Below are 141366 nucleotides of genomic sequence, written 5' to 3'. Positions count from 1 at the left end.
ATAGATAATGACAAACGCTGGTTGTGGGAAGAAAAGGAAAAGTGCCCTCTTCGTATGCTTAGGTGAGCGCATATTTTTGCACAACTTCATAAATACATTACAGTAAGAGATAAACTCAAGGCCTATATTAAAGCGACTCATCTTGAGAACTGCTCATTTGACATTCTTTAAAAAAGAGTCAGAAGAAGATAGCAGTGATGGCGTACACTCGTTATCTGCTGACAATAGTGCACAATTCATTCCGTTTCTCTTCATAAACGAATTTTGAAAAAATAAGTGTTGCTGACTTGTTACCACATCGAAACTGAACTCTTAGTACAGGCAATATTTGTCGATCACCAATGGCTGAAGGAATTTGTTTGGATCTCATCAAGAAGAAAGGTCTTGAAGATAAATGGATTGTGGATAGTGCTGCAGTTGCCAGTTTTCATATTGGTAAATCTCCGGATAAAAGAGCGATGGCAACATTAGCAAGACATGGGATTAAAGATTACGAACATAAAGTTCGCCAGGTTTGTTCTGGTTTATTTTATTTATTTCTCCTTTATTATTTTATTTTCAAGACATCTATAAGGGAGAAAAGGAAACTTGTACGCTAAATTTACGGTTCTTATGTAAAAATTATATTTTTTGATATAAGATGGTGTGTAGCTTAGGGTCGAATTGAATTTTCATATGCTTCCTTGTTTGTTATTGTAGTTGGTATAGACAAATACATTGAGTGAAAGATCTGTTATAACGATTTTACTCGCTAGTAGCTAACAACACGGTACACAAGTATTAATCTTTAGCAACAATAAACTGATAATTTCGTAGAATGTATACGAATGAGGTGAAGAAAATGAATAAATTGATGGTGAATTTGAAATTTTAAATAAACCGAACTGAATGAGTGTGAGAGAGCAGCAGCGGAACCATAATTTGCTGGTACGAAAAACTGAATGAAATAAAGGATTTAAGCTCTTATATAGTGGGCAAACTGATTTGCAACAAGCGCATGATTATTTGAGTAAAGAGCTATCAGATCATTCTTACTCTTTATTTAGTAAGAGATGGGTTTTAATATTGTCAGTTACTCCAAGAATGACTATTAAATTAGAAAACTTTTACAATATTTCGGCATTGCAAGCAAATTTTATTTGGAACAAAGCAATAGTTTTTAACATTAAAAAGTGCACATACCCTTTACTAAGAGTTGAAAATTTCTAGACAATCAAATAATCTCAGCAACAATGGGAAGGTGAATATTGGAATGATGATTGCTCAAATGAGATGCAATTTGAAATAGTTTTGATTTTTTCTTTTGTGTAGTAAATCTAGTGGGAATTCCTTTGAAGTTTTATATTTCTCTAAAGAATGTTCAATTAAGAAAATTTTAAGAAGATTATGGATTAATACAATTTTATTTGATATATTTGTAAGTTATTTGGATGTTCGCGGGATTTATTTCGAGTTTCATGACAGTGACTGACTCAGACTTTCAGGTGACTGACTCTGACTTTCGTGATTTTGACTATATATTTGGTATGGACGAAGAAAACATTGAGTAAGTTTAATACTTTTGCTGAGGAACAGTTGTATGCCGCAAAGCAGGTTGGAGGGAAAAGAGGTAGGAAAGCGATTCGAATCATAAGGAATAAAAATTATTTAGAGGAATACCCGTTCTTTGTGCTTTCTTTAAGAATCCCCACAACACCAACTTTATGCAAATAAATTTTTGAAGTTTTTCACGTGCTATATTTATATGATCTTTTTCGAACTTATCTCTTTGCGATAAACATGAATAGCAAGTAATATGAGTAACGCTTTAATTTTTGTTTTTCTTTAATTTGGACATTTCATTTGTGCATATTTATTATCCTTGTTACTTCCTCAGAGATCTGATGAATTTACGAAGAAATGTAAAAACCAAATCAGTTGTCGAATATCTAGGCAGGTATGATCCGGACGGTGTTTTAATCGTACCGGACCCGTTTTATAGTCATGGGATGCAAATGTTTGAGAAGGTAATTTACTAATTTTTCATTCATAGTTCTATTTGAGCGTTTATTATTGTATCATGGTATCCATGTGTCAGTTGTAATTTAGGTTTTTAAGCAAAGACAAGTTCTATAAAAAATGGCTAATTTGTTTCGGACTGCTGTTATTAATTATATTTTCAGGTTTACGAACAGTGTTTGAGGTGTTGCAGAGCATTTCTAGAAAAAACTCATAGTCCGTTGGCTTAACATTGTGAAAAAATGCCCATATCTTTTGTTTTCGTGCTTATTAATTTATCTGATTTTCATATGTTATTCGCATAATTGAATGAGTTGCAGCGTATTTGACCGCTGTTTTTTATTTATGTGCAATTCATTTGTGGAAATTTTTCTTTTTTTGATAAAAGAATGTGGATCCAATATAGATACTATTTTTATGGGCGTCATTCTTAAATTAATTTGGACAACTATTTTGAAAAAGTAAGCCTTTCGGTTTCAAAGTTGACGTTCTAAAAATTTTATCTGTCATATGTCACCATGTGATTTCTTATTATTACTTTACTTTCTGTTACTTTCCATTCAATCCAAATAAATTCTGTGCTAGATTTTTGATGTCTAGTACATTTCTTGTTTAGTTAATTTTTATACCGATTTTATTTTTTATTTATGGAATGTGCCGTTACCGTGGAAGGTGATCTCTTTCATCGTCGGTTGTTTTTTGCGCTTGTTAAAAACTCTTCAATGATGATTAGTTATAACTGTAGGTTGACAACTTGTGAAATCTTCAATTTTGAAAGTAGTGATGTCCTGAAATGATCTAGTACTAGCTTACGTGAGTCGTTTAATTGACACTACTTTCCACACAGTTATCTACAGAAAATGCCTGGTTTCGATTCAAGGATAATGTATCTGGTAATGAGGTCTGATCTTATCACCGATTTGAAATGGTCGATTGGTGCAGTTGTAGCGCAAGCTGCACATGCGGCAACTGCATGCGTATGGACATTTCGTGAAGATAATGAAGTAATGGAATACATGAAAGATATTTCTCACTTGAGAAAGGTTACACTAAAGGTAACATTTCATTTATGTCACAACAAAACGCTCTTGTCTCTTTGGCGAGTTGCATACAGTGTTCTCGTCTACATATTTATGGTTTTGATCGTTGGTTTGTACTGTCAATTGTGCTTTCAGTTTATTTTATCCTTCATTATGCGTAGAATAATAAACATTTCAAACACTAAATAATAAAATGAAATTATATAGGTATCGAACGAAAGTGAATTGCGAAATGTCGAGAAGAGGCTACAGGACAGTAACGTTGATTATTATTTATGGACGGAAGACAGTATGGCCGTGTGCATTGCCCTCAAACCGCAATTCAGAAGTTCTGTTGAACAACATGTTAAACATTTGAAACTCTTTTAAGTAACATACTTCAATCTTCAGTTGACCATATCATACTGTGTTATTTTTTTTCCGCTAAAGTTTCAACTGTTCTTTGTTAAATATGAAAGTGAAGAGCATCTACCGAAAATTCTCATTTTTAAAATTAAATAAGTGGATCAAATAACTCTATTAAAGGGAAAAAATTTCTAAATAAAAATCGTTTCGTTTTTTAACTTATGGACTGTATTCATTCTTCGGGAACAACCCTCTCACAGAATACTTTTGGTACTTTTCTTGAATAAGCTTAATTTAGCGGAAATCTACTTCGATATCTACTGAGAACGTAACATCAAATAAATGTAATAAATAATTTGAGCTTCTGTTTGATTTTTCTTGGAAGTTGTGTGAAGTGCTTTTAGTGCTCAAAATTTTATGAATTGAATCTTCGTCGTTTTAACAAAATCGCATCGTACTCAACAGGTATTTAACGTTTCGGTTTAAGCTGCCGAATTCATTGGTTTTTATTTATCATTAAGAGAATGTGCAAACTTCTTTAGTTCTTTTGCAGAGATTGTTGGCTTTTGTCTCCTATGACTGCTTAAAAATTTTTGTAAATAAAAATAATTCCTAATGTCATACCTTCTGCCGCACTCATCAGCGTCACCTTCCGTTATTTACCCTTGACATTTTTCCGGAAAGAACTATTGTGCATCGGTATTCAAGTAAGAATTTACGCTTTTTTCCAGTTTTTGCACACGATTTACTTGACAGAGTTTTTATAGTTCATTTTGAAAAGTATTACAGGAATCTACTAGAAAACATATTTCAAATTAAAATTCACTAACAGTACTCCTCTATTTTCTACTTTCTCACCTAACATCAACAAAATACAAGTTATGAATGAACAGAAGAAACTAGAAAAAATAAAGACGATTTTTGAAAGTATGAGCTAACTGTATTTGTCAGTCCATAAAAAGATCCGATACGAACATAATTTAGCCAACCAAAATTTGCTTAATTCTCGTAGCTCGCACCTGTTAGAAATACTGAAGTAGCACATGTTCGAAATATTACACATGATACAAATATCACAATTTAAATTGAGCATTTTAAATATTGTCGTTGTTTTAACGGACTTGTTATGGAAGAACAGAATAAATTATCAAACTCGCCGGATTCATGCAGTCTTACATTTCAAAACAGCAAGAGATATTAAGAATAAGTTTCTTCGCATCTGAACATATTTTTCTAATTATTAATCATTTTTAAATATCAATTTCAGGTGCACCGTTGTAAGAAGCTAATTCTTGACTGCTTATTTAAACTTTTGATTCTATAAAAATTTTGGAGGGATTGTTTTTACCATTAAAGATGGGATGCATGAAAAAAATTGAAATGACAAGTGTTAAAGCTTAAACATATCTGAATTTGCAAAGTTCAAAAAATTCCGAAGAGGCATATCCCAATTTTTCATGCCAATAAATTAACAAACAAATAGAAAAAGGCTAACAAAGGAGATGAGAGAAATTAACACAGGTGGCAGTAATAATTAAAGGCAACGACAACCACGGTGGCAGCTCCAACTGCTAGTGGTACACCAACCAGAAGTATTGTAAGGAAAGATGTACGAGTAGATAATGGAGCATCTGGTTGCGGATGTAATGGATTTGAATCTACGCTGAAATCTTCGCAAATATTACATTCCAAAACTGCATTGAAACTTCTAGATCAAAATATATTATTGGTTATAAAAAGAGACGGTGATTTTACGATTCTAAAAAAGTTATCAAGGTTATTTGTTATTTTCAAAAGTTCTCTTTTATATTCGAAGTTTAGTTGAATTTTTTTTCATCCTGATAGCTGGACTTTCATTACTTCCTTATTAGTTTCGTTAACATCGCTATTATTCTGTCATTTAATTTCTGGTATTTGCATAAACGGATAATTAGAGACTTCAAAAATTTCGTTGCTTACCTATGTATCCGACTAAAAATGAGAGAACCACTGGGCACTTCATCTTCATGTTTAGCACTACTCCTGAGATATGAAAATGTATTACACAGAGGTTTATCGCAAGCGCACAAATGAAGCCACCTGAAGACAGTAAGTTGGTAATTTAGGGTGCAAATTTTCTTTAGTTTGAGAAATAAAAACTGCAAATCTATAAGACTTTACTGTATTTCTTACAGTATGCAATTTCTTTTCTTGTAAAAATCATCTATCTAATTTTTGCTATCTATGGGATGATAATTTAATTACATTGTCATTGTCAAAGCACACGATTGCATTGTCAGAGCTACACGAATTAACAAAAACTGAAAGTGAACGAAATATTAGAATACTATAAATCTGGCTATTGAAACTATGAACACTCCAGGAAGATGTGGATTACAGCACATGATCAAACAGTTGTTACAGTTATTTTCCTTGATAGGATGAAAATCGTCGTATTACTACAGATCTACCGACAACAGGAATATAGTGTAGTAGATGTTGGCTCAAACCTGATATCATATTGGTATAAGGCACTAATACTTAGCAAATTTAAGTCCAGTGGAACAAGTGGTCAGATAAAAATATAGTCCAAATGCTGATGTGTGTTATTAAACGCAAGAAAGTTTCTGGAATACGAATTCATATAAAAACAATGTATCTATTGTGTATTTTGTTCTTTCATCTCATGTATAAATCTAACAAAATGCGTAGCACACTGAACATACAAATGCTAGATAGCTGAGGCCTTCCCATTCAGTACAATTTTAAAAAAAGTATGAAATGCTACTCATTTCAGTAGCGGAACGTATAATTCACAATACAATGTGTGCTAGCACTCTGTCAACATCAATAGCATGGGAATGTTGAAATCTACATTTCAAGTCCATTACTTATTTTCGATGATAAACAACATTACCTCTTTTATTGATCTTGAATGCTTCATAAATATTTTTGCACTTTCACTTTGTCTTTCGCATCTTTCGTTTAAGTGAAGAAAGAAAACAAACAAACCTCCCGACATTTCTTCGGCAGCCAATCATCTCGGTACCACATGTTCGAATAACCGAATTGGAACTTTTGACTATTCCAACCAAGCATATGGTACTTTCACATACACCATACGGCACACAATGATCGTCCGTACAGTAGCATTTCACTGCACAGACAATCGTTGTTGAAATTGGAAGCAAGTAAGCAAAAATCGATGGAAGGTGCATAACGCACCCGCGAATCACTGGACCGCTTCAGCGACAAAATGCTGTGTGCTTATGTCTCAACCTTATACCTTCTTCAGTAAAAGATATCGAGTACAGTACACTTTCGTAGTGATCTTCCAGTAATAATCACTTACTGGCCACTTTCATAGTTTATCATCCATGCTATTTAATTCTTTTTGGCAGCATTAATACACTAGTTCCTTTGGAATAACAACATGTATGGAACGAGGTACCTAAAATAACACATTTCTGAGTTTCAAACTGTTATGAGATAAAATATTATGAACGAAACTTTTTCTAAAGCATCTAATTGGTACCAAATCATCTTCGTCTTTAATACACTAGAAGATCAAATAATCATCATTATTACATAGTCTTAAGAAAATTTCCGAATACCTGAACTTTTATTTGCGCTTTTATTAAGCTTTTTTACATTTAAGCTTTTATGGCAGTCCGAAGTATCCAAAAATTAAAAATAGTAGCAACTGAAGAATCAAATTATCTATTTGCAAAATACTTTGACACCAAATTAACCTCAATGATTACGTCTTGTTTCCTATGAATTATAAGATGAGAGCGCTGCTTAACTAAGACCTCAATTTAAGAATTTAGCTTCAATGATCCATTATTTAGAAAAATCTGATAACCAGAACTTTCGCAGTACAGGGTCAATCACAAAAGTAAGATTTATTGTGATAAATGTCGAAAGCATGAAGTGATAGCGGAGAGCACTACAATATTCTAAGTAACTGGAATCAATAAATATGTGTCACTTCCCTATACTGCTAAATAGTTCAGTGGTGACTGCAATAAGCATCATGGATGACGGAAGCCTTTACAATATAACGAAAATAAAAGATTCAAGAAAAAAACCGGATTATTATAAAATAAATTTAAGATGCAATATAACAAGAGTATTAAGTAAATTTTGAGATTTAATAAGGAAAATACTAAAGCATGGAGAGAAATGAGAAAAAGGTTGTTGTAAAATCAAGGATTAATTAGCCGATCAAGGAGAAAAAACAAGAAACAGAAAATTGGAAATTGAATAAGGCTTCACTGTGGAACAATCAAAAGTCGTTCACCCCATTAAAGCGACAGCTTTGTTACTAAGCTAATTTACTTGAAGCGATTTTTTCTATTTTGGAGGAATTATCTATGATAATATTGTAAATCTTTCGCTAACTTCGGTCATATTTGTTTAATATCCTTAGATTTGTTGTTGATTCAACGCAAATTGTTATGAGTAAAAATACAAAATAAACAGAAGAATGAAAAAAAAAGTATTTTCGATATTTCGATAAAAGAATGGCAATGCATTTCTATTTGATATTAATCAGGATTGCTTGGATTTAAAACTAGGAATTAATTATTTTTTGACCGAGCTGTTATTATCTGCATAAATAGATATTACTAATTACTGGATATGTAGACTTATTCACACACACACCTGCTGAAAGAGCTATAAAATTATTTTTGCATTAATTTTGTTTTTTTTTTTTTTTCTTTTTTCTTTTTTTTATTGCGATATTAGCTAAATTAACACGGATCAATTTGAATTAAGGGAATTATAAGAAACAGTGAAAACGTGAACGTCTTTGAAGACATAACAGAAATATCCGAGCTTAAAGCCCCAAAAGAATTTTCGAACATAACCAAAACTATACCCTTGCAAATTCAATGATATTTTGGAAAATAAATTTACACATTCACTTTTCAAACAACTGCGAAAGTGCCTTTTTTCTCGTCTTCTTACCTTTTAGAAATAGTATAATGAGATGAATGATAAAAGCAGTCTAGTATGACAGTTCTTTTCAGAAAGCCTTTTTCCTTGCTAAATATCATCAGTCATTATCGAGTCAGACTGCAGATCTCGGCTAATAGCGTTTCCTTACGAGTATATCTCTTTTTAAATTACTTATATTATGAAGGAATTATTTCAAAGTTTGTAGAAGTTTGAAAAATAAATTTACTTAAGGCATTATGTGAGAAAATTTTATGATGTATCTACTGTATCAATTTATTAATGGCAATTAAATTTAATTTACATACTGATTTTATTAAGATTGCACTAGTGATAAACGGATCTGGTACAACTTCCATTTTTGACGTCATCATACTAAAAAAATTGAGACTTATTTAAATGTACATAAACTGATACATTTGTTAACAAAAATGGGAGTCCATTAAAACTATCAATAAAATATAAAACACTTCAAAACAACATTAATATAAAGAGCTATGCTATTCTTAGCATAGCTCTTTATATAGCAGAAATTTTGATGTTAGTAACACATGACGTGCGAAAATCGAGATAATTTTAAAAGTGGAAAATGTGTTTATGATCTAAAAATATACATTATAAGAGACTACATCTAGTACAATTTATGCTAATAATTCACACATACTACACATATGTGAATGGATCAATTTATCAGGTTTGGTTTTGATCTAGTCTTTAAAATAATTTATCGAATGGTAAGTGAAAGGAAGGAGAATGAAAGAGAGTTAGCAGCTTAATTGAATGAACTAGTGGTCATCTCCACCAGTGTTGTTTTTATGAAATGAAGTTTGTATAGTTTGTCAACGGACGACAACAAAAGGAAGTAGTAGGCAAGAAAAGCAGGCTTTGCAAAATATTGTTTGTTGGAGCACACGGTAATGCCTTAGAGTGGAGTCTTGGAGCGGAGAGAAAGCCTTAGCACTCACCCATACTACTCATTGATTTCCCATCGGTTATGTAAAATGATGTCTTTTTTAATCTGGAAAGCCAACAAAGCTTTTGAAGAAAGATCAAGAAGACAGCCGACATTGCTAACGGGTCTCTTACCAGTTTTAAGCTTTTATTACCCTCTATAAAGTACGTAGCTTCATTTCACTTTCATGTCATTAGATCTCTGTTGTACTTTCTATACAACCGTTCAAGCCTGGAAAGTTTGACACTTCAGGGATCATGATGACCTTTTGAGACTACATTCCGGTCCTTTCAAAGAGGGCATATCAAAATATACCAGACGTTTGTGTCACATAGAATATTCATGCCAGGAAGTTTCATGCAACCCGAATTTTCCTTATCGCCACTCTACCACTATCCATTAATAGTGGAGAAGGTGTCAACTATTGTGAGTTAAACTTGATGGTTATAAGCCTGCTGAAATTTGAAGTCTGATAACTTAAAACTGTAAAGGAAACTGAGCTGAACCAGTGTCTAGAATATTGTAAGATTAAAGTATGTTTTGTGAATGAACATTCTTTTACATACACCCAAACATAGTTGAACGCTAGTTTTAATCAAAAAACCACACCATTACAGCCTTTTAATGCAAAAAATCACCACTGTACTTTTGTATTTTTGTAACAAATAAAGTTTCTATAGTTGACTTTAGTCAAACGATTTCACACATACCATAATTAAAGTATGAACCATGACTTTTAATTCTCATAAAGAATTTTTTTTTTGAAGTTCGTTAATTTAAACATTAAATAGAATGCATAAAAAAGAAATTTGGAGTATTTTCCCTTGTAATATCAAAGCCGTCATTGGATCTGAGACCAAATATTTATGTATTAACAATAAATAGCTTAACGAATTCTAAAGGAAGAAAGCAAGACTGCTATAGACATATATACTTACTATTTTATAATTTATACAGCGAACTTACGTTCTCTGATATTCCTAATCATATTGAACTATATTCTTCGTTTGATTTCTGAAAACGGTCTTTTAATAAACTTTCGTTACTTACTATTCCTTGAGTTCAATGCGCTGCATTTTGGTCACATCTTAATATGGAAGTATTGTCAGGATATTTCCGTTACTTTATATATCCACTGTTCTTAGTGACATAACTCCGAATAGCACTACTTGTAGGTCATTCCAAAAGACTAGTGATACTAACTGTCAAAATGCTTATTAAATCCATTTCCTGACGAAATTGTTGCAACCAACAATTTGTTCAGGGAATTTTGACTTAGCATGAAACGTGAGCTTATTAATTTGACTCTACTGTTGATCATAAATGAAGCCATGCCCAACAAAGATAGAAAATTAAGGTCAAGACGCACTTCGATTATCATTATAAAGTAGTCCAATTAAGCGGATCAATTGTTGATAATATATGTTAAGCATTAATGAATCAGTGATTTATTTTGGAAGCAATAAATCAAAATTAACGCTCTAAATGGTTCAAGAATGTGAGAATAGGAATGGGATATCGATGGTGCACAAAATAAAGGAAGAAATTTAGTAAATAAAGGCTTGAATTTGAGCAAAAAAAATACAAGTCTAATATCTCACTTCAGGAAAAAAATATGCTTTTTTCCATAACAGTATTACGTCAAACGTTGTTTACCAAAATTATATATATATATTAAAATTCTGATCAACAAATTTTCAAGATTTCTTTTAGAAATTCTGAAACATGGAAATAAATAAGAGATGAATTAGTATTTTCTTTACAGTGAATTTTCATTTTCATCTATTCCTACAGTAATCCGGATTGTCCTATGAAATTTCAATCCAGCTAATTATTTCATTATGTACAGTGACCATCAGTACTTCGTTTAGTCCACACGAGAAATTTTTCAGAACAATAAATGCACAGACTATGTGATTAAGGATAGAATTCTTAAGAAACAGATGTTAGTACTTCACATAATTTATAAAATTCAAGAAATGACTGTGTTAAACGGGTGAATTGACAAGTACAAATATGAACGAACAAATAAATTTCAAAAAAGGAAAAGACGACCTATTTTAATAAATGTCACTTGTTTTTAAAATTCTGCATTTTCTAGCAATATCGAGTAAGAGAAGCAGAAATTACTGACAAATCTTTTTAACGTCCCAAACTTTTTTTGTATATTCTAAAAACTATGAGATCATATCAAATATGTTTTCATTGTTCCGATGACTAAAAAGTTTCGCTTTCTCTCTTAAAAAAAAAAAAGCGGTTATAATTTAGTCCTTGCTAAAATACAATTCAGCTGATGAAGTTAGTATTTCTCAGTGTCGAAAAGTTTTATGAAAGTTTGCCTAATATTACCAGAAAAATATAACATGATATCTTGATAAAGTAATACAATAATTTGCAAGAACTAGACTTATTTTAGATGTGAGTGAGAAAAAAAAAACGAACTTTAGTCTCATCAATTACAAAGACTATGCGGTAAGCATCAGAGTGCAAATAAAGACCTAATTAAATGGATAAACTTGAGCCTTAATCTGGCTACTACGGCTTTCAGTTAATAATCTGAGTTAACCTTACCCTAGTAGCTGCTCATTTAATCTTTTGAGTTGTATAGAGAGATCAAAACAGTTAGATGAATAAAGTCAACAAAATCAGAAAAAAAATTTCGTTCAATTTCTTAAGAAGCATAAAAAAAGTAGGGCAGCATTTATAAGAAAGGATATCCATAAGCATTAGAATCGATTCATAATTGAGTGATGTCTATTTTCATCATCTATTCTCAAACTTTACATACTCCATAGTCTGCACTTTTGCAGTTTTATTATCAAAGTCTTCTCTTGTATTCTTCTCGAGCTCCCAATTTACTGATTAATCGAAATTAATAATAAATAATAATAGTCGATAATAATAATTTCGATAAGCGATGGAAGAGTTTTGGAAGGAATTCTTCTTGAGCAACAAATAACAAAAGCGGAAATTGAGGTGGAATTCAATTATTTTTCTTTCCCTCAATGAATGTTTAATTTGTTTATGAATTGAAATTAATAACTCTCTTCGTTTCCTTTCATCTTTATTTCAATCAATTGATATGAAAGCAAATATAATGTTGGAAAGTTATGGAGGCTTATAATTTAAGCGCTGAGGGAAGTACTCGTCCACCTAGGTTTTGGTTTCTTAAGTTTGGGCTTTTAAAGAAATGCATATTTTCACCGGACATTGGCAGTGTCATTTGGTTGCTTACCTTTCACCATGGTGTTAACGTACTTCAAATATGTTATATATTTGTATTATAGTGTTGTTTTGTTTCTTTAAAATAGGAAAAATTAGAAGCAATGCATCTGTGGGTGAGTTTACTTACAATAGATCAATTACTTAGGTACAAAAACACATTCTTTGGACGTTAATTTATTTTACGAAATTAAAGCTATAGAAAAAAAATGTAATTTACTTCAGCTATTAAATATATGCTTTCATTCTCAGTGCATATTAGTAAAATATTTTTCAAATATTCTTTGACTGATTTGCTCCCACATTCCCAAATCTTTCCCATGCATATTTTTTACATTAGTAATTTAAAATATTCTTTGAATATTCTTTGTAAATTGAGAAAATTATTTATAATGTTGTGTTTAAAGTTACATTTGCACAGAAGAACAAAACATTGAGTTCTGTTTAACATCGAAGAATTGTTAACTTATAATAACGGTTCTTTGGTCCAATGAATTAAATTGTGAATTATTCTAGTTAAAAAAAGAAAGATATAAAACAGACTTGTGGCTGAAGTTTTTAAATTTTAGATGAGGCCAAAATTAAGTAAATGGACAATATCGAGCGACGATTGTTAGTTATATGGTCAAAATTCTTTTTGGAGCTGAGAATTTCACCACGACCAATTATTTCAGGCCCGAAACTGTATTTTGTTATGCAAATAATACACCATATAAAAATGCATTGTATAAATTATTTAATCATCACTACCTATTTGCCATTCATCACTTATCACGTTACTTACCACTCTTATCACCACCGATTCAGCACAAATATTACTGAATTTCAGTTTAGTTGGGTCGGGTTTGCTTTCAGGATATTTCAGTCACTGCATATTTACTCTTCTTACTGGCATAAAACGTTCGGCAGAAAGCCCACTAATTAATTACACTCTATCGCTTTGGGATTCGGTGGATTATCAAAATCTATCACGTGAGATAGAATAAAATTCTGCACCGTTTCCCTTTGTTAACTTTGATGCTACCTCAGTAAACGATTTTCGTCCTGTTTGTTATTACCTCAGCTATTTATTTATACAGAAAAACCGCATTAATTAAATTAAAATGGAATAATAAAGGTTGTTTTATATAACTATTTTTCAGAAGATAGACTATTACATCATAAAATTTAATTAATTTATTATAATATTCATATAATCTAATTAATTTATTATAATCTTCATATCAGTGAAATTGCCAATATAACTCCTGTAATTTTGCATTACAAAATTGCATATTATACGTACAGTTGACCTCTATTATTTCCTTCAATATAATTTGATAATTTTGGATAATCATAATCTTTTATCACAACTTTCAAACAAAAACTATAAGTTTTTATGAACGCTTTTTAAATGTGTTATGTCAACGTTAAAAGCTTTTTATGAGTTATCTGACGACATTAATTTCATGCTTGAACAGATGTCCTTAGATGCTTTTGTTTACAACTTTACTTCTCATGGAAGTAACTAATACTGTGATAAAAAAGAAATGGTATCAAAAAACGGCGAATAAAGTTAATAAAATATTAAGCATTTAGTTGGATTAATGAACACAGAAGCATTTAGCTGAAACTTATTATTGAGATTACATGATAAATCTAACCTACAGTTGAGATAAATATATGTAATAGTGATGGACAAACTAAGCTCAACAATCCTACCATTATCTGATTTATTAGTTAATTTAATTCAGAATCATACCTTCATTATTTAAATCATAGATTGTATTTGTCGTAAATAACTGGATAAATAAATATCGGATAAGTTAGGACTCGAAAAATATGCTTAAATAATCCAAAAACTCAAAGTCCACTATTTCAAATTTTTTCTTCCCCTTCCAATTTGTTTTCTGTAGTCCGAATATTATTGCTTCATCTGTTACAGCATGTTATAACTAGCGGCAATTATCATTAAAGAAGGGAGAAAAATAGTTATTGATAAAGCTTCCAGTATCGAGTCCCAAATCACTAGCGCTGGTTAATAACTAGTGCGCAAAGAGCTACATATTCAGTAAGAAATTTCATTACTAAAAAAATTTGCAACTTTTCTGCTTGAATATTTCAAAGAAGAAAAAATATAAATGAAAATTTGAAATATTTCAAATTTTTTCAAGATGCTTCAGCAATCACTGGTTATTTGAACTAACTCTGTGTTACTCTGAACACTACAATCTTCGGATGCCCTCTATAAAATGAAGTGAAATATGAAGGAAGAAAACGAAAAAAAGAGTGGCAAAATTGAATCTACTGGAAAAGCTTGCAAAAGTCGAGAAATTATGCTGTGTTATCTTTCCGAAATATATCATCTTTTTCAATTTTAAACATATAAGCTTGAAGAATTGGAAAGTTAAATCTGCGATTAGCAATCCGTAACAGATATTGGACCTTCAGCAAATGCACCATTAGGAAATGTCTTTAATAAATTACCCATTTCTATTTTGCATGTACTTATTCTTTAATTAAAAATATAAACGATTGTATCTTCATGATTGTCTCTTCTTCCATCTAGTTTGTAACAGATCATCAAAAAGCAAGCATTTAGGAATTTGAATTTGCTTCCTAATATAATTTCTTGCAAATCAACAGTGAGTATTTGCCTAAAAAGTCATTTTTTAACTAAAGCCTAAATTTTAGGAACATATTTAAAGGGAGATAGAATTTTTCCAACTAAAATCAAAACGCTATGTTTATGCTAAATCTGACAATCATTGCGTTAAATTTGATTTAAAATATTTGCAGCATTCAATCAGCAGTGACATGTGAAATGTGAACGGATGAACATTTATTACCCACTGTATAAAATTGCGGAAAGAAAAAACAAATTAAATACATTCCTTTCTAATCTTATGTGCATTCGTTTTTACGTCTCGTAAAAACTTTTAGTAATAAAATAATTTCGTAAGAACATGGAAAAGATTTTCATTTTGAAATGTGCAAAATTTTCTACAATACTCAAGAATTATTTTTAAAGTATAAAAAAGAAAACGAAAGCAAAATTAACGCGTTTCGAAGCTCGAAAACAGTTTTAAAACTGTTTTCGAGCTTCGCATAGATTGCAGAGTCGAACAGTTCATAAAAACTAAGTAAAATAGACCAAAAAGTATGAGAAAGTAGTGAATTGAAAAAGGACACGAATACCTGAGAGTAATAAGCGACTTAGAATGCCAACTAACTGGGATGAGTTTGGGGATTTGAAACTTGACTTTATATTTCAATATGCTACAATGGATGTATTACAGGTCAACAAAACAATCCAGAAATGAAAAAAGTGAGACCTACAAGGTTAGACTCTTCTATTTCTACATAAATTCAGTCAATAAAAAAAAATGTCATGTACCCTATTAAACTGTCAAAGGAAATATAGTTAAAAAAGGTCGATCAAACAGAAAGATATTTAAATGTTAACCTAAACGATAAATACGATTTTTGTCTCGGAAGACTGAAAGCATTAATTAGACGATTTCATGTGGACAAATGAACACTTAATCGGCACAATGAAATAATTCAAGGCCAAATGCAATGCAATATTATTTAAGAATTAGTCTTAGACTTCAATCAGGTTGTTATATACTTCTATATATATTTGTTAATTATGAAGCAAATCAATAACAGAATTAAGAATCGTTTACGATGCTTCTGCTCACCTTAAAGGGATGAAAAGTTTAAACGATGTTCTATATTGCGGTTCGTATTCATTCCATTCAAAATGGTGGAAAATGTAAGAATAGCCGATACTAAAAAGACATCTTTATAACTGAAATTATTTCCACCAGAACGAAACTGTATTGGATTCCTTTGATTGAAGGATATTTAAAGACAAGTTATCAAAGACAACACGGTATGCTGCTGCATCCAAAGAGTTCTATTTGAGGTGATATCATCTTCCCTTTTATTTTCTGCCACTCCCAACTATCACCTAAAAACTCATGGAAGCGAAATTGCATTGGAAATGTAGAAAAATCTCTACTACTTAACAATGTTATATCACCAGATAAAGCAACCCAAGAAGCATTCAAAAATTATGAAGATATGAAATCTTTCTTCAAAGAAGCGTTAATGGAATTTCTTTCAAATGACAATGAATTCAACAAATTTATTCTCAACAAAGATCGAGCAGAAGCAAACTGATTTGAAAAAATTCTTGATTCAATTTGAATCCCAAAATAGATGTTATCCAGGTCATCTTAAAACCTTTAGAATTAAAGGAATCTGTCTAAAGAAACAATTTTACAATTCATAGCATCTCAGTAAGACATACTTATTGGAGTACGAGCAGCTCATTTTGTAACAAATCAGTTAGAATTCCAAAATGTACCAGTAACTTTATGGTCAGATTTTAAATGTGCACCACAGAGCCATTCCCTACTACTACCAAAATTTGTACAAAATCGAGTTATGCTTGTACATTCTAGGGAAAAATAATCCAGAGGATAATGAAACAAATGGACTTTCTCCAACAGAACTTAAGGTCTACGAAATATAGTGGAAAAAAGACCATAATGGCTGGTAAAGAAGGAAACCAGCTGGCACAAAAGAATATAATTTCGATGGAGACTTTAAAAATGAAGAAAGTGAAATCCTCGTGAAAGTAACAAGAAAATTACAAAAACAAGTTTTAAACTTATAGATGCGAGTCGTTTCAGTAAGTGTCAAGATTAATAAGAATAACTGCATGAACTCTTAAATTCATAAAATTACAATAAGAAGACAAATACCATGGTTACAATCTTATTAACGATAAACGGTCAGCTTACAACAAATGATTGCAAATTAGCAATGAAGGTATTGATTAGGTAAGCACAATCAGAGAGAATAAATAAATAAATAATCCATAGTATAATAAAGAAAATTGCTAGTGGAAATTCAAAAATCGATTGGAAAATTCCGAATTGAATAAAGGCAGTCTACATCCAATTTAATTGTCGCGACATAATCCCATAACTGAACTTTTCATAGAACACATCATACTGGAATTGCTCATACACTTTCAAAATTGAGAACAGAATTCTGACTACAAAACCCAAAGGTAGAACCTAATTAGGATGGAAAGCAAAGCCATTCAAGTTTCCGTTATGCCTAGTCTTCTAGAAACCTGAGCCATGCGCTTCCAAATTCACACATCTTGGATTGGATTATACGGGTCCTCTTCCTAACGGAACTGAAACAGGCATAAAAGATGGGTAGCTTTCTTTATATGTTTCACAACAAGAGCAGAACTGGTAGAACCTTCTTAAACCCGACGAGGTTATTCTAAATTAGTCTTAAGTGATAATGATAGCCAGTTCCAATTAGTTTTTAGACCATTATGGACCGAAATATGCATTTTTCCTAGCAAATAAAGGAATAATCTGGAAGAGTATCATACAAAAAACCTATCAAGTAGTGGAATTTATGAGTGAACAATTGGAGTAAGCAAATAGGCCATGAGAAGAGCCATTGGTGGGAAGTTATTAAGGGGAAGAGAATAAAAAATGGTAGAAGTCGAAGGTATATTAAATACTCGGCCACTAACATAAACTTTGAAGATAACGTAATCATATGTCCGATTGATTTTATCTTGCCTATTGCTTCCTTCGTTATTTCAATTGTTAACGACAGCGATCAGGAAGAATTTTCCTCTCACAAATTAGGTACCAAGGAAATTGGATACATTTTGGGACAAACGCAGAAAAGAGTATTTGACCAGTCTTCGAGAACGAACTAAAAGAGAACACTCTTCCTAAAAAATGTAGTAACAAGAACACTTCATGAGAAAGAATATGTATTGGTTAACAAATGAAAAGTTCCTCACGGTGTATGGAAATTAGCCAGGATAAAAGAAACTAAAGAAAGAAGAAATAAAGAAGTAAAAAATTCCTCAATAGAATTAACACATGATAAACGACCAGTACACATATTTTACTCCTTGGAAGTCTATGATGAAGCAAATTCAACAATTTAACCATCGAAGTCCGGCAAACCAATTCGTAAAGTTAATGGACGTGAAAAACCTTTTGATCTACAGATTAGAAATGGTGCAAAACGACAAGTTCAAACCGATAAGACCATTCATCCTTCTGAAGGTTTCATCTTTCGACAGGAATGTCGGAAAAAACCGATTTATAATATGTAGAATTAAAATTATATTAAATCCATAGATTGTTTAATATTCCTTGGACAAAGTTGCAATGTCACGTAATAAATCATTCATTTAATAATCATCTTCCATGTATCTGAGCATATTTGCACTGCTACTTATTTATATTGTTAACACAGAATACGTTTTGGAATTTGTCCCCAATTATTTTTTTGTTGTTTGTCGTTCCTTACTAACTGTAAATTATATTAGAATTTAACAATGTTAACAGTTCTTCCTTTATTTAACCTCACCTCCGGCATCAAATCATTGTTGCCGTGGAATGTGGTCTGATTCGAGTAGATTGAAGAGCCAAATACTGTTGTTTTGCAGAGAAAACGACTGTAAAAGCGAATTTAGAATTTCTTTCTTACTGCCCTGTTTCCTTGTGAAACAAAGTAGGTTCCTTTCTTGATGGTTCAGATCGTTGACTTCTTTGTCCTCGATACTGGTAGAATCTCGAATTTGTACTGGTTCCGGTCTGTGTACATGTACTGTGGGAGTCTTCGTGAAATACTTTACTATTCAAGCCTCAAACTTGGGTAATTAAACCACAGGTTAACATTAAAAACTATACGACATTACAATAATGAATTGATACATAACACACAAATGTAACTTAATTATAAAACATTTAAAGATACAAGCAAACTAGACACCTCGCAACCGAGCCCTACCAAACAAGGAACTATAATGAATGGCTTTGCAAGGAAGAAAATTGGGAGGGATTTTATGGGTGTTAAGATTACAAAGTAGATTAAAATCACTTAAAACAATAGCCTTTGTTCACTACGTTATAGCTTCGCCACTGTGGCGACAACAACATTTGATTAATCTTTATTTTATTGAGATAAAGATTATCGTTGATCGTAGTTATTGAACAATATTAGTAAACTTGAGGATATAGTTGCAGGATGGCAGTGAATATCAGATTGTTATCTAGAAGGCTCCTTATATAGGAAGCATTAACTCATAACAAGACTCATGATTTACAATACTGCAGAGGAGAACAGCTAAACAAGGTAATATTAACCTCGGTAATAATTAGATCTGAGTGATGAGTTGACAAGCCGCGGTTTTAAAGCTGTTAAATAATACAAGGATTTTCATGTATGTCAGAAAACTGCAGTGCTTGTATGACTCCCATTTTTTGAAGAACTGATTTTTAAATCACTTCAGATCTAAATTGAATAAGTTAATCACGGCAGACAACTTAGAGTGAATATCAGATTAACGGAACTGTTCCGTTCTTTGTTTCAACTGTTTACCGGATGCAGTAACTTTCTCAAGCACGTTGAAACTACAGCAGTTTCCAGTGAAAGCTAGTTGATATCACTTATTAAACGCATGTCATAAGCAGACAAAAGTGTAGAATTCAGAATTCCCTTCATTGTTTCAAACATTATTAGTTTATTAAAGACGGATAGTAAATTTTTTGGTAATCTCATCCTTGTTTGATTTGTAGGGAAATACCAATCATAACGGTATTGAGGTTTCGGCTGTTTTATCATAAAACTGCATTTTAAATAATCTGGAAGAGCACAAAACAAGTGATAAAACTTGGAAAAAAAAAGAGCACGTGGAGGCAAAATGTTTTGTTAAAATGGACGTCAGATGATTTGCGATCCCCTAGATAGATTCAAATAACGCTCGCCTCTACATAACTCCATGAATAAAAATTAAGCTGCACTTTTTTACCATTTTCAAGAAACAAAAATCGTCCACTAGTGTGTAGATTCCATTCCACCAATAAGATTAAGCATTTTTCTTCATTTCCATCAAGCCGTGCCAGCTCTGAAAAATTCTGTTTTCAAAATATTGCGGATTTCCTGAAACTAATTGAAAATATGATACCAATCTCATAAGGACGGAACGAATGTGAAAACTTGCCTCTTCTGCAAAGCATAGTATAAACCATTCTGGAGTACCATGCTGAAGTGTGGTATCAACCTTCTAGTCTCGTCGAATCGTTTGCAAAAAAAAAAAAAAAATTGATCAGAACAGTTGAATTCAAAATCTAAATAAACCACACCCATTAATTTTAATAACTTCAAAGGTTTGCTAGGTCTTCAAGAACTAAAGTCATGAAGGTCGCAAAATTCATAGTGAATTGTGACTGTAGAAAAAAAAAATCGAATTTCCATGCGTATATCAGCCGTTTCTTTTTGGAACAAATATTTTGGTTTTTGACATTGCTATTCCTTTTTCATATATTTTATTGAACCGTTTTAATCATTAATCCATATTTCGAGAGAATTTTGTGAGTATATTACTATAATTTCATTTAGTAAGGAACGCGCATTACTCTTTGTTAATGATGCGAATAGTTATCATTCATACATCATGTTTTATGATCATCGTGGTTTTTATCAACAAATGTTTACGATCATAGTCAGTTAGTAATTTTCAGGCCCTTAAATAACTCTTCAAATTTTTTCAAATTTGACTCAGGTTTCTTCATATGTTACTTTCAAAACTGTCACTACCACTTTTTATTTCGACTGTTTTTCCATTCTACTAGTGCTGAAGTAACAAGGATTAAGTACGTAAGATGTGCCCAGCAGTATAACGAACTTTCTTCTTTAATTTGATTCAGTGAAGGACTACTCGAAATGTATCTGAAGGGGAAGACAAAGATTGCCAGAGGAAAAATCATTTATCATGGATATGTTTGAATTAGTAGTTAAAGACAGCAATTCAGGTGCTCTAGATTAACGAGTAATCTCTCTTTCCCCCTTTTATTCCTTGATAATTCTATTGAGTTGTTAACATCAGTTTATTTCTATCAGACAAATCTAATACATTCCTATATTTAATATTTCTACATTGAATCAGCTACTTCAAGCCTATCCTGAAAACAAAAATCATGGAGTAAGATTAAATCTAATAATGACAGGCATGAAAAATGGTAGTTCACTACCCTGAGATCACGTACAGTCTTTTCCAGTTGAAAACAAATTATGAACCCGTTAAAAATTTTTAACGTTTTGGACAAGATTACCGCTAAGGTGCTAGAACTACTTCACTCATAAATCAATATTGCGTATGTGAACCCAAGCGCCTTTCGAACTATTGCGCCAAAGCAATATAAAATGGATCAGCTCCTGCTACATTGACAGCAACTTTTACAGTGAATAAAGTAAGACTTCTAATGAAATTCATATTATAAAAACTTTACACTAGAATCAATGTTATCTGAATGCATTCCAGAAATTCATTAAGGTACAATTTCTTAGAATGGACTGTACAATTTAAAGTCTAAAAATTATTAAGTGCAAAATTTGTCAAAAACCATATCACAATGAAACGGCAAAACAGTAAATCATCATATTCAAGAAAACGTGATAAATATAACTACAAAGCTCGCACCGAGCACTTAACTGGGCAAAACAATAATGCATAATTTACAATCCTGGATAGAGATACATTTGCAATACAAACTTTCAATAGAACTTTTGAAATACAACATTTGCAATACAACCTTTGCGCCTAACTCTTCTGATGTTGTGCTCTCCTTACTCCTCAAACTAGAAAGCTACATCGAAATTCACCTACTCACATCCATGCCTCCACAAGTTTTTGCATAATACCAAAAAAAAAAAAAAAGAACTCTTAAGCCTTGCACAAAAATGCATTCATCATGAATAGCATGTCGAGGTAGTAGAAATCAGTTAAAAAATTATTGATCAAGTTTCAGAAAGTTCATGAGATGAACCAATTTCTTTACAGTGTTAATCGCATCAGCAAGCACCATGAACATGCAATTTGAATATAATTTCAATCTTAATTTTTATTACTACTCGATTCAAGATCTATTTTCTGAAACCATGATACTAACAAATTATAGCGATTAATATGTATTTTCTGGAGTCTCTCACAAGTTTTTATGGATAATGTGCTTAATTTCGAATTATTCCAAGCATTGAACATGCCCACGGAAATATACGGTTCTCACTAGATTGCCAATTGATCTACGACAGAGCACTAATTAACCCTAGCTCAACACTTTTCAAATTTCACAGGAGAAAGCCTGAACAGAAATTTCCTCTAACTTCCAATTTCATACTCACTGCAGAACTCGACATTATTTATAAGACATATTTTATAATCGTTATTTCTATCCAGACCCTTGTTTTTCGGACATATGTCGAATTTCAGATCCTTGACACAACCTATCTTATCTGAAAATTTCGTTTATTTACTACACAAAAGTTTAAGAAATTTTTCATAAATAATCCAAAAAAAAAAAAGGATGAAAAATGTTATAAAATAAATCAAGGGCAATCACCTAACTACAGATAAAATAGCTAACGGAAGGACTACGTACAAACAAGGAAGAAAGAGGAATTATTACTTCATTTGCTCTAACCACATCTAAAGGGACGAAAATTTCTTCACAAGATTGGGACATGCATCGCAACTAACTGCAATAAGGGACAAAACTTCGCATTTCAAACATATTATCGTATGTATTTGATACCACTGATAAATTACGCATGCACCATAATAAATAAAACTTACCTACAATGTGTACTGAAGTACAGAAACCACAGCACATTTACCTTGTCAAGTGGCAGTTTCAATAGTGACAAAAACCAAAGAAAAAAGCAGAGTTTGGGAAGCTGTGGCTTGAGGGTACAATAAAACCGAAATTAATGAAGACACGGTACAGTATGACACTAGTTAAATTGGTGTTATTTTCTGCTGAAAATTCTAATTAAATCCTAATGCTTACTCCATTTGTTTAAAGAATATTTTTTGCCGTAATACGCCTGGGCTACAGCATTCCTTCGTTGAAAAACACATCGACATTCCTCCCTTTCCTGTTCATTCATTGGTCGTCGTCTTGGAAATTCGGAATAATATTTGTCATATATTTCAAACATCTAGAAAATTCGTTACATATGTCAAGTACTTAGGACGCTTTGAAAAAATACTAAAAGATGAGAACTAAACAACAAAGAATAATTAAAGTAATTGATAATCAGATGCTACAGCAACCAAAACTATTTAAAAGACTAGATAAAATTAAAGCCTTTACAAGATGGAAAAGCTAACGTCCTGATCTGCTTTGTCAAGTGCTTGCTCTAACTTCATGCGCAAATACTCCGCGAGTAAACGATGCCAAATTTTAGCAACCACATTACGCCACGATATCTCTTTTTCAGTAAGCTCCGTTTGCAATTTCTTTAAGGCTGCAGATACTTCATCCTGTATTAGAAAATATGATGATCAAAATCCACAAAACAAAATCTAATAAATAAAATATCTTAACCAATCAAGTATCTCGTCATAAAATGAAGCTGCTAACCTCACTGTAATCTTTTTTGCCGGATGGAGATTTCCTAACTAACTCTTCCACACCTTCTGGTCCGATTTCTTGGATAACTTTGCTGCATTTGTTTACATCAGGCTCTTCATCTGAAAGTTTAAGAGCTTATTCATTAAATTTACTAAATTATATAAAAGAAATGCCCTATTTGAATCTCTAGAAAAACTGATAGACAGTTTATTACCAAATCTACGGAGGTAATCGGCTAAAGCACAATTTAGCATTTCTAATGTGTCTCCACAATTGGCTGCAACATTTCCTCCATAATTTAGGCCATTAAGATGAGCGACTGGAAATGCATCCTCCCTTTCAGCTCCTTCATTTTTGATTAACCAGTCGTTAGTTTCAAGCTGAACCAGTGAGAACGAATCTTTCTCTAAAATGTGAAACTCTTCTAAAAATAAATGGGAAGTACTTGAACAAATATGACTGATTAAAATCCAAATAAGATCTTCCTTGTACTACCATCTTTAATGCATTAATCTTACATTACAGTAGTTTTCCCAAAATATAAACATAGGTCTTACTAGGAGGGCAGCTTTTTTTATCCAATTTCGGAAGCACACCATTGTAATGATTACCTAAGTTACCAATTCTCTCACTGACATACGCGCTGATGAGATCATTGAGCAATGATGTAGTTTTCCTTGGTGATTGTGACGACGGTTTTTTTTCAAATCTAAAGGAATATTGTAATAATGAACAAACAAGACTGATCAAAATTTCCTCTTCCAAGAAATCTGTTTATATCAATTACCGTGCTATTTTATTCGGCGGTGGCGATGAGTCACTGTTAAACAGTTTTAACCTTGCGGGTGAGGCGATATTTTTACTCACTATGAAAGACCTGGAAGTAAGTATGAGTAGAAACATAAAACTACTTAAATCCATTGTAACTGCAACTCAAAAATGTATATATTTCTTCGAAATTCAAAACCAAATATGGTAATGAATTCAATGTCTCAGAATCTAAAAAGCTAAGCATCATTACTTATTCCAGTGAAGTGATGCGGGAGCACACCATTTCGAAAAAGAAGGTAGAGAGCTGGCTTTACCATCGTGCAGTACGGCGTCACAACAATTACTTTTCTTTGCTGTCACTGTAATAAAAAGTAAAGTTATATTTACTTTTAAAATTTCCGAAATACTTGACAATGACAGGCTGAACAATATTCATCTGATCCACAAACTTTCATCACTCGGCTTACCAGTGACTCATTTTTCCATTTCTGCAGCTATACATTCGCTCTTTCTAGCAAATATTGTAATAGCAAACAGTAAGCGAAAATTCTCAAGAATCTCAAGTGTAGAATTCCCTATTGTTTCAGATCCAAAAATATCTTTGCAACTACGCTTCCTTAATGCAACATTACCTTGGCACCTTTGATATCCAAAATTCCAATATATCTATGGAAGGACAACGTAGTTAAACACTGTTTTTATAGTCATCCTGAAATAAAGACACAAGCCCAATTACCTGGACATAAACCAGACTGCAACTTCGAGACACTATCATTCTTAAAAAGCTGAACAATACTTAACCACCACTGATGCAAGTATTCTTCATCTACGGGATCAAGATATTCGCGAGCGAAAACCCAGAATTTTTGGGACAAATTGACTGGTGGCCAAACATCAAAACCTTCATCCAGCCAATTTATTTCACCATCCATACACGAATCTTCCACTATTCTGAATAGAGAAAAAAATTGACATAGTCATGCAATAACAGATATCTTTGTTAAAAGTAATAAAAGGAAAAATTTTTTGAAAAATCTGAGTTACTGTTAAGCAAATCACCTCAAAAACTAACTCACGGTTCTCTCTCAATTTCTTTACTGCAGCTGGGTAGAGGTTCCGAAGTTTTAAGCTCATATACAGGCATGAGCCTGATGGAGATATCATCAGAAGGGTAATCGCCAGTAGTCAAGAAAGTAATCTCTCCATAAATTTTTTTTTGATGATCAGTCGTGTGCACCAGTATTTGCTCCAACTCTATTTGTAATTTGTCCTGAAATTAGCTGTAACCAGCGGTATGAAAAATTTAGGTACTTTTACCGTTGCATGGACCACGTCTGTGGTTATACACTAAAACAGAAGTTTTATGTTAAATTTATCCTAGTGGCAACAGCAGGACTAAATGACTTTATAAAGTTAAGAAAAGACCAAGTCAGAGAATGCAACTGCAACATTCTGGCAGTCTCCATCACTTGTTACGGCTAGCAGTTTGGGACATTCACGCACACAATCAAATTCGGCAAAATCTGGCGTTGGCGTCACCAAATCATTCAGAGGTCCACGTCTTGTATGTAAGGGAGATAATGCGCCTGTAAACAAAGAAAAAAAATGAACCATGTAGTCAGAATCTGGAAACTAAAACAATTCTCAAATGTGATCAATAAATAACGAGGTAGGCTAATACGACTGCCTGAAGTTCAGCACAGTTTATAATGATCCTGCCCACAACGGATTTATACGATCAATATATATCTTTACCAAAAAACTTCATACGTTAATGACGATCCTGACCTGCTTTAAAACGATGACTATGGTTGAGATAGAGAAGAAAACCTCGCACGACAAGACGGTCTTAAATTATGAAAAGTGAAGCGCCATATTATCAGTAGAATAACTCTAGTGGATGATGAAGCAGCAACAACAGTGAAAATGAAGGAAACGAAAGAGCTCACCGTTCATAAGTTGCTCGGATCTGTCATCCGGAATTCGAGAGAGCTTGTACGGCAGTGAAGAACTAGGCGATCTCGACAAATGCGAACTCTCTATTCTCCTATATTTCATGATCTTTCTAATCGTTCTAAAGTGCCCATTGGCTGTGTGTGTGACGCCTGAATACCAAATCTATACACCTGCAACGACAAGCAAGCCACATTAATACACACTGCTATCCACCCAACTAAAATCCAAGCTTTATTCGTACAAAAAATTTGGCCAATGGCCAATTCTCGTTAGGACCGTTGTACATATTGGAATGTAATACCACTTCAGAGGGAAAATTGTTCAGATTGACTCAGCAAAATAATACAACGTGTGGTTGGAAGAAGTAGCGTCAGGACGTACTGAAATGTAAGCAAGGTTTGGTGCTGTTTTAAATAGGCTATCGTTCATTTGAAAGTGGCAAATGTTGAGCCTTAATGGACGCTTGTATCATATATTCCCTTGATAAGTAGAAACATAACTTGCACTGCAAGAACTTAACAGACATTGCAGATTAATGTACCCCATCATTTCTGGAGCGGCCGTAATGTCTCAAATAGATTTCTAAGTTATTGTAGCTTATTAAAGAAATTATTGACGCAAAAACAGTTGTTACTGGAAGGAAACTTGATGGTGTCTGGTTATTTAGAGACATGAAGTTTCATACAAATTCCACTGGCATTCACCGAAGCATTTTTGAACGATGCAATATATGCACTTTACCACTGATGGTCAACCAGCAGTCATATTAAAATGAATTCTTAAAAGTTTGTAATCTTACGAAAGCTCATGATCGCTTTTGCTTGATAAGCAGTCTCCCACATGAAGGAAACATTGCGCTATCATCGTCTAAAAGTTTACATATAAATAAAGTTGTGCTTTTTCTAGATGATTTCTACGCTATCCACAACCGCCCAGTTGCTTAGCATGACCTTTTGTTGATTGTAATGCAACTCGTACTCCTGCTATCTTGTAACGTCTATTTGCTTAATATATCAGAACAGTTAAATCATCCCATATAGGCCATCTTATAGATTGATGTCATGCGAAACTTTTGTAAATAATATAAACGCAAAAGATATGAGACAACTGACGATTAAAAGATTGTGGATGTGGGAATGTTATGTGTTTCAATATGTTGAGCGATGACCATGATTGTTTTTACTTTTATTGAATCAACTGTGGTGGTATGCTTCTATACTTACATTAGTTTAAAATTCTGATTTCGAATAGAAAAAAATGTCTATTTACTGTCTCTCGAAATATTTAACATATAAGCATGAATCGAACAATACTGACTCATATTCCTAGCACATAAAGAATATCTGCTACAGTTGATTACTAGTCACGTTAATTGTAGTGAGCCTTGTCTAGTAGTAATTTTTTCGGAATGGAAAATTCTCATTTTTCGATTTGAAGTTCTATCTCACCCCTCCTGTCTCTTTCTTGCTCTTCCTATAACACATGCATAAGCTCACCGTACCCCATTTCTCTTATTACAACCTTTGTGTATCCGCTTATACATTGCTGTGTTGGACAACATATCGCATTATAATCGACTGCAGTTACCCCGCTGTATACCAGTATGTCATCCGCTTCCTCGTATCTATTCTTGCCTTAATATGAGATAGTTTCAAAGTATTTGGTGACTGTTGATTTTAAAGAATGCACAAGAAATTTTTGGCTCTCGGAATAGTAGAACATCGCGGCTGGCGAATTCCGCTTATTATCGAACGCGCTAACCACTGTAATAACTTTACATGCTGCTGGAAACCTTAGCTTAATTTGACAAAAGAAATGTCAAATTTTAGTATGAATTAAGAACTAATGATGTCATGTTTACCTGCAGTTCTTCCTTAACTTACAGCTTGTGACTGGGAGAACATATCGTATCGTCCTGAGAAAACTCCTTCAACTGTTTAATTTTTTGAGCGATCAGCGTATATTAATGTATTGTTATATATTAGGGCTATAGTGTCACATCTCCGGTTACAATATATCCTCATTGATTCTTTCTCTGTTGCGCGCCACAAAGCAATTTGAAAGTTTGAGCCCGTAGCGCGACTGCGATCTTGGCTTCTGGAGCTGCGCAAGATTTCAGGGTTCAATTCAGGTAGTAGGTAGTCTCTCATACAAGTCCGTTTTGGCGACCTTTTAAATGGAACATTAACTGCATCTTCGAAGTCTGAGTTCCGGACTTTTAAGTATTTTCGGAAATCAGATAATGCCTATTAAAGCACTGCTTCTGCTGTTATACGGACTCCCTTATCTTTGGCCATAATTTGGAGAGAGCACTATGCCACAATTGTGGAACACGACCAGTGACCATCAGCTGTGCTTCCTTTGCTATCCAGGACATTCATAACTATTTCAATACTGATAACTTGTTGCCGCGCGACGACGCGACGAAAGAAGTGGTGTGGCACGACCGACATCAATTGTTCAAGCGTTGTTTGTGTCTGTTTGGTCAGTCGGTAGATAGGTCGGTACCGATGTTTGTTATTTTATGTATGTTGCCGTATGCTTGGGGAAGTGGTGTATATAAATGTAAGAGTTGGGTATATTACGAAGTTAGGTCACGTAGCGTAAGGTGGACGACAGGTCACGTAAGTACACATTTCAATAGTTTGTTTTTCACTGAGCTTTTAGGGTGTAGTTACAATTCGTGATTTTATTGTTCGACTCTGTAAGTTTAGGGAAGCTCAAAAGTTCCCATTTCTAGCTACAGGTGAGGAAATATTTCATGAAAAAATAGCTTAGAACTGGTATAATTGAACGAGATCGGGAGGGATATCCATTGAAGGTTAAAGGGTCACGGCTTTGCTGCGGACAAAATTTAAAAGTTCTGAAGTGCATATATGGTTGTGTGTATGTGTATTTATGTGATAGGATACTAAATGAAATATAGGACTTTCCGTTACTTGTCTCTGGTTTCAAAGGTGTCACGTTAGTGTTTGAAATTTGAATATTACCAGTGAGCGCCAACAGAGCTTGTCGGGTGCACTATGTAGCACGAATAAATCCCTTTGGAATTTTTGCGTACTACCCCCATTTCCAGCGCTTAACTAGCGTAGGAGTGAGTGAAAAAGGCAGTTGAAACCTGCATATTAGTTGGAAATTTTTGGCCTATTTTATTCTGTTATGGAAAACACAGTATTAACTTTATTAGTTGAACAATCTGAATTGTAACCATTATTGGGATTTCTAAAAGAGCTGGAGGAGTTTAATGGAGATACCGGTCCTTCTCTTTTTTTCTTAGAATGTGAGAATATTGGTTGAAATAGTGAAGTAGGCTGATGTTCACTGAGTCCTGATGTCAGCTTTAATTCAAAAGTTTCCTACAGATGAAATACTGCGGATCTTAAAATTATGTTTCAGATGTTTAGATGTGATTTAGCCCTTATTAAAGTGTGTGCCAATAGATAAGTTGATAATGATTCCGCTGAAGCCTATGATGCAAAAGACTGCTGACAGCCCTGAAGAGTTGTAAACAATAATTTTCCAGTGTTCGTTTTCCCAAGCGACTCTGTTTTATTCTTCGAGAATATTGTGACAGAATTTCCAAATCATTGTACAAACAAAATTTATAGACATTTCCAAATTCAGATCTGGAAAGGTATCTGCTCTGTACAGGTCTTACCTCATCTGGAAAATATCTCCATCCGATTTGTTTTAAAGTCCATGAATTTGAGGCTGAAAGATGCCTCCTGCTGAGGAGGTTGGTGCATTGGGTGCAAACCTGATAATTTCGAAGACTGTTTCCTCCTTTTATCTTCAATAAGTATTTCGAATATATAAGTTTTTCGTGAAGGGATTGATTGCCTCTTCCTTCCCTACGCCGAGGATTTCCAGTTAATCACGGTTAGGTTCCTTCTCTTTAAATGCTGTCGAGTGGGTTTTGGTGTTGAGTTGACGTGGACCGCCACCGTCAATATATATTGTGGTGAAGGGGTACATGTTGCTCTGGGATCGATCGATATGTGAACGCTCTCGCATGCGGCAACTGCCTGAATTCGCACGCGGCAGCTGTAACCCACCGAAACTGAACGGATTGCGAACGCTGACCGGGACCCTTATTAACAATTTTCGTCTTTCGGTTCTGTTACTGTTAAACCACGTTTTGTATACTTCCACACTAGACTGTACTGACAGTATTTTGCTATGTTCATGGAATTCCGGTTCTGTTCCAGATAAGAGTATTAAATTCAGTTGACGCTGGGACATCCATTACATATCTGTCCCACTGCACAGCTATTATTTTAAAACCCTACTGAGGAAGTTCCCGTATCTTTTGGATTTTATTCACTTTTGACATGGACGTGAACTGGAAAGTAAAGTTGAGTTGTATATCACACTGTCATCTTATACAGAAATACAGGAATGGTATTGAGTGATCGTAGAGACATAAATATTTCGGATGGACCTTGATCTTCGTTTTCAGGTGTTTGGGATATTCTTCGTTCATCCAATCTCCGTAATGGGGTATCGCTTTTGCAGTACTTCTTTTCTGCGAGGCAAATACTGGACTTAAGGGGGTCGCTTTCTAGAAATGAATTGAATATTGATGATTTCAACTCAATCTTCAACTGTTGGATGCGGTACTGACTTTTGTTTCTGGTCATGACTTATAACTGATTTGTCTGTCATTCAGTTCAACAAAAATTCACTGCTTCATTTCTTGTCCTTCTGTTTTTCATTTTCCCAATGTGTTTCCTAGGACGTTATTCTTCGCGAGGTACTATTCCCTTTTCTAACTGACGTATTTTAAATATAGGATGTTTATTTTCAGTTGGTGCTTCTTCAACCGTTCTGTTTTCGCAGTGCATGGTGCAAAATGATTACTTTGGACGATGAGTCGATGGCTAACAATTGTAAAGTGACTGAGAACGAAGTGCATACGTCAGTTGGTGTTGATATGGATTCTACTTTACAAGTAGTTTTTAAATTTTCGAAACACGTCAACATTCCTGATCTATAAATGGAACGTCTTCTATGTCTTTCTTATCATCAATAAGTTGATTTAACTTGTAATAAGTTAATTTAAATTGACAGCTTAATTGGTAAGTCAGTTGGTTAATTAATAAGTCACTTAATTAAGTTGACTTGCAGTTGTGCGAGATGTTCTTTTGTGATCTTTTTTTGACCCGTCCATGATAACTTCATCCACTTCTGTCTTGCAGACATCGCTGAAGAAGGCTCAAAACAATTCGATCTCAGATAATATTTCAAGGAATTATGTGGATAAATCAATAGAAGCTATCAGAAATGGTGTCTGGGTTAATGAAAAGATTGTAAACGATGAAGAGCAGCATCGGGATGACAGGAATAATGGAGATTGCACGAGACCAACTTTCTCCGGTGAAAATGGTTGTATTGACAACGTTGATGAAAAGGGTATGTTTTAGGATCATTTTCAAATGTGAAATTTTGGTCGGTTTCTCGTAATTTATATTGATGAGCACTTATAGACTTTTTTTTCTTAGTTAATCATATACGCTTTAATGAGATAGTTTGATTTCATTCTGAGAAATTGGTAGGTACTTTACAGATTCTAATGGGTTAGATACGATGGAAAATGACATTGTAATTGAAAACGAGCCTTGTGGAAATAAAGGAAATGGTAAGACAGCAGTGTTCATAGAAAGTAGTAATAAATCGACACCTGTGGAATGCATAGGTAAGCAGTGTTAATTCTTGAAGTCTTAACTGATTAATATTTATAAAAGAAAGTGTTATCCTTATTGAAGTGTATGAAGTCTCGTATTTCAATTTCATACTTTTTTTGTCAGCCATATTTTCTGTCAGTGCTGACTCCTTTTTGTGTACCACTCTTTATTGCCCAAAATCTATGAATGCATTTCTATAGCTTTTTTAAGGCTTGCTGGGCTTTCTTTGGAAAAGATTAGATTATTGGACTACTTTGTTGCCACGATTAAATTAATTTTGCAGAGCTAGATGACGACCATGATGAACCTGATTCAAGTGGTGAGCCACCTGCAAAGAAGAAAAAAGCAAAATCACCAGTGCCAGATGATCCAGACACTCAGGTTCAGTTGCATTTTTCTCAGAGCTGCATATTATGTTATGAGTAAACAAAAAATAAATTTTGTTTTGCAAGATTTTAAATGATATACATTTTAGGCGGGAGAGAAGAAACCAGAATTGACCAGTGGTGAAGCTTTATTGAACAAGTTAGAGGCTTATGTCAAAGATGCAATCGAGAAGAATGCGAATATTGAAAGGTGAGCAAGTTCTGTGAGACGACGATAAGTGGTAAGGCATATTTCTTTCATCGTTGATCACGCGAAAATTTTGGTAGTTCTATGGTAAATGGGAGTGATTTATGGGCAAAAGATCCTTAATATAGTGGTGTATTTGGTTTAGGAATAGATCCAATGAAAGTCAGAGATCATGAGATGTTGTGTCTTTAGTATTCTTTCTGCATTTTCTATGCAGGAAAGTGTTGGATGCATTATTAGGAGCCATTAATATTCAAGTGCAACGTGAACCTCTGTCAGTTCGAAAACTTATACTGGATAAACAGCTGGTGTTGCCAAACACCATTAGTTTCCCGCCATCGCAGGTATCTTTCAACATTTCTGTGCAAAAAATTTAACAACATCTTTGTATTTTGAAAGTCATCCGCTTTTAAGTGAAATTGAAATGCTAAAATGAGTTCAAAATCATCCGGATATTTAACGCGTAGAGGCTAATAAATTGTTCTTAGGTTGTCGATTTGCTGATCGAACATGATCCTGATGCACCTTTATCAAAAGTAATCGGACGGATGTTCGGTGACGAAAGGCCAAAGCTTTCTGAAGCTGAAAAACGCGAACGACATTTGTTGAAATTGGGGCATCCCGCTCCTCATATGACGAAGTTGTTGATGGACATTGGACAAGATCTTGTCCAGGAATCTACATATTCTGACATCGTCCATGCAAAAAATTTGCCTGAAACTCCGAAAAATATGGAAACGTATAAGCAGGTTCTTATGTTTCCTATAATTTTCATTCCATAATTTTAATTATTGCTTGCTTTTTTCTTGCGTTGAAGTCCATGGTTTGGATTCAGTTTCTTCATCAGTTCCTTTGCAGCATGTAGAAGATTATTATCTTTAATTATATCCTTTATGTGTATATCTTTAAGTTTTTTATTTTGTTCTTTAATTTTTTATCTTTTTGTTCCTATTTTTTATTCCTTAGTTAAATTTATATCATCTATTTCTTTAATTAAAAATCTCCTAAAACATATAAGTCCTGTTTGAGGTTGCACAACAGCTTAAACCAGTGTGGGAAGCCTTGCGAAAGAAAAATGAACCCTATAAACTGAAACAGTATACTTGTCAGCTCTGCAACTTCCGAACCGAATCACGAATCATTCTTTCGGTGCATCGTCAAACACCACACTTTGATGGCAGGAAATACCAATGTGCACTATGTCCTGAATTCTTTACCAATGAAAATATGATTTCACAGCATTATCTGTAGGTTTTTTGTTCATCTTGCTTATCTTGTGGCATAAATGGTCTCTGGTTATTTTCTAGATTACTAAACAATTTTAATACGATTATGTCAAGTTCAGAAGGGAACATGATTTGGTAGCTGGAAAAGAAGAAGCTATTCCTCGAAACCCTTGTCCATGTTGTAACGAAGATTTCATGTACAAAGGACAACGAGACCAGCATCTGAAAATGTGTCGTAGAGATCTGAATAGAGTTCGGTGAGTGCAAGTTATGGATTCACCGTACAAATAAATACCCTAAATTTTTATGGCAAGATATGAAAGAAAATAGCGGTTTCCATCTTGCATGTGTGAATGAGTTAGCTAATTTGATAGTCTGCGTGATGGTTTCATAAACTTCTAACCTCAATCCAACTTGTATTCCAGCCTAATAATGGCACCAAAGCATCCACAGGATGTCAGTGCCATCAATCATTGGTTATGGGATAAACCTCCAGTTGATCCAACAATATTACAGCAACAACAAGTGGCGCAACGACAGCAAGTAGAGGTTTGTTTATTGATTTTTTTATTCGCGGAAATATGACGAAGCTGCTTTCATTGTTTCTACATATCTTCTGAAACTTAAGGATGGAGTCTTATCCCCATTAACTACTCTTGAATTCATTTTAGAAACTGCAACGTGCGCAACTGGCGCAGCAGCAGCAACAACAATTACAACAACGACGTAGTCAGACTGCTGTAACTAATTCAGCACTTTTGGCAGCACAGCAGCAGCAAGCTGCACTCCTTTTACAACAGGTACTATTTAAAAGTTGAGGTTTTAGTTTCGTTTTTGCATTTTCAAAGCATAAATGCATCTTGCTTTTCAGTTATTCATGTTTTTCAGTTTTGGGAATATATGTAGTGTGAAACCAAATACTAGTAGTGTTGTTTTAACGTTCGTATTTGGTTGTGTTCGATAATTTAAAAGAATTTATAGCAAAGGATAAGGGCAGCACAAGCGGTAGCTCATCAGCAGCAGCAGGCAAAGATGTCTTCGTTAATAGGAAATCCAAGTCTCTTGGCAGGTAACGAAATATGTGATTTCCGATCAGTGTTAGAAATAAAAGAGTTGTATGTGATCATTTGTTGTCTTCCAGTTTTATTCGAAAAAGATCTAGTTGTCAATTTTCAGTTTTAAGTAGATTCTCAAAGCCCTTAACCATAAACTGTGATATTTTTTAGCAATGCAGCAACAGTTGCAGCGTGCTGCTGTTAGCGGAATGCGTACTCCGGGGTTGTCTTTATTCGCCCAACGCGGAGTGGCTACCGGAATCCGTGGACCAACTGTGGCCCAACACACAGCCGCTTCACTTGCTGGACGTATTAGAGCACCACCGCAAGTATTTTTTTTATATGATTTCTGATGACATGTGCAAGTTAATATCATATAGTTTTGTTTATATTATAGTAGTCAAAGCTTGTTGCTTGTGCTACATATAAAGAAAGCTGAACATTATCTTAATGTTATGTGTTATCATAAATTTATTGCGAAGCATTTTTAGTGCAGAACCCTCATGGTCTTTATCTATGTTGTTCGGTCTAACTTTCTTTCTGACGAGAGATTTTTTGTGTTTATCAAAATAATTTGGAAATTTTCTCAAGCTAAGTATGAAAAAAGATGGGGTTTTAATAAAACGTATTCAATATTCCTAAAAGAGAGTTTGGAGCAATCGTTGCTCTCATTTGAAGTGCTAAATTGTGAGAATGTCTGAATTGCAACGTAGGAGCTTATATTTTTCAGAATCTTTGTAACGAACCATCTTAATATATGTGCTTCATCCACTTTTTTAGGCGAGTGAAGTTTCAAGTCAGGGTATTCGGATGGAGTGCCATGCACCATGGACAAAATCAGTAGTTTTTTGTTTGTAGGTTCCAGCATCTCGTACACAATTAGGTGGAGTTGTATCCTCTGGACATAACAACAATGTTTGTGAAATCTGTGATCAGAATGTCCAAGATAGGGATCGATATCTGACACATTTACAACTCTTTCACAAACAGATGCGTGGGAAAACATCAGCTGATATGCAGCAGGTAAACAAGCATTTCATAACACAATGAATACAATCTGTTGTTCCCAGTTTGCACAAAAATATATCTATTTTCCTCCTTCAATCTTTTGTTTTTATTCATCGCATATATTTCATTATAATCTGTTTCAGGGTGCACCATTGGCATGTAGTCGTTGTCGTGATAGATTCTGGACATATGAAGGACTGGAACGACATCTTGTCATGGCACATGGCCTTGTCACTTCTGATCTCTTAACAAAAGCGCAGAAAAAAGAAGATGGTGGGCGTTGCAAGCATTGTGGCAAGGTAATATCTGTTCCTCAGTACTCAACCTTGTTTCCGTTGTTTAAATTTGAATCGATAGTTTTTTCATTAAACATCATTTATTGCTTTTTTAGCATCTTTTTTAACTGATATAAACATTAAACTCTTTCCAGCAGTATGCATTCAATATGTTGCAACATTTGGTAACGGATCATCAAGTAAAATTATGTTCTGCTGAGATTATGTACAGCTGCGATGTTTGTGCCTTCAAGTGCAGTAGCTACAGCAAACTCGAAGTACATTTGAACACCGTACATCCTAAAAATCCTACTCAAAATTCCGTTTTGAACAGTGCAGTTAGCTCAACATCGGGTAATTTTGATTTGTTTAGAATTCACTCCATTTACCTTAGATATGTGAACATTGCTTTGATGTTGGAAGTTGTTGGAAATTGTTGGAAACATGTTGGAAGATTCAGCTTTGCTTATTAGCCAGTTGTGTGTTGCTGTGCCCATGCTTAGCTTGTCGAATTCATGGCCTGTTGCATGCTTTTTGTTCCTCATATTTCTGGGAAACAAATATGCATAGTAAAGTTGGATTTGATATCTGACAAACCTACTTTGTCTTTAATTCTCTCACAAGTTTAATTTGCATGTTTTTTGAGGTCGGGACACAGTTTAAAAATATAGATTCCTTCTACGACGCAATTACTTTCTGTTCAGTTATTTTGTTTATGTGCTAACCGATTTTTTTGCTCGCAGATTTTTCGTCTTGATCTGACGGGAGATAAGTACTAAAGACAGAAACGAAGATTTGGGGAAATTTTGGACCAGATCTGGACAGATTATCTCGAAATTTCGAGTGTTAATAATTGGAACTAACGAAAATAAAAATGTCATGCATGAATTGCACCGATGTTTTCGATCAAGTGATTCATCACAAAAAAGTGTATGATAAAATCTTGAAGGCTTAGAAGGATGTACATGATTGCAGTACTTCGTTTTAACTCGCTGTCTGATTGGAAAAAACAATACTGGACGATGAGGCGAGAAAAAGTTAAGTATTGTAACATTTACTTCTATGAAAAACACAATTCGCAGCTCGGGGTTATGCTTTACGGAGTCGACCAGAACAGGCAACTTATGCAGCAGGTTTGTTTATCCCAAAAACTTCTTGTGAGGGTTAGTTTTAAATTTCTTAGGTAAGTACGCGTAGTCTGAGCTGAGCATATTAGAAATTAGGACTAATTTGCTTGGTAAAATCAGATTAATGAATCAGTAGTTTTATATGTTTAGATAGAACTAATGATTCCTGTAGTAGTTATGTAATATTTATTTTGTAGCTTTCATATTTGCTATATCTAAAAATTGTCTCGGAAAATGTTAGGAAGATTTTCGAATGTAAGGAATTTGAAATTGATGACATAGAGACAGTCGTGTTAAATATGGTTTAGTGGCACTCGAATTCTAAGTTTGCGCAGACTTGTCTAACGTTTTTTGGCAATGGAAGTGTGTTCTTATTAATTAACGTTGTGTTTCACCAAAGCACCTGAAGCAGCAGCTATCATTAACAGAAAACGCCATTTGTGCTTTTTTTGTTCTCAGCATGTTGTTAACAGTTTTGATTATGCACTCCTTTTATATGGCAAAATTCAAATTGATAATGCATTAGTGTTGCTTTATTTTTCCCATGAATGCCTTGTGTAATTGTGTTTCCGATAGTTTTTTTTTTTTTTTTTTTTTTAATATTATTAAACTATCTCCATGCTTACTAAAACACAGTTATACAACAGGAATTTTGCCGAGTTGAAATCAACAGATAGTTAAGTGTCTGTGATTCACTTGTAGTCATTCACTCGAGGGTTTCATGCTTTTTTAGCATTTTTTTTTCTTGATCAAAATCCTGACGAGATGTTTGTTGGATGCCAGCTTTGTTGACTGGTCCGGTTTTATCAGACCTGATAGCTTTAGTTCATTTACTTGGAATTGGGACTAGAACAATGTCGCGAAAAACACATTTTGATTCCCTCCTCGGTTGTATATTTTTAACTTTATATGCTTTGAACATTTAGTTCAATAACCGACTGTGAAACTAAGGGTTTTCTTTAACTGAAATATTTTTAGGAGCAAGGAAGGTTTAACTTTTTGGGTCGCAGACTGTTCAGGCCAGAGAGACATCGGTTGGTATCTTTTCGAGCTGAGGGATTATTATTCGGTATCCGGTGTGCTTGAAAAGAAATATTACTTTTTCTGATTTTGCTTCCCGTCATGCCTCAATATCCTGTTACTTATCTGTGCAGCAGTTACCTGCATATCAGTTGAGGGTGAGTGGTTTCGCTGATCGGAATAATGTCGAAAATATTTGTGGCTGAACAAAATGGAATTCATTTGGTCAGGAAATTTGTTATTCTCTCTACCTATTTCATTTTACAGTTGTGTGTTTCAAATGAAGTTTTGTTATTGAACTATTGACAATACGTCCGTTTTTCCGCTGCGAGAATCAAAATCATTCATTTGTGACATTTGTTGTTTGACGTGAGAATTATTTTATGGATAACCCTATAGGATCAGTTGTTTAAATGTCACTATTCACCAATTTTCTCAAGTGTATTTTGGAGTATTTTTATTGCTGATATATTGATTTTATACATCTCCTATTGTGTATAAGCTATATTATTTTCGATTTCCATCTGCGATGTGTTTGTACGTTTCATGTTATTGTTTGTATGTTCAATATCATGGTGTTTTGTATGCAAGCCTGATTCAGGAAAAGGTTGCATTTTTGTTCCAAGTTAAAACTGTCAAATTTTAAGAAGTGTTTTTGCGGAAGGAATCTGTCATTTAATGATAACAGTTTGGAGTCTGGACATTTTTATTCACCACAATATTTGAAAACTGTGCTATTTTGTATTTGTATCAGTGTGGATTTTGTTCTTTTGTTTGGTGACGCTGCCTTGATAATGAGTTCGTAATTGCAGCTAACAGCAGGAAACTAAGACGTTCTATCACCGGATGTGAGCTTGCATATTTAAGTAGAGGAAGTTCTGATCATTTTGGCTTACAATAGATTCCGAATAACATTTAAAGGGTTTGATGAATAATGAAAACAGTTACTGTGGTATGAAAATTTATTGATACGAATTATACAGGACGAATGTAGATTGCGGAGACTTGGAAATTTCAAGGCATGTTACACCTTCTACATAACGAGTTATGTGAATATTGGACCACGTGCATTTTTATAGTCTAGGAGTAGGCAGCTATTGCCGATCCTTTTTTCTAGCTGGGTAACGCCACCAATATTCCGCTACTGCCTGAAATAGATTGGAATGATGTACAAATAATATCGAACAGGTTAAACGTGTCCTCTGAAATGTGGGACAAATGCATACAATTGGTATATGGTCAGTCTTTCGCATGACAAGGCTTGAGTTACTAAGTCATATGTTTGAAAATTCAAGAGCTGGACCAAAGATGAATCGTGTGCTTACCGTGTCTTGTATTAAATTCCCATATATGTCATATTTTACAACTTCCACGCGATGTAAATTGACAAGAACGTATAATGGATAACACCAGAAACTGGCACCCCAAAAAACATGTGTCCACTTTGGCTAAACAAACAGAAATAAAAGTAGATTAACATTAGACGAATAAATGTGAAAAGCATACTTGGCAGGTCTCAGCGGGTCAACTGCAGGTGTTCGGGATTTGGAAATTTGAAACAACTGGACTGTTATTTCCCGATCTTTCACTAACCAGTTTCATTCCTGCAGTTGGTACATGGAACTTTCACACGTTGTTAGGAAGAGATACAATATTCAGATTGCCTTGTCGGAAAAACAATGCGTCCTCAATAAAAGCGCCGTACTCCTCCACTTCAGTCTAATTTAATTCAGCACCTGGAACAATATCAGCCATGAGTGCAATCCCTAAATAAAGTCTCATGTTTGGCCCTATTGCAAAAATCGTGGACAATATGTAGCCTCGAAATGAAATTGATTTTCTCAAAGCGACAACTTTCGGCTTGCACGAAGAATTGTCATTTTTCTAAGTGCGCAGTAATGACTACTTCCATTTTGTAATAGTAATCAGAACTTTTGACTTCCAGGTAAGCTGACGAAATTGTATTGTATACTGTTCATATGCAGGCGGGATGAAGTGCTGGACAAATGGCTGAAATTCTTTTTTGGAAGAAGGGTTTCCAGATGCTCGATAGTATAATCTTGAAAAAAGGCAATACCAAGTAGTTGACTAGCGGTTGTGCAAGAGATCTGACTAGGACTAGGATGATACATAAATGTAGAATATCGCATAAACGAAAATTTCTCCAGAAAGTCTATTTGAAGACGGCTACTTAGTGTTATTTGGTAATGTGGGTCATAAGATCAGTGAGTTTCATAGCGAGAGTACGTTCCCATAACTTCGTTGGAGATGGTGAAATCATCGGCTGCGTTTTACCACTCCGGATTGTTAAAGACTTTAACCTGGCTGGAATAAGCTTCATTCGTGGTTTGGGTGTGAGGAGTCAATGACGTATTTCTTTGATGTTATTATGACTTTATTGGTTCCAGGTACATTCGTCATGGATGTAAAGCCAAACCACACTATTTATATCAACAATCTTAATGAAAAAACGAAAAAGGAAGGTAGGTTCGGCCCTTTGAATAGCTCTTCCGTTGTAGTTCTGATGTGCGCAAGCTGAATGAAAGCAGTGTGAGATGTCTTGGAAGTTTTCATTGAAGAGGTAATTTACATTTACTATAACATAAATTTTGTGCTATGAGATTAGTAAAGTATACTTTTTTCAGAGCTCAAGAAGGCTCTTTATGCAATTTTTTCTCAGTTCGGGCAGATCATTGATATAATGGCATTCAAAACATTGAAGATGCGTGGGCAGGTTTGTTTTATTCTTAGTGTATTTTTACGCTTTAAAGATAGTTCAAACCCTATTATATATATATATATATATATATGCGAGATGTTTTGTTCTGATCCTTTCATTTTATGTGTTTATATGTACAATCGCAATTATGTATTAAAATGCGAATATGTTAATATCTTATAGCTCACCTTCACCTGTTCGCTTATATATGCAATAAGCAAATACATTTCTGCAGGCACATGTAATATTCAAAGAAATAAGTTCAGCAACGAACGCCCTGCGTGCAATGCAAGGCTTCCCGTTTTATGATAAGCCTATGGTAGGCCTGACTTCCTATATTAGGACCTTCTACGTATCTTCTACGTATCATCAGTATTTCTTATATCTACATGACGTTCTGATTTAATTTTTGCAATTTTTTTCATCTGTGGTTTTTCTGTTTTAACATCACGATAGTAAATCGTTTGTCACTCCCCATCTTCAAACATTGTAGTCCTTTAATGAATATAGTTTAAGTACCAGAATACTTAAAATATTTCATTTTGCAGCGCATACAATTTGCGCGCGAAGATTCTGACGTTATTGCGAAAGCGAAGGGTACGTATATTGATCGTCCAAAAAAGCATCTTCTTGCTAAACAAGCTGCTGGAGAAAAACGGAAAAAAACAAGCCATGTAAAAGAGAATAAGAAGGTAGAGTTTCGTTGATATATATATGTACATATATATATAATATAAGTCTACTGCACTTAATTTCATGTAGATGCGTATGGACAAAATCGCTACTGGTAAAACTGAGCTTCCGGAAAAAGCAAATCCTCCAAATAAAATCCTCTTTTGCACAAATCTGCCTGAAGAAACAACAGAGCAAATGCTTTCCCTTCTTTTCAATCCGTAAGTTTTAGTCATAATCTTTCCATGATCCAATTCTTTGATTTTGAAAAAATGCAGTACAACAGAGCAGTTCTTGCTGTGCTTATTTGGTTTGTTTGTTATTGGGAAGTATTAGTATTGTGTTGCATGAATTGAATTGTTTCATTAATGCTCTCAATTAACATTAATTTGAAGTGCAGTATTTGAAATAAGTTCTCTTCCTTTTTTTTACAGTTACCCTGGTCTGAAAGACATCAGACGTATACCGAATAGGCCAGATATTGCATTTGTTGAATTTGAGACGGAAGCCGAAGCAACGTCAGCTCGTTCTGGTTTGAACAACTTTAAGATAACGCCTTCGCAATCGATGTATGTCAATTATGCGAACAAGTGATTTTCCTAGTTGCTTCTTTTGTTTTGTTGATCTCTGGGGTATCTATGTTATTCTCTTGTGCGGTTGCTTTCATTTATCATAATGTTGTCGTTCAAATATGTTCAGTTTTCCTTGTTTTTATCTACGTAGTTTAAATTTTAATTTCATGCTGTTTAACAAAGCACTTATCAATTTCATACCCTTTTGCGAACCACTTATTAAACTTTATTGCTTTTTGAACCATTTATAAAATAAAATTCTATAAAAAAATGAAGTCTATTGATCTCCCATTTTGATTGCGACCAAAATAGCAGGGCACTGCATCCTTACCGGTTGTTAATTTTGATTATGTTTCGTTAATGTGCGAACCAGGAATTGGAGTCTTTCGAAATTTTTAATGTTTAGTTAGCATAGCCATTACTTTTCAAAGAAAGTTTGAAGTGATATATGTGGTAACGAAAAATATTTTAAGGTGTAGTACTTAAGATTTAGTCGAGATGAAAATCCCACTGTCCTGAAGATTGATAGATTTTTCCTGGGTATATTTCAAACTCTTATCCTTCTAGCGTTCTATATTTTTGGGGCTCATAGTTGGTGGTTCATTTTTAAACCACTGTCTCCATATCTCTTTTTTCAGTGCCACTGAAACGTTATTAGTCAAGTTTCGCTTCGAAAAAAAGACTAAACTTGTGAGTTTAGCTTTTCTGAAAATGAATTTATTTCGGCTAGTTGTCCCCTCACGTACTTTTTGGTGAGTGTGACTTTTCGTTTTATGGATAACTGTTTATTATTAAAAAATTTAAATTGGCTATACAAGCCCGTATTCAAACCGTCAAATAGCAGCTTGTTTTTGTTTCCAGTAAAATCAAAAAAAAGTACACTGACACTTTGGATTGTTGGAAATGTCGTAAAGCTATTGAGTGTTTAAAGGTACGTTTCCATTTTTTAAAAATCACTGGCCAAGCGAAGATATTCTTAACGTGTAGGGAGATTTTAATTTGCTGTTGGGATATTCTTAATGTGTAGATTTTTTAATTGTTCATAGCTTTCCGCTCACTTACTTATGCTGTTTCATTTTATTTTTTTGTTATTTTGATCATGGACAAGCAATCATTGGTAATTACATAAATCAGAGACCAATTTACTTATTTTTGTTATTGTTTGTCTACTTGAATGAAATTCCTTTTTGATTCGCTTTTGTTGTAGTGCAATTTCAAAACATTATTCAGTTTACCAGGATGATCTGTTGAACTAAAGAATTTTATAACGGTTTAGTGTAATAATTCGCCTATATCATTTTACGTCTCTAAAGTGGATATTGCTTGTTACAGGAAAAGTTGTTCTGCCCACTGTGTTCAGCTATACAACCAGTTGAAGATAGAAATTATTTCGATTATTTGGGTCTACTTCCAAGATTTAACGTTGATCTTTCTTTATTGAAGATAAATTTTCTCAAATTGCAGTCATTTGTTCATCCTGACAAATTTTCGAAATGTTCACAAGTAACATTTTTAAGTCGTATTTTGTGAGAAACATTGTTACTTTTATTCATTTCTGAGAACTCATTGTGGATTTCGATAAATTAATTTGTTTGTATGATATTTATAAAAGTAAGAATATTTATAATATTTATAAAAGTAGATAATGTTGATTAAAATTTTTTATATACATGATATTTATAAAAGTAAGAATATTTATAATATTTATAAAAGTAGATAATGTTGATTAAAATTTTTTATATACATGATATTTATAAAAGTAGATAATGTTGATTAAAATGATTGTGATCAGGTTTATTCAAGTCCGGTAAGAATCCCTATCAGTTTCGTTGAAATTTTGGCATTTGCTTTGATTTCCTCTTTTCTAAAATTCATAGACTAGTTGTAAATTCTATCGTCTTGTGTTCATAACATTTCATTAATCATTTTGCAGAAGGAGAAAGAAATATCTGAAAATTGCTCACGATATCTCAATGAAGCGTATAAAACATTGACCGAGCCGTTGGAAAGGGCGAAATACCTACTCACATTGAAAGGAGAGCCATTGGATGACAAAGGTAATTTAACTTTGTTAAATTCGTTTTGATTAATATTAAAGGATTCGATCTTCACTTATAATCTTATAACAATTTCCCAGATCTTGTGCAGTGACTTGCCAAGTCATGTGTTTTCTTGAAATCCAAGAAAGACTTCCGAAGGTTTAAATTTGTTTTCATCAGTTATAAATTCGATAACCGGTGGTACCATTTCTAGATGCAGTGGATAACAAAGATTTCTTGATAGAAATGATGGAACTAAATGAACTGGTAGTAATAAGCAATGATACGAATGAACTGAATACGTTGTTGGATGAAGTGAAAATTAAGATTCATTTGTTAGGAAGAGAATTTGCGAACAGCATTGAAACAAACGATTTTAAAAAAGCAAAAGAAGCTGTATTCAAACTGACATTCTATTATCGTTTGAAAGACGGTTTATCAAGCAGAATGTTCAATAATGAATAAATCGTTGTTTATGTTTTGCTCAAAAACAAAAGTGAAGTGGACGACATGACATATGGAACATGAGGGTAGGGAAGAAGGTCAGAAATTGGCATGAGATGTATAATGTCTTTTGCCAACTTTGTTTTTTCTTTCATATTGTGAGGCGTCGATCAAGATTTCGCGACAAAATGTGGCTTCAAGCATTTCCTTTCGCAATGCTGAAATGGATTTAAAGGTTTAGAACGTATGTGGCGAATGTTGTTATAACAGCTTTTCGGTGTTTGGAAACAAAAAGTTGTGATAAAGGTTCTATTGATCGATGGAACTTATTTGCGATATGTGTCATCCACTAGCTGTTTTTTTTTTTTTGGTTGTAGGGGAAAATTTAGTAAGAATCTGACTGAAGCTGTATTTTAATAAAGATTTGATGAAGTCTATATGGTAGTATAAAGTTGAAAACAAATCGTAGCCATAGCGTGACTCTAGCTCCTGATACAGTGGTGTTCTATAGGACATCTTCATAAATGAGTTGATTCACAACCAGACACAAAGTTTCTTGCAGCATTCCAACAGTTGACACAAACATGAGTAGACTTATATCTCTAATCAGCGATATTTATATATTTTAAAAATATTTCGGTTTGCCTAACAGAATAATGGCCGACTGAATTCAGTGAATGATGCTATAATATTTCTGCTGTTCCAAGTCTGGTTACTAAAAAAGTGTCATTGATAATAAGTGGGATGAGGAAAGAAGTGAATCTGGTCACTAGGAACGAGGTGGTAGAAACGTTAGTTATTTGCGCTCTCTAGCTTTTCGTAGCCTTTTCCACCAGCTGATGTATACGAAATACAGAAGGCTCCTGTATGATATATGCACCAGATTACTTTCAGTAAATATATTTAATTGCATCAGTAAGTATAAAATTACAAACGTCATAAAACGTCTAGCGGTAAGTTACAAAAAAGAAGTTAAGCAAAACATTTCGTTTCCGGAATACTGGAGTTCCTCCAATTCTTCATAGTACTCTGGCTGGATTTCACATGAATAATAACGACACTTCTCATTTTGCGCCTGCCTTCCCATACCCGATAGTACAGAGGAGAGATATATGTGAACAAGGTGAAGATATCCTCAACTCGTCGTCACAGGCTAGACAGAAGAATAAGTCACAAAAGTATGCAAGAAATGCAAGGGGAACATCTGCCCACTCTTTCGTCAGAATGTAGCGCTTCATAAATGGTTGACATTCTCTTCCTCTTCTGCACCCACACCCACCCTTCCCCTTGTGTCTATTATAATATGTTCTCATTTGCTCACCCAAGGTTCTTCTCATCTGCCTTTGATCAGTCTGCCTATAGAGTAATGTCAGAGTAGAAGACGGACAAAGTTTCTGGAACAATCGATTGGAAGCTGAGAGCACTTCTCTCCCGCATTCATTCACCATTTTTAGGCTTAGTGTGTGTTGGTGGTTCCATTGCCCGGCGGAATTGGCGTGGATGTGACAATCTTCACTCCCTTTTTTTTACATTTTATACTTGCTGTCTGTAATTTTTATTAGATCGATTCATGGCACTGGGACAGTTTGGCTTCAAACTGTAGAGTTCTGATTGTTGGTTTGTAACAAACTTCCATTCAAAAATTCTCCATTGTAGTTCTCGGGTCGCTTCTGTCTCTTGTCGAGGTCTTACGTACGGTTCCGGAGATCATGTCTCGCTCAGTATTTGGTAAGTTTTGAGTAATTTAGTAAAGTTTTATCTGCATCTATTTTTATTACGAATGAATCTTAAATGGGGAAGTTCGGAAGGTTATTCTTTGTCAAAGGAAGTATTTGGCTTTAAATGGATTCATTATTTTATATATTTACCTACCATTCTAATAGTACCATAATTAAAGCGATAATTTCGAAATAATTCAGAAGTTATGAGTTAATAACTGTCATCGGACTACTCTTTTTCATTTAAAAGTATTGAAAAGGTTTGAAACTGCTTAATTATTTTTGAGGAAGTGTTTTTAAACTTCCCTGGTGAAAAGCGTCTGTTATGAATGAGTTATTGTTCAAATATATTGCAATACTTCGTCATTCTGGCATGGTTCACAAGACTATATTTGGGAAGTTAGGTTTGGTAGAGATTAGGACGTAGATTGCTTTTGCTCTAGACTTCAAGTCTTTGCAGCACGTTTTTTATTGCTGAGCTTAAAACAAATCGATATCCTCATACATTTTGGCCTAGATTATGAATATAGTTACTGCCAACCACTTGCCACTGCAGCACTACGTAATCTTCGAACTGTTCTTTTCCAGTTGGAAACTTGCCTTACAGTGCAAGAGAGGAGGATGTGGCAAATTTCTTTTGGCAAGTCGGTCCGGTAACCAGCGTGCGCATCGTGTTGGATCGGGACACAGGCCGTCCGCGTGGTTTCGGTTTCTGCGAATTCGAAACGGAAGCAGCGGCGGAGCAAGCTGTTGGAAGTATGAACCATGCGGAATTTATGGGACGTCAGCTTCGTGTCGATCGTGCTATTTCTCGATGAATGTTTTCAGCAGCTCTGGGCGTACACCTATTGTTTTGTTGTAATCGTCCCGTTTCAAATGTTCTTTTGCAACTCGGTTACTCTTACATTGGTGTAATTACAGTGTTGACGTATTCCGTGGCAGTTTATTTTTTTGTCACATCTTTGATTCTCTTTCCAGTACAAATGTGACTTCCCTGTTTTGAGGCGTATTTTCAGAAATAAAGATTACATTTTAAGATACAAATTGAATGATTTTGTGAAGCTACGATGTAATCGTGTAGTAGACAATGTGCAAGTACTTTTATCTATTGCGGTACTAGCTGTTCAGATGCAGTGGAATTTAAACATTGCGGTGTGCGTGATGGATCAGGGTTCTTCATGGTTGGGTGGAGACCAGGGTCGCCACATTGTTGCGTCATTATTCGACGGTATAGTCCTCCAACTTGGTAAAACCAATTTTGCAACAATGGTTAGCTTGCTTTCGTCATGTTAGACGATTTGGTGTTAAGCTTGGGTTGCTGATAAGGCCGAATAGTACGAGTATTATGTTCAAATCCCGCAGTCAATGGTGCTATGAGGTTCGTTGCGTGTTGGTGTATCGCTGTGCTTTGTATCCGTATGTGTCATTCTGCGCAAAAGAAAGATTTGCAGATATTTCGGTTACTGTTTTTTCATTGGTGGCCATGAGCGGAATAAGTCTATGTCCGTCTCAAATAGCCAAGACAGACTGGGACTTCAAGACTGAGTAATTGTAACGGACATAACTGCGGTACTTCTACAAAATTTGGTACCCACTTTTATGTCACTGGAGACGAGAAACGAAAAAAGCAAGACATGAGGTTTTTTCATCCAAGAAAATTTTTTTTTACTCACATAAAGACACAGGATTACAGAATCATTTAGAAATAAGCGTTTCCCTTCATTTCCTCTTCAAAACTACTAGTGAGTTCCCAATGTTCTAATAAATCCTTACGTGTCTTATTTGGTACTGTTCTCCCTGTTTTCCAAACAGCTGGGTCACTCTATAATCTACAAGTAGTGAGGGAAAGACATCTAGAATCTGGTCGAACCAATGACAAATTATATTACATTTTCGCCGGTGTTCTGGTCAAATAATTTTCTAATGAATTCTTGGGTGTCTTATTAGGAGGCACTGTTCCCTTCGCCAGCCTTTTTTTTGGTATCTTATCTTTCGGACTTCCACATTTCAACGTTGTTTTATTGGCGTTTTGAGCGTCTTGCAGTTCACTTATCACTTGCCTGGAAAGAGAGCATTTATGCAAGAAGTGACTAAAATTATATAAATTCCAGTCGAACCTCATGCCTTTTTCATTACATAAAGCCGTATTCGTTAGTGTTCTTATCACAGTAAAAAACAGAAATACTGAGTTCATGTCGATTTCCGAACCTATTCAAACATTCATCAATATGCTGATTCACCAAACTCAGCTCCTTCGGCAGTGTGGTTTTGCAAATTGGGCAAGGCTGTGGTTGATCCAAATAAACCATTTCTCGGGAAACATCATCTGAATCTTCACCGTTGCTATCGAGTTTTAAAGGTGGAAGTAGAAGACTGTCATTTGATGCATCACTAATGTATCCTATTGATTCTCTTCGCTTCCAAAATAAGCACAGCGGATATGGCGATTCAACCTCATAAAATGTGGCATTAAAAATTGAAATAACCTATATAACAGATGTACACATAAAACTCTACAAGCATACTTTCTCATTTTTGAAGACCAAATGCGCTAATCGTACACCCAGCAGTCGCAAATACTTATCACTGTCATGACCGTCATGCATTTCTCTACGTACAAATTTCGAACACAAAGCAAATAAACGGTTTACATCACAAATCATATAGTCCACGCTGAAAAACTACAGTCGACAATTTCAGTTTTTTTTTTTTTTAAGATTTGAGTAACTAGTATGAAAGGTTCCACTTTATTAACTAAGGAAAAGTTGGAGTCCATCATGAAAGTTCAATACCTACAGCACCGTGTAATTACATCAAACGTTGAAAATTTCATTTTTACAGTAACTGTTCGTCCTCCTCGAATTCCATGACTGGGTAAAGAATTAATAAGTTCGTTGCAAAGACTTTCCAACGTCTATAATTTAGAGAGAGTCATTACCATAAGGTTTTCAAGTCCTAAAGACTGAAGGGCGTAAAATGCTCAAATCTCATCACCTTCTAAACTCACGGACTTCTAGGTCTTACAAACTTTAACCAAAACTAAAAAAATATCTGCAAAGCATTTCCTCGAGAAGAGCTCCAAGGTCTCCAGTAGGATGGAATGTTCGTTCTGTACTGATACTTTTCCGTCTCATTTTTTGATCAGCACTGAACACTTGAGATATACCAAGAGCAATTCGCAAAAAATATTCATAACTGCGTTGTGTAAAAAGCAAACTAATTATTCCGCGTCGCTCATAGAAGTCAACACATTTTTCCAAACCTATCCCTTTTAGAACTGCTTCCATTACAGGCCCAATACCGCTTATCTAAAATAATAAACGCGAACTGGTCCTGTTTATATTAAAATAACTTTTAGAAACAACAGAAAATAAAGTAACACGCACAGTTTTACTATAAAATTCAATGGATTTATAAAATTACCTTACGTATTGGAAGATCCTTCAAAAAAGTTAAAACGGCTTCCCTTTCATTCAGCAGACGATACTGCCCGTTCGGTTTATTGATATCGGAACATACTTTAGCTAACAGAGAATTTGGCGCAATTCCTACAACACTTACTGGCTTACATGAAACAAATGACAAAGAATATTCTCTCCTAATAAAACTAACGTTGAAATTCCGAACGACAGCAGCAGCATGTATGAGCTAATTGACCTCATAAACTCACTAAACTAAGTTTCTATCTTCATATCGCAGACTACTGCTTAAAACACATTCTGCCTGCGTACTTATACTTGCTTTTTTCCAATAAATTATTGAATATAGCAACTACTATAAAAGACTAACGCTGACGTACCTGCACTACATGTTAAACCCACTGCTTGTTCTACTCTGAATCGCATTTCACGAACAACCTGCAAAGTTGTTTTGCCAGAAAACATATTTTCAAATGACATTAAAATGTTTTTTATATGAACAAAAAAGAAAACTATGGAACAGTACTTCATCAATATCCACTCCGAAAGTGATGTGGTCTCGTACACATTTACGTAGTTTTTTACATTTTGTGCATATTTCTTCAGTAATTTCAGCCTTGTTCAAGTGATGTATCTCATTTTCTGCAACCAAAGGTAGTCGACAAACGCACTCACCCATATATCGAATTCTTTCGTGCTCAACTGCAAAGTGGATTTTAAAATAAGTACAGAAAAAATGATCGGTAGCATAACAACCAAGTATTGTACCTGAGCCAGTGCGGAATCGATTTTGGATGTAGGTAGTTAAATCGAGATATGCTTCATCCAAGCCATCCGCATAAAAATCAGGATCATAGTCTCTAAATATTTTCCTAGCCTGAAAAATAAGTGCTGCTTATTTTCCGGTTATTTTATGAAAACATTTCGCTTCCTTGAATTTAAAATTCTTCAATGATCTGAAAACGCCCACCACTGAACTTGCTTCTCGATATTTGTCAAAACAACCATGAACAATTCTTAGTTGAGGGCATAACTTCTTTGCAATGAAACCGGGCATAGCAGAACGGACACCAAAACGACGAGCGGCATAATTTGATGTACTCTGGAAAAGCCACAATTGCAGAATAGTGCAAAGTTCATATAATAATGCCCTCAAAACGTCCATTAGATTTTAACTTCTGGTTGAAAGTGATGCAGCGTAAGATGCTAAATTCATTTCACGTTTCAATATGCTGCATAAGATAGTGCAGAATACTGAAATATATAGATTTAATTCCCTCTTAAGAAACTGTTCCAAACAGGTAATGATTAAAAAGACATTGTCTTATAAGAACTAAATCTTTATAACGCAAAGAACTATTAACTACACAGGTATATAAAGGGAAAAGAAACTAACTGATAGGAAACATATTTCATAGAAAGGCCAAACAATTGTTAAATCTGTTGTTCTATGAACTGTAGCACAATAATACAAGTTGTTTCAGAAAAAAATAATATAGGATACACTGTAATCAGATGCATAAATGAATCAAAATACTATACATACAAGCATTAAATTCGAACCCACTGCCATTGGAATATTGCGAAGTGAAGGATCATCTCTCATTTCAACAGCTGCATAAAATGCATCCATATCAACGTGAACAGCATAACGGGAAAGGTCGCGTTCTTTTTCCAGCAGGTCCACCAAAGCATCCATCTAAACTATGCAGTCTACAATGCATCACAAAGTATGACCTAATAAAAATTCACTATAGGATGAACTAGAAAGACAAGTAAAACTAACTTCAGCTTGAGCCTGGAGAATCTGATGTGGTGTAAATTTTGCCATAATGTTATTGTAATATTTTATCCTAGCATCGATTCTCTCTTTCTTTTTCTTTGTATATCCTTCGAAATTTGAGCTAGTATTTTCATTGATTATTTTCTGGATATGCTCCTAAGAATATTTTCGCAATCTTTATTAGGAAGGAGCATTTTATCCAGATGGTTATTTATAAACAACTGTGAACGAAATCATTTAAGCAGTGCAACATAGGAACATAGAGAAGGTGCCACTAAATATTTTTTTTTTGCCCTTTTTGTTCTACGTGTGGAGTATCTACCGTAAAGGCACGAAAGGGAGCAAAATTTCCATTTGAATAGCACATGTAAAATGTATGTAGGAGTGATATAAGTCACTGGAAGAAACTTATAACCTAGGGATAAAGGTCACTCTGCAACAAGTGAACAGCGCTATACAGTCAGGAAGTAAGCTAAACGAGTGTTTCTATATCCGATACTTTTTTCTGTCAGGAAATTGAACAACAATTTATGACATCCATTATCACGAGAGGCGAGCCACACTGTCTTGTATCATTTGCACTAACTTTGTATGAAAAGGAAACCTTGTCAACGCCAACCATGCCGGTCTTGCTGTTACTGAAGGGCAGCATGTCTTACTTCACTTGTTACTTGCTTGCTGGTGGACCATATGGAAGTCGCTTAGACACATTATCAAATCTTTCACATAGAACACTGAAAAATGACCCATTTAACAAATATGCCATTCTTCTACTTGATTCAAAGAATTTTATTTATATATCTTTCCTCTTGCAGTCCACAATGCACCATCAGTCAAGATATTTTGTAATCGAAGCAACGATATCTTCATTGAACACTGTGCAAAAGCGCCAGAAAATCAATCCTCTCCACTACCTACCCTCAGGCTTCAGTAAAGTAACCTAAACTTATTTACGAATTTCATATCCTCCGACTGCTTAACCCTCTAGGAGTTTTAAGTCTATTTGTTACATTGGGAGTAGAGATTGTGTAATTGAGGAGACAACAGAAATCGATAAGAGTTGCGGAAAGCAGAGACTTGGAAGAGTTGGAGATGGAATGCTAACACTGGGAAAGCTTGGCAATGACAGTGAGGGAAGTTCGGGTAAACTTTTGGCTCTTCCACTTAGATCATCCTGCTGTCTTCTGTCTGAAAAGCCGGGTCAGATTTTTCCAGAACACTTGCTTAGTGGATGATTTTTAAAAATTGTGGGTTGTTTTGACATAATCACATTTCTATTTATATAACTTAGATAAAATGGACAGTTCGTGTGGTCTGTTTTCTTGAATCATCCAAAAAATTTCTCTGAAAAACCATCGTTCAGTCTGGGCCACATGCGGCAGTTTCGGTAATTAGATAATAATTCCATAATAACATAATAACATTATTCATTTAGGGGGAAGGCTCCATAAGCGGTAATAAAGTAATATTTGACGCGATATTGTTAAGAGGTTGTGATGAAGAGATGTAATGGTAGAATAGACTCTGACAAATAAAAATGTGTATAAGAAAGGACTGAACAGTAATGTGTATTTGTGACTATTTCCTGATTATTGCTTCCCCAGTTTCTTACAAAACAGATATTACAGGGAGAAAGCAAGTAAATTGAGCAAAATGATTCGTTCAGTGTTAGTAAGTTTTACGAATTGTTCCCGTTGGTTTGCTCTCTTTATCGTTTTCTTCAAGACCTAATTTCAATAATCTTTTGAGTAAGCAAAAGTAATAATTGTATACTAACTAGTTTTCAGGCTTCAGTGTCGCCACTTCGTCAGATACTTGCAAGTCAACTTTGCACGTCCTCTATTACGTTAGCTGGCATTCGACCTTTGGGTCCAAAAAACAAAGCACCTGATTTTTCTGTACGTATCCCAATAGCTATGTTTTTATCACTTTGTTTAACATTTAGTGACTGAAAGAATAATCATTGTATACAGCCGTTTTCAAGCGTATCATATTTCAGGGCACAGCAGTTGTAAATGGAGATTTTAAAACAATTAGCATGAAAGATTACAAAGGAAAATGGCTTATCCTGTTTTTTTATCCTCTTGACTTGTTAGTTAACCTTCTGTCTATCCTCCAAAATTTCTCAGTTTTCCTTGGCGACTTCCTGGATTTCGTGAAGATTGCTATTATAGCCAGTGCACTGGTACAGTTGCATTGGTACAATGATTTATTGTATATTGATAATGATTTGTTTGTTAATTTATTAATTTTTCACCTTGGTCTTGAAATTGATGTTAGTTTCAGTACCTTCGTTTGTCCAACCGAAATTACTGCCTTTAGCGATCGATGTGCGGAGTTTCAGAAATTAAACACAGAACTGATTGCATGTTCGTGCGATTCACATTTCTCACATCTAGCATGGATTCAAACCCCACGTAGTGAAGGTGGTCTCGGTGACATGAAGGTTCCCGGTATTTATAAATTTTTACAAGTTTAAGTAATATTCCGGTTTTAATTTCAATACTCTTAAATAGGCTGGAAAGTTTCCTTGCAGATTCCAGTGCTTGCAGACTTTAATAAAGATATAGCGAATGCATTCGGTGTCCTTGATCATGAAACAGGTATCTCATATAGGTAAGATGCCATATCTTGACACTTTGTCTAGGACATTTTAGAGTTTTTTTTTTTTACAAATTCAAATGTGTTGTCTCTTAAACAAAACTGAGGATGTATCTCTTTTAGTTATTAATTCTTCTAGTTCTTTTCAGAGGTTTGTTCTTAATCGATCCAAGTGGTGAAATCCGTCATTCTCTCGTGAATGATCTTTCGGTTGGTCGTAGTGTGGATGAAGCATTTCGTACGCTAAAAGCCTTTCAGTTTGTGGAGAAACATGGTGAAGTATGTCCGGCAAACTGGTCCGATGATAAGCCAACAATTAAGCCCGGCATCAAGGAGTCCAAGGAGTATTTCAAAAAGGTCGATGGTCATACATAAAAAATCCAGTAGCACCTAAAAATGATTTATTTGGACGACGTGAAGTTCTTTTTTTTTTTTTTTGAATAACAGAGTTTTTTGTTTCTGTTTATGTTAAGGTTATAATTTAGTTGCTTTCTGTAGTTATATGTATGCGATTTACTCTAAATAATAAATATCTGAGAAAGGCTAATATCTGTTAAGTCACAGAATTCAAACACTACACGGCTGAATTAGTTTGGAGAAAGCACGTTTTTCGATGCATAATATGGTTCCTACATGAATCATGCTTGTTTTGAGTGAACTGCACTGGTATTTGGTTTAAAACCTGTGAGAATAACACATCAATTATATCACCAACTAAGGTGTAGGTAGCTTCACATAAGGATAGGAAGTTGTATTTCGAGTTTTAAAGTGGAATTGTTATCTTTTTATATGAGTTGCTCATTCAATATGGCAGACAGGGAAGTGATTGTATTCACACACAAATAATGGGAGGAAAAAGTTGTGGTAATTCCCGGGTTAAAACAGGATGTAGGAAACAAAAGAGAGGAGGGCTCTGTGTTGAAAACTGTTTGCAGGAGCGAAATTGTGGTTGTAAAGAGATGTAACAGCATGAAATGTGGTGTCCAGTTAACCAATTACGCTCGAAATCACCAGTCATTTTCGCCTTTGATGGCGCCAAATTTTAAAATATTGTAAAATACATAAGTACTTTGCTGATAACTGTGATTGAAATGTACCCAATGCATGGTGCATAAACAATGGCGGAACCAAAAACAACGAAAAGTGTCTTGCGCCGTATAAATTTTATTCGGGGGGTGTCAATGCCAGCAACCCAAATGTTTTTATTCTTTAAGATCAAAGAACGTGTGTCGTCGTCGTCTAGCAACTGGTCAGATTTCTGCTGGAAAATCCAACAGTTTTCAACATCCACCAAAGACTTCCCAACATAAATCCATTTGAGAAGTCAAATTGATCTGAAGAGTCAAGAAATATACCATGTTTTGAATAACTGGTCCGAATCAAGAAATATACCCATATTTTGAACTCTTCTACAGCTGCTATCCTTTCAAGTATTTTGTAAATCATTTATAATTCTCACTCAACTCTCTGCTGTTCAGTCGGTTCTCATTAAAAACCGACCACACTCAAACTATTTAATGTATAAATTTGTATACATTTTGAAGACGGTAATGTTGTCGAGAAATTGTAAATTCTTGTTAGTTCGTTTGATTTGAAGTTTGTGTAAACAAATGTGTTGAGAAGGAGTCTGTTCTGACGACTTTATTCGCTATACGCAAGTATTAATCTATAGCAACAATATACTGATAACTTCGTAGAATTTGAAAGTCTGCGAATGTGAGGTGAACAAGAAGAAATAAACTGAGGGAAAACCTAAGATTTAAATGAATGAAATTAAATGAGCGTAAAGGATCAGCAGATTTGTAACTTGCTGGTACGAAAAAAATGAATAAAATAAAGGATTTAAATCCATATATCGTAGGCAAACTGATTTGCAACAAGTGCTAAAGAGCTATCAGATGATCTTTACTCTTATGTAATAAGAGTTGGATTTTATTATTGTCAGTTGCTCATAAGAATGATTATTAGGTTAAAAAACCTCTGCAGTATTTCGACATTGCAGGCAAATTTGGCTTAGAACAAAGATGTAAATTTTAACATATTAAACAATGCACATGCCCTTTGTTAACAGTTGAAAAATTCTATACAAGCAGGTAAGTTCAGTTACAACGGGAAGATGAGTTTGCATAAATGATTGCTTACATGAGATGCAATTTGAAACAGTTTCAATTCTTGTTTAATGAATATTCAATTAAGATAATCATTAGTCCTGGATTTTTCTGACAAATGCCTCGTTTTTTAAAATTCAGCTGTTCTTATAATGGGGATTACTTTAAGTTGTTCCTTCTTTCCTCTGCATTCGTCGTATAGCATTTTTTATGTTTCTTGTTACCAAATGAGGCAATTCCTTATTTTCTGTTCTTTTTTTTAAGTTGATTAGTTCATTGAGATGAATGATAACTGTTACCCTGTATAGAACAGCATGAATGTTCCCGTTTCAATTTTTCAGATTTCTAGAATTATGACGCTGATTTCTTTACACAAAAGCAAAATTTTACCTTCTGGTCGCTTTTGATCAGTTACTGTGCTATTTGTTACTATTTCCATCCTTTTTTTTTCTTTAAGTTTTCTGGTTTAACGTCCTTGGAGTGGATAATACATAGTGTCCTTTGCAGTTCCTTAGTTTTCTGCAATCTTTTACTATATTGCTTCTTTGAAAACAATTTAGGCATGCTTCGATTTTTCTTAGATGCTCTATCCGCTGCTTGGCGGTGGGATAAATGGGATAAACTTAACACTCTCATCTCAACGGGCATTGCTGCGAAATGAACAAGGAAATCTTTTCTTAACTAAATGCTGGTTTGGACCTTCTTTTCTGATTTCTCCTGGAACTTTGTTGCCACTTGATCTCTGTGGTTTTGTTGCAAATAAAGCCGAAGTTCTTTTCCTTTTATCTCCTAGAATCGTCGATCTATGTCTGAATTGGATTCTGGATTTCTTTTCTTCTTATTACTAAAAGTTTGATTTTTCTTTTGCTAAACAAATAAGTCATTTTGTTTCTTGCAACCAGTTTTCCTAGAAAGTGCCGGAGTTTATTAACCGACCATAGTTCTTATTCCTCCTTTTGTTGGATACTTTATTTAGTATCCAAACAGACTATTTGTTTACAACAATAATTTCGGTGCTCGTCTGCTCTAGATTTTTTCCTATCGCTTCCAGCTGCCGAAGTATTCTTTCAATTATTTAGACAGTTAGTTTCTCTTCCCTATCGTTTTTCTTGAAAAAGTGCTATTCATTGTAGAGCAATTTCTTAATGATAAATGATTTTTCAAATTTCTCTTTCAAAACTTTCTTACAAAGTCATAGTTTTCTATGATGATGTAAGACATCTCTTTTAGTCAGGACATTAGATAATTCAATTTTTTGGAAATGTACTGCAGCATCAAAATTGCTCCAAAAATTCCTCCATAATCTCAGGTAACTGCTGTATATCGGTAGTGATAAATGAGGTAAATTTACTTTTGTGTGAGAAGCTAATCGGGATAGTTCTTGTTGACGGATTAGCTCTCTACTTGCGTACTCTTGGCTTAGCCACTGAAGACTAATCGAGTAAAGGCTGCTGTGACTAAAGACTGATCTAGACAGTGGATTTTTTTCTATATAGTCGACTTTGATTTCCAACAGGAGACCTTTAGATGAGTGAATAAATTATCAGGCATAATGACATTTTTACAGCATATTATCAATACACACAAGATTAATTGCAAATTGGAAATGTTTTATGATGATTCATGACACAAGTTTAAATGAAACAGTCGGTGATGTTAGAGTCATTAATAGTCTTTAGCCTATAGACTGCCATCTTATAGACTGAAACAATCAAAGAACAGCTGCAAGTTTATATTCAAACGCGAATTGAAAAGACACAATTCACTATTTGCCTCATCATGAAGTTATATCTCCTTATAAATCCATAACAAAACTTAGAGTAGTCCAAGATGCTTCTGCCCAACTTAAAAGAACAAGAAGTTTGAATGGAGCTTTATATAGTGGAACCATAATGCTTCCGGATTTATTAGCAATTGGAACTGCATCCTTACCACAGGAAGGTGAAAAAAAAAGTATTATATATTTAGTGACAAAAGAAAACCGAAAAATTATCGGTTTAAGAGAGTTCTTTTTGGAATTATATCGTCACCATTTTTACTACCGGCTACACTCAAGCACCGTGTAGAAACTATGGGAAGGCAAATCAGAAAATACTTATAAGTAGACAATGTTACATTGTCAATGAATGAAACAAAGGAACCAACGACAAAAACTTCAATAAAGCGATAGCCAAACACGATCGAATAGAGGAAGCATCAGCAAAAATTCTTAGCGTCATCTGAACAAACGACAGAGACACAGCTTGTCGCGAAATTCTAAAATATTAAAAATAATACCAATGAAAGTAAAATAAGGGTAGAAAATATGTCCGTGAACCCTTCGCAAATAATGCTTGTAGATAAATTTTATTTTAACCATGCTTATACTGTAAAACTTTGTCGTAAAAATTAAGGTTCCAGTCTGAATATAACTTTGTGACTTAGAGTCGAATTGAACTTTTGTATGCTCAACAGCCTTACTTGTTTGCTATTGTAGCTGGCATAAATGAATGCGTTGAATGATAGGTCTGTTGTAAGGATTTTATTTGTTAACAACAATAATATATAGGTATTAATATATAGGTAAATCTATAGCAGCAATATTGATAATTTTGTAGAATATCTACAAATGAAATGAAGAAAATGGATAAATGAATAAATTGGTCGGGAAATGAGCTGAATTGTGAGTGAGGAAGAGCAGCAGAATTGTAGCTTACTGGTAAGGAAAAAACTGATAAAACTGAGAAGTTGATTGAGACAAAAGGTTTAGACCCTTATATAGTGGGTCTGACTTGCAGCAACAGCATGATTATTGAGTATCAGATGATCTTTACTCTTTATATAGTAAGAGATGGGTTTTAATACTGTAGTTTCTTAAGGAATGACTATTAGCTTAGAAAACCTTTACAATATTTCGACATTGTAAGCAAATTTTAAAGAATAGTATGATAGTATGATTCTCACGAATCAAGAGGAGGTAAAACTCCTACAATTTTGTTATAGTTTCAAGGCGACTGTTCATGAGCAAAACATCCCAGACATTCAGAAGTTGAATTACGTGATATCTTGTCTTAAAGGAGATGCATTGCTAGCTGTGAGGGATTTTGATATAGCGCCAGAAACTACGATGTAACAATAGGTTTACTAATGGAAAAGTATGGTAAACTTTTCATTGTAAAAAAACCACTTTATAATGAACTGAATTCCACCAAAAGAAATGATCGTGATTGGAAAGCAATCGTCAAAGCCACAGAAGAGAATATTTTGACAGCTGGAAGCTACAGGTGGAAATTTAAAGATTCAAATAATGAAATTTCAGTAGAGAATAAATTAACAGCGTGGATAGTGGATAAATTATACCAACTGAAAGAGAAGTCGACGAGTAAGCCAGTTAAAGATATCGGACAATATTTGACAAGACTAGTACTGAGAAATGAAGTAGTTGTTAGAAGTTAAGCGAATATAAGGGAGAAGAAAGCAAATAAATATAATGTTAAGGATGAAACTTCAGCCTTAGCCACAAACAATTCACCAAAGGGAGATAATACAATAAAATCAAAAAAGATTCCAGAAGAAACTCCAATTAGCGGAAAAATAAGGCCATGCGTATTTTGTGATAAAGACCACTGGAATAATGAATTTAACATTTTTCCCACACTCAAACTCCAGATGGAACGTTTGAGGAAAATCACTGCATGTTTCAAATGTCTTTGAACAGGGCATGCAACAAGTAATTGTAAAAAAGGGTAACTTTTGTGTTTCCATTATAAAGGTCAACGCAATACGGCACTGTGTCATCTCAATTACAAGGAGTTCATGCAAACAGTGGATTCCAACAAAGGAAAATTAGATTCAATCATAATCGCTAATTCTATTACTGAAAAGGGAATTCAAAAGAATAAGCGAACCTTATTATTATTTAAGAAAATAAGTATGATCAATTCAAGCCGCCCAGAAATTCAACAAAAGACTTTAGCTTTATTCAATACTGATTCTCAATTGTCCATATCAAAGGAATTGGCATATTGATTAAATTCTACAAGGAACCAAAGAAATGGAGCTAAACATTGCTTCATTTGACAACACGACACCAAAAGCGTGTCTTATTACTAAGACTGAAATCGGAGTAGAAATTGGAAATAAGGAAATAATCTGATTAGATGCAATACTACCTGACCAATGAATTACAAGCGGATAATTTTAATAGAAAGAAATTATCGAAGATAAACAAAATCAATTAAAAAATTTCACAGATCAATGGAAACAACCAAATATTCTCATAGGTGCTGATTACTTCGTTAAGCTTATTCATTTCGACAAACCAGAAAACTTAAGATCCAGATTTTCTTTGATCTATAGGAAGTTGGACCTACGCTAGCTGGAAGTGGATATATAAACGAAGTTCACAACAATAAAACCATATCAGTGGACCATGCTCATCTAGCCAATGCATAATATAAATACAGGCTTAGATCATTTACAAAGTGGAACTGGCAGTGATGAAAAAACATTGCTATCGCGAAACTCGAAATAATCTCGTATGTGCATTGTTTAGTATGTTAAAAACTACTCCTTTGTTCCAAATCGAATTTGCTTACAATGTCGAAATATTGTAAAGGTTTTCTAATTTAATAGTCATTGTTGGAGGAGCTGATAATATTAAAATCATCTCATATTATATGAAGAGTAAAGATCATCTGATAGCTCTTTACTCAATGTAATTAGGCACTTGTTGCAAATCAGTTTGCCCATTATAGAGCATTTAAAAATCCTTTTTCTCAATCAGTTTTTTTAGCAGCAAGCTATAATTCGGCTGCTCTTCCTCACTCATAGTTCATTTAATTTTTCTAAGTTCCTCATCGACACTTTGTTGAAAGAAGCCAAAATCAAAGATTCAGAAGCTTCTCGCTGAAGTAAATGAATTTGATCTAACCCAACTGAAGCAAACACTTTCACGAGAACTTAAACAACAGTACGAAATCAGACTGCGGATCATCAAAAAAATGACCAGACTTTTTGATTATCATGCTAATATGCTTGATACAGTTGCTCAAAAATAGTCGATAATCCACAGATATTTTAAACTTAACAGCTGACATAAGAGAAGCTATCATTACTCTAAACATTTATCTTGAAGGCCATGAAGTGGCACTTCTACGACTAAGCCACGAAGATACCGGAGTGTCAACCTTAGAGGGGAAAATAATCACCAATAGCGCAACAGTAAACCTTCCACAAGTTGTAAGAATATTTCGAAGCCATCGATGAAAACTTGGAACAACCCAGTGTTGAAATTGCAATTGGAAACAAACTACGCTTCGATATTATACAAAGTGTACCAATTAAAGTCGAAATTGACAGGATGGCCAATTCATAAAACCTGGCAATTTTTGAAAGAATTAGTACCAGAAACAAAGAAGTTACTCGAAATCAAACTATAACCAGGGAGAAATTAAAATTAATGCTAATGATGAAACTTCAGCTTTATCTACAATGGATAAATAATTCAATCAAATCAATTAAGTCAACTTTCAAAATTAAAGGAAACTATTGGCAGAAAAACTAGAAAACCATGCGCATTTTGTAACAAGGACATGTTTCAAGTATCATCGAATAGGGCATAAATCAACTGAATGCAAAAGAAGAAACCTTCTTGTTTCTATTGTATTGCTACGACATTGTCCACTGAAATACAGAGAATTCTCACAACAAGTAAGTTTCAATAAAGAAATTGTGAATTTTACTTTTATGTAAGGATATGGGGGTAGCTAATCCATACCACTCAGAAATTCAACAAAAAAGCTTTGGCATTATTTGACATTTGGCTCACAATCATTCTTTATATCGAAAGAGTTGGCAAACCGATTGAGATGAGACAGAACCAAAAGAGAAAATCTGAAACTCTTCTCATTTGGTAGCAAAACTCCGAAATCATATCGAACTACAAAATTAGGAATCGGAGTAAGTCTCTCTGAAATTATAATCATTGATACGAAATTAACTCCGAAATTATAATCATTGATACTTACGAACTCCGAAATTATAATCATTGATACTTACGAATTAAATTACCTAACAGAGAAACTACAAGTAATTAACTTAAACCGCCAGCGTTTGCCACAAATAATAGCTCAAGAAAAGCTTGCTAAATGAAGTTCATTAAATGGCATCAGGATTCTATGTAACCCATACAAAGGTTGGTCCTATAATAAGTGGAGGAGGATATATCAACAGATTTCACAATTATGACGAAAATATAAATTGGGGATAGTTGCTTCAAATCAAAGCGATGAAACAGTGTCACTATGATCTCAGAAATAGAAAACCCTAATACTTATGATGACGAGCAAGAGTTAAGACATTTCAAAGGAACAATCGCTAAAAATGGAAGATATCAAATATCTTGGCTCTGGAAAAGTTCGAATGTTTGTCTAAATGATAATTGTAGTCTTTATATCGGAAGATCAAAAATATTAGTTAGATAGTTCATAGTGACAAATTACTTCTCAATCGTTACAACGAAATAATTCAAGAACAAATGGGATCCAAAACAGTGGAAGAAGTAACCTCAGAAATGAATCAGGTTGCCTTTATATATAATTTGCCGCATCATGAGATATTAACACCAAATAAATCGGCAATAAAATTAAGAACTGTTTACGATGTTTCCGCTCACACCGAAGGTATGTTCTATATCTGGTCTGATCGGACTTCCAGATTTAACAGGCATATTGCTTCGGCTAAGAATGAAAAGGCATTTTTACAATTGGAATTACACGTTTTCTTTGGTTGAAAAACATAAACAGATCAGTCATCGAAGACAACATAATATGTTATAGTTTCCAAAGAGTTCCATTTGGAGCGATATCATTCCTTTTTACGAGCACTCAACTACTATTTAGAAGCTCATGGAAGCAAAACGGCCTCCTTAAAGGTTCAAAAAAACCTTTACGCTGACAAAATTATATTACCGGCTAAAGTAACTCAGGAAGCACTCAAACTTCACGAAGAAACCAAATGTATCTTCAAAGATGAACAGCAGAGAATTTTTTTCAAATGACAATGAATTCAACAAAATGTCATTCCTGAACACGATCCAGCAGAATCATACTAGCTGAAGAAAATCCTTGGAGTTAATTAGAATCACAAAAAGGATATCTTTCAAGCCACCCTAAAACATAGGGACAGTGGAGATAAAAAAACAATTTTACAATTCGTAGCATCTCAATACGACCCAATGGGATTCCTTGTTCCATCTATGATACAATTAAAATTATTTAGAATTTATGGAGAAAAAACAGTACTTGGGGATCGCTCTATAAAGATAAAGAAATTTGGTGATGGTCAGTAGATGTAAGGAACACCAAGACATGGATATGTTCAGAGAAAACGCAACTTCATGTCTTTATAGATGCATCAAGCGTGGCATATTCAATAGCAATACACAAGCGTTGCTAAGATACTCAAGGAATCGAAACGTCCTTGATATTCGCTAAATTCCGAATCGCACCAATTAAAGGTATCATTACACCCTGACTGAAGTTATTAGCAATGTTTATTGGAGTACAGTTCAATTCAATTTGCATTAAATCAGTTAGAACTTGAAAATACACTAGTAATGTCATGGCCCGCCTCTAAATGTGCATTATATTGCATCCACAACCGTTCCCAACTACCACCAAATTATGTGCAAAAATGAGTAGAAATAAGAAAAGCAATATTCATGTTTCGTTACATTTCAAGTATAATCCGGCCGATATTGTAACAAAAAAACTATCTTCAATCAAACTTAAGAATTATGAAATATGCTGGAAAGGGCCATCATAGCTGGAAAAGGAGAAAACCAACTGACTACAACAGGAATACAAGTTCGACGGAAATTTTGGACATGAAGAAGAAAGCGAAATTTTTGTCGTCACAACAAAATTGTTATAAAGAGAAATTTTAAACTTGAAGACGCTAGCTGTTTTAGTGAGTGGTCAGGAGTAGTAAAAACAAGAAAAATTCCATGGTTACAATCCTTATCAACGATAAAGGATCAACTTACAAGGGATAATTACAAATTAGCTAGAAAGATTGATTAGACAAGCGCAATCGTAAGGAATAACTGAAAAAGAAATAAGTAAATGGAATCTATATTGCAACAAAGAAAATTACTGTTCCAGAAGTCGGTTAGAAAATTCCGAATTGAATGAAGATAGTTTACATCCTATTTACCTTCCAATACACAACTCAATAACTGAGATATTTATACAACGACAATAAGAGGAACTGTACCAAGCCGAAATATGCCCATACACTATCGAAATTGCAAACAGATTTCTGGATATTCAAATGTAGAACCAAAATTAATTAAACAAATGTATGATTTGCAAGAGATGGGAATCGAAACCATTTAAACTGCCGAGTCTTCTAAAAACCGAAATCATACGTTTTCGAACATTTGTGTACGTTGGATTAGATCATGTGAGTCTTCTTTCTACTAAAACTGAGTTCGGTAATATGTTGCCCGAAGGGGTTACCCTAAATTAATCTTGAATGATAATGCTGGCCAATTTCAGTTAGTTTTCCAGAGAACTATCTCCAGACTATTACAGAATGAAATGTACAACTAACAGAATTCATAGCAAATAAAGGAATGGTATGGAAAAATACCATACGAATAGCTATGTGGGGTGGAGGATTTTATGAAATAATAATTGGAATAACCAAAAGTGCAATGAGAAAAGCCATGGGGAGGAAGTTGTTAATGAGAAAGAGAATTAATAACATTAATGATAGAAATACAAGGTATATTAAATATACGTCCACTAACTTATGTAAATTTTGAAGATAGTCATATGCCCAACTTATTTCGTTTCACTAACGCTTCGCTCAATGTTCCAGTGTTTAACGAAATGATCCGGAAGAATTTTCTTCACACAAACCAAATACGAAAGAGAACTTATCAGATATTGGACAAACACCCTCAAGACCTTAGATACATTTTGGAACATATGGGCAAATGGGTATTTGAGCAGTCTTCGAAAAAGAACCCAAACAGCACATTCCTCTCCAAAAGATGTAGTAAAAGAAGGGCTCCCAGGATAGTCAATGAACCAGAAATTCCCCGTGGTATATGGAAACTAGCCACAATAAAGGAAATTGAAAGAGAAAGGGATGGAGAAGTAAGAAGTGTCTCAGTAGAATTACCACAAGGAAAAATTCTCAACAGATCAGTGAATATGCTGCACCCACTGGAAATCAACGACGAGGGAAATTCGAATTCTCAACCAACAGTGTTTAATAAATCAATTCAAAGTATCGATAGCTCAACGAACGTGTTACAAGACTAAAAAAGACGAATAATGATTCAGTTCCTCCTATCCAAAATTTCCTAATTGACTTCCCCGTCAGAAGTGTCGCGAAATCCTAAAATATTAAAAATAAAAATATAAATGAAATAAGGATAAAAATATGTTCGAATTTTTGAACCCTTCCCAAATGATGTTTATACTGTGCATTCTTTATACATTGTTTCCAATAATGTTTATAGCTTAAATCCCTTGTTTCTAATGTTTCTATCGTAAATCCTTCATACATTCTTTCCTACTTGATATCTGAACCTTAAATTACGTCCCTCTTTCCTCGTTTATATTATGACTATAACCATTCTTCAAGCCTGACAAAGAATTTATCATCACTATTCTCAGTTCAACTATATATGTACTTAGAATCAAAACCCTGATAATGATAAAAAAAACATGGACATCTCTCATAAAGGAGTGGCGAATGGGCGTTAACGAAATACCGAAGCTAGCAACGGATATCTCACAGCGACGACAACTTCATATATTCACCGATGCTTCAAGTGTTGTATGTCAGCAGTAATAGATTTCGAACGAGCGCAACAATGAGAGAGGAAGAGTGTTACTTTTCGCTAAATCAAGACTCGCTCCAATCAAAGGCATGAATATACCACGACTAGAATTACTTGCAATGCTTACTGGGTAGGAGTTGCCAATTGTTATACAATAATTGAAATTGCAAAAATTATCAGTTGTGCTGTGGTAGAATTTAAAGTGCGCATTGCACTAGATACAAAATCGATCGGAGTTGCTATTTACACTTTTCATTCCGATACATCCCATGTAATTATGACCCGGTTGATATTGCAATCAAAGGATTCCTCCCGCAAAATTCAGACAATATGAATTATGATGAGAAGGGTCACTGTGGTTAAAGCAACCCAAAAGCGAATAGCCCTGGTGTGGATATCAAAATACAGAAGAACATGAAGAAAAAATGGAAAGGGAAGGACGGATCACTGCAAAGGTATTCATTCAAACAATCCAGGAAGTATGGTTTTTGTTTATAGATGCAAGTCGATTTAGCGAATGGTCCAAATTATTAAAACCACTATTCGACCTTTCAAATTTATTAAGCAAATGACAATAGAGAAGATAGCACGGTTACAACGAGTTGAAGTTGAAGGGAAGAGACTGTCGCGGATTTTAACATCGCGAAGCACTAAATAAATGTTAACAATGCTTAATATAGCAATCAATTGATGTCTTTTACAATTCATCGTAATGGTTTAATTGACTTTTGATCTTATACCAATTCATATACTATGAGCATCTATCATGTAATGTCTATTACAACTCATAGCAGCCATTTATCATAATGCCTAGACAAACCATTGTACTCTCTTTCGTGATATCCATTTTTAAACCTATTGTTAAAGTTACTTACTATCATTCTTTGTACAAAAATGGCTAATTATAAACATTCCCACATTTTAACACATATAATGTAAGATAACTGCTATATAAGGATCACCCTTGTTAAAACATTTAGTATATGTGTAATTATCGCAAGGACCGACGATTCCAATTTCAATTGTTCTCTATCAACGTTTTGTCCCATTACTTCTGCTAATAAAGAACTTGGATTATATTTCTGTTACCTCACGCATTTACATTTACATCCAAGACAATCTCCCTGCGATCAAACACCTCTCCCAATATTATTAATTAAACAAATCAAAACCTTCCACGATAGAGACTAACACCGGAAGATTTTAAATTTAAATTAGCGAAATGGGTGTTGAGTAGTCACGCACAATACGAAGGAATTAATGAAAAAAAAAAGAAAAAATGAAATTGCGAGGCGATCACAGAACAATATCTCAAGTCCACCAAGGTTGTTGTATACATTCGAACCGACATGCGGATACCTGCAATGAGATTCAACAACATTACCCGGACAGTGTGTACTAAAACCTTCTTAAGATTATTATTATCCATTATTTCTGGCAAGACAACTACTTCCACCACATCTTCGCGTTTCTGCAGAGATTTAGATAATCAAATGGAAATAAATGGAATTTTTTTGAAACAAGTCACTCTTAATGAATGGATAACGAACAACGATATATAGTACTTACATGAATAGTTAAGAACTAAATCTCAATCTATAACAAATTTTGTTTTTACAAAGGAGAAATGCTTATCTACAATAGAAATGGATTAGTGTCAGATCACGACAGTACGGCCATTGTCTTAACAAAGTGGGAAATGTATAACGAATACTAGTATTGTTTTATGGAACGAAAAGGAAGCAACTAAGAAATGCTTATACAGGGAAGTTGGGATTCATGCCGTAGAAATATACTCCAACAGAAAGACAGCCTAGCTTCTCAATACAGTTTCATCAATGTTCTGAAATTTTACAATTTTTAATTCGTACTTGCTTACACTCATTTACAAAAGCAGTGACATTAATTATGTTTAGAATTATATCGTACCTAATGACCATTAGATCAAAATCGACTTCAAAGGTCCCAACGCTCATGATTTCAGTCTCATGATTGTTAAACGGGGCCTCTCAATTCTTCAAAATAACAAATCCTACATAATACAATACTTCTAACACTGTATAGATAACCAGTCCTAAACACTAAGATAATAAGCTTTCTAATAACACTACACTAATTACATGATACAACTTTGCCTACAGATAACATTGTTTCTGAAACTATAAATTACACATGCAAAACTGCAACTTCGATGTCAGATCGAAAACACGCAATCCGAGAAAAACCAACTTGCAACATACTTAAGTACTAGCAGTAGCTCTTCAAAAAGATGCTGATGAATTATAAGGACTAATTTCTATTCCAAATTTTCAGCAGTCCAAAACGGTAGACTAAACTTTTTAGTAATAAGGATTCATTTGAAAATGTGGTGGAAATTTCACATTATTTATTCATACAGTTTTTATTGGTGAAAGGTCAGCAAAATACAAAATAGAAACAAAGCAATGATAATCGAAATGAGTGAAGAATTTACGAAGGTTGAAATAATAACAAAATCAATTATGCATGTGGAATACGAAGACAAAAAAAAAAATGTTAGAAGTCTAGGTTAAAAAATCTAAAACCGAATCTAGATTCAAATATGCATTAAAAAGAGAAGATCAATTATTTCTGATAAAATTAAATGATTTTCGTGCAGAATATAATTTCCGGGATTTGGCCATCTTCGACAGATGTGCCATTATTATTACCAGCGGCGTAAGTAAACTGAAAAGTTATGACTCCAGTTGAAGGGGACTGGTGAACAATACGTCGCAAACCTTTGGTGCCATAATGAGAATCAGGACCCTGAAAATTTTTATATACGATTATTTCTAATTTTTTGAAAGTAATAGAAGCCATTTTTTTTGGCTTTTACTATTTTATTTTTAAATTTTTGAAAGTAAATAAAGTAAATCATCCAGAAAAAAACGTAGGATATTTTGGGAAAGAAATTCCGATAAACACCTTACTTTTAAACGTGCAGAAGCAATATAAGTAATACAGGGGCTGATTTCTACAGGTTCTTTGAACAGCACTCGAAATGTTCCACAAGACCCATCACAGGAAAATGACGTATCATTGCTTGCCAAAATTTTCCCCGTACCACAATGAAGAATCTTAAATAGAGTGAAACAGTAAATTTACGCCTCAGATCACCGGGAATATATGAATCTAAATAGCACTGATTATTGAAAAGTAAAAAAAAAAAAAAAAACTTACCTGAATGGTCACTTGGTATTCATAAGGACCGTGAATTGAGCCATGTAAACCAAAGCCAATGACATAGATCCTTCTATCAACAGTAAACCTAGAATTGTGACAAATATTTTTATATGCAAACATTTTTTATTTAATTGCAAAGTTGGTTTAATAAATTTTAAAATAAGATGTAATTTTCTCATTTCCTCAGCTTTTATATGAAAACCTAACTACTCCTAATTTCTTTAATAAAATACAAAACAAAAAGCTGCTAAGAAACAAAAAAGTGCTACGGAAGACTGGTTTTAAACCTCAATCATATCGACTCCAGAATTTTTTTTACAGCCAAAGCTCTTTTACAAGAAGTAAAGATGAGTGACAAAGAAATTTTAAATATCTTGAAGAATAAGTGTTTCGAGTTTTCACAAATTAGAATGGAAAGATAGAAAAAACTACATAAAAAATCGTAACAGTGAAAGCTATCACGACTAACGAAAGACTCACAACTTAGATACATCTGAAATATAAATTAAACAAAATCATAACCTACTTGATACGATCTGGTGTACCGCTGTATCCCCAGCGTCCTTCAACGCGTTGGAAGCGACTAATTACTACTTCCTTACCAAACACGCAACAACGTGGAACATCCAGAAATTCAATCTGTGGCTTAGGATTCACAGTAAAATACAGAAAAAGGCTGACCAATTCACGATCAGTTAGTATACCTGTTTGAGCTGCAAAATTTTCTTAAACTTTAGGCAGAAAAGCTCTTAACGCCAAATCAAAGTTTCAAAATGAATATATTTACCAGCATGCTGTGCAAACTCGTCAATTGTCATCAGCGGAAAACGTATCATATGTAAAGCTCTGCCAAGTACTGTTCGTTGATTCTCTGCGTTGATGGTCAAGGTCCGACGGCGACACTCTTCCACAGTCCATCGAAGTACTGCGAGGAACAACGGCGCTTCACGAACTCGCAAAGTGTTTCTCTTCAAAACTACACAGAGTGTATCCAAATCAATTTCAGTAAAACCTGAAGTTTGCATTCAATATAAGTCTATAGTGAAAAGGGAAAACGTAATAGTCGCCAACAGAAAAGAATAAATAATTTACCTTCTGCATTCAAAGCTTCAGTCGTATTTCTGTCAATTATATCTAAACAGAGGCTAGCTAACTGCGGCTCATCGAACAAGCGTGCTTGAGTTAGTAACATAAAAGCGTTATCAGCACCAAGATTTCGTTTCAAAAAATCAACACAAGCGAGCTCCATGGCTGGCACTGCATACTTCTTCGCTAAAAAAAAATATGAAATAAAAGTTTCATAAATTAAAACTGTTCACTCTTAGAACAATAATGTGCCATAACGTAGTTCATTAACGTATCATTCTTCTTGCCAGTGTTGGTTATAAAGAACACCAAAAACATTGAACGAATTCCCAAGGAATGCATGCCTGTATAGAGAGTTGTCATTACAATTTCCGGTCCAAAAGAAACATCGTCCGTGTAAAGAAATTTGAGTAAAGCCAAGAAAGCCCCAGGTTCGACATCAGGCAAGTCGATGTCTTGGCTACCTTCCACACTATTCGTTTCTGCTGCTGCAAACAATCGGTCAGCGGTGCCAACAGTAAAGCATATATTGATTTCAGATTATTTAATATGAGATCATGAATGCAAATTTGTTAACGAATTTTATCCAAGATCTACCAATTGCACTGTTTGCCAGACCACCGTTAAACATTGCATCAAAAACAGCTGAACCAGTAATCAATATGAACTTATGTGCAGGAATTCTCTGAAAAACAGCGACAACTATACACAAATGTGCAAAGCTCTAGGCACATCTACACGACAAAACAACCTCTCAAAAAGCTTATGATACAGTATAACCAGAACATGCCTGCATAAGTTCGCCGTGGCCAACAACAAACCAAATATCAGCAAGAATTTCGTTGCAATATAAAAATGCAAAACGCTCCTTCAACGTGCTTTTCGACGCTTGCCAGCCCATATATGGTACTTCGCCAGCACCACTTCGATCAAAATAATTGCCTAGTTTTTATGGACCAAAGAACTCATGAATTTAGTTATTATACAATGTTCTTTCTTGGTTTTACACCGTGCATTCGTATAGAGACCTTTTATTCTAACTCCAGAAAAAAAGGAAACTGAGGCAAAATCTGACATCAGTGAACATTTACTTGTCACAGAGTCTTCGATTCTTGAAGCGTCGTTTATGGCACGTCCCACAGCGACGGCATTGTGAAGTGGATATTGGCATGAACCTACATTTGACTCGTCCAGTAATATTATGACTTTTTTAAGAGTAAAAAAATTTCGAGTGATACAACGTATAAATGCACAGACTTAGAATTACTTTAAATATTGAAATATTTAATAAATTCAGTAACTAATCGGTCATTGTTCACATCCCATTAGTTTCAAATTTATGTCAGACTCCACTTCACCTTATTTAGAAGAAATAGTCATACACAACGAAGATGAGCAGTTAACAGAACCTGTATATTAATATTTAAAATACTAACCATCTTGAACATCAACCAGACGTCTAGTCATTGAAGCACGAACAGACGATACATTGTGAACAATAGATGTTACATCAAGCAATGGTCTGGAATCGCTCTTTATAAAAAGACATGTTTCAAGAATGAAAAAAAAGTGGACATTGTATGACTGAATTTCTAAATTTCATTGAGCTTATGCAGTGAAAACGTAGCTTTTTACACACGACATTAACAGCATATAATGAAACCTATCAAATAACCCGATAACTTCTTTCGCTCCTGTTGCAACGTTACCAACTGCTTTTTTGAAAATTTTGGCACCGCTGGTGTTTGAACCATGCAGCAGTTGCTCATCCACAATGTTGTCCATTGTCTCCTATGTGTTAAATATGATGATACCTGCTTCAATATATTAAAACGAAGCAAAAAATCCAAACAGAAAACGAGTAATTTACTGAAACAAAACTCAAATTTGAAGTACCGAATGAAAAACCTGCTGCTTCATATCATCAAGTGACATGCGGATATGATTCAGCAAAGAAAGCTGTTGCAGATCAGCAACAAGCGGATAACCATTTTCAATTTCTAATGATGCACCTTCGACAGACGATTCCAACAAGTCCTAATTTTTAGGAATATTAAGTAGTAGAACTGTGACTTGTACATTATTACTTCTGATGCTTACATGAACTTATACCTTATATTGGACTTACAGCTCAACCTCCACTGCAAGTGCCAAAAAAAAAAAAAATTCAGTGTTTTGAAAAATACAACACAGCACATCGGGGACGAAACTTGGACCCTCCGAAACTGTAATTATATCTTATCAGACAACATTTTTCAACATACAAAGTCAACTTCAATATTTATTATTCTGAGCTTACTTCTACAAAATGTACGTTGTTTTGGTTCATATTTCCCAGTAGAAGAGGAGCGCTTGGAGCAGCCGATAGGTTTGAGACAGCACGAGAATTAGCTGCAGTAGTTGCATCATTCTGTTGGTGTGTACTGCCTGTTAGTACAGTGCTATTCGTAAAACAGTTATTACCAAAATGGACAGGAACACATTTAACTGACACGAGTCTTCTCAATGAAATATTTAGATAAGATGCATCCTTATTCCTGCCAATAAAACTTCTGAGACGTTAAATTTGTACAGCGGCATAAAAGTTATAACGCCGTGTACTGCAATGACATCTTATGCTGGCTGCTGATCCGATAATAAATATAAGCAATAAGCCATTACATTTTAAAAAATTCAACTTTTTTCAACTGTTAATTCAAAACTGTACCTATGCTTCTGCAATATTTACGTAGAAAGCAACACCTTAACCAACATGTAGACTTTATAACTTACACATTAATAACTAATGAGGTTAAACGGAAACAAAAATGGATGCTACCGGTATGAAGATCGCAAGAATGGTTCAAAGGCTGATGACATGAAGTAGAAGCACAAGAAGTTGTTTTATTTCGAGAATCTTGAAGGGATGTTCCTTTGTTTGTGGGTGTCGCAGTCCGACCAATTTTCCGTTTAGTCCCACTTGAGTTAAACTCTGAAGATGACATGCTGAGGCTCCACACGAATTATGTATTGGTAGTCGCCTGAAATTCAACAAATATTTCTGTCTCGAAGCTGAAACACAGAAGTGCAACCTTGGAAAAAGTTGAACGCGTCGTTTGAGCAACTCGAGAATTATAATTCCTCCGGCCACTTAATTTACGAATTTAAATACCTACCCCATCTCCTTATAAAACATCCTCACCCTCATCATTCTACATATTTCGCACCAACACAGGTTTTCGAAAATCGATCCCGGACCCAACAAGAAGATAGTATCCGGGTCGTCCTGCATCAGCATCAAAGTCTGCGAAGGGAAGGCGTAATAATAGTCCGCTAACCTTGATGCTTTGTTAAAGTGATGTGGGTATCCCTTACCTTTCATCAGAGTCATCAGAAAAAATTTATCTCATCGTAAATTTAGCTTTGTCTATCGTAAATTTAATCGCTTTAGATGTCATGCGTTAATATCATTCTGGTAAAACCTGAAAGGAAAGCTCCGGTTTGAAAGTATTTCGGTTATTCTCGTATCTTCGCATCAGTTCCTTTATAAGGGTACAAATTTGTTTCCGTAAACCTAATATGCACTATATCAGCATGTTACGGAGCCAATTTTAATCCGTTCTTACCTTTGATATTAATGTTCTTGCCCTTGGCATCTGCTAAGTTACAACCATCACATATTTGAATTATTTCTTATTAATTCGGCATTTGCATTTAAATGATATGGTGTCGTAGCAATAATATGGAAACAAGACAGAATTTTTGAATTTACTGCCTAGAAAACTCAATCAATCAAAAACTTTTTGGCTGATTGATTCCAATTTTTTAACTGATATTTGAAATGAAATAAAAGATCTGAAAATACCCTCCTTTAACAATTTGTGTGGTTATTGAATGTAATATGCATCCATTGCTTAAATGCTGGAAATGTATTGTGTAGCTTTGTGACACTACGCGTCAGAATTTGATCATTGCCGCAGTATCATGTCGTTTCATTTTATAAAGCTGCATTAGACTAGTCTCGGATGAGATTAAATTGGATGAAATGTTTCTTATTTTTTTAGTTGTGAAGATTACAGATATATACGAAGTTTCCAAATAATGTGGTCTTTGATATCGAAAATATTAATATTAAAGTTTGAGATTAACTCATCTCTAAATTTATTTATGTTCCTTGTGTAATACTTTATATTCAGTCAGTCATTTTTTCATTAACTTCACGTAAATGAAATGAAAGGCGGCAGTAAAATTTATAACAGAAACGTTTATTAGGTGTTTATTTCTTATTTGTAATCAAAAGTTTTAAAAAGACAAATTAGGGATGCTAGTCAGTAATAAACCCACTTTTTTTTCTTTCGTTCTTATTGCAAATTGGGATGATAAAGTGGGTAAGAATGTGCGTGATGATCTAGTTTTAATGTGGATGACTTTGGATATTCATATATTCGAGTCTAAGTTAGCTGTTAAGTTATAAGAATTTCAAATACGCGTTATATAAGAAACCGCGAAAAAATACGTGTAAAAATGTGTGGAATGTGTTTGTTTCAACAGTTTTACTGTCAAAAAGGTCGTCAATAATATATGCAAACAGTGCGACAAATATTCAGTAAATTTTCAACAACCATTTATGAATCAGCGACTAGTTCTTTTAGAACATGAAAGTAACGATTTTGATGAAGTGAATCAATGATTGATCATCACATCATTATAAAAAAAGAGAAATCTCGAATTAAAACAAAATCCCCCTGACTAGTGACAAAATCTAAACTAGTAATACTTTAACATACTGAAAATACATATATTAAAAGTAATCTTTTATAAATATTTCATAAACAATCAAAGATTGGTAGAAAACATTTCCTTCCAAGAATTAACGATGATTATTTTTGCACAAATAAACAGATCAACTGTCCAAACATAATCGAATAGTTGTATAAAATGATGACCTGAAAGTAAATCTCACTTTTCACTTGATTTCAGACAATAACAAAAGATCATGGCGGTATTTGTTTCAAATGCAGTTTTGAATCGTATTAGTTCTAGTATGGTCTACTGACCGGGAGGTAGCCTTGTGTTGATGAATTCATCCTTTGGTGGAACTGAAATCGTTCATTGGTTAATAAGACTCATCTCGTTGGTATATTTTCATGCGATGTAATCTACATGTATTCTCGAGCTGTTCTTGAAAGCATTTTTCTATGGAGAAGCATTAAAAAGGAAGTAAACTAATACGGGATTTTGAAATAATCGTTTGCTATTTCGCAACATGATGGAACCTTTGTGAGACCATGATTTATAAAATATATGCGTTTTCTGCAAATAACAATATGCTGTTAAAACTGAGTGGTTCGTTAGTAATATTATATGTTACGGATAACATTTAAAAACTTATTAGGTATCATATTTCAGGGCACAGCAGTTGTAAATGGAGATTTTAAAACAATTAGCATGAAAGATTACAAAGGAAAATGGCTTATCCTGTTTTTTTATCCTCTTGACTTGTTAGTTAACCTTCTGTCTATCCTCCAAAATTTCTCAGTTTTCCTTGGCGACTTCCTGGATTTCGTGAAGATTGCTATTATAGCCAGTGCACTGGTACAGTTGCATTGGTACAATGATTTATTGTATATTGATAATGATTTGTTTGTTAATTTATTAATTTTTCACCTTGGTCTTGAAATTGATGTTAGTTTCAGTACCTTCGTTTGTCCAACCGAAATTACTGCCTTTAGCGATCGATGTGCGGAGTTTCAGAAATTAAACACAGAACTGATTGCATGTTCGTGCGATTCACATTTCTCACATCTAGCATGGATTCAAACCCCACGTAGTGAAGGTGGTCTCGGTGACATGAAGGTTCCCGGTATTTATAAATTTTTACAAGTTTAAGTAATATTCCGGTTTTAATTTCAATACTCTTAAATAGGCTGGAAAGTTTCCTTGCAGATTCCAGTGCTTGCAGACTTTAATAAAGATATAGCGAATGCATTCGGTGTCCTTGATCATGAAACAGGTATCTCATATAGGTAAGATGCCATATCTTGACACTTTGTCTAGGACATTTTAGAGTTTTTTTTTTTTACAAATTCAAATGTGTTGTCTCTTAAACAAAACTGAGGATGTATCTCTTTTAGTTATTAATTCTTCTAGTTCTTTTCAGAGGTTTGTTCTTAATCGATCCAAGTGGTGAAATCCGTCATTCTCTCGTGAATGATCTTTCGGTTGGTCGTAGTGTGGATGAAGCATTTCGTACGCTAAAAGCCTTTCAGTTTGTGGAGAAACATGGTGAAGTATGTCCGGCAAACTGGTCCGATGATAAGCCAACAATTAAGCCCGGCATCAAGGAGTCCAAGGAGTATTTCAAAAAGGTCGATGGTCATACATAAAAAATCCAGTAGCACCTAAAAATGATTTATTTGGACGACGTGAAGTTCTTTTTTTTTTTTTTTGAATAACAGAGTTTTTTGTTTCTGTTTATGTTAAGGTTATAATTTAGTTGCTTTCTGTAGTTATATGTATGCGATTTACTCTAAATAATAAATATCTGAGAAAGGCTAATATCTGTTAAGTCACAGAATTCAAACACTACACGGCTGAATTAGTTTGGAGAAAGCACGTTTTTCGATGCATAATATGGTTCCTACATGAATCATGCTTGTTTTGAGTGAACTGCACTGGTATTTGGTTTAAAACCTGTGAGAATAACACATCAATTATATCACCAACTAAGGTGTAGGTAGCTTCACATAAGGATAGGAAGTTGTATTTCGAGTTTTAAAGTGGAATTGTTATCTTTTTATATGAGTTGCTCATTCAATATGGCAGACAGGGAAGTGATTGTATTCACACACAAATAATGGGAGGAAAAAGTTGTGGTAATTCCCGGGTTAAAACAGGATGTAGGAAACAAAAGAGAGGAGGGCTCTGTGTTGAAAACTGTTTGCAGGAGCGAAATTGTGGTTGTAAAGAGATGTAACAGCATGAAATGTGGTGTCCAGTTAACCAATTACGCTCGAAATCACCAGTCATTTTCGCCTTTGATGGCGCCAAATTTTAAAATATTGTAAAATACATAAGTACTTTGCTGATAACTGTGATTGAAATGTACCCAATGCATGGTGCATAAACAATGGCGGAACCAAAAACAACGAAAAGTGTCTTGCGCCGTATAAATTTTATTCGGGGGTGTCAATGCCAGCAACCCAAATGTTTTTATTCTTTAAGATCAAAGAACGTGTGTCGTCGTCGTCTAGCAACTGGTCAGATTTCTGCTGGAAAATCCAACAGTTTTCAACATCCACCAAAGACTTCCCAACATAAATCCATTTGAGAAGTCAAATTGATCTGAAGAGTCAAGAAATATACCATGTTTTGAATAACTGGTCCGAATCAAGAAATATACCCATATTTTGAACTCTTCTACAGCTGCTATCCTTTCAAGTATTTTGTAAATCATTTATAATTCTCACTCAACTCTCTGCTGTTCAGTCGGTTCTCATTAAAAACCGACCACACTCAAACTATTTAATGTATAAATTTGTATACATTTTGAAGACGGTAATGTTGTCGAGAAATTGTAAATTCTTGTTAGTTCGTTTGATTTGAAGTTTGTGTAAACAAATGTGTTGAGAAGGAGTCTGTTCTGACGACTTTATTCGCTATACGCAAGTATTAATCTATAGCAACAATATACTGATAACTTCGTAGAATTTGAAAGTCTGCGAATGTGAGGTGAACAAGAAGAAATAAACTGAGGGAAAACCTAAGATTTAAATGAATGAAATTAAATGAGCGTAAAGGATCAGCAGATTTGTAACTTGCTGGTACGAAAAAAATGAATAAAATAAAGGATTTAAATCCATATATCGTAGGCAAACTGATTTGCAACAAGTGCTAAAGAGCTATCAGATGATCTTTACTCTTATGTAATAAGAGTTGGATTTTATTATTGTCAGTTGCTCATAAGAATGATTATTAGGTTAAAAAACCTCTGCAGTATTTCGACATTGCAGGCAAATTTGGCTTAGAACAAAGATGTAAATTTTAACATATTAAACAATGCACATGCCCTTTGTTAACAGTTGAAAAATTCTATACAAGCAGGTAAGTTCAGTTACAACGGGAAGATGAGTTTGCATAAATGATTGCTTACATGAGATGCAATTTGAAACAGTTTCAATTCTTATTTCTTTTGTATAGCAAATGCAGTGAGAATTTCTTTGAAGTTTTATATTTTTTTAAAAAATGTTCATTTAAAACAAATTCTAGCGTTATGAATTAATAAAATTTTATTTGATATGTTTTGAAAGTTATTTGGAGGTTTGCGAGACTTGTTTCGAATTTCGCGACAATGCATAAATAGAATGACATGCATTAAAAGGCATGAATCAGTACATCGACAATCAGGCTAATTCTTTTGTGTAATAGATCTGATGAGAATTTCTTTGAAGTTCCTATATGAAGCGTAAGGAACTTGATTAGTCAAATACTCTTTCCTGATCCTCATTCTTGGTCATCTTTCCTGAACCAGTTTGCCATTTGAGTGGATCACTTGTCAGTGTTCACTGGAAAACAATAGGCACGAAATGGAATGGAGCTAGATAACCATTTGGTATGGCTAATGATGGTACCTACATTAACTTCAATTCAACAAAATGAAACTGATTTACTCTATTCCATTTTTAAGCAATTCCATCTTAAAATTCAACATCACTTTGCTCGGCTCATTCGATCTTCTGAAAATGGCACAATGCTTCTTATTTCTCAAAAATCATGGAAAAGAATTTCCTTTCTTAATACAGTAGTCACAACCAACAGTAATTCCGGATTAATGGGTTAGAAAAAAATATGAACGTTTCTGATTCTACTAACTTTTTTAGTCATTTCGCGACATTGCAGTACTAGTTCCTCATAAAAAAATGAAAAGCTAAATTCACTTCAGTGCAGCTAATTTCACTCGAAAAAATTATGAATTTTTCTAAAAATGTTTAAAAAACTTTCTTGAATAATTCTCCATCGATCGCTTTCAAGACCCCAAAAGCAAAGGGATTCATTTTCAAAATTAAGGAACAGCATGCTACTACAAATAATACATCCTTTGCAATGATCGAAAAATGAAGTTGTTTTACTCCCAATGATTAGCAGATCTACTGGTCAAAATAAACATCAGTACATAGAAAAAATATTGCCAAGTTTTTTTAAAGATTTAGCGAGATTGTAGTGACTGACATCTGCACTTTTTGCACCAAACGTTAATCCCTTGACAGTTATTTAAACACGATCTTGTTTAAAGTTCTTCAAATTGTAAAATTTATAAACAAATTAAAAAACAAAAAAAAAGGGGCAGTCATCAATAAATCATCAAAATAAACATCAGTACATATATAATCACCATAATTATAGACAAAAACCACAAAAAATATCAAAATTTATTAAATTAAAAAAAAAAAAATGAACTGAAAATTTCTGTAAAAGTGGATTGGTATCAGCGTTATGAAATCGTTAGTATTGAAGAGCATCTAAGTCAACATCGATGTTACAGCTGTATCAAGACCGTAAATCAGCATAGAGATTTTTTGACTGTAGTGTTATTCCTTGGAAATACTCTCGTTCTGGCTACGATTTCTGCTTCATTCAAGAAAGTTGATACAGAGATAATTTAAAAAATGCACTTACTAATCAAAATTGTAAGACTGTACTTTTTATCATACAAAAAATCTAAGAAAGAGGATCGGAAAAATAATTTGTGTACTCCAGTGGAAGCGTACCAAACCTGATATTTTATGATATTTCACTATATGTTGTCAAGACTTTTGCTAATTTTGTACAGTAGCTTTTAACCGATCTTGTACAATAGCTTTAAGAGTTTAACTTGTGACAGTTCGTGATAAGAGTTGTGCTTTAGATAAAGTTCGAATTAAAACTTGTAAATTGGATAATGAAAGAAAAAAAAAAAACTGGTAGCAAATAATTTACACCATTTTGCATTTTTTAGAAGAATTACATTTACTTCGTTAAAGTGAAGAAGTGACTCGGTTTTTGACATATTTCTGGACGGAATGGATTCCAATATTTGCATGGTTATCAAAAAGAAGAGGAGTAGAAAAAAATATATAATTTTCACTTCAACGATTTCCAAGTACAAAAGAAGATAATGTTTTAAAAATTTCAGAAATTCTATAAACTTTGTAGAGATTCTAGAATAAGTTCTAGTAGAAAACAATTAAGTTTTTCGCTTTCCATCAGACTAACCGAAATAACAGTAGAGATTTCTGGTTAGCATAGTTTTCCAGCACATAGGACTACTGCGATTATTTTAATGGCTGTATTCGGTATGATAGCAATACATGATACAGATAAATAATTCATGTAAATGAAAGAGCGAACTAACTGCAAATGAATTTTAGTGAAAATTAAGATGTAAATTAAATTAAGTTTTATGGACATTACTCGAAATAGTTCCTGAGCTTATGTTAGTGAAAACAGAATTTTTCTTGACACAGATTGTGAACCCTGAATAATCATACAACTGAACTTTTTATCTACATCAATCAAACAAGCTTCAGATTAGCAGACTACCAGTGGATAAATTTGAAAATTTAGACTAAAAAAGCCAATTATATTACAGCTTCTTAAAAAAAAGAAAAAAAATTTAACCAAATTTTGCGTTAAAAAATATCGTATCCGCTATCCAGTAGATAAAATATAGAATTGCAAATGCCATCTTGAGATGGTATTTTATCATCTAAAAATCTATCTGCTTGTTTATTTGCGAAGTTCAATTGTGCAAATGATTTATCTTTATTAATGTGAGGACCACTTTGTATTAAAAACTATGATATAGAAAATTTGAAAATATCTGCCTAGATCTCTTAGGATGTTGGCAGAAGACTATTCTCTCCAGTATTATGATAAAATTTGGAAGGAAGTGATCGTTGAATGGTACATGTAGAAACCATAAAAATATGCCATGTCACCCTGAACTAATCGATATCGATCTGATGTGGCTGCAAACAATCTGCACAAATCATCGAATATGCAGTTGTAGCCAACTGCAGCAAAGTCAGTTTAATTTGAATTATGAGAAGATAAATTAGAGGTCGCTACGAATATTTCCAAAGTAACCTTAATAGACTATTATAATTTCTGTTTTGGAATATAATGCATAGTAAAGTATGATGGGAAAAGGATCTATTATAAAAATATAGTCGATGCGTATTTTAATTATTCTCACCATTAATGTGATCTGATTTTGCTTTTCAACATAATTTATTTATTTTGAGAGTAGATCTTGGTATCACTGGAATTTGTATGTTATTTCGGGATTTGAATTTCAATTCAAGAAATAACCTCATGAGACTAACGTTCAGTGTTTTTTGTAAAAACAATTTTTAAAGAGAGTTGTTCAGAGATTACAAAACAAAAGTCCTCTTAGGTTTTTCAGAACAAAAAAAAGGTTGAACGCGACGGTGAAAGGATTTCACTTTTTGAGAGAGTTCTGTAGATTCCTTAATTTTTCAATTGTGATGGTGTTTTGGTCATAACTGAAAGAAGCATTGATTCAGATCAGACTGTGGGAGTAGGAATGGTTTAATAATATGATTTGGTATTGCAATGATTATGACAGCAGTAACTGTAAATTAGTTGCAACTTACAATGAGTTATTATTTTAATATTCGAATTAAAACATTACGAATAATCGCTCTACCAAGCTGATAAGATGAGTGGGAAAGAATTATTCCGAGTCGCTATGGTATTATCACGTTTTTGTACGTTATAAAAAATGCATACAAAATAACAAGACGGCCCAAAAAAATTATTTACTCCATATTAATTTTTGGGTGTGACATTTTTTCTTCCTTTCTTTATCAAGCTAAATACTGAAAATTCGGCTAAGACTGCGAACAGTATTCATTCTCTGAGATTTCAACATAAATTTCGCAAATAGTTCCCTCTTCTTTTTCTGCATGAAAACCACAATTCTTACACAAAATCGAACCGGATAGTGAATGTTTGATGTTTACAAGTTTTAAGTACAACAAAGTTTACAATTGTGAAAATAAAGTTCATATATAAACTAACTCTGCTAAAGCAATAGAGAGTTCTAACGATTCTAATCTACACAAAATCAATCTATTATGGATGCACAGAAATTTGGCGCAAATTTTAGTGGGAACAAAAAGGAATAAACTAGGTACAAACAGATTGCTTCGTTATAGGTTAATGCAATATGTAACAGCTCAATAACTGTCTTTTTCTCAATTACTGCATTGTTTTTTGAATGTTAAGCTAGACTACATTTAAAACTTTTATCAAAAGAAAAATAATAAGAAATGATTTGAATGAGTATTAAATGCTCATTCAAAGAAAGCCAATTTCATAAACTTTCCTTATCCTTTTATCTTTTCACATAAATATGTGCTCTATTGCAGTTTATTCTAGATTTATTTGAAATTGCTTCTGTGGAGATATTTCAAATCGATAGAATCAATCTGTTATAGATCTATTAAATACGAAGCAACATATGGAAATATTCCAGAATTATAGAAAAGATTTGTATGAAATGATTTTTACACATTGAGGAAAAAGCGCTTTTATATCTGTGAACTCGAAATGTTTCTGTAGTGAAATAAGAGTCGAAAATATCGGAAAGATGTCTCAAATATTGAGCAAATTAAAACTAATTTGCTCCAAAAGTATTTTAAATCTTTCATAAAACAAGTATGAACCCCATGAAACAATTTATAATCAATTTTATGGTAAATAATACTCCTTTGCAAAAAAGCTTTGGGAAAAACAGTATAAACTTTTATAGCAACTTAACTGTGCTTCTCACAGTTTGTATAGTTAACAATGAATTCTATAAATATAGATCTTTCAGCTCATCAAAGATCGCAAATTTCGTATTTCTCTTCATTATGAACAATATAGAATTGTTCATAATAAATCAAAAAACGTCCACTTATTCGATGTTGTACATCTGCTGGAGCTGAAACTTTGTGACATCGACCATGAAAGAAATCCTGACCAATAGTCAAAGCATTTGTTTAATCCATCTGTACATTAAACACTTCTAAATTGTTTGAATACTTTAAAATCGTCAGGTTAAATTTAGCTGCTTAAAGGCTTTCAGAAACATGCTTCTCCATAACTTAACTTCATCAAAGGTATAATGCTTCGCCATAACCTAACTTTATGAAAGGTATAATAACATATGCAGGTCCTCTTTTGGGAGCAATAAAAAATGCAATGGTAGAAAAGTAATTTTTATAAATTTCATGCCTAAATCCAAAAAGTCTTTTAATCTTTGAAAGTTAATGCAAAGTCTTTCATCCAATGAAAATATGCTTGCCGTTCCAACACTGAGCTAGTGAGATGTGGGAATTCTGCAGTTAAAGCAAAAAAAAAAAAAAAAAAAAAAAAAAATGTGGCGGAATCAAAAGCTGGTAATGGAAAGAGCAATGAGAGAAACTAAATAACTAACTAGGCCTTACTTTATATTAGCAAATACATTGAAATAAACTGAGTGGGAAATATCACTGAAAATGTTAATTAAATTGGTGTAAACTTAGAATAGCTATGGGTAAAGTATGCACAGGAATACAACCAAATTGAGTGATCGGAATTATTTCATAAGATAAATACTATAACACACAATATGATGTACACGGAAAACTTCTCTAAGGAATAATCATGCAGCGAAATATAATCTTAAATACGCGAAAATCTTGTGAAATATGAGAAAATAAAGATGCATTTAAGATTTTTACTATTTTCCAGAGGTGAGACATCAGACTAAAAAGTTTTGGACTCTTAATTTAATTAAAAGCAATTTTTTTAAGTTAAATTTTTTTAAAAGTTAATTTAAGCAATTAAGTTGATAACTTGTGTGGATACAAATGTAGTGTATATGTAACAGAAGCCTTCCATTTCAGAAGCGTTATACTGACGTTAACGAGAAGTACCAACTTACTTAGGTAATCAGTAATACCAAGTTAAGTAATCATTTTGAGTAAGATAGATATTTAGTATTGGACATATTTTGATTAGTTCCAAAAAATTCGGTTGTCACAACAAGGCACTTAAAAAAAAAGTAAAAATGACTGTTTTACCAGGGATCTGGCAAGAATGCACATATTATTCAAGATGGATATTGCAATTTCTGCTCTTATTATGCTTTCTGCTTCCATAGAACTGAAAATCGATCTCTTCTTCCTTGCTTCGGATTTGTTTTCATAGCATTGAAGTTTTCGATAGATAGTTCAGAATAGACCAATAGTTGCATGTGTATGTAACAGAGAAACAGACGGATGTTTTATTTATTGAATTAGGTTATGCACTGGTATATTATATTGAGTTAGATAGATAGGTTAGATATATAGATGAATTAGATAAATGGATTAGATAGATAGATAGATAGACAGATAGATAGATATAGATAGATAGATAGATAGATAGATAGATAGATAGATAGATAGATAGATAGATAGATAGATAGATAGATAGATATAGATAGATAGATAGATAGATAGATAGATAGATAGATAGATAGATAGATATAGATAGATATAGATAGATAGATAGATATAGATAGATATAGATAGATATAGATAGATATAGATAGATATAGATAGATATAGATAGATATAGATAGATATAGATAGATATAGATAGATATAGATAGATATAGATAGATATAGATAGATATAGATAGATATAGATAGATATAGATAGATATAGATAGATATAGATAGATATAGATAGATATAGATAGATATAGATAGATATAGATAGATATAGATATAGATAGATATAGATAGATATAGATAGATATAGATAGATATAGATAGATATAGATAGATATAGATAGATATAGATAGATAGATAGATAGATATAGATAGATATAGATAGATATAGATAGATATAGATAGATATAGATAGATATAGATAGATATAGATAGATATAGATAGATATAGATAGATATAGATAGATATAGATAGATATAGATAGATATAGATAGATATAGATAGATATAGATAGATATAGAATAGATATAGATAGATATAGATAGATAGATATAGATAGATATAGATAGATATAGATAGATATAGATAGATATAGATAGATATAGATAGAATAGATATAGATAGATATAGATAGATATAGATAGATATAGATATAGATAGATATAGATAGATATAGATAGATATATAGATAGATATAGATAGATATAGATAGATATAGATAGATATAGATAGATATAGATATAGATAGATATAGATAGATATAGATAGATATAGATAGATATAGATAGATATAGATAGATAGATAGATTAGATAGATATAGATAGATATAGATAGATATAGATAGATATAGATAGATATAGATAGATATAGATAGATATAGATAGATATAGATAGATATAGATAGATATAGATAGATATAGATAGATATAGATAGATATAGATAGATATAGATAGATATAGATAGATAGATATAGATAGATATAGATAGATATAGATAGATATAGATAGATATAGATAGATATAGATAGATATAGATAGATATAGATAGATATAGATAGATATAGATAGATATAGATAGATATAGATATAGATAGATATAGATAGATATAGATAGATATAGATAGATATAGATAGATATAGATAGATATAGATAGATATAGATAGATATAGATAGATATAGATAGATATAGATAGATATAGATAGATATAGATAGATATAGATAGATATAGATAGATATAGATAGATATAGATAGATATAGATAGATATGATAGATATAGATAGATATAGATAGATATAGATAGATATAGATAGATATAGATAGATATAGATAGATATAGATAGATATAGATAGATATAGATAGATATAGATAGATATAGATAGATATAGATAGATATAGATAGATATAGATAGATATAGATAGATATAGATAGATATAGATAGATATAGATAGATATAGATAGATATAGATAGATATAGATAGATATAGATAGATATAGATAGATATAGATAGATATAGATAGATATAGATAGATATAGATAGATATAGATAGATATAGATAGATATAGATAGATATAGATAGATATAGATAGATATAGATAGATATAGATAGATATAGATAGATATAGATAGATATAGATAGATATAGATAGATATAGATAGATATAGATAGATATAGATAGATATAGATAGATATAGATAGATATAGATAGATATAGATAGATATAGATAGATATAGATAGATAGATAGATAGATAGATAGATAGATAGATAGATAGATAGATAGATAGATAGATAGATAGATAGATAGATAGATAGATAGATAGATAGATAGATAGATAGATAGATAGATAGATAGATAGATAGATAGATAGATAGATAGATAGATAGATAGATAGATAGATAGATAGATAGATAGATAGATAGATAGATAGATAGATAGATAGAACGGATGAGTAGGTATGCGGAATGGGTGAATGAGACTAGAACGGGTGAATGGAGAGGTAGGACACATGCGTGGAGGCATGAAAGGTTGTATTCCAGGGTAGTATGAGTAAAACAGGACCCTCACTTCCTCCACTCAGTAAATTGATGAGCTTCTGGACGAATGACTAGTGAAGACCAAGGCCAGAGAAGCTCTCCTCTCAATCCAGCCTTGCATGGCTGGGACACATAATTGCCCTTCGTACTTCCACTTCTACTGATTCAAAGAATCCCATCTTCCTTCTTCCTCTTTTTGTTATATTATTGCTCAAAATTCACAAATACTGACAAATTTCGCACTTCCTAATACTTTTTAAAAATAAACATTGAGTGAATGAATGTGTGAGAGAAAGTGATAACACAATACTTATGGTGTGTTTCAATCGTATCAGATGCGTCTTTGCTCAACATAATACTTTTACACTTGCATCACTTTTAGTTGCAACTTAATTCCACTTCCTGCTTTCGTGCTGTGCAAGATGATCAGCTCTTGCATTCTGCACTAACAATTGCAGGTTATGTTCTTTCCTCTAGAAATTTCATGTCTCCAACTTCCTATCTATTATAAATTTAATTCCTCTCCTATAGTTGTGGAATCAAAACTATAGTTTTGTGAAGCTATGTACTATAATTGAAATGTAATAATTTTTATCGACTTAGTCGAAATTTCTTTTTGTTGAAAGGCTTGTTGGCGCCGCTATTTGCTACGGTGAAACCGAGATATTATTCCGGCTATGATCTAGGAACCAAAGATAGAAAAGTTTCTCATGCAAACAAATGGAGGGCAACAATTGCAGAGAGAAGTAGGAAAGCAGAGGCAGAAAGGCAGATTATTATCGATATCGGACTACGTCATTTGCAATATAAGGGGATCTATAATTTTTCGAGCGGTGACACAACATGTTTCTTCAGTTTCTTACAACCGTCTAGAAAGCAGATCTTCAAGAAATCAGAACCTGTTTCCCTCTGGTGGTAGCTTCGACAGTTTGTTGTGACAGCTTTTGAGTGGCATACAATTTAAAAGTCAGTCCAGTGAATGTTGAAGGTAATGAAACTTGAGGTAGAAGGTTTTGGCTGTAGAAATTAAATCTCAGGAAAATGCCAGGATGAATGCTGCTTTCGTAAATCTTATACACTGGATTAAGTTGCTTTACAGCAGGTGCAGGCTTCGTTAGTTCTTCCTTATTCTGGCGAGGGATCAGAATTCTTCATTTCTGGAATACGTTGACGGAGAATTAATACTGATGTTTGACGCACTATGGTTTAAATTCTGCTCAAAGTCACTCAAGGAACTGATTACACGCTGAACTTTGGCAGCATATAATTTTATCATTTCCTCTTATCTCTGATATAAAACTAATTTATAGTTATGATTTAAGTTTAGAGCCAAATCTAAATTAGCTTGTTACTGTTACTCAAAATTCAAACACAACCCGTCATCTATTAAACATAGTTAGTTCACTTTAGCTCTACCACTTGACACAAAAATTGCTGAGGAGTACAGTTTATATCCGGAATTTCTTTTAAAAAATTCTAGCTTAACGGGAACTAAAACTCTAACTTTATACTTTCTATGATTCTGTTAAACTTAGCGGTGATCCCTATGCAGTCAACAGCATTCTCCACACATAATATTTTGTACGTTTGATATCTGAGTGATTTGTTCTGCATTTGGTCAGAATTTTAAGAAGTTTCACAAAGAGAAGAGCAAACATTATCACTATTTGCTGGCCTTGGTTATAAATCTAAACTACGTGGAAATGATCTTATTGCTTTACTAAAAACCTTTAAATGCTCGAGAAACTTACTCACTAGTGATAATCATGGTGAGCGTTGAACTCGTAAAAGCGAGAATTCACTTAGTCCATATACGTCTTATCAGCGTTGTTTTTTCAGGGTATACGTTTGCAAAAAAGAAAAAAAAAAAAAAAAAAACGAGAAAAACTTATAGTTTACTGCCCCATGAACTTCAATTTCTCAGCAGTTTTTGAAGCCATTGTATCTAGGTTCTCATTTATTACTAAAGCTATTATTATTATTCACTTACTATTATTATTCAATTATTATTATTGAATCATTATTATTATATTAATAATTAATTATGTTAGTAATATGTATTATATTAATAATAATCATAATAATTACTATTAGTAATTAAGTTACGAAATTACGTTCTGAGAATTATAATAAGACATTTGAAATTAAATTGCCATCATTGCAACCATCCTGGTTACTTTTTTGTTTATGAATTATTCCATTTTTGATACCCGAAGCGTTATGCTCTTAACTAAAGTGTTAAGTTATTTAAAAATCCATCAAGTAACCAGAAACTACTCTATAGCTGAAGCTTCGAATATAAGCTCCAAAAATGTGCAGTAATTTCTTCATATGCGCACGCCATCGTGTGCTGAGGTTTGAAGCGCGACATGAAGCGGCTTTAAATGATTCCTTTGAGAAATGATTTTTTTGAAAACCATTAATTTTAGATTAAAGTAAATAATGCAAACATTTATAAGTTTTATACGAGTAAATAACTATGTTGGTTATGTTTGATAACTTTTTTAATTATTGGCATTTGAGTTACGAATTAGGACGAAATCTTTACAAATATTGTCAAATATTTACAATTTTGTGCAACATCCCTGATATTTTTCTTTGCTCATGAATATTGTTGATCGTCTTTAAAGTAAACGACAATAAAGAAGCATGCTGTGAAATATTTATTTTCAGAGTCTACCCGAACATTTTGTGGCGTGTCTTAGTGAGATGGACAAGTGCGACATGCAGCGGAGTGTAGAAAGCTTACGACATCAGCTAAGCATTCAGAGATTACCCGTATCACAGTCAGCTAATGAGTTCGTTTTGAATTGGCTACTTCGATTCATTTTTACGGCTAATCATTTCCCACTTTATTCTTAACTTATCTTTGATAATTTGCAAAATTCTGATGCTAATGATTTCTTAGAATACATATCTCTGTTTTTGCTCTTAATCTACATATCTTATATAAAGTTTGTAAATTATTTTAGATTTACTAAGTTTGAGGAAAGTTTGAAATCTTTTTTCTTTAAAGTTTAATTTCGTTCTGCAACTAAACTATAAATAAATCTTCAGGTCAAATTTTCAGCATGAAAAGTGACTTTTATTGATGGTATTTTTTTTTTCAAGCAATTATACATATATATATTTAAAAAGTGTATTAAAACGCTTGGAATACATTCATAAATATTACATATATATGAATGCATTCCAAGTCATTTAATATAGTTACTAAATGGCTTGTGGTATTCATTGTTTTATGTTGTCGCTACTGAATTAGTAATGTATGGTCCAAATATTTCGAAAAATGCTCTCGCAACTGCTGGGTAGACAAATTATATAAACGTTTATTGGGCTTAGGCTTAGTTCTATTTTCAAGCCTTGTCATAGTAAAGACTTAATCATTAGGAAAGAACTTTTTTAACTGTGATGATATTTATTACAAGGAGAAAAAATTTGACTTTGCTGATAGCATAGTAAGTAAATGACTTGGTCATTTCGCTTGAAATAGTTAAACAGACCACGAAAGGGAAACTCTTTTCCTATCATATCCAGAGTGAGTATCATAGGAGGAAAATGTGTGAATAATTTACATGTCCGATTCTTGTAGTAATAGAATTTTTAGGATGAAGCGATATATCGAAGGACAACAGGAGAACGATCCACTAGTGAATCCCGTTGATAAACGATGCAATCCTTGGGCTGAAAAATCAAAATGTCAAATTCTGTAATAAATAATTTATTGCAAATTATGACACATTGATGCCAAAAAATTCTTTATAGATCTCGAATTTTCTTCTGTAATTCATTCATTTTTTGCATTGTTAGTTATGTTATCATTTGATGTGTAATTAGTGTTTGCCATTAATAATTCTGTTTGTCTTTTAATTATCGTATAAACTGTTTTGCATTTTATCAAATTTATGGAGTTTCAGGCGTTGATTATTCTCTCAAATTTATTCGAAGCTCTCATTCGGTCATAATCAATATTAAGCTACCAAAGTTTGCAGATTCTTTGAAATTATAGTTAACAAAGATAATTAAGACTTAATAAGATTTAACTTATATCGAAAAAATTTATACTAGAAATATATTTATATTTCATATCTGCAATATTTTCATTTTGCCTAATGAGTAAAATACCAGTTTTTATACAAAAAATGGTTAAAAATTAATATAAGTGAATGCTAACTATTACTTCATATACAAACATAAAATGTTAGCACATAAGTGTTTTGGTTTGAACAAAAGAGCAAAATGTGTACGTTTTTCGGCATCCAGCAAGTCCGAATATATCTTCGTCGGATCAAAAAAAAAAAAAAGGATTTGTAAAATCTAATAGTAAACTAAGGAGTATAATAACCAAAAGGTAGCATTTTTTCCAATATATGCTAGGAAAAAAATCATTCCATACAGTCTTTAAAACTTTTCACTTAATCGTTTAAAATACTATGGCATTTCAGTTTTGCTTAATTATTTAGTTTAAAAAGTCAAATGTCTATTCAATCAAATTTTGTATGCGACAAAGATTATTTTATACTGGTCGATAAAAATAGTAATACGTAATTTTATATAATTAAGCATAGTTAACAACTACAATGACTTGAAAGGATTATACATTATTCTATGAAGTTATTAAAACTTGCAACCCATATAGTACATAATAGACAAAGAAACATTTAATCACGCATCACTACAGTGAGACATTAACAAACCGAAAAAAAAAATTAAGTGCTGAACAGTTGTGACCAGTGGAAATTATGGTTATTATAGCAAAATTCACGCTTCGTCTCTCTTGAAACTCATTAACTCATTCGAAACAAGAGATATTTTTTACATATTCACAATAAGAAAAATTATTTACTGAAAAATTATTTTCGACAACACAATTTTATTGAATCCTCTACAATATTTCATTCCTTTGAATTGAATCTAAAACTTGAATTAAAAAAAGTGTTTAATAGCCTGAGAATGGTCTTTTAAAATAAAAAGTCAGCACTCATCAATTTCAACTCCATTTCTCTCAACCCTGTATATATGATATACACAGATGAACCTGCAGCTATAATTGGGCTGGCAAAAACTCAATTATGAACTTATGGAAAAATAGGAGAAGTTAAATGACTTACTTGTCTCAATATATATCAGATTTGTAAAGTACTAGAAGAATTCTGCACCCAGTTCTTGAATATTGACAGCAAATCATAATATTTTTGAAAATTTCAAAAAAAAAAAATAAAACTACAAATAATCCGCAAGTATAAAATTGATCAATCATAAGTTTCTGAAGTGTAAAAGGAGAAAAAAACTGCTTCTGATATCACACTGTCACTTCAGTTCATTTTTGATTCTTGAAAAGCTTAAAGTATTTGCCAAAGATATTAAACAGCACCTTCCTTGGAATGTATTTGGGTATAAAAATAGCAAAACCAAATCCACTTTCCTCACCGCTAAGAACTAACGCATTAAATCTTTTTAAATGATTTTTTTTTTTAAGATATAAACACAAATTTATACAACTGAAAACAATCCAAACCTAGTATAGGAACAAAGTTCATTAAGACACGAACTCTTAATGAAATAAAGCGAAAAATTACTCGATCCATTTATTCAAAACCTAGGATGAATATCGCAACCGTTTTAGGACGAAAAATTGGTACGCCAGTATTGTGGATCATGATGTGCGTCTGTTAAATCATCGAATCGTGGCGGTTGTTGCGACGGAATTGCTTGATCAATTGTTGATAATACAGAGACCGGCAAACTCATGCCTGCACCAAGACCTACAATATTAAAATTTTACTTCATACAAGTCAAGTTTCAAATTAGGGAAAGAATTGTCAAATAATTACAGCAGAGAGCGAAGGAAACCGAAATATAATATTAATTAAAGAAAAACGATTTATACAATTTTTCTTCTATCTCTTATGACATGTACTTGGGAAAAAATATTCAAGTGGAGAAGGGATATTTTCAGAGAAATTAAACAAATTGAAAGGACGCTGCTATCGAAATAACAGTTGATAAGTTAAAAAATGGTTCGACGACCAACGCCATGAACTTCTCAGGGGCCGCGCAAGACATATCTAAATGAAATGCAACAGAGTAATCTTAGTGATTAGTCTGCAGTTAAATATTGTTGTTCATTTTTGCTAAGTACTGGTAGCGTTTAATATTCATAGATTAAAATCGTTAATAACTATTTTTTGGTATTATCATTTCAATATATATAGTGACTCCTATCCATTCTATGTAGTGATGTAGCGTGAGGCCAATTTCGTTTTTTTTCTTTTTTTTAAATGAAAAAGTTAATTGTTTTTCGACAATACATATGAGTAAAGACAGTGATCATGTCATACTGAAGAAAATTTTCATTGCATACTTTCAAAAAATGACTGCCATAACCATAAAAGATGATTTGTAATAGACCAAAAAACAGTTAGAAACGCTTCCATGTTTTTATCTCGAAGTAATAGGAAAATTCTTTTGGGCCGGTCAAGCGAGACGGCTCTTCAACCACTGACAATTCGATTCACACAAAAACTTCTAATTAATTAAAGGAAAACATATTTGGTATTCAGAAGCAAGAAATTTGAGAGATTTTTGCAACAACCTAATTTAAGGTTTTGAAAAATTATATGTTGAGAAAATAATTTAGATTTATAAAATTTCTAACTAAGGGATGTCTTTTACTACGTACATATATGTATGTATATATATATATATAGGTAGTAGGTATTTCCTCGCAACTGGAGATTATTTCGGAAAAGTTGTGAAAAAGAAAAATTATTTCAGAAAACATGGGAGAAATATACTTGACACACACTGATGACATGAATTTTGGGATCTTTTGAAAACATAATTCAAAATAAAGTACGCAATGTTAAAAATGAAATGTTTAACAAAAAAGCACACATACCCGGTTACCCTTCTGCCATTAATTTTTACCTCTTGATAAATGACAACTACATTCAACTTCAAAGACCTTTGCCGACTATTTCTCACTAAAAGTTTTAATGCCGCTATGTGTTGTCACGCAATCTTTCTTTTTTACCCGGATGTCTCAGAACTATTTTTTAGAAAATTTTTAGAAGTTTTGATGATTTTTCTGAAGCATTAGTTTGTACCTCTTTTTAAATATTTTCTCAAATATTTACTTTGTAGTTTTCCTGAACATTTCGTCTTTGAAGTTTTCCTACACCTCATTCTGCTTAACTCAATGAAATTCAGTTTTTTATATTGGCTGTTATTTCTTTAACCAGATCTGAGGTGAGAGAACACATAAGAGAACAGCGCATTATAACGTTAATATCCAGATTTTAATAGTTCCGTCCAAAATCAAAGCGCAAAATTAAAATGATATTATTACCGTCAGTTTTTCTAAATTGCTAAGATCAACAATGTTTCAGAATTTTTCTGTTAAATTCAATACCTTTAGCAAAGATTATTCTGAAAAAGCACATTAGAACCACGGAAGATAGAGACGGAAACTTTTTATTCGTTGTATTGCTTTAATGAGACTAATTTTACGGGTGATTTTACGACAATCCATAAAAGTTTGTAAAGTTGTATCCTTACTAATGATACTTTCAATTTTTCAAACGCCACAGAGTTTTGCTTAATTTATTGAAACCTTTTGGAAATCCTTGAAATTTAGTGGAGCCTGATATTCAAAGATGCGTTATTTTAACAGAACTTAGTCAACAGGAAAAATTGCTCCGTTATTTATATAATAAATATTAATAAGGGAGTAGAAAGAGAACAGATGTTAAACTAAACTATAGAGGATTTTTTAAAAAATATCCTATAAACTACAACGTTTCTATGATCAATCGGTTGCAAAAGAAAAGAATTTTAGGTAAAAAATGCACCATCCGAATATATCTGTTAATGAAACTAACAAATTCTTGTGAATTTAAGATTTTTAATAGATTTATGGAATGAAAACACTTCAGAGCATACCACCAACGTTGGAGATTGAAGAATGGTTCATTGTAGAAGCAAATGTAGGTGGTGCACCTGGCTGAACTGTTCTAGTATATGGCTGAAATAATATTAAATGCTAGTTCAAAACTCTTTCGACTGACGGAAGTAGTTTGAAAATTCAAATGAAAAATTCCTTCTTTATTATTCAGTCATTATTGACTAGTTTGATGAATATTAACCTATTATAAGGGAATGAAAGAAGAATCAGCTAGTTTTTGAGTGAATAACTGTTAAACTTAAAATTTGCTCAATAAAACTAGGCAAATGTCGTGATTTCGAATTCATTTACTTTTTTCTTCCTGTTAGTGAAATTCTGTAATGAAAAGTCTCACATGAAAAGCATCGTAAGGTGACCTTCCAGTGCCAGAAAACATATGATAAGAACTAAAATCAGACGGATGTTGTGGTGCCCCCATTCCTAATCCAGCGTTTGCAAAGCTGAAACTTTGTAAGGCATTGCAAAGACATTTTCTGAAGTATTTGTATGTATTTTCATAGATAACATTTTTGTTAGTTGATAAAAATGTTTGAATAAAATTCATACTAAAAATAAATCCTGATGAACTTACCTGTAAGGATCCATTGTAGGTTGCGATAAAGGATACATTTGTGTGCTGGAAGGAGCAAAGTTACTGCTAATAACCGGATTATTAAACCTTGCTGGTGTAGTAGTTGGACTACTACCCAGAGGTGTACCCGTGCTTCCAGGATTTAATAAGCTACCTGGAAAAATAGTTCAACTTATTTAGAAAATTAGTTTTTTTATAAATAATACATCTTGAAGTTTATGCAGCTAGCATATATTCAACTCAGATAATTTGCTTCACTAGAAGCTGTCATGAGAAAAATGTCAAAATGAATCATAGTAAGAATCACAGAGAAACAGCGGTCAGAAAAGTGATCATAAATGAGAAAATATGAATAATATATTTATCGTATCTAATAAGCATGTTATACAACCAGCGTAAAACTTCAACCCACAGAGAAAGCATTCATTTATTGATCCTCAGTTTTCTCTTATGTTCAAAAAAAGAACTGAGTAATTTTTCAGCCAAGAACTACGGTAATTGACCTTGTGTTGAGCCGGAACTGCCGGCAGCGCTATTAGCACTGACATTGGAACTAGCTGGTGCCATTGCTGTATCCATACCTGGCGGTCGTTTTTGATTTCTTAGCTTCTCTTCACGACGCCATTTAGCTCTCCTGTTCGAAAACCACACCTGCAATTATACATTTCCAATAAAAAACCACAAATGGAATTCCACTGCTGCATTAAGTTGTATTATAAACACAGATGACTGAACAAATATCAGTATTAATTGAATCCATGAATCCGTCGAGAATGTTTAACAGCTAGTTCGATGTCCACAATTTTACTGACTTTTTGTCATTTCCCAAATTACCAATTTTATGTATCCTGAACATGTTTACTAGATATACCCTCTCTGGTCAATATCAAAAATAACTTGCTTTCGATTTGTAAAAAAATTGAAACCAAAACTAGTAACTTATAAAATAAAAATAAATAGAAGTAAATTAAGAATAAACATTTCTTAAAGAATTTTCAGTAAGAAATATGAAGCTTTATCTAAACCCTTTGATGTAAAAAGTTTTAACTTTATCTACAGACTTTATCCTTCATAAGTTCAATATTTAGTGCCATTTTAATGCTTCCAATATTATACCTTTTAAACCAAGGGAGCGTCACTTATTACAATTTGATACCTAAAGTAACTGGAATTTTTGCCCTCATAAATCCAAACATCATTTAATAAATTTAATCTGGAGAGATTTCTGAGGTCAATTTTCTTGTCGCAAAAGAGCAACTTTTAGTTGAAAAGAGGTGGAATTACGAAAAGAAGTAGAAATATAAATAAAATTAATAGGATTTTATTTATACAAATAGTCTGTGAGATGTACATGGTGAGATCACGACTCGTTTAACACCGTCAGCGAAATCATTAAACTGCATAGCTGTATGTACTTCTCTTAAAATCTAGCAACCCGATAAATCAATTAAACTAATTTTTTGGTCGTAAATCATAAATTTATCAAATGCAAATAAAAATGGTCAAAGAGTGAATATTACATAAGTTAATTATATTATTCAAACTGAATGCTATTGTTTAACAAAAAGTTATATTTATGCTATGTCTGATGCTTTTCTTTATGTTCCAACAAGAAAATTATTTCCAAAATTCAACATTTCAAACTTTTCAAACCAAAATTGCCCTTATTCTTTTTCTCAATTAATTTAAATGCTCTTAACCAATATAGATTCATAGATTGCCATTATTAACTGAACATTTTAGTTTTTAAATAGAAGGAATAAATCCTTTCCAGATGCCTTCGGGACGTTTTTGATTTCGTCAAAATAACCAAACCATGTTAATGCAGCAGGTTGTGATAAGCATTGTATACGGTAATGAAACGTTAATACATAATTTTGACGTTCATCAGATTTTTTTGTTCTATTATTTGAAATGCATAACTATTATTCAGTTATGAAGAAGTAGACCAATAATATCATTCATGTACTTAAATCAAAAGAAAATGTTAGTAAAGAGCATTAATCTTTGACAGTTCAGATGATTCAAAGTTCATTACTACGTGAAATCAATTTCAGGATTGTAGGATTGATCAGAATTTTCTTTTTTTTGAGAGCTATCATCAAACACAGTTCTTTAATTTTGTTTTTTTCTTATAATTTAATGCTAAATTAGTTAATCCATTGTAGCTCTCTCTCTCTCTCTCTCTCTCTCATTTAATATCAAATCTCTTTAGTTTATCAATAAGAAAAGTTGTCTTAGTAGGAAAAAACGAGGCCTTGCATATGAATATCAATATGTTTATACCTGTATGCGCGCTTCAGGTAAACCGATCTTTGTAGCCAGTCTCTCACGAGCAAAGACATCTGGGTAATGTGTCCTCTCAAATTCTGAAATAATTTGAGTGTGACGAAGGGACAATAACAAAGATTTGAAACATGCACAAAGCAAGGTTAAGATTTGGAAAAATAGAATGCTGTCCAAAATATCGAAACAATTCAAATGAAATGCGCAATATTCAGTTTTGGAGAAAAAATTCATTTGAAAATAATTGCTGCACAAACTTTTTTAGTTCTTACTAATTAGTTCCCGCAATTTTCAACAAATATCGGTTTTTCACTTTTCAGCAGAATTATGTTGAAAAAAAAATGCAGAAAAAACCTTTTTCTAAAGCTTCAATTTGTTCCTGGCTAAACGAAGTACGATTACGCTGCAGTTTACGTTTTAACCGCATTCTTGCAGCTGTATCTTCGTCTGGATCATTAGGTGGTTTCTGATCCTCATCTATAACATTTCAAATCCTTCAATAATGTTTAGAAATTTTATTGTGGTAGTAATTTGCATCCTAATTTCAGAATAATAAGTTTCAGATTTGCAAAATAGAAAGAACTAAATGAAATATCTCTTTAATAACAAAGTATTTGTTAAAAATGTGTAACATGCATGTTTCATGTCTGTATGTCAATTCTAAATCACTTTTATAAAGCTTTTAGATGTTCTTTTTAAGCATAAAATTTGAGTACCATTCTCAGACTATATCTAATTTATCTCTCATTTCAGGGCATTCAAGCATTTAAATCTTCTGATGTCTTTTTAAACTGCTATACGTTACTCATAGTATTGAGATTAAATTTCATTAATTGTATGAGTTTAAAATACCTGTTGTTATTCTTCCGTTGTTAAAAGTGTGATTTATTTAATGATTTGGTACAGTTTTTCTATGTTTCAAAAAATTAGTTATTGATTCAGGAACGTTAAGCAATACGTGCTTCCTCCGTTTGCATGTATCAGTGAGAAATAGCAAGTATCACAGATAAAAAAGATACGTTAAACAACAAAGCTAGGACAGCATTCCAAATATTTTGATAACAATCGAAACAATTGGTTGTTCCCTTCCCGTTACTGATGAACAAATAGAAATAGAAATTATTTGGTAAAGAAATGATGCTGTCATCAATCCTTCTGTTTCTTCCTTCTTCCTTTCTTTCCCTGCCTTTCCCGCTGATGGATGAGTATGGCAGCGGCGGTGATGTTGCCGCTGCTGTTGATTTATGAGCTCAAAAGAACATGATCACCTGTCACCACCTGGATAGTTACATCTTAGCACTAGCTACAGTATCAAGTAATCCTAAATTTATGAATCTCTCTGATTCAGTAATCGATAATACCTTATTCAAACAGATGCCAATTTCCACCCCTTTTTTTAGTACCCTTCATAAAATGCAGATGATTTTTTATATCCATGCCATAATAGGCTATTCGTGAATCAAATTATCGTGTTACTTTCGTTAAGACAGTGAGAAGTATCCAGAAATTCATTATTGCGCGCCTTTCGATGATCTGCCGGTGCATATTAGGCATGACCGTACACGAATCTTCTGAAAGAGACTCGAAATTCCAACTATTAAAATGTTTCGTTTAATTTATCTCCTGCTTAAGATATCGGTAATTAGGTGTCGGTAATTCCTACTTCTAATGAGCATAATCGTTTCCAAATTTTTTGAAGCTTCTTGGGATATTCTTGTCATGCTTCTCTACATTACCAGACTTCTGCAGCCTCCTCAGCACAATCAAATGTTACATCAAAATTTGTTATAAAATTGCAAATATTAAAAACGAGTCTAAAAACTACAAAGATACAAGAAAATACTAATAGCAATGTGCAGAACAAAAGCAGAGTGTAGTACTACCAAAAGAAATATTACAGAATGGAAGTTGAAGTTACCTTGGTACCCTAGGAGTTTATAGTTCTTTTTTCACCATCAGTATTCTTCGATATGAAGACTAAATGATTTCACTTCCTTATATCCTGGAGAAAAAAAACTCAGTGGAAAGAATACATGCTGAAAGTAAGTACCAACAATTGATTTCCAGTACACGATGTTCCTCGAAGAAAAAAGAGTAATTTTGGACATAGCAAGAATGAATGGAAGCCTACCAAGTTTATTCAAATTTTCGATAGTTTTTTCTACCGCAACTGATGAACTGTTATACATTACACGTGCTTTGAAATTTGGATGGAAGTAACAGTAGAGAGAGTTTGAAAGTAAAGTGATCGAAGCACGCGATAACCAACTGATACCAAATGATCTGTATATTTGTGAGTGGACATAAATTAGCGAGCGACAGACAGCGACAAAATTTTGTTGTAAAGATGGATGAGGCTGAGGGATGGAGAGGGGAGAAAGGAGTCTAAGGGGAGCATGGTGTGTGAAAAGTTCAAATTCGTATTGGGGAATGGGTAGTACTATATCACAGCAAATCAGTGATGCTCGATGGGTTGTACCTCTTCTTTTCCACTTTTCCCATTCCTTCTCATCTTTCCCCCGCCCCGCACTACCAAACTAACTGTCCTGCAACTGAATCAAATCTTGTTGTTGTAATAAACGATCGATGTTATACTATAATGCTATTTATTGCATCACATTTTATCATTTTTCTACTTCATTACCAGTTTATTTCAAATTCATGCCCATTACTTCCAGTCTATTTTATTTTTGGAATACAATTACTTCTTCCCCTCCAAACCTAACATTTTCACTAGAAATTGACTAAAAAGCTTTTATGCTATCAAACTGATATAAAATTTTAGAACTGCTGTCTTCAGAAAAAAAATGAAATAGTATTCTTTTCATCACTACTAGAGCTATTTTATTCTTTTCTGAAGTTTTAAGAGAATGTGATGCAAATATAGACTGAATTCAAGTTGAAAATCATTACTAAGAACAGTAATAGCACCATCATCATGAAATGTGTCAACTTGACTGATTAGATATGAATAGTTATCGCTGACATGCAATCGCTGCCATCGCAACGCATCTCACTGAAAACACTCAATTGCAGTCACATGTCTGAACTTAACCTCCCTTATATTTTATATTCAAGTTGCTACTCTGTTATGGCCTTAGGTGGTTTAATAAAAAATACATATCATGGAGGTTTTCAACAGCTGAGGCCTGGCTGGAAGTTTAATCTTGGGCTACTGAAATTATGAGCATTAACGACTCCATCGTTTCTAGATCACGTTTTTCCGTATATAGTCATCAATCACTCAGGAGCAATGCATTATATACTCACTTTTTTTGAATCATTCACTCACTAAAATCTTAGCTAATCAGAGATACCAATATCTAATTATAGAAAGCCATACTTTTTGGAAGTCTTAATTTTATGGCATCGTTTTGATTTTCAATCAGTTTATGTTATTTCAATACGAAAGACGAAATAAGCTTGTGCTCTTCTAGCATCTACTTCAGGACAGTCCAAATCTATAGGTTATTCTCGAGTTAAAGATATGACATGGATTAGTTTTTTACAGCTTAAAGTGCAAATCGGCATATGCTTGAAATTTTCGCAACAAAACCAAAATATTTGCTAAAAGAAAATTTCAGTAGCTGAAAATATAATCACAGCAGTAATTGATAGCTTGCTGCTACGAATTAATTAAGAGAAACTTCAGTAATATGATCATGAAAATTTAGTACAAATTAAGAAATTGGTTAAATAAATTCTATTATCATACCAAAAATTTATCCGTAATAAAAATCTGATACTGTAGCGAATCAGCTGATTAAAATTAAAGAATTAAACAACTTTGCATACAATTTCAATTTGCATTTTATAGTAATTAAAAAAAAGTAAACTATTACAAAAATTTCTTTATTGGTTCTTTGCCTTAGAAATTAAAATGCTGTTTTGGAAACAGGTTGTTGTGTGCTAGAATATATACGTCGTTCATTATTAGAAAAAAACAAAGATTCTGTCATCTACATGCAGTAGGAAATTTCCGGAGAATTTTCGTAATTTCTTTCTGTGCATCTAAAATACAACTTACATTGTCGGCCTATGTCATTTTTGCTATTAACTTGAGAAGTTAAAGATCAACAAAGAAAAATGGTATAAAAGAAAAAGCTTTTGCAAAAAGATGTCAAGAGACAAATATTATTGCAGAAACGAATTAGCTGTTGAAAAAGTGATCGGCTGGATGTTTTAGCAGCAGTGTTGTTTATAATAGCTGTTAGATAATAATATTAATAATAGCACTAATTATCGTGATAGTAGTGGTAGCACTAAGATTGGCTGTAGCACCGATGTGCTGAATGCTTAGGGTTTGAGAACGCTTATTGAATGAATTTTGCATTTCAGCTATCTGATCGAATTATGATAATATGCTCAATGTGGCAATTTTATTTGGCAAAACTTAAATTGATTATTCAAGACCATAATTTAATTATTTATGCCTCTTACAAAAATTAGCAGGAAATATTTGGAAGAGTGTTCTTCTTAGAAATTAAAAGTGCTCATGTGTCTTATCATCGTCACCGATATGCCTCGAACAATTCTTGATTCTCAATCAAGTCAATATAGGCTCTTAGAAATTTCTCATCCTTCATACAACGGAAATATGATAGTATTATATTAAGAAATGCGATGATTCCATATTAAAGTCCAGCAGAATTATAAAACTCCGAAAACAATACCATTCAGGTTGTTGGGTAGTTCAGTCTTATTTTTTGTAAGTAATAGAATGGAGCAAAAAAAGGAAAGATTTAGACTGAATGAAAAGTTAGAATGAAATTAAGTTGTTTGATAGGTACTAATAACAAAAACAGCTGATGAATGAAGAACGAAACTCACTCTGCATTTGCAATGGATATTTGAAAATGGTGATTGGGTGCTGTTTAGGAGCCAGACCCAGATACTGAGCTACTGGAAATGGGATAGCTAAGCAAACGGAGTCCAGGCCTGCCGTAGAAGCAGTGTGGGTTCAGGAATATAAGTTTGATGACAGTGGTCGTGTCGCGACGAGCAAAACAGGTAAGTGGAATAGAAGAAAAATATCACAATGAATTACTAAAAGTGCCTCTTGAAAATATCATCTGACTTCGCTCTCCTAAAAAAGAAGAAAGGTACGGGAAAAGGAGGGACAGAGAACACATGGGACGTGTAAAGCAACCAAAAATAATTTCCGGTTGCAGGTATCGGGGCCTCCGCGGCGGATACGGTAGTTTGCCAATATATACTTCTCCTGGTCGATGGATACGATACGAGCTGTGCTCCCATACAAACATGATGATGGATTGCTTTGGTGAGAGAAAGTGATTGACTAACTGATTGAATAACTGACTAACTGACTCACTGACTTCATCGCTCATGGCGATCGGGTTCCATACCCCTTTTAATCTGTGATACTGCAGCTATATCGGTGCGGTAATGATACTGATACCGACACTGACCTTCAGTTTACTAAATGGATCACAAATAACCCATAAAGCAGTATTATCTCAAAAAAATTGTTACGGTTAGCGTCGCAAGTATGAGGACGTGCACCAAATTACAAAAGTTATGTACTGGCTAATAATTATGCTGTGAATGGTCTCCGCGATGTGACACTTCGACACACTCCCTCCATTATTTATCTGTTGAACACAAGAAGGAAAGCAATGACTTAATCGCTCCCACAGCCGTCAGTTCTCGACATCTTCATCACGAACTCAATCAAAATCTCGTCAAGTTATCACTTCTAACACCAAAAAATCCTTAAGTGTAGGCAAGGTAACTTTTACATTTTGCTGTTTTGAGATCTAAGGATTACTGCTTATTTAATAGCTTTTTTGGCAGTTGTTTGTTAAAAGTCAATACTTGGCTATTAAAGATGTACAACTACTGGCTTATTCTTTATTAATCTATGTTAACTTTGATTAGAATAAGAGAAAATAAGTATTTTTCATAAAGAGTGCATGATTCCAACAATAGTCTGTATTATCGTCAAATTGATTAGCGCATCTGGCCAAGTTTAATCCCTCCACTTGCTTATGTTTCTTACTGACACGACGTAGCAATCATGGAACAATATGCTCTCTAAACTTTGTCCCAAACTTTTTTTCAGGAAGTCCGGACTTATGCTCACATCTAGGTTATTAAATGTCGGGATCTGTTACAAACTTCTATTATCACACAATATTATATCAGAAGAAATACATTGCTAAGTGGGACACGGATTCCACAGAACCACAAAGAATCCATTTACTGCCGTTACTTGAAAAGAACAATTTGCTACAATACATCCCACTTCTGGTTTCAGGGATATGCATGTATGTGCGTGTGTGTGCATGTGTATGTATGTGTGTGTTAATAGTGCGCGTGTGCCTGTGTCTATGTGTTTGACGGAATATAGCGGATGCATCCACTCCAACCTTTCTTCCCTTCCCTCATCATCCTCCTCCTATTTCCGCACATCTAAAAATGGAAATCATTTAATGGGCACGTCCCTCGTCCCTTTTAAGAAAATGAATCTCGCCAAAAACAGTTGAGTTACTTCAACTCCATGATTCCTTCCATCTTTATGTTCCTCTTTGTATTCTCCAGAATCCTTTAGCTTGGCATGACCCTGGAAATTATATCATTCAAAATAACCACCAGTTTCAGTTCCTCTCATATATGCAGTCCAGAATGATATCTTCAAATACATTATTCTATCAGTTGAATTTCATTTCCGCAAGATTTTTTCTTTCTTGGCCTACCTGATAGAGATGACATGATTGATCCACTTTACGGAGCAGCCGCACATGCGCATTCATGGCTGTCTCTATAATTTTTGAAGGATGTGGATCTTAAATAACAACGAAGTCTTGCATGTGTTTATACTTAAAAGTGTCTTCTTCGCTAAAATGTTCTTCAAACCTGACTTGAAAATCGAAATTCTTCAATTGTCGCTCATTTATAACTGTATTCGCAAAACTGATTTCCATTATCACTTTGAGCTCTACACAAAGATATATGTATTAGCAACATGGCCTATACAAATAAGTTGAAATCGCCTGCGCACTTTCGATAACCGGAGTATTTCAGTAAAATGAAAAAAGATGATGGGACATTTGAATGGTCTTTGGTTTGCATGTCTTATCAGCCTTGCAAATATTTTTTGGAAAAGTTCTACGCTTCCATTTAACTATATGCAGTGATATTAAACTAATACTTACTGATAAGACTGATAAGTTTCATTCAATGCGAAAATTTAAACTGATTCATAAAACTATTTGCTCTGTCTTGTTCTTAAAGCCAGAATAACCAATTTAAAAGCTTCCTTAAGTTCCGAAATATCGGCCAGTAATCCTCATAACATCAAACAGAAATTACTTGTGAAAAACAAATCACTTTAGTATAAAACGGAGAAGTTTCTAAAGATGCAGATTTTATTCTGCCTAAATTCAAAGGATATTAGAGCAGGAAGGGAAACAAGTTTCCATCATTAGGTATGACAGTAGTGAATCACATTCATACACATACACATACACATATATACATACATCTACATACACAAACTTACGCACATTTACAAGCACGCGTTCCCTGCATGCGCACGACTCACTGAACATCTTCCACTTGACGTTTCATTACCAGCTCTCTTGCCATCGAAAGAAATGGCAAATGCAAGTTCGTTGCAGTTTTAATTGTGTCGGCCTATTCTGCTACTGCTCATTGTTTTGTTCAAATAGTAGTTGGAACTGAGTTTGCAAAGATTGAAGGTTAACACAAATCTGAAACTTCCATAAATGGAATCACGAATTTTGGACAAATAAAACTCCGTGCTTTAGGCAAAAGACACAATAGTCGAGAAAATATAGTCTGGATGAAGTTTCTGTAAGGTAGATTGAAAGTCATTCACCTCACCTAAACAGTAAATCACTGAAACTATGCATCTCCACTGCACTATTTTTATTTTTACTTGCTCTTTCCATTCTACTTCAATTCAGTTATAATCTTATATAAGAGGAGATATCTAGAAAGCGAAATAGTATTTGATATATGATACGTAATGTAGGTGCAAATAAGAAAATACTTCCCCTCTGGAAATATAAAATAATGAGCTACTACTGTTCACTTGTAGTCTTATGCCAAATCATTCATGTGGGATTTGATGGGAGCAGTCAACCAAGAGATTCCAGTAACGTAACTGATACAGTCCAGCATCATCAGCAATCTTTCTCTTCGCTAATTTCAAGTGTTACGATCGCTTAAGAAATAATAATAATAACAATGGAAAGGTTTAAAATCATGAGATATTGATTGAAAATGATTCGTGTCCTAGGACCTGATAAATCGGGTTTAGAAACGGCATTACAATTTGCAAGCCAAAAGTTGAGAATTTTCAGAAAGACATTTCAGCACTCTACAAGTCCAGATAAGATGTTTGATCTTGAAAACAGAAATAACGATGTTTCAAGTAATTTGAAGAGTCACTGCACTAAATTCTTATTCAAATTTCCTTAGCGCTTTGGGACGGGTATTTCAGAATCCTTAATCATCTGGAAAATCGAATCTTTTCTTGATTCTTTTTACCTGAGTTAAACGTATATGAGATTTCATATTGCAATTTAATTTTGATAATAGATTTTAGAAAACTATAGATCCTTGCTGTTAGTTTACAGGAAACAGTAATACTAATGTTAAACTGTACAAGATTTGGAATATTTCCTGGAGTTCGAGTTAACAAGAAGCTTTCTTTAAGTTCTAAGTTATTTCCAAAAGATAGACGTAAAAATTCTATTACTGACTTTTTTTTGAATATTTGGTAAAATTTTAAGGATTAAATATTGCTCACTGATGCAAAAGCTTTAAAAATCTTTCGATAAATTCAAAAATTTAAACTGACAGCAAAGCATCGAAATGTCATCAACTATCTATATCAGAATATTGCACTGCGCGTCCTCAAACACTTAACTGCTGCTTTTGTGGTTTAGTTTCGGCGCCACTTTGTCGCCAAAAAAATGCCAGATTTACAGAAATGGAAAACACGATAAGGAAATACTTTGCCTTTAATGAAAACCTTTTAAAATGTTTAACACTAACTTCAATTTAAAGGCTATGGTAAGAGTACAAATGTTGGATGCATCTATTAAAACAAAATGTATATCATGAATTTATATGCAATCTTCAGAGCTGCATTAAACTTTGGAAAAAAAATAATTCTAATTGGAAGACATTAAAATATTTGGTGAACAAATAGTACATTAAAGCTGATAAATTGGTGAGAAGTAATGTAAGTTTCCAGCATAAAGTTGAAAGAATTTTACAACTGAAAATCAAACATTAGTAATCAAAATTATTAGTGGGAAAAGTTTGCCAATTTTCACTTTGTAGCGATCACAAGATTTATGTTTTCATTTATTAACAAAAATTTTCCTAGGCACTGATTTTTTTCTTCAAGCACTTTGATCACTGATTTATGACTTAAACAATATCTGTGTTTCCAAATAACTCTCCTGATTCCATTTATTTTCTCTGATAGCTTTTTCCGTTATTAGTTATCAGTATCAGCCTCTGCAATCACTTGTGAGAATAAAAAATAATAATGAACCTTACTGGTTTTAGAAGTGTACCGTAATGCATGTATAAGGTGAAACATGATGATTTGAACTACATTTTTCGTCGTCAAATAGTCGTCAACACCATTAATGGACATGCACTATGCTGTTTGAAATTTCTGTTCAGTTTACTATGATTTGTTTCCGTCGAGGCCCATTAATCATTTTTTGAAAAGATTTAAATGACAAATTATCCAAAATGTACTGTTGCGTGTTTCTGAATTATTGTATCTGAGTTATCTGAGTAACTTGAAAAATGCGTCCTAATCACTGTCTCTAAATAAAAAGTTTTGCTCCTTTTCATTGTAAAGGAATGTCACTTTTGGCCGCTTTTTCTTCTTTGTTGATTGAATTCAAAAAAGTAGTAAACTTTAATTGTTTAGAATGGACATTAATTAGGAATGACATATGTCAGGTGCTGTTGGGCTGATACAACACATACGTACACACATACCCTGCACATACAACATACATACATGCATGCATACTTACTCTTTCTGATATTAAATTGCTTCCAGTTCATTGATATAACAAAATTTTCATTAACAAGAGAGAAATTTATGAAGTATATGAAGAAAAGCAAAAAACAAAAAAGATATCAGTAACTTGACATTTGTAAATGGAAAGTATTAAAATCTGTACTAGTCAGGGTGATCACTGATTATTAATTACTTGACGATTATTAATTACTATCTGAGTGTTTATTAATTGCTGTTTACGCCTCGCAATTAAATTGTCGCTTCTTTTAAACTACTAAATTAACAATTCTTTCCAACCGCCTTTGTAATTACTGTACCAAAGAAGCTTACCAGAATCTTTCTTATTAAGATGATTTGCCTGTGTCAGTGGTGGTAACTGCGCTAAACCGACGGCACTAGGTACACCCATCGGCCATTGATTGTACCACTGGGTTGAAGAATATCGCAGCGCCCGATCGTAGAAATCATTTTGCATCGCTTGCTGTTCCTTTTTTGCAGCTAGATTTCGCAGTACTCTGTTGATCGACGACACCTGTAGAAAGAAGAACGTTTAAACTAGTATAAGTGGAATATGTTAGATTAAAAAAAAATATCAAAAAAAAAAAAAAAATCATTCTGAACGGATGATTTCAGAGTAATCAAACACAGAAACTGCCATTTTGAAAAGATTTAACAATGGAGCTGGAAAATTTTTTCGAACACTGAATTAGTTATTATGAAAAAATTTCATATACATAATCAAAAACTGAATATGTTTTTAAATATATGTTGCATAGTGAAATCACTATTATAATATGAAACCACAGTTGAAACACTTTGCCATCAGCTAGAATAGGACTTGAAATGCACTGCTCGTGCTAGGCTTATCTCATGTTAATCAGTAAAAAATGAAGTGAAACATGTATGTCACATCCTCACCATTGAGGTCACCACCTTTAAAATACGCACATGCAGACAACTACCCATGTTTTAGCTCTGTCTTTTTTCTTCTAACTGTGCATTTCCGATTGAGCGCATAGTAATTGCAATAAAAACCTATTTTATGACAATTGTGCGCTGGAATAGTCACCCTATCACATAATCATCTTACTCAAATTTTGATATGGTCAGGTGGCAGCAGAAGAAATAGTAGTATGGAGAACAGAAAATTTTGTGAATTTGTGCAAGGACTACTCTATCCTTAAAAAATTTTGAAAAAATTTGAAAACAAGTTAAACCTTGCCTTAATCACCTGCTTTTCTGCAACTCGAATTTCTTACATTTAAAAAAAGTAAATCATGCATACTTCATACTATCTTGAAGTTTAGTTTTCAGTTCAGCGAACCCAAATACTTGATTAAATTAAGCAAACCTTGCAACTCCAGATCATGGATTATTCTTTTCCATGAATGGAACCATAAAAATCCACAATTGCTCATTCACAAGAAAAAATTTATCGAATCTTGGTTTTATTTGGGAAATTATACAATCTCCTATAATTAATTATAGTAATGATTTGTTTTAGTATTAATGAAATGGTATTGTGATTTAATGCTTCCTTGTACTTCTTAGTATGATATTTCCTGCCTTATAATGCTTTGTTAGCCGTTTTTATATAGATTCAGTAGTGATATAAAAAGAAAGAAAAAAAGTGTAGATAAAAAGAAGAAAGACAAGAAAAAAGGAGGAAGTAGAAGACAAACTGAAGTGTGACTATTGTAACCTTTGAGCTTAATACGAGATGTATTTTAGTCTTAAGAGCATGGGCACTCCATCTTAATGGATAGTTTTCACTCATTCTATAAATTTTTAAAGAAATTTTAAATTCCTTCCAGTTATTTATGTCTTTTGTCAAAACAAAAAAAAAGAAATTACATTAATCACTTCACTAACTGCTTTGTTAGGTTCACAAATTAAGTAACCTTTTGATTTCCGAGACAAGAAAATAATAAATCAACCAACAAATTGAAAAATATGAAGAGACGATGTAAACAGTCTCGAATAATTATACCATTTACTTATTGTAATGAAAGTGATACCTGATTATTTGCCGAGTACTATGTGATAACATTACTACATTTTCTAATTATTTTCAGATATTATTAACTAGACAAATTTCTAAAAGAAATATTTTTTATTTAAAGTAATAAAGTTGTTTTAACCAAAGATCCCAGATCTGTTTTATTTTGCATATAATCCTTTTAGCCTTATTTTAATTTAGTAACAAAATAAATCATTGATCTAAAATAGGTAAATCACTGCATTTGCTGGTTATTTTAATACAAAAATTTTGTCAAATGTCGTTGTTTAGTTTAGAAAGATGTTCTTCGTATCCCCAAACTAATTCAGTGTAATTGAATTTTAAATTAATTAAAAATGCCTCAAATTATACAAATAACTTTTCACTAGTATATTAAGTATGCACTGTAACTGTAATACTTGCTGTTAAACTTTTAAAAGTCTTGTTTTCATCTAGATTTTTGCTCTCTAATTCATTTTTTTACTAGCATGGGCAACTAATCTGAGATTTAATATTAAGACGTATGCCACTATCGAAATTTCACAGCAATTATCGCAATTATAACAAACTTGTTTTGTTATAATAAATGACAATGCTGGTCACTATTAGTGTTAAAATTCAGTCTAATTTGCTAAATGGTAATATAAAGCGATCCAGTAGGTTATTGTTCTGTTTTGCATAATTTATGACAATTATAGCTTCAACTACAGCCTTAAAAGACTTAATTATTAAAGCACTGATATTTCCAATACTGTTATTTTACCAATAGTTTTATCAATAGTTGTATTTGATTCATTGCTGTATTTCCATGTTTAATAGGAGTACAAAAATTGATGATAGAAGGAATTTGGGAAGAAATTTTCGAAAATGGTAATCAAATGACTAATTTAAGTTTTGGAAAGATTCAAAATTAATTCGGTTATTATAATAGAAATCTTTCGTGTATGCCACAGAAATTCGCGAAACAAAATTAACATAATGCAATGGCTATCAGCACTTACAAGTTATATTATCAAGGAGAAAGATGAAATTAGATCTCAACTTTTAACTTTAATGGAATTCAAATTTAAAGACTTAATCCAAAATGTATTGAAGACAAAATAATTCATAATCTAACATTACATTTCTCGGAATAATATAATTCAATTAATTGCTTGCTGGAATTTTTCACAATGCTAAGTTATTTAACATCATTAAGATTTTGTATTTTTCTAATTTAAACTGAATATGTTTAACCTTTAAATTCTGAGAGGAAGATAGCGTTTGAAGGAAATTATAAATTTAAAGACTAGAAATTTAAGAAATATTATTTAGATAGTGCAAAACTTACGCTAGGTATTGTATCGGGGGAGCACACCTTCTCGTGTAATAATTTATCCCGTATTTCCCAAGCAAAAATGGAAGGTTGTTCGCGTTTGTAACTTTCAATTTTATCGCATACACTGACTGTCGCAACACGAGGTTTTGAGCCGCCGATTGCTCGTGGTCTAATTGTACCCGATTCGTAATATCGACATAGAATTTTCGATACACAGCTGAGAAATTCGTGAATATAAAAACAGCTAAAGCTGTTTATTATTAATAAAGCAGCATTCGATTTTAAAATTTATTCGAAAGTGGAAAAAGAAGGAACTTTATTTGATTACCACAATATGAATTCATTTGAAAATCGTTTAGACTTAGCATTGTAAACTTGCCAAGATAAAATGAAGTCCAAACAAATACTATGTAACTGACAAAACATGGTTTTCATGTTTTCATCAGTTTGAGCGATCTGAACAAAACCGTTTTATTGCGTCCTTTACAAAATTATTACAGTATTCACAAGTTAATTGGATCTCGTCAATAAAACTTTCCTCCCAAATTTTTTTGCTGTAACTGCTCAATCATTCAATCCAATGTTTTTCTGTCTGGTCTTACTATGTTACAGCTTAATGAGAAGGTTAAGTTTGTTCTCGAGAAGCTCAAGCTTTAGTGAACATGTTTTTACATTAGACAATAGTTATTTCATGCTCCTTTTCTAACACATTTCCTGTAGCTAAAAGAATAAGTTCTAAAAAAGAGAAATGACATTTCTACCCATTGGAGACTTGCAAAATCCTTGAAATATCGCATGGCCGAGCTCCTTGATGTGCCAAATCAACGATTTTTTGACGGGTTGAATCAGGTAGTGGTCGACCATTAACAAATACACCACCGAGTTGATTAACACCTGTATGTCCAGAATCTACAATCAGTTTCATATAGAATCTAGTATTTAGTAGTAATCTATTTGTTTAAACTTTTGGAACTTCATTTCAGACTGAAAACTTAAAAAACGAATAAATGGTGAGTAACTATCTGAAACTACAATTGAAGGGGGAAAGTTAGGTGATATTTATTACTTCATTTATAGATCGACAATTTATCACTTCATAAACTTTCACAAATATGATTTTACAAATATCCAATGGTAATCAATTTCATTGGTTATATGACTGTAAGGGTTAACAAATAATTGATTATATTTTTTCTTCTTCTATCCCTTCGCATAAAAGATGCGAAAGCGCAGTTTTTTTTTTTGGTTAAAATTACGCTGAAAAGTATTAATCCTTCAAATTTAAATAGACTATATAAATTGTGTAGAAAAAAATTAGTCGTCAAATATAACGCAATTTTTTGAAGAATGAAGCTTACATTTTTATTATCTTCCAAAATATAGATGCGTTTATTTTTTCATGTTAATTTGCAAATAAACAAAAAATTAAAAACAAATTTCTACATGTTGCTTACTAAATTGCTGTCTGACTGACCATTTAGAATGAATTAAAGTACAATATTGTCTTATCCTTGCTAATCATGCTGATTTCAAGAAATTTCAGATATTAATTTTCAAATTTGTCTGCAAAGATATAAACTAATATACAACTAACTATGCTTCGGACATGTTTCGGAAATGTTGAAAATCTAACATTACTATTACTTTCAAAGTGTAATGTATCACTTTAATTATGCAGCATGAAAATTAAATAAGACAAAAAGGATCATCTATTGCAATTTATTTTTACTATTTTCACCAATTTTAGTTCTAGAAGATATTAGTTTAGTCATTTTCCTTGCAGCAAATTCTGATTAATTATGAGATAAATCATTGTCAAAAAATACCTCTCAGAGCTATTAATTATTCCACCACAACAAATACATTGATTCTATACAATAATAATGTGGGAGAAGACATCAAGGTAACACTGTATACTTTCATCGCACTAAATGGGATTAACTTTAACGGGTCACTGCCACTTCTTCGCATTCCTTTTATATTATTCTCTATACAATCCATTTCATTGATTATTATCTCAAATTATAATTTCTTTCTACTCACTCGAAATTAACTCAATAAAAAATAAATGAGCACACAGAGAAATTAATCCCCTTAAATTTATTTTCAAATATCTATACTTCTTTGATTGTTCAAACATTCTAATCTGAGTTCTGGAATACTTTTAATTTTATAAAATTGAAATTTTAAGTCATCTTTTCATTTATGTCTTGAAACTAGTATAATTTTCATTACTACGAATATCGTATAAAAGATGGGACAAAAGTGAGAACCGGATATACGAGTACTCGAAATGCAAATTTCAAAAATAAAAAATTTTTTAAGGTACAGGTGACAAAAATTTTGGTTATATATATAAACCCCCAGATCAGTGCATTGTATACAATAAGATAAAAAGTGGAGCGCTTCTTGCCGGGAGCATAGAGATACCGCTCTGAACAAAATTAGCATTATTTTAGGATTTGGGCGACTAATCCCTGAAGCGAACACAGCTCGTTCAATCTGCCATATGTTTCATCTTTTTGATCTTCTCATTGAGCTCCAATTAATTCACAAACGGTAACGAATTTATTGTTTAATTAGAACTGGTTTATAAATGTGAACTATGTTGTTAACTAATTGTGATCGTGATATTAAAATTTTTGGAATGCTGTTAATAAAGTTTTTCTTATTTCTTGTAACTGACTGATATAAAAATGAATTTAAAGGGAAAAAAACCACCGTAATTGTTTATATCAAAATTCATTTGTTCTTTACCTAAAATGTTTTGATCGTTTGCGTCGTCAGCTTTATTGAATGAATTAAAATTCCAAATTGTTAATTAATTCTGATATCCGAATTGGTATTGCAAATAAAAATTCTTTAAGACTAAACGGTGACATCCTAATAGCAAGATATCACTCTCAGTGAGTTAAAACAAGTGTAGAATGCAATGTTGGTTGGTGGTTCCTAGTAAAGGAGTAAATGAGACAAGGAGTTGTTACGCCTATTATCATAAATCTTTCTCGAAAAACAGATAATAAATCGGTCCTGGTGAGTAACAGTTTATATAGATGCTGAAGAAGCAAGTAGTACGTCCTGTTTTGATAAATTTGATAAACTAACGGCTGTAAATAAAAATTAAGCTATAATCATCACTTACTGTTAATAAAATTTTACTAAACACAACAGTTCTGTGATGTAGTCTTTTAATTAGTCGCTAAACCTATTTTAATACCAAATTTATATTTCCAAGCAAAGAATGAAATTAGAAAAAAAAACTAAAAATCAAAATTGGATATCACTACATTTTATTAATTAATTTTTAGTAGACGGTAAATAAAATGGCCCTTATGGTTTGGTAACAAAAATTTCAGTGATGGTGGTTCAGTTTGAAAACAGTAGCCGCCATGGAATCTGGCTTAACCGTAGGGGGTCCTCTTTCTAGATCGTACGCGCTCTTAGAAGCTCTCATCAATCATTTCCTGGTGAGCTAACTGTCCATTTCCATCGAGAAATTGGACGAATACTTTTCATCATACAATCATTAAGATCATCATTTACTGTAAACGTACATAAATAAATATTAGTATTCATAAATATCTTCACTACAAAATTTGTTCATAGCTTGAGATGCTTGCAATGCTACAATAGTCTAACTTTTAACTTTATCTTATTCTTAAAGTTAAAAAGATCAAAGAAAAGAGCTAGCTGAACAAAATTAGTTACACCAAAATCTTTTCTTTTAAAAAAAAAAAAGATTGAAGAAAAAAAAGAGAGCTGGCTGAAAAATTATTTACTCAAAACAATAGCAAATAAACATACCTCGAAATTGGATACATATCGTGACAAGAATTTCCATAAATTTTTCTGAATGGAAATTTCTAAGTAATTGTCCTAATAACCCTAAATTATTTTAGTTTGAAAACAAGAATCGAATTTTAATCACTGTTCCAAAATTGTGCTACATGATTGAAAATAAAAAGCTTCAAAATAGCTTTAAATCTTATCTGATTTTAATAAAAAATTTTATTAAGTAATCAGTTATTTTTTTCCCACCATTTTCGCTACTATTACAATGCAAAAAAATTGTTGGAAAATTAGCTAGTTTTCAACTTCTATGGATTTCTTTCTATCAGATTTTCTGACTTTCTTATCAAAAGTCAAGTAATTTTCGGAAAAATACAAGAAGGGGACTGTTCAGTTTGTCTTAAATGGATTACGGTAGCGCTTAATAAGTGTTTCTATTTGCGCATGAGCGTTTTAATTGATCCTTGTGTTTAACTCTTCAAAATTCAACAGTAATGAATTACAATAAAATGACAGACGGTGTCAGTACTGGAAAAAGACCAATGCAAAAGTTAATCAATGCAGTCAGTCTCGATTTCAGTCAATCATGGTAAATTGATTAACTTATGGTAGCTTATCAAGAAAATTACGAATTTTTTATTCTTTCAAGTTTTTACATTGCTGATTAAGTACCGAACATGGATATTTGCTATCCTTAAAGAATTCCTAACTGGATATCAGCTTGAATAATTGATGGATATTTTGCCACAGTAATAAATCGCACTATTTTTCAATAACTCAATCTAAATTTTGTCACCTGAGCTTGATGAAAGGAATTGGTAAAGCTTTTCTTATGTCATTATATAAGTCGTGCAACACCGATAATTTTCAATATGATTTTAACCATCTACTATATTTTAAGAGAATTGCTATAACTGTTTCTCGCATTTGTAATTTTTATTACGCAAACCTATTCACTACATAAAATGTTTGAAATTACGGATGTTGAGAATAGAGACTTATGCTTGAAGAGGCGATGTGCAAATAAAGTGGAATAATTGAGTTGGAAAAGTACAATTTTGGAAAGTATTAAAAGAATCCTAGGCCAAGGAAGTATCTAATTTTAGAGCTGTCCTTGTCTGGTAGTATTGGATATCTATTATCACCAGTGGTCTATTTCCAGTGAAATATCTAATCTATTACTGAAAGGGAACTCGGCTCAATCATCATAATGGCCTTTCTTCTCATTTGAGCCGTATCTCCCCTTACCTTTCACCTCACCGACATACCTTTCAAACTCAAATTCTATCTAGATACTCTCCCCATTATTTACATATCATGCTTCATAATTGGCCACTACCCACACTATTCAATTCATTCTTATTTCACACTTACACCTTCAATACCATCATACAGTAATCAGACATGATCCACCTATATGTGTTTGTTTCTTTCTGTTATAGAATCACCAAAATAAATGGAGTATAGTTGAATTAATTCGATATTACTGAAATGTGGTAGCTCATTGAGCAAAAATTATTTATCTTCAAGTGATTTTGTGGTTCTATGATACCACTTGCCAGACTGGCAATGATGTGTTATATTATTATGTTTAAATACATCGATGAAAATGTGTTAACAGTGTCATAAACAAAACTGCTTACTTCTTTCCACGTGGACCATTTCATTTTAAGTTTAGTCGGTAAAAGTCTTGACTTCTAGAAGAGATTCACCTTAATTTGGTGATGGAAATGGAGGACAGCACGTTTTCAATTTATCATATGTTTTGTGCAAAAAGTTGTGCTAAGTACAAAGTAAAACACTTATAAAAATCTTTTGAGTTTCTCTGTATAAATTTATGATTTTTTCTATTTTTTATTTTCATTTTTTATTTTTTGATTTGAATGAGTTGCTTCGACCTCTAACAAAGCGGTAGCAAACGATATTAGGTGATTCGTTGTCAGAGTGTCTCCAATGCGCTGGCTATCACCTAATGCCAGAAGGGCAAACTCGTTTACTATCGTCAATTCTTTTCCGTGTCACAAAAATAATTGTCATCGTCGTAAATTTCAGGGTAAAAACTGGAAAATTAGCCAGTTCGAAGATGAGGAGGAACAACAGTTAGTAGCAACCGTATGATCAGCTACAACGACCATTCATCATTTTCTCACATTTGCAGTACACATCAAAACTACTACCACTGTCTCTCATCACTTTTCAATTCACCCAGTCGGTCAATCAATTAGTTTTAGTAAAACATACCAAAATGCAGCATATCTCCCTGTCAAATTAAATTTTAGGTGATAAACACCTGATAAAGATTTCAACATTGATTGATCAATACTAAAGCAGACAGAAAGAGTAAGTGATGAAATAGAGTGAAAATTATTGGTAAGGCTAGTTATTTTAAATACAAACAAGAAACTTCGAATGTGGCATATGACTGGCTGCTTACTCTTCTAATCAAATTTTTGTTTAATATGATGACTTATGAAGAGAAAAAAAAAACGACTGATGGCAAATTTTAAGAGCAATGAAATAAAATTTATGAATTTAATTGGCAAGCAACTGAGAGGTTAAATTAATATAATCAACTTGGATTTGGCAAATGGATTTATATTTAGTCTATACCAGGCAATTTTTGGATTCAACCTCTTTTTAAAGATTGAAGCAAAAAATTTATATTCATACTGTTGCACACCCATATTTAATATTGAAAACTTGTCCCAAAAACTTCTTCTGAAGTAGAATCTTATTGGCTCATTCCATTAGTTGGGCAAAATTCTGCTTTTTGGTTTTATAAGGATTATGCGAATGTAAGTTTGTCATCGATTTCTTTCATATATATATATGTATATATATCTTAAATCTAATTTATACGCCTAACCAATTTTTCTAATTCTATCGAGATAAGGCTATCTGTAGAACCAGGTTTCTAAAAGAAACTTGGATTAAGTGCAATTCAACTTAAATTTAAGATGTTGTTGAATGTCAACAAAAACTGGTTTATATGAATAGTCAAAAATACCTTGGGCGGCAATTCGCAATTTGCTAACAATGCAGTTCATGGATAGTTCTTTTTAGAGCACAGTCTACCACTTCCGTTCATCGTTAAATTTTTCATTCGTAACGGTCTTTGTCAAATATTCGATTTTCACAAAAAGAAAACCTCTCAAAAATTCCGAAATCATTCATTACCTTTCCCTTGTTTGGAAAAATTTGCCCTCAAGTTTCAACTACTTTTTATCACTTTGCTGTTGTATTTAAAATTTTGAATTAGTATATAGATAGAAATAGAAGAAAGAAAAACAGGGAAAAGTCATTAAACAAATTCTGCAAAATCGTTTTTCTTAAAGCTGAAAATCAAAAGGATGCCATGCATTTGTAAATTCATCAGAGTACAAAAAAAAGAAAAAATAAAGCCTGGTGCCATGATGCTTCAATTTTTCATAATTATACGGCTTTTCATAATGAAATAAGCTCAATCAAATGAGCCGTCATAAATCAAGAATGCTTCCAAATGAAGGTCGTTATGTTAAAAAAAATCCGGAAACAAAATTATTAGCTGTAACAATATGAGAAGAGAAAACAGTGTGAATAAGATAGAAGGAACAATTATTACTACTTATTATATCCAGTAAACCTATCTAATCTAAATCTATGATTATCCAGGGTAAACGTTGATATTTAATATGTCCTGCGAGAGAGTGTTATCTCACTTAAATTTAAATAAATAATACTCATAATTTTTAGATTAAAAATTTCTAAGATAGTGAGCATATATTGTGCGGTAAATATATGTTACAAATACTAACACTGATTTCCTGTGTAACCACTTTAAGAGTAATTCAAAAGAGTAGCAAATCAACAAACAAATTGTATTGTTGACGACTTTCCATTTAAATTTAAAATAGCTTCGGATAAAGCTAGAATTATTAATGATGATGGTATTAAAAGTTTTTCAATATGGGATAATTCATTTATGGGTTATTGAAAAGTCAAAATTGGTATCTTTAATCATATTAAAGAAGAATTGTACATCTTTTCGAGTAATTTTTCAAATTTCGATTTGAAATTTTTCCTTGCTGTAAATTTAAATTCTATTAATGTTATTAGTACCGTGAATGTCATTTAATGAAAGGAAAAAGAATGAATAGAAGGTGAGATGAATCCCCGAGAGAATATCAAAATTAAATTAATTCTGTGATGCTGTGACTGACACCTAGTTTAAATAATGCAGATGAAGAAGTTGACTCTCTCTTTGTATTATGCACTCTCCTACATTTATACGTGGAAAATAATTCGAAGACTTACCAATTAGCTGATTGAGTTATTCTCAAGAAAAGATCCACAGGACAAGAACAGAGTAATAAATGGGTAATGTAATCTGTCTTTCTAAGCTTAATGACACAGTGAATATTTTAAACGCAACATTGAAATTCGAAAAGTTTTTTCTTTTTCTAATAATAGATCAAATTTGAGTGCAAAATAAATCGAATAACACTCTAGCTTACTCTAGCTTAAAATATAGCAATCAATTTTTTTAGTTTTATATTGAGAAATCTCCTTCAGAGAGATAAGGATGATATGAAGTTTTCAACATGCCTCTGATTCCAGGGGAACGAAATATCAGCAAAAAATTTTCATCTGCTGAAAGAAAAATTGGAAAAGAAATTGTGCTTAGTAAAGTTTATAAAATTTTAACTACAGTTAAAATTGGGAAAGAATAAGCAACTTGGGTGAGAAGGACAAATTTTTAGGCTGAAAAATTGTGCTTACTCCTTAATGAATACAGAAAATGCTTTTTTCCAGAACATCGTAAAGCTCAATAGATTTAATATGAAAAGTACTAAGAGGAAAAGCTTTTTTAAGAAAAAAAGATTTCAATTGCATACTCACCTCGATTGCACGGCATTACGTTTTGGTCATGTTCAGTTGTAAAAGCAACATAAGACATCGATTGAACACCACACCGACAGGCTGCTGTTATCGAAGTAACCACAGCCTGTGCAATTGCTGCAGTTACTACAACGCTCAATCACTTCCTTTCCAATCACCTGAAAGATACAGTAAGAAAGATCAATCCATGTTGAACCAGACTTTATTTAGCATCTTATTAACTCCTGGGTTGTAGAATAACTACATTATTAAGTCTATTCTTATCTCATAGTTTATGAGATAAGTAATTCGATTTAAATTTATTGAAATGATTACTTGTCAAGAAGATTGATGTACTTGCACATTTTTGAATAATAAAAATACAGCTCTGATTGAAGCAGTGAACGGAACACAAAGGCAATGTCTCTCAACATCAGTTAATACCTACCACTCACAGGCTGTTTCTATTGTAGCGAGTAAACGTTATAATTCTTTCATATTTCGAAATTTCTTAGATAATGCTGAAGATAAATGGAGCAGGAAGTTTTTAGAATCAATTCGAAAAGTGATCGAAAGTCCAAATTAGAATTAATGAAAAGGAGAAAATAAGGAAAGTAATGGTATCACCAATGTAACACACATGTGATACAGAATGCAAATGTAGAACAGCATTTGCCAAAGTATATCACTGTGATTACAAATGGCTTTTGTTGAGACCTCTGACAGTATTTTGAGGATAACAAGTACAAAAATATTTTAAGACAACTTTTGTTCCAAGTTGCAAAATAATGATAGATATATGAAACTTTATAACACAGTTAAATATAATTCCTTATGGAAAAGAACTGTAGGAGCAAGAAGAGTAGTCTCCATCATAATTATGATTTTTCGAGTGATGGGAAATTGAAATTTGCGTAAATTGATATTTAACAATGTTTCAAATTAATTTCAGTTTTTAAATTTTTACATTTAAAAGGTAGGACGTTTTCTAAACTTACACAAAGTTTAATTTCCAAAACAAAGACAAGTTTTGAAAAATGTTCAAAGCATAAAAGAAGTACAAGCAAGTGTTTTCATATATAAATAAATAAATAAATATATGGGAAATAAATATAGATGTAGCAAAAATGGAAGTGTTTTGTGGTTTTTCATAAATTTCAAAATAAATATGGATTCAGCGTTTAATACTGAAATTATTTCATACAGCTTGATCTTTCTATGCTAATGTAATAATATGGAATTGATCTGACAGTGGTATTTTTAGTTGAACAAAAATTCAGATGTATTGTCGGACTGAGGAAGAGATGATATCATGGCCAACGTAGTTTACCATCAGCTGGTAACATCAATTTCAGAACAAAGCTGGGTTGCGTAACTTTTGGGAAACCTTGAACAAAGCACCTAGATAAACGGATTCTGTCTGTTTGGAAGCAGTAGCTGGTAGAATAAGAATGATGCTGAAGAAGATGGTAATACTACTACTCCTGCTCCTCCCGTTGCTGTCACTGATGGTGTATATTTGGAAGAAAAGGAAAGGGATGGCAGTTCACGCGTGAAATCAAATGATTTTGCTGAAGACTAAGTGAACCGACACGCGAGAGGCGAAGGGCCTAATCAGGCGTATATTCGATGTCTGTATGTGAGCTGTGCAGTTGTTTCTGCTTCACCAACTACACTCAGGGGTATCCTTTTCTTCCTACAATATATTATTCGCAAATGAACTATTTTTTTTGCAACGAAAAAGCCATTCCACAACTCAAAAAGACAACCTACCAATAGGGCATCGTCGATACTGAAAACAACAATTAGTCGATCGCATTTTCCTTCCAAAGCACAATTTTTCTTATCTTGGTGTAGTTCTTTGATCACACTCACACTCTAAAATTTCTCATACTTCGGGTTTAGAAAAAATTCATGAAGAAGTAAACTGAATCAGTAAAAAGATTTACCAGAATGGATCAGAATAGCAGAACTTTTGGATGGACGTCCGAAAAAGGCTTGTTCCAGAGCACCGTCTTGTATCATCCGATCCCAGTATGTATGTGTCTGTGTATATGTATGCATGTATGTGATGTCTACAAATTTGCCTTCCTTTCCGTGTCATAGGCAGCAGTTGCACATGGTACGCAGCGCAAGCCGCAACGCCTCCAACGTAAGTTTTTACTTTTGAAAGCAGGGTCTTTCACGGGTTTGTGAGGTTGAAACGTCCAGCATTATGCTGGTGAGCCAATAGAACAAATCAATGGAGATGAAATAAACCAATCAGTTACGGGCAGTTACCGTATCTATGGATCTTCTACTCTTGCTCCATAAATTGTACGCGCTTGGAACTCTGCTCGCTCATCTCTTTTTGCATTCCAACTCTCTTCATCCAGTTACTCCTTGGTTATTTAACTGACGGTGTTCGAATTAATATTATCCATTCCATTAAATTGGCAATTCTTATACAGCCGATCTGTTTCGGTAAGTAACCGTCCTTCTTGGTCATCTTCCTTATTTATTTCCTATTACATATCGCTTTGGATAATTCGAAAAATGCTCCCTCAACAGCCCATCGCATTGAACACAATATCCAAAATGCTTCCTAACATAAATAATCTACTAATAATCACAATTCTTTTTAAAATGAGGAAAAAATCACAAAATCAATTGAATTGTGCTTAGCTTGAATATTTGTCGTTTTCTCTCAGCCCTACTTTCTGTGTTACTCTCTCGTCCCATTAACTAAAATTTATTAACTGATAACTTTTGTATCTATTATTATTGACCCTAAAGTAAGGAACAGATTAATACCGTCTTGATTTCTACATAAATCTAGCACCTCATTTTTATTTTATATACCTTCAATAATTCTTCCCAAATTTGTTTCAACAAATATTTTCCACGGCACTTGCTTTTAGTTTCAGCTCGGAAAGTAACATGTTTGTAAATTGTACTTACAAATCTCTAATGCTTATTAATTTTTAGATATATGACTACTTTAAATATTTATAGACATTCAAACGCATAAAAAACTATGATTACTACAACAATTTCAAACATAATATATGCCTGCCTTTTTCTAAGACAAACGACTGAAGCAGGCTTGCTTCATCTCAAACTGCATGATATTAAATCCATTGGATTAATTTTATCTTTCGCATCATTACATAGGAATTTCTGCCATTAGCATTATTCATTGCGAATTTGTGGTTTTGGCAGGATGGGTAAATCAAATAATTATTAGCTTTGCAATTTAATTGCTTTGAAATTGAAAACTGGACTCAACTATCATTCGAATTTTTCGTACAATAAAACAACACTTCGATGAGTTAATTATTCTATTCCGTTTGCACTTTTAAATTTATTATGAAGATCATTCAGTTATTTAGGACACAGGACTACACGAATAATTGAAATAATAATAAATTGGAGTTGGAATAACTTTCTTCCCAATAGTAAAATGAACCATCAACAAACCAAAAAGTTTCATTGAATTTGAAGCAAATCAGAAAGCTAGGGAGAATTTAAAAATATAGTACTATTAATCTTCTATAGTTTCGACAGTTACATTAGATTTACGTGTCTCCTTAGTTTCAGTTTTTCTCTAAGAAGATTCTGACATTTAAACACCTGTTTCACATGCTGAAATGAACTACAATAATGAAATGAACTCGTGGAATTCTAATCAAAAATCTTTTTTATTTTTTGCAATTATTATTTTTTAGAAGATAAAAAAAGTTTTTCATGGAAGATGATAATTTATTTAAATATGAAGTACTTCATAATCAGTTAGATACATGAAATATGTAGCCTAGATAGTACAGGCTTGGGTAGAACATAGCAATGCTGAGAGGTGCATTACAATGCTAATAACGAGCTCAAATGTTAATCCTTCTAATCTAAATTCATCCATAATTCTTCGTTTCCTTTTCCAATCGAACAGACTTGGAATGTCATTCTGGATGTATTCATGCTGCCCACGTGTTTTGCACATCCTTTTCACTAGGTGGAGGCATTGATTTCTTATATGATTTTTCCACCTAACGCTGTGAATAGAAATTTCTTCCCGATAAAATAAAGTATATTTCAAACGAAGGTAATTTACACGATAATAAAGGCTTGATAAAAATGCAATATTTGATCCTTGGTCGGAAATGATAAAAGCCAATTTATTAATAAATAGACTGCTAAAGCCCGATTCTTAAACTTTCTTACTATTGAGAAGATGGAAGATTTTAAGTTTGCAAATGTCATATTCGAATGGCTAATTAATCAGCCTTAATAATTTACGATGGATTGATTGACAGATACACAGAAACTATATCTTGTTGCATATGATTCGCTGATTGCAGCTCATATTACGTTTTAAGGAAGAGATACCAACCCAAACTGTCAAACTGATGTGTCATAGTAATAGCAAGAAATTTTTGCCAGAAATACCAATTACTTGTTTTTACCAACTTGCTCTGCTAAGAAAAAAAATCTTTGAAATAAAAAAAAAAAAAAAATTTTCCAAAACCATTATTTAAAGTGAAAGATTTATTGCCTTATTGTTTATAAAAATTAATCTTTGAAGTTAAAGCTAAAAGAAACTTTCGAAGTTAACTCCAGTTCAAAGTTGATGAAATGATGTTTTTGAATTCAAGCCTTTTTTGCATGGTATTTCTTAATGCCATGTAAAATTTATTTTAGGAAGATGGATTTCTGATAAAAAAACAAACGATCTAAACAGAAAATGTAGAACAATAAGCAAAAATAAACAGACACTCCACTTCATGTGGGATATAACTATTTTATCCAAGAAATTTTTAAACAATTGATTTAAGCAGTGAAAAGTGGTGCATATATTTTGCAGCACTGATTATTCTACTCTGTTTTAAAGCAAAACAGTTTTTGAACTTTAGTATCACATTTTCTACACCAATATGTTTTTAAAATGATTCTGGTCACGTAAACCACTAATTTGGCGTTAACGATCACTAAAAAAACTTATGAAGGTAAGCCATGAAGTTGGGAAATACGGTGATATAGGCTTCGTGCCTTCAGTATCTTGACTGCTTATCTTCATGTCATAGTTTGATGTAATTATGTCAAGGTACTCCAATCATTTCTTATCAGATTCCCATCAAACAAATATGCACTCACTGTGACATATGACAAGCACTGACAAATTGCTCCCAACATCAATAACACCTCAGTATTTTGCTATTTACAATCAGTTATATTTTGTTATTTACAATATACGAAATTATACGAAATTTACTGACTTCGATCAATATTAGTATTTTCTAAACAAATTAATTCAGTGGACTAGAACTCATAAATTAATGTTGAGAAATTTGATGAACTTTAATTCAAGTAAATATACAAATATTTTATTATTTTTTATAATTTAAAAGCAAAATATTATACTAACAACTTCTAAATAACGAAGTCAGATGCTAAAAATCATGTCATATGATGGTCGTAGAGAAGACAGCAATTTGACAGCTTGGTTAATCTTCCAAGCTGCAGTAATACCTGCAACAAAGCAGTATGCAGCGCCGCTCTATGTAAATCAAAAATAGTTCTGACTCCTTCACTACGAAATCACCAAAAACAAAAAATAGTGATTCAACTTTTGGAAGGTGAAGAAGATAAAGAAGAAGTAGAAAAAGGAGAAGAGGCAGAGAGAAAGAGAAGTAGCCAACATTGCAACTAGTATTATTACCAGGAAGTAATATGCAAATTATTCTAACAAAACAGTTGTTATACTGATCGATTTTCTCTGCACATCCGCTAGCTGAAATAGGTCAGTATTACCACTGAAGCTAGTTATTGTTCCGGTTCACTAGCCATACCTCTAATTCAAGAATTCTTTTCAGTAATTGCTCACTCGCATCCTTTTAGTATACAGTTCATGCAGTTGGCCAGGCAATTAGTGCATGCCACAGTAAAATCGCATACATCTTTTCGCATATCTTTAAAAACCTACAAATATGCTTATTGAAAAGAGATAATCCGTTAGTTGCTGTCATCTAACACGACCCATCTTGTATTTTTTAGACCTGCCATGAACTTCAAGTTCTTCTCTTAACCACTTTACACACTGCAGTAATTGCAAGAATCTTTCAAAGCAGTTTTCAAATCCGAAGTAGTGAGTAGAGAACGACAAGTGCAACGAAATTTATTGCTTACATTTTTCTAAATTAAATTAAGAATAAAGATATTCCAATGTTTTAGCCAGAGAATTTACCTCGTTAAACATTTGGTATTTCAGTTGAAATTTTGTAAAAATGTGACAAAATAATTTAAGGACCAGAGTTTCTACATGGAAAATAATAAACAATGGAAAAAAATGAGAAATGTTAATAAAATGGATTATTAAATGAGCTTTTCTAGATAGAATTTTATCATTCTAAAGCAAATATTGAGGTAAATGACAGGAGCACGAGTTGATATAAAGGACACAAATGACGTAAGTTATATTTATTTAAATGCTTCAAATAATGGGATACACCCTAGTTTATACTGGTAAGCATGTTTTAATATTCTAGCATGAATAGAAAGCCAAGAAATACTGCGAAAAATAACTTAATAACGTAAATGATGGATGTTTAGAGTTTTTAAAAGCCAATTTCAAAATACACAAGGAAAAGTAACATTTAGGGTTTGTTCTAAATACCAACGTGCTAATAATCATTTGCAATACTATAATCAGGATGTGCGCAACTTTGCAAGTAAAATTTGGTTTACTGTTTTTTGGTACTAATACTATTTTATTCTATTCCTAAATCAAGAGTGTTCAAAAATAAAGGAATCAAAAATGCAATTCTTCCTATTGCATTTCGTGACTCACCTCATTTAATTGGGTTCATTTTGCTCAACTAACTTCCTGATCTGGTAATTTTCTTCCTTACTGAAGAGAAGAAAACCGAGTTTTGAAATATACAGCTACATACCGAGTATAAAATGAGGCTTTCATAAATTTTCCCGCACTTTAGCAGAACTTGCGATATTAATGATAAGTTTTGATAATAAAACATATTCAACTACATCAGAACCATAAACAACTTCGTTGCCCTAATTTGAAGGGATCCTCATTGAGGACAGCGAAGAGAGTGAAAATGATCGTGTTTATTTTAAGTGCAAAAACGACGAAAGCTAGACTTTTTTAATTCTCATTGCATATAGTTATTATCTCAAGCAGTAAATATTATGGAAGACATATTTGACATACTTAAGTTTCCAAAGCATAATGGCAAGTGATTATGCGTAAAATAATAATGAGACACTAATTTTCCAGCATTCAGAAAAAGATTCATTGTGATTCATGATTATTTCAATGTGCTTAATACAGACGAAAGTTTTTATTTCTTGACGATATTACAATCCAGACATCTAAAATAATTTAGACATGTGTTTACTTGGACTTCTGGTTCGATTTTACTTTTTTCTTTGCAAAGAGTTCAAAAACTTGTACACATAACTTTCATACACTTAGTACTTAGTTTGAGGAAGAAGAATTAATTTTGATGAAATATTGTTTTGAAACAGACAGACAGTAAGGTTTTAGCCTCCGACACAATGAGAATTGATAAAATTTTCAAGTTTTACAATAAATTTTGTGTAGTCAGATCAAAGCTTGAGTGCCACAAATTCTCGCACTGAAATGTCAATAATCTCTTTTTACAAATAACATATGTTGGGAAAATATAAAATATAAGTGATTGGGTCTTTCGGTTGATGCTACAGTTATGAGTTCCAATAATATCGCCACCAAATATTGCTTTCTTACAATAGCAAAATAAAATAACTACAATTTAGTAAGACTTTTAAGTTATGGAGAAAAGCTTCCTGATATCATTCAAATTTAATTATGTCTGCTGAAGATCAGAATTAATTTTTCCTTGAATATTCTTGATTAGTGAGAAAAATATCGTGCAAGAGAACAAATAAAAAATGGCATACAAATGAAAATTTAATAATTGATTGTAACAAGTAATTTTTTTTGACAGTTTTTCCATAATGCCATACAAAATTGGAACATTTTCATTTCATTTGGCAAGTTATGAATGATTAATAATGTTACAATGACTACTTTTTTCATTGTATGTAAGAGTCTTTGAAAATGAATACCTCCTTTATATAAATCACAAGTTCTCAATAATCATTCAGTCTTCCAAACGAATTAGCAGGAGTATGAATCGTGCAAGTATTTTATCAACCTATATGATATTTGCAGGATGGACGACACTTAAAATTACTGAAAATGTTGCATACTTAATATAAAATAATTTCTTGAAGTATGCTGACTACAAATATTTTTGTTGTTCTGCAGTATTTGTCCTATCTTATGAACTCTAACTTCAGTAAAAATAGCTACAGCGGAAATCCAAATGTATATTTATTGTTCTTTTTACAGGTAGGGAAAGTTTGCTAATGCAGAAAAGACGACAAAATCACATCTTGTTTCCTATTCCTATTTAGTTGATTAATGAAGCTATATTTGAGATTTTTCAGTGATATTCTAGAAAGAGAGAGTAAGCTATGATTCGTCCCAAAGTAAATGTTTTTTGATTGCTTACACTTTGGGCAGCAGATAGATCTAAAGCAATTATAATATATTTTTAATATATGACATTTTTAATGTTTTGCACAAATCTGTGGTTTTCAGAACACTATTTTATCAGCATTATTTTGCTTGTTATTGGTTATTATTACGTGATTAATATTGCTTAATATATGTTAAGCAAATCATTTTGCTTAAGGTAATAAAAAGTTAAACAACTCTGTCGATTCAGGTACTAATTCTAGTAGACCAATGCTATTCCTCGGTCTAGAAACTTATTTTTCAGCATATTCTCTTCATTAAATATGAGCTATAAATTTTCAAAATATTCAGTCAAAAATGTAATATTTGATTCAGAAGACGAATGACGTACTGACTTAGAGGATCCTTTAGAGAAGAGAACATAAAGTATTAAGGAATTCTTTGAAAAATGCTAAATGAAATAAACGTGCGATAAATAGAATTTAGCTATATGAAAATATTTAACTATGATATGTCTTTGAAGATATGTGCGATTAAGAATGGCGGTGATGATCATATATAGGAATGTAAGAGGACCATGCGCTGAATGTAAAAAAAGGTTGGGTGAACAATTTAAATTGCAAGGAATAAAAAAATGTGTAATTCTGGACGTCATAAAATTAGTAATTTTCGGAATAGCTGATATGCGCTTAAAACGTTTGAATTTTTAAATGGTTTGTGCGCTTTACTGTGAAAAGCTATACGTTATAACTTTTACATCTAAGGGAGAAACAGTACTTTTAAAGAATTTTTCGGAGATGCACCGCATTTTTGCACACAATTAAACACTCAAAAATATCATATTGATACATAGCGGTTACTGAAGCTTATCAACAACTGCTGCTAATGCAACTGCTCTCCACATGCTCACATAACAACAGTTTTAAAAATCCGCCTTGAATGCTCATTCAAAGTCAATGGTCTCATGAAAGTTACCTTCGGTTGATCGCACTGCACTATACTGCACTGCTTTGCCACCAACACAACAAATCAGTTCATTACAATATTGCAGAAAACTAAACTATCTGTAGAAAAATGGCGTAAATTGGCGTAAATTAGAAGGTGATGTGCAACAACAGTATGTCCTGAAAATATTTAAATTTTTGATCAATTTAATGGTTTCAGAAAAAGTAATTAGGTGTTTAAAATCAATGAGATCGACGCCACTACACGCCGTCGGAATTAAAGCGATCAAATAAATAAAGTCGATTTACCACTCTGTAATTGCTGATGCTACTTTTATTCCATATAAGTTGAATCTTTCATATTAATTAAAGAGTGTACTACCATTGTCACTGTTACTATTGTTGCTGTTCATATTTCTGTAAGCAATGAAGCATATCAAAGAACAAGCTGCCTGAGGACTATTGTTTTCCAAATTCTACATTCAAGGTGCTACAGCAATAAATTGAATGAAAAAGGATTTGCCAAGCATGAAGACCTAATGCATTGTTCTAATACATTTTGCTGCTGTCAATGTTGCCTTCTTCATAAAGCTCTGTTTTATGCTTGTTCACGCTAAACAATACAAGCGCAACAAATCCTTGACAATATTGCTACCTAGTATTAGTAAACGCACTCAGTAACACATTACCGCTTCTCCTTCTTCTGCGTTTCACATAATTTTCAGGAACTAAAAAGCTATCTTGAAAATTGTAAAAAACTTTTCGTAGCATAAATAGAGCAAGTCATTTCATTAGTTTTGATGCAAACTTCTTTCCGATCTTACATTAGCACCACGGCTAATCGTCTGTAGTTTCATTAAGTCGCCTATTTAGCGAGTTAGAAAAAAAAAAAACTTGTAACGATATTTTTTGAGCCCTTAAACATAGTAATAAAACTTGAGTGACAAATAGATGAACGTTTCCAACACAGAAGTGGAAAGATTTAAAGAAGACACAGTACACCTTACTTTATCGTTACTTCCTTCTGTGTACTTGTATATCATCTATCTATGATGATATATTTGAGTGGAAGCGAAAAGCTGGTACAAATAGTAATCATAACAATAATACTAATAAGAATACTGTTATTCAAAAGAGACAAACAGTTGCCACTAAGACACATTTCAATTTACAACAAATCTTTTTCAATTTCCTCAACCTCCCGTTCCTCCTGATACTCACTCTTTTGCTGGGCGGAGACTTAGAAGACTTTGACAACAAGTGACGTCGTTATTATACGATCACATACCGAACTACCGCCTACGAACCTACATCGTTAAGTACTTTCAATAATTTTTTCCAGAAGTTTCAGTTGAAATTTGTTGAACTGACTGCACAGACAGCAAAGCATGTGCAGGACGTATACAAACAGTGAAGGCAACAGTATATAAAATCCAGAATGTGATCACTGGGACCAGAAAAGATTTTGCTGATCGTCGCCTGAATCGTTCATGTGGAAAGTGATCGTTTCGTTCATTCACAAAAAAGTCACTTATTCCGTCATTTTTTGATGTTCACTTATAAGAACTCATGAGCAGTAATACATAGGAATATCTCTTTTGTATACTACAACAGCTGACAAAAATATGATGTTAAAAGACTTCATTTTAATAACTAATCCAAGTTCGTCATAACTTTTTCTAAAACAAAATTTTTCATTATGAATTCAAACCATTACATCAGTTGCTGGATTAAGTTGTGCAAACACTTTTTAAAACATTAATAGAATATCGTTCTCTTTTGAATATAATTAAATAGTTATTGGAAGAGTGGTAGACTTGCTTGCTTATAAAAGATCAAAAAAGTTTTCCCTGTGATTGTTGCAAAAATATTTTTATTTTCTTGTATTATGAGAGCTCATGAAAAATAAGTTGGATTCACAAGAAACTTTCCAGAAAAAAGTTAAAATAACTTTCTTGTTAAGAACAGGTCAACATGAATATTTCTGACATGAAAACTATTCACGCTGAGCGAAATGATTTTTAATGCCACACATGTATACTTATATTTATTTCTATTTGTACTTATATATTTGTATTTATGTTTTTAAGCCATGTATAAACTCAGTAAAATCTATATCCACTTTTTAATGAAATATTTGCTGAATATATGATCACATTAAATATTACATTCATTCCCTACTTCATTGTATTTGACATTAAATAACTGAGCGATACAAAAGGAAAATTTTTCATCCATGATTTTCTGGACTTATAGATTTGTTAAAGCTCGGAATGCAGAAAGGTAACCCTAACAGGGCAGAACAAAATAGAATTGTTCCAACACTGAAAAGGACCATTCATCGGCAGAGTAAGGCATTAATTGTCGTTTCGGGATTATATTTGATCGCAGAAGCGTGTAAGCACGAACAATGCTGATGTGTGCAGAAACGATCATCATCCTTCAACAAATTGCCTTTTTCCATATATACTTTTATATCTTCCCTCAACAATGCTTTAATGAGCTTCACTTAATCAGCTTGCAATCTTTCATTACCTGTAATTATCCATTTTGAATTTTTTCAATACCTTATTAATTCAAATTTAAAATATACACCAGTTGTCAACAACGTTTCGTGAAAATTCATGACTTAAATTCAGGAACATAATAAAGCCGAACAACTGAACAAGGTATCAAACAGCGTTTTCTGTTTCTTTAGTTAATTAAGGTGAAGCGTTTTGCACAAAGAAGCCTATGTGATGTCTTGCTTCAAGTGTCCAATGCAAAGCTAGGAATCATCTAGGATGATGCTTCCTATTCTTTTTAATATTAATTTAGATTTCAACTTATATTAACCTGTGTTTGTCCACCTTCCGAGTGATATATATATATATTTGCCTTTGACTACAGTGAAATAAAAAGCATCACAATTTCAGCACATAGTTTCCCAAAAAATTAGTTCACTTTCTCCTTAGCAGTCCGACATTTCAGCGGCCATGTATATTTATAGGTACATCTCGTATATACAAGTCAGAGAAGCAGAGGATACTATTGGCACTATCTTGGAAGTACCGCAGCTGGGAAAGAAGGAAATGAAATCAATTATCTTCGCCAGTCCAGAAATGCAATGATTGCAGAAGTCCAGAGGTTACGGTAGGTGGAAATCATCTGATTTCTGTCTTCTGACGTTCGGTGGCTAAAGAATGACAGAGAGATTATTAATGCAACCTAGAAATAGTTAGGAGAGGAAAGAGTATTTTAAAGGAAGTCAATTAGCGGTTGGCTGGTTGAAGCAATCTTTATTAGTGGTCGAATGTTCCGGTCTGGTTTTCCTGTTCTCTTCCATTACATCCCATTCCTTATAATCCTGTTTGTATAATTCATGCTTCAGTACACAATTCATGTTATGTATTGTACTGTTCATGAGCTGATTATTGGTATCCATGCGTTTACTATTACTCACATTTATTTGCTTTGATGGATTTATAGTCAAATGGCTTCGAATAACAGTTTGAATGAGTGAATTATTTCTTATTTTAAGTTGTGATTAAAGGAAAAGAAAATTCTACTTTGATCTGTGTTCTATTGTGTTCCCACGTTCTATCAACAAGAATCAATGCGAAGGATGATTTATCCAAAATAAATTCGATTGTTACAATTTTCAGGAACAATTTCTTATAGTGAAATTAAAAATTTTGTATTTTTTTCAAACTTGCTTATGAGAAGAGAAAGCAAAATCAAAACGAAGATGCTGGTTGAACAACAAATATTACAAAAAGAAAGATAATCAATTCATAAGACTTTTAGCAGAAATTTACATTTCTAGTGTTGTAAAACTGGAATACATGAAAGGCTCGGGTCGGAAATGGGTCTGGTGACATGTTAGGGAATAGCACTATTATTCTAACACATCTCATATTTACTACAGTATCCTTGAAAAGTGTCAGGATAAAAAATGAGATGCACGATGAAAAATAGGCTCACGGAAAAAAATTCATATTCATGCAATGGCCAATTTAATGCTTCAGTGAATCCTTTACAAACTATCTGATGCTCACGCAAAAGGGGATTGCAGTGCTGATGATTTTGAAAATCGTAACTTTCTTCCATCGACCCTTTCCTTCTTCCTTTCTAAAAACAGTTAAAACAGATATTTCCGTCTTCCCGAGCTTTTTGTTTTGTATTTGCGTAGCAGTTCAATTTTTAATAAAAGTTAGACGACTTTTTGTAAGCTAACATTTGCTTATAAAATAATGCTTAAATTAATATCTTTTCCTAGTTTTTATCTACTTCGTAGTGCACAGTTTCAACCTGCTGTAATAAAGTCATATTTGCACGACAGCTCACCATGCCATGTTAAAGCTAAACAACTTCAAAGTTGTTTTCATTTTTAATTATTCATGTGTTAAAATCTAATATTATAACTAACATAGTAATGAAGACATTACCTGGCTCGAATATATATGATTTTTGTAAGCCTGACGATGAAACTGTTTAAAATAAAATGTTTTATACAACAATTTTATAGAAATAAAATTCAGAAAAAACGATAGAGCTGATTGGAACAGTAGATAATACTGAAGATTAAATAGCTTCAAATTAATTGACTTGTATATATATCATTCCTTCTGAAATCAATTACTGAATTTCTGAATAAATGTTACTAAATATCAGAATTTTATTTAAGCTCGACAAAAGAAAGAATAGACAGAAACAAAAAAATAGTCAGAAAAAAGAAAAACAAAATCTATAAAATATTCCAAAAAAAAAAACTTCACATATAAGGACAGAAATTAAAAATTCATTTGTAAATTTTGTGCGAATTTAATTGGTAGAATAATGAAGTTACTGTAATTATCATTAATGCAACATTTTTGGCATTAATAAAGTTCTGTTCCATTCTATCTGTCATTTACATTTCTTTCTAAATTATGGGATCGAATAATTCGCTACTAAAAAGGCTATTTCAAATATATATTTAAAATTATCACCCACTGCATTTCGCAGGTTTTCTCTAACAGACTCTGTCAATTCAATCAAGCTCACATTCTGCAGTCTCATCGTTTTCCTCAATGTACTCCTTATGTCCTATAAATGGCTAAGTAGATTTCAAATCTAAAGAAAGTAGCCAGACATAAAATAATTGAACAACTGAATAAAATTCATGAAGCAATTAGTGATAGAAGTGATCTTTCATTGGTTTAGTATTGGATGGAGAAAATGATGACGGTTGGACAATGCCTAGCTATGTTTTGCTATTATTTTAAAAGGTAATAAGCCTATTACAAATGGAGGACAAAATGGTCCTACTTTGCAAATAAAGTTTCAAAAGTTCTATAAAAAATTTCGAAAAAAAATTGCGCCGGACTGAAAAGTGCACAATGACAATAATTATTACACAGTAACAATTGCATACTCCAGCTTTAGTCTATTTATGTAACATTTAATGACAACAATTTTGTTATTCTGTGAAGCTGTAGATTCATTTCGCAAATTCTTATGACAGCTATATATATATTCCAAATTCGAAATTCTTACCACTCTTGTCTTGCAAGAGTACCATTCTCATAATTTCTTTTTCGTGAAGACATTCTACAATAATTTCAAGTTGGTAAGCAACAGTTTTTGTGCTGAAATTATAAAACAATTGCATAATCTTATTTTATTCTGCAAATAATTCTTTCGTTCCAATGATGTTAGTAAAAAAACTAAATTATTTTATATGCATAAACAAGTTTATTTGTGTTATGAATTGGTAAAGAAAGTATGCTCTGCCTTGATGGTATTTTGCTTCCGTCAGTAAAGCTTCCAGTTATTTAAAAATTATTTCTGTTTAATATCTTCCTGTAGTTTTTCAAAATAGGGGATTTATTGTTTACTGCCCTATGAATTGATACCAGTTAAGTAATTTTTAGAAACATTAATAATTTAGGTACTCGATAGAGCCTTCGATTTACTGTAAACAGCATGTTTCAATGCAACCTGAATGATGTAAAATTTTCGCTTTTAACTGAAAAATTCCAAAAGCAATCTGTTACTTCATTTAATTTCTTCATTCTATCTAGTTTAATTCTACAAAAATTACTCACAGTTAAAATCTTTTATTGAATGATAACGGATCTGCGATAACATTTTCTTGAGAAGAATCCTTCAACTCCATTAATTTTGTTTCCTAAACGATAAGTCACTTTTTTATGCGCTACCACTTTTACAATCAACTTACTTGAAATTTCAGATTAAGCAGATAAGAGTTATTTTTTGGCAGTGAAATTGTACTGATAATCTCAATATGACCAGTTTTAGAAATGAATTTATCCTACCATTATCAAACCGCCCTACTTAATAACAGAGGTTAGATGACCTTGTAAACTGTTTTGTTTGAAACTAGCGGAAGCACAAGCACACAGTACTTCGATGTTGTTCACTCTTGGTGATAAGCTGTAACTTATAAGCATTTCTATTCTTATATGTACATTGCCTGATAACAACACAATATATATGTATACAAGCTCTATAATCATATTTTAGAGTTCAATAAATTGAATTACAATGCTAATGAAAAGCGTGGGGAATTACTAATCTATTCTTCTTTCTTATGGTGAGTTAGTTTTAAAATAAATTAAAAAACTTTTTTTCATGAAATTAAATTTAGAAAGTTTTCTTTCACGAAATAAAATTTAACATGAGTGCCCTTAACATTTGACTTTTCAATCCTTTCTTGCAAAGCATTATATTCCACATATAACTGTTAACTACTGCTTCGCATCACTTATGTTATACTGACGACTAATCTTTTCTAAATAGAGAATTGCAATAATAGTTAAATATAACATCCATTCCAACAAAGAACCGAGACAACGGAGTGTGTGAAAACGGCACTGGGCGGAACCAAAGATTATTCATCCCATCAACATAAAATAGAAACCGAGTCAAAGATGTAACCGTTCAGTGAATTGCTGCAACACTGAATAATACTATTTACAAGACTTTGTCCTCAAACAGATTCTTTGATCTTCAGGAACATTGTAGAATTTGTTGTCTTCAGATGAGATCAAACAGCTTGTAGAATTCTCCCAGCCTTTCTATTGCTTCAATTAAAAGGTGTAGTTGGATTGAAAGGACAGTTTTCTAACATCCATCAAAAATAAAATCCTAGTGCAAATAATAATAATCCAGTATAGATGAATTTAAACACTGTGCAATAATTTTTAATAAGCACTAATTTAATTGTTCAATGGAATGAATAAATCTCAATTATTTAATATTAAGCAATTTAAAACTGAAAAACATCAGCAAAATTTTGTCGTAGAACGCAAATGTTAAGAATTTGATACTTACATAGCAAAGGATTTGGAAAACTTTAGGTGCAAGAATTTTTCGATAGCTTTAGCGTGCTTCGACGATATGCATTTAACTTGTTTGTTAGTACGTATATTTATCTTCACAATTTAGTGGTATTTCCAGATAGCTCCTATATCATAGCCTATATCATCGTCTGTGATATTATTGATTCGGAATGATAGACGATTATTAAACTCATTTTTACACTTTCAGTATATTGAACACTTGCTGCCACGATAAAACTGATCAGTCATTAATGCCTTAATCAAGTGTTTTTCAATCTATTCAAAAAGTTGCTATGTGATAATATTAATCCGGAATGAACGTTATTTCTCCTTAATTTTTCGTTTTATTCATTGCCAAGAAAATTCAATAAGCTTTTGAAATTTATTTATTAAAAAGTTTATTTATCTTTTCTTACCAGTGCTTTTCCATACTTTTCATTTTTCTGATAACCAAGAAGTTATAAATACCGAAACTTTTGTTTGTTTTATGCAATTATTTTTCTTCAGGTATTTTACTACTACTGTACTTTCCCCTCTTGTCCACATTTTATGATTAATTGTGCACCCCAAACACTTCCCATTGTCGTCTATTAATTAATAACGGTTCTTATGCCATCTCTTAATTGCCTGAATTTAGAATTATTTGTTTTTTATGATACTGAATTTCAGCTTGATTTTAGTTATACTGAGTTATTATTACTTGTTTTTAGCTTATTTAATGTGTATTTTTTGTTCACTGGCAGCTTTTTAAATTATTTTGTTACTGACGCAGAATAATCAATTATAAATTTTAATTTTTAACTCTGTTTGTTATTTCTGTTTTATTTTAACTTTTATTTTTATTTTTTATTTTCTTATATTATTTTGGTTCGCAAACAACTTCTGGAATTAAAGTTTCACCCACGGAAGCTAAAATGAAATTATTGATTTGTTTGACTCCCAGCTTTCGGTAAACTTTTCTTGATACTGAAATACATAAAAATACATTCTTCAAAACTCTAATTTCAAATGCCATTTAGTAAATTTGGAAATTTGGACACTATTGACGCATTTTTACTCACATCAGAAAATTTTCAGCTAAACATACCTGCTTAATCTTTCCTACATTTAATCTTGTGAGGAAAATCCTAACTTTTTGAAATTGTCGGGAATCATTTTTCTTTCATACAACCGTCATAAAATTTAGTGTGTGTTTGAGCCAAATTTTTGAAGCTTTCGTTATTTCGAAACTTAGCTGAATTTCTGTTGCTGCTAAAAATTTCTTGGCTAATTTTTCTTTTAGTAGACTGCTTTCTTCCTTATCTTTTCAGCATTCATATGTTTCGTTATGACGATATTTTCTTATGTAGCGTGCTTGACTTTGTTTCCTTTGAAGAAAATTTTGTTTTATTGCAAATAATAATTTTGAAGATGGAAGCGGAATCATAAAAGAATACTTTTCTGCTAGTAATCTGTTTTTGCAAAATTGCAATTTAACAATATTTAACAATAAGTAAGTGAAAACATATTGAGTGTCTTTTACTTTATCTAACTTTTAATTTATTCCAGGGATTCCTATTTACCTATTTGAAAATTTTATAGCATCTGTCAATGACTGTCAGGAACTGACAGTCATTGACTTTCGTATAAATTGGATCCAGTTTATTTATATTTATGCGAAATATGCAACTTATTTTGCACTCAATAATTCAAATTCCTTCAACATATTGAAAGTTGCTTCTGACATTATTAGTTATGGAAAATCCAAATAAAGATTTTTTACAGTTTTAACTTTGTTTTTATTATTTGTCGAGGTGTTTTGTTTGTATGCCCCCAAACGAATATTTGCCGCGCTGCTTTGCTTCATATCAAAGTGACAAACTGACGACTGTTATAGATAAAAGGAATTCAGCATTTCCTAACAGGTTTGTAAGTTTATAGAACAAAAGAAGATTAAGAGTAATACACAAGAAAAAAAGTGTAATCGAAAAATCAGTTTACTCATGCGTAACTTGTTAGCATGAGCTTCTCTACCACTGTGAAAACCAACTCATTTTATTTTTGCTAACATTAACTTGTCAAACGTCTAGAATTTACGAACATTTTTTCTCGATGACCTGATTGTACATGCAAGTATTTAATTGAGAATACGAAATTGGAATGAAATCTTTGTTTATATTTCTGCTATAGGAAACATATAATTAAGCATGAAATTATTAGAACAAATTTTTTAAGTACTGTTTTTTGTTTAATGTTTTACTTTTCTGATGGAAACCGGCTTTACACCTATCGGTTAAATGTACTTTATGGATAGAATAATTTGAAGTTTTAACAACTCTTATTTAGAAAAAAATTGTTATTTGAAGGGCTTTTTTCCTAAAAATAACAACATAAAAAGTTTTCTGCACCTTTTGATCCAGCGGATTTATCCTAGCTTTCAGTTTGCAAGAAATGATTGATGCAATATGAATGTTCCTATATTAATTTGTATAGATTTTTCTGATTTTCATAACAGAAAATTCGTTTTCGTATTCGATTACCGTTAACGCTAATTTTCTGGCGTATAATATATACCAATAAATAGCTAATAGGTTAACATTAGCAAGTTAGTTGGGTAGTTGTAATTGCTGTGAAAAATTTAAAGAAAAAGTTATGGTCAGGGGGATAGCAATGTTAAGTAACTAAATTGACTGATTTCGTGCCACATGATACCCAAATGGATTTTTAATTATCAGACGGAATTTATTCCACTGTTGCTTATAAGTTTCAGTATTTTTTTTTGTGATGATTTTGAATTGCTCAGCAATTCATGTCATAGCTTTTTGATTATTTGTTAAAATAAATCATAATCCTAGTCATACGCTTACTTTAAGTGACCGCGAAATGATTCGTAAGACTAATTCTTAAAGGAGAAACTGTCAGTCAAATTTAATTGGATTATTAGATGTTGAATTTGGATATTTTTCCTTTTTAGACCGATAATTCCTAATTAGTTTTAAGATATAATATCCGACGTAATTTTTGTTTAATTTACTGCTGGTAACATTTCATTAAATGATGATCAAAATACTGCAGGGAATTTCATTCTCATTGCATGCCATTTCCGCTTGAAAAATCTTGCGATATCAAAGGAAACAACTGTGGAATGAAAGGAACTTACTGAAAATAGCAGCCGCTAAAAGTGGCAGCTGCTATTTTCAGTAGTTTCTATATATCTATTTCACTTCGTAAGTATCAATTTTCCTGGGAAACCTGTTCTTGCATATTATGTTCGTATTTCGTTTAACTTTACTTTCACTATTCCTATTTCCAGAATGTCTCGTTTCACTTTATATTTCCTTAGAATATTTATTATTTATTTTACAAAAATTTACAAAACGCAAATATTCTGGTTTCAATATCACATAACTCGAAAGTCAAGCAGCGCATAAGAAAGCATTGTGCATTTATTTCTATTAAAATCTTTCGGAAATGTTTCTAAGAATTTGTTTTCTATCTATTACAAATGAAAGTTTTGCTGCTAGAATACAACGTATTAATTTCAAATTGATGGCGGCGAAAAATTGTTGCATGCATTTTATGGAAAAAGGAGACTCAGTTTTATTTCAAGGACTTACTAGTATGTATAGTCCATATCTTTTTTCACAGTCGGATCTAATAACTGTGTTCAGGAAAATTATGACTAATTCAGTGCTTTATGGACCCATATATATGTCATGTGCTCGTAGAAGTTATTAATGCTTTATTAGCTTTATTGAATATTTAATTTCTTGTGATTTTCCAAGCTTGCTTAAGAGCTACTGTAAATTAATCTTAATGTTATATTTTACAGAGAAGAAAAATTGATTCCTTTATTTTTAACTTTTAATTTTCATAAACTTGAAGTTTTTGTTCCTTCTAGTTTCGTTTTTTTTTTCTGGCTTCCACAACTTTTGTTTGTTCATTTTAGAACTGATGAAGTTTCTCGATCTTTTTTGCCTTACCAAAAAATTTAATATGCCAAGGACTTTCCAAGATGTCAATATTTTTTTTTCAATTCGATACTACTGAATTTTGTATTTTTGAAAATTTGCCCCATTTCACTGAAGTTATGGGCTTGTTCACACTTTTGATAGCCATTTTTTGCATGTTTTCATTTTCCTTTTCAAGGAACATTTTGATGAATCCCTGCTATCGATGTTTGTATCAGCATAAAATTTCTACTTGAAAACCGTCATGCAGCACAGTGCACCGAAATAATTGTTGAGCTTGAAATAAATCTAGATAAATAATATATCTGCAGCTTAATTAGCACTCTTATTTTGCAAAAAAAAGTTTTTAACACTTTAAATGCTCTTCTTTAGCTACTCCAAGCTGATCAGCGTCTTTTTTTGTACTG

General features: G+C 32.7%; 16 protein-coding genes across 20 annotated transcripts; 10 read left to right on the top strand and 6 right to left on the bottom strand.

Annotated features, from left to right (window-relative positions):
- Window positions 1-7: 7 nt before the first annotated feature.
- Window positions 8-1550, top strand: Bm7198 (Uncharacterized protein; the record flags this gene model as incomplete). Its single annotated transcript, XM_001898963.2, has 3 exons — window positions 8-62; window positions 322-512; window positions 1485-1550. The coding sequence occupies 3 exons, from the start codon at window positions 8-10 to the stop codon at window positions 1548-1550; spliced, it is 312 nt and encodes a 103-aa protein (XP_001898998.2).
- A 1308-nt stretch (window positions 1551-2858) lies between these two features.
- Window positions 2859-3407, top strand: Bm7201 (uncharacterized protein; the record flags this gene model as incomplete). The annotated part of the gene is made up of 2 exons (XM_001898964.1): window positions 2859-3053; window positions 3246-3407. 2 exons carry the CDS (start codon window positions 2859-2861, stop codon window positions 3405-3407), a joined length of 357 nt encoding a protein of 118 aa, XP_001898999.1.
- Window positions 3408-4895: 1488 nt separating this feature from the next.
- On the bottom strand, window positions 4896-6580 carry Bm1282 (Uncharacterized protein; the record flags this gene model as incomplete). The annotated part of the gene is made up of 3 exons (XM_043074002.1): window positions 4896-5046; window positions 5343-5462; window positions 6375-6580. 3 exons carry the CDS (start codon window positions 6578-6580, stop codon window positions 4896-4898), a joined length of 477 nt encoding a protein of 158 aa, XP_042929936.1.
- Window positions 6581-22699: 16119 nt separating this feature from the next.
- Window positions 22700-26783, bottom strand: Bm4614 (Uncharacterized protein; the record flags this gene model as incomplete). Its single annotated transcript, XM_043074001.1, has 12 exons — window positions 22700-22833; window positions 23388-23538; window positions 23711-23863; window positions 23964-24073; window positions 24169-24360; window positions 24566-24663; window positions 24742-24831; window positions 24976-25084; window positions 25462-25676; window positions 25802-25995; window positions 26151-26311; window positions 26675-26783. The coding sequence occupies 12 exons, from the start codon at window positions 26781-26783 to the stop codon at window positions 22700-22702; spliced, it is 1716 nt and encodes a 571-aa protein (XP_042929935.1).
- Window positions 26784-31533: 4750 nt separating this feature from the next.
- Bm5093 (Uncharacterized protein) lies at window positions 31534-38737 on the top strand (the record flags this gene model as incomplete). Of its 2 annotated transcripts, XM_043073999.1 has the most annotated exons (18): window positions 31534-31632; window positions 31880-32093; window positions 32248-32376; window positions 32649-32746; window positions 32841-32941; window positions 33156-33282; window positions 33427-33687; window positions 33968-34185; window positions 34284-34421; window positions 34590-34713; window positions 34836-34964; window positions 35146-35233; window positions 35391-35548; window positions 36078-36242; window positions 36371-36526; window positions 36658-36856; window positions 38413-38485; window positions 38608-38737. In XM_043073999.1, the coding sequence occupies 18 exons, from the start codon at window positions 31534-31536 to the stop codon at window positions 38735-38737; spliced, it is 2607 nt and encodes an 868-aa protein (XP_042929933.1). The 2 variants fall into 2 exon arrangements, with proteins under 2 accessions (XP_042929933.1, XP_042929934.1); XM_043074000.1 differs by lacking the exon at window positions 32248-32376.
- Window positions 38738-39743: 1006 nt separating this feature from the next.
- On the bottom strand, window positions 39744-40251 carry Bm427 (Uncharacterized protein; the record flags this gene model as incomplete). The annotated part of the gene is made up of 3 exons (XM_043073998.1): window positions 39744-39797; window positions 39975-40097; window positions 40243-40251. 3 exons carry the CDS (start codon window positions 40249-40251, stop codon window positions 39744-39746), a joined length of 186 nt encoding a protein of 61 aa, XP_042929932.1.
- An 817-nt stretch (window positions 40252-41068) lies between these two features.
- Bm4907 (Uncharacterized protein) lies at window positions 41069-42634 on the top strand (the record flags this gene model as incomplete). 2 transcript variants are annotated; one of them, XM_001898968.2, is made up of 6 exons in its annotated part: window positions 41069-41132; window positions 41295-41383; window positions 41604-41687; window positions 41917-42060; window positions 42131-42261; window positions 42475-42634. In XM_001898968.2, the coding sequence occupies 6 exons, from the start codon at window positions 41069-41071 to the stop codon at window positions 42632-42634; spliced, it is 672 nt and encodes a 223-aa protein (XP_001899003.2). The 2 variants fall into 2 exon arrangements, with proteins under 2 accessions (XP_001899003.2, XP_042929931.1); XM_043073997.1 differs by lacking the exon at window positions 41069-41132 and having other exon boundaries at window positions 41351-41383.
- An 834-nt stretch (window positions 42635-43468) lies between these two features.
- Window positions 43469-45116, top strand: Bma-dnj-15 (Uncharacterized protein; the record flags this gene model as incomplete). Its single annotated transcript, XM_043073996.1, has 4 exons — window positions 43469-43547; window positions 43973-44115; window positions 44546-44669; window positions 44884-45116. Coding segments are annotated over 4 exons (579 nt in total), but the record flags the coding sequence as incomplete, so codon positions are not given.
- A 1688-nt stretch (window positions 45117-46804) lies between these two features.
- Bm5311 (Uncharacterized protein) lies at window positions 46805-47631 on the top strand (the record flags this gene model as incomplete). The annotated part of the gene is made up of 2 exons (XM_001898973.2): window positions 46805-46823; window positions 47402-47631. 2 exons carry the CDS (start codon window positions 46805-46807, stop codon window positions 47629-47631), a joined length of 249 nt encoding a protein of 82 aa, XP_001899008.1.
- Window positions 47632-48698: 1067 nt separating this feature from the next.
- Window positions 48699-52637, bottom strand: Bma-polk-1 (Uncharacterized protein; the record flags this gene model as incomplete). The annotated part of the gene is made up of 13 exons (XM_001898975.2): window positions 48699-48873; window positions 49022-49266; window positions 49339-49486; window positions 49606-49727; window positions 49969-50121; window positions 50237-50361; window positions 50613-50670; window positions 50759-50934; window positions 51001-51109; window positions 51203-51334; window positions 51779-51931; window positions 52019-52171; window positions 52620-52637. 13 exons carry the CDS (start codon window positions 52635-52637, stop codon window positions 48699-48701), a joined length of 1767 nt encoding a protein of 588 aa, XP_001899010.2.
- A 1031-nt stretch (window positions 52638-53668) lies between these two features.
- Bma-prdx-3.3 (Uncharacterized protein) lies at window positions 53669-54991 on the top strand (the record flags this gene model as incomplete). The annotated part of the gene is made up of 6 exons (XM_001898976.2): window positions 53669-53686; window positions 53803-53913; window positions 54015-54106; window positions 54302-54461; window positions 54552-54631; window positions 54766-54991. 6 exons carry the CDS (start codon window positions 53669-53671, stop codon window positions 54989-54991), a joined length of 687 nt encoding a protein of 228 aa, XP_001899011.2.
- Window positions 54992-69181: 14190 nt separating this feature from the next.
- On the bottom strand, window positions 69182-74123 carry Bm3924 (Uncharacterized protein; the record flags this gene model as incomplete). 3 transcript variants are annotated; one of them, XM_043073993.1, is made up of 16 exons in its annotated part: window positions 69182-69349; window positions 69514-69660; window positions 69764-69851; window positions 70293-70479; window positions 70554-70778; window positions 70859-71038; window positions 71197-71340; window positions 71450-71537; window positions 71643-71794; window positions 71944-72027; window positions 72289-72374; window positions 72516-72643; window positions 72761-72889; window positions 73152-73279; window positions 73671-73837; window positions 74008-74123. In XM_043073993.1, the coding sequence occupies 16 exons, from the start codon at window positions 74121-74123 to the stop codon at window positions 69182-69184; spliced, it is 2217 nt and encodes a 738-aa protein (XP_042929927.1). The 3 variants fall into 3 exon arrangements, with proteins under 3 accessions (XP_042929927.1, XP_042929928.1, XP_042929929.1); XM_043073994.1 differs by having other exon boundaries at window positions 72528-72643; XM_043073995.1 differs by lacking the exon at window positions 74008-74123 and having other exon boundaries at window positions 73671-73836.
- Window positions 74124-76195: 2072 nt separating this feature from the next.
- On the top strand, window positions 76196-77217 carry Bma-prdx-3.1 (Uncharacterized protein; the record flags this gene model as incomplete). Its single annotated transcript, XM_001898979.2, has 4 exons — window positions 76196-76332; window positions 76528-76687; window positions 76778-76857; window positions 76992-77217. The coding sequence occupies 4 exons, from the start codon at window positions 76196-76198 to the stop codon at window positions 77215-77217; spliced, it is 603 nt and encodes a 200-aa protein (XP_001899014.2).
- A 12892-nt stretch (window positions 77218-90109) lies between these two features.
- Window positions 90110-91113, top strand: Bma-gpc-2 (Uncharacterized protein; the record flags this gene model as incomplete). The annotated part of the gene is made up of 2 exons (XM_001898980.1): window positions 90110-90198; window positions 91008-91113. The coding sequence occupies 2 exons, from the start codon at window positions 90110-90112 to the stop codon at window positions 91111-91113; spliced, it is 195 nt and encodes a 64-aa protein (XP_001899015.1).
- A 1909-nt stretch (window positions 91114-93022) lies between these two features.
- Bma-vab-3 (Uncharacterized protein) lies at window positions 93023-120304 on the bottom strand (the record flags this gene model as incomplete). The annotated part of the gene is made up of 11 exons (XM_043073992.1): window positions 93023-93165; window positions 95345-95426; window positions 95701-95806; window positions 95938-96091; window positions 96441-96588; window positions 98224-98306; window positions 98578-98700; window positions 108593-108794; window positions 111592-111796; window positions 112341-112488; window positions 120247-120304. The coding sequence occupies 11 exons, from the start codon at window positions 120302-120304 to the stop codon at window positions 93023-93025; spliced, it is 1452 nt and encodes a 483-aa protein (XP_042929926.1).
- An 11616-nt stretch (window positions 120305-131920) lies between these two features.
- Window positions 131921-132794, top strand: Bm17938 (Uncharacterized protein; the record flags this gene model as incomplete). Its single annotated transcript, XM_043073991.1, has 2 exons — window positions 131921-131967; window positions 132674-132794. The coding sequence occupies 2 exons, from the start codon at window positions 131921-131923 to the stop codon at window positions 132792-132794; spliced, it is 168 nt and encodes a 55-aa protein (XP_042929925.1).
- Window positions 132795-141366: the final 8572 nt, after the last annotated feature.

This window comes from Brugia malayi (assembly GCF_000002995.4).
Source record: "Brugia malayi strain FR3 genome assembly, contig: Bm_v4_ChrX_scaffold_001, whole genome shotgun sequence".
Lineage (NCBI taxonomy): Eukaryota > Metazoa > Nematoda > Chromadorea > Rhabditida > Onchocercidae > Brugia > Brugia malayi.
The sequence above is the reverse complement of the archived record's forward strand: the minus strand, read 5'-3'. Positions and strand labels throughout refer to the sequence as shown.